Below are 121896 nucleotides of genomic sequence, written 5' to 3' on the forward strand. Positions count from 1 at the left end.
TGTTGGCCGTTTTGGAATTAATAACTAAAAGATTACAAAAGAAATTGAGATGGCTACACATACCTGCAAGTATGAAAAATAGTATCATTGTCGATGTCCCCTTTTCAATCACCCAAAGGAATAGAGTTGCAGTCCTCTCAGGTGTCAAATGTCCAATATTGGTGCTCCAAGCGCACCTCACTCAGGTAAACCAAACTGCAGGCACCTGGCGTGTATTTATTACGTCTCGCAGCGGAAACCATTTACCTTCTAAGAACTAAACGGAAGCAAAAGGGAAAAAAAGCGGGAGGGATCTTTAAAAAAATAAAATAAACCTTTATATTATCAGGGAGTTATACTGAGACCAAGATCTATTTTACAGATGAGCCCTGAATTACTTAAATTACAAAAAATACAAACATCTCAATCTAAATACAAAATGCAAGCAGAAAGAAAGAAAAACACGCTCATAAAAAACAAACACATTCATCAGTAATAAGGTCCTCAATCATCTTTCTGAGTTACCCTAGAGGCACCAGAACATCACATTCATCAGTGATAAGGTCCTCAATCATCTTTCTGAGTTACCCTAGAGGCACCAGAACATCACATTCATCAGTAATAAGGTCCTCAATCATCTTTCTGAGTTACCCTAGAGGCACCAGAACATCACATTCATCAGAAATAAGGTCCTCAATCATCTTTCTGAGTTACACTAGAGGCACCAGAACATCACATTCATCAGAAATAAGGTCCTCAATCATCTTTCTGAGTTACCCTAGAGGCACCGGAACATCACATTCATCAGTAATAAGGTCCTCAATCATCTTTCAGAGTTACCCTAGAGGCACCGGAACATCACATTCATCAGTGATAAGGTCCTCAATCATCTTTCTGAGTTACCCTAGAGGCACCGGAACATCACATTCATCAGTAATAAGGTCCTCAATCATCTTTCTGAGTTACCCTAGAGGCACCGGAACATCACATTCATCAGTAATGAGGTCCTCAATCATCTTTCTGAGTTACCCTAGAGGCACCGGAACATCACATTCATCAGTGATAAGGTCCTCAATCATCTTTCTGAGTTACCCTAGAGGCACCCAAACATCACATTCATCAGAAATAAGGTCCTCAATCATCTTTCTGAGTTACCCTAGAGGCACCCAAACATCACATTCATCAGAAATAAGGTCCTCAATCATCTTTCTGACTTACCCTGGAGGCACCAGAACATCACATTCATCAGAATTAAGGTCATCAATCATCTTTCTGAGTTACCCTAGAGGCACCAGAACATCACATTCCTCAGAAATGAGGTCCTCAATCATCTTTCTGAGTTACCCTTGAGGCACTAGAACATCACATTCATCAGAAATAAGGTCCTCAATCATCTTTCTGAGTTACCCTAGAGGCACCGGAACATCACATTCATCAGAAATAAGGTCCTCAATCATCTTTCTGAGTTACCCTAGAGGCACCGGAACATCACATTCATCAGAATTAAGGTCCTCAATCATCTTTCTGAGTTACCCTAGAGGCACCAGAACATCACATTAATCAGAAATAAGGTCCTCAATCATCTTTATGAGTTACCCTAGAGGCACCAGAACATCACATTCATCAGTAATAAGGTCCTCAATCATCTTTCTGAGTTACCCTAGAGGCCCGTAATTGTTGCCCGTAGTAAAGCGCAGTGCGCTATGATTAACTGCATCTAATGGCTTTAGGGAAGCGGCAGCTGCGTTCATACAGGTGATGTCGCCATCGTCTAGGACCGATAGGAACGTCGACTGAATAATCTGCTTTCTACTCAGTAGCATGAGACAGGATGTATTTCTAGAAAAACAAGCCCATTTTTATTCTCAGCTTCTTAACATAAATCTTCTTCGGGATCGCTGTCCCTAACGAGCTAATGTAGGCTAATGCGATTAGCATGAGGTTGTAAGTAACAAGAACATTTCCCAGGACATTGACATATCTGATATTCACAAAGCTTAAATTATTATTAATCTAACTGCACTGTCCAATATACAGTAGCTATTACAGTGAAAGAATACCATGCTATAGTTTGAGGAGAGTAAACAATTTTGAACATAATTAATTAACAAATTAGGCACATTTGGGCAGTCTTGATACAAAATGTTGAACAGAAATGCAATGGTTCATTGGATCAGTCGAAAACTTTGCACATAGACGGATGCTATCTAGTGGCCAAAATCTAAATTACACCTGGACTGGAATAATACATTATGGCTTTTATTTTGCATTCCAAAGATGATGGTACAAAAAAATACAAATGAACGGTTGTTTTTTTCTTTGTATTATCTTTTACCAGATCTATTGTGTTATATTCTACTACATTCAGTTCACATTTACATAAACTTCTAAGTATTTCCTTTCAAATGGTACCAATAATATGCATATCCTTACTTCAGGGCCTGAGCTACAGGCAGATTGATTTGGGTATGTAATTTTATGCGAAAATTGAAAAAAAGGGGCTAATCCTAAACTAGTTTTTAAGAAATGTGTCCTGTAGGCGTCGATTCTGGGTCCTGTACTTTTTACTGTTTACATAAACAATATCGACTTGTCTGTAAAAAAAAAAACTGCAACCTGCACTTGTATGCTGATGATCAAATCAAATCAAATCAAATGGATTTATATAGCCCTTCGTACATCAGCTGATATCTCAAAGTGCTGTACAGAAACCCAGCCTAAAACCCCAAACAGCAAGCAATGCAGGTGTAGAAGCACGGTGGCTAAGAAAAACTCCCTAGAAAGGCCAAAACCTAGGAAGAAACCTAAAGAGGAACCAGGCTATGTGGGGTGGCCAGTCCTCTTCTGGCTGTGCCGGGTGGAGATTATAACAGAACATGGCCAAGATGTTCAAATTTCATAAATGACCAGCATGGTCGAATAATAATAAGGCAGAACAGTTGAAACTGGAGCAGCAGCACAGTCAGGTGGACTGGGGACAGCAAGGAGTCATCATGTCAGGTAGTCCTGGGGCACGGTCCTAGGGCTCAGGTCCTCCGAGAGAGAGAAAGAAAGAGAGAATTAGAGAGAGCATATGTGGGGTGGCCAGTCCTCTTCTGGCTGTGCCGGGTGGAGATTATAACAGAACATGGCCAAGATGTTCAAATGTTCATAAATGACCAGCATGGTCGAATAATAGTAAGGAAGAACAGTTGAAACTGGAGCAGCAGCATGGCCAGGTGGACTGGGGACAGCAAGGAGTCATCATGTCAGGTAGTCCTGGGGCATGGTCCTAGGGCTCAGGTCCTCCGAGAGAGAGAAAGAAAGAGATAAGGAGAGAATTAGAGAACGCACACTTAGATTCCCACAGGACACCGAATAGGACAGGAGAAGTACTCCAGACATAACAAACTGACCCTAGGCCCCCGACACATAAACTACTGCAGCATAAATACTGGAGGCTGAGACAGGAGGGGTCAGGACACACCGTGGCCCCATCCGAGGACACCCCCGGACAGGGCCAAACAGGAAGGATATAACCCCACCCACTTTGCCAAAGCACAGCCCCCACACCACTGGAGGGATATCTTCAACCACCAACTTACCATCCTGAGACAAGGCTGAGTATAGCCCACAAAGATCTCCGCCACGGCACAACCCAAGGGGGGGGGGCGCCAACCCAGACAGGATGACCACAACAGTGAATCAACCCACTCAGGTGACGCACCCCCTCCAGGGACGGCATGAGAGAGCCCCAGTAAGCCAGTGACTCAGCCCCTGTAATCGGGTTAGAGGCAGAGAATCCCAGTGGAAAGAGGAGAACCGGCCAGGCAGAGACAGCAAGGGCGGTTCGTTGCTCCAGAGCCTTTCCATTCACCTTCCCACTCCTGGGCCAGACTACACTCAATCATATGACCCACTGAAGAGATGAGTCTTCAGTAAAGACTTAAAGGTTGAGACCGAGTTTGCGTCTCTGACATGGGTAGGCAGACGGTTCCATAAAAATGGAGCTCTATAGGAGAAAGCCCTGCCTCCAGCTGTTTGCTTTGAAATTCTAGGGACAATTAGGAGGCCTGCGTCTTGTGACCGTAGCGTACGTGTAGGTATGTACGGCAGGACCAAATCAAAGAGATAGGTAGGAGCAAGCCCATGTAATGCTTTGTAGGTTAGCAGTAAAACCTTGAAATCAGCCCTTGCTTGGACAGGAAGCCAGTGTAGAGAGGCTAGCACTGGAGTAATATGATCAATTTTTTTGGTTCTAGTCAGTATTCTAGCAGCCGTATTTAGCACTAACTGAAGTTTATTCAGTGCTTTATCCGGGTAGCCGGAAAGTAGAGCATTGCAGTAGTCTAACCTAGAAGTGACAAAAGCATGGATTAATTTTTCTGCATAATTTTTGGACAGAAAGTTTCTGATTTTTGCAATGTTACGTAGATGGGAAAAAAGCTGTCCTTGAAATGGTCTTGATATGTTCCTCAAAAGAGAGATCGGGGTCCAGAGTAACGCTGAGGTCCTTCACAGTTTTATTTGAGACGACTGTACAACCATTAAGATTAATTGTCAGATTCAACAGAAGATCTCTTTGTTTCTTGGGACCTAGAACAAGCATCTCTGTTTTGTCCGAGTTTAATAGTAGAAAGTTTGCAGGCATCCACTTCCTTATGTCTGAAACACATGCTTCTAGCGAGGGCAATTTTGGGGCTTCACCATGTTTCATTGAAATGTACAGCTGTGTGTCATCCGCATAGCAGTGAAAGTTAACATTATGTTTTCGAATAACATCCCCAAGAGGTAAAATATATGGTGAAAACAATAGTGGTCCTAAAACGGAACCTTGAGGAACACCGAAATTTACAGTTGATTTCTCAGAGGACAAACCATTCACAGAGACAAACTGATATCTTTCCGACAGATAAGATCTAAACCAGGCCAGAACATGTCCGTGTAGACCAATTTGGGTTTCCAATCTCTCCAAAAGAATGTGGTGATCGATGATATTGTTGTGTATGCTATTGTCCCACGGTTGACCAGGCTCTATCTGAACTACAGCCTGCCTTCATTGTACAACAGAAAAACTTTCTTGACCTGGAATTAGTATTGAATAAAGGTAAAACTAAGTATAAGTTGTTCTCTAGAGAGCATAAAAATAACTCTGATGATTTAAGCATATGTACTTTGGATGGTGTCAATATTGATCATGTCCCTCCTTACAAATATCTGGGCATCTGGATAGATGAAAAGCTGTCTTTTACAAATCATATTGATGAGCTAGTTAATGATGAGCTACCTCATCTGAATGAGCTCAGATAGATCAAACCCTTGGTTTTCTTCTGAACTATCTTTGACTCTGAATTGTTTAAAATGGGTGTGTTTATCTGCCAGAGGAATAATATTGAGGATACATTTTCTAGAGCCAACTCGGGGTCAGAATACAGGAGACCTACCTGAATTTGTCCAAAAGAAACTCTCGTTTTTTGTTGCAAAACGTTTTCCGTTTGGAATAAACGATTTATATTGCAAACATTTTTGCAACAGAATAGGCGTAAGGAATACACCCCCTGCCACACCTTCCCCTGTAGGATCACAGGTGCGTTGCTCACGTGATAAACGAATGGGACAATCAAATGCCTGTTCCAGCGTTAGAGATTTTCTGACGAACGTGGTCCACAGGTCTGGTTCTCCTAACCTTGTATTAAATGGAGGCATAAACCAAGAGGTTGTCAGTAATCGTATTGTTCTCTTTGTTTTCGCAAGGCATGCATTTTGTAGACATTTAATTTGTACACATTTTCATACGGATTTTTAACCATTCACACGCACTGAAGGATTTCAACACCGCTATTGTGGAAAGTGGATTTCAGTTAAAATTAGCTGCTGTACGGACGATTTGATTTAGAACACAAGACTTCTCAAGAATACTACCGTTTTTTGGGGGAAGTTTGGGGCTACCTGAAATTCGCGTGTCCCTCGAAAATGATACCGAATTCAGACTTTTATGTTAGAATTCTTTGGTGTTTCACAGGTGAGTTTTCACGTCTTTATGCTATAACCTAGTCATGTCAATGAAGTAGGTCAGTTGTGTGTAATTTCAATCGACTAATTTGCGGGTTGTAAAGGAAATATAGACCTGTATTTGGGTACCTTTGTTTTGGCTACTCCGGCAACATTTGCCTACGGCATTTCCACGGCAGGAGTGACGCTGATACTTAGATGTTTTACTTTAAATGTGTCTAACACTTCGATTGCAAAGTTAAGCGAACCATGCAACTATGCACAATGATTATGTTTTAACAATTTCCACTAAGAATTTCACGAAAACATCTACTTGAAGAACAGTGCCGATACTAAATTTCGTAACATAACGACGGTTCTGTTTGTGGTTATTTGATCAAATTTAGCATATGCACTTTGGGCCTAGGCCAGCCCTAATCGACAGCGTACTCACGTAGGCATATGTATCAATGTAAAGGCAGTGGTGGAAAAAGTACCCAACTGTCATACTTGAGTCAAAGTAAAAAACACCTTAACAGAATATGACAAAAGTGAAAGTCACCCAGTAAAATACTACTTGAGTAAGAGTATTTGGTTTTACATTTACCTAAGTATCAAAAGTACATGTAATTGCTGATTTTTATTTATTATTTATTTAACCTTTATTTAACCAGGTAGGCTAGTTGAGAACAAATTCTCATTTACAACTGCGACCTGGCCAAGATAAAGCATAGCAGTGTGAACAGACAACAACACAGAGTTACACATGGAGTAAACAATAAACAAGTCAATAACACTATTTTTTTTTAAACAAGTAAAGTCTATACATTGTGTGCAAAAGGCATGAGGAGGTAGGCGAATAATTACAATTTTGCAGATTAACACTGGAGTGATAAATGATCAGATGGTCATGTGCAGGTAGAGATACTGGTGTGCAAAAGAGCAGATTAAATATACTTAAGTATCAAAAGTGTACATTTCCAATTCCTTATATTTAACAAACCAAAAGGCAATTTAAAAAAACTTTTTTTTTGTCATTTGCAGATAGCCAGAGGCACACTCATACATAATTTACAAATGAAGAATTTGTCTTTTGTGATTCTGCCATATCAGAGGCAGTAGGGATGACCAGGGATGTTCTCTTGATAAGTGTGTGATTTAGACAATTTCCTTGTCCTGCTAAGTGGTGTAAAGTACTTAAGTAAAAACTCTGACAAAAAAATATGGCAGTCAGAGTGCAGTATAACTGCAATATGCTGCAAATACTGGGTCCAAAATACCAGTCGACTGCAGTTTCAAAGCTATAATGTTTGGTAATGGTATACTTTAAAGTACTACATAAGTAATTGTTTTGAGTATCTGAATTTGACTTGACTAATTATATGTTGGACAACTTTTACTAAACTACATTCCTAAAGAAAATAAGGTACTTTTTACGTCATACACTTTCCCTAACACCTAAAATTGTTAGTCATTGTTAGTCACACAGTTATCAAGCGAACATCTGGTCATCCCTACTGCCTCTGATCTAGCAGAATCACTAAAGACAAATTCTTCATTTGTAAATTATGTATGAGTGTGCCTCTGGCTATCTGTATAACAAAAATGGTGCCATCTGGTTTGCTTAACATAAGGATTTTGAAATGATTTATACTTATACTTTTGATATTTTAAAACATACTTTGTGATGTTTACTCAAGTAGTATTTTACTAGGTGACTTTTACTCAAGTCATTTTCTATTAAGGTGTCTTTACTTTCTCAAGTATGACAATTGCGTTCTTTCTACACTGGTCTAATTCCCATTTCGCCTACTGTTCTCAGGTGTCATGGTTTGTCATGCTCAGGAAGAGTGTGGTCAACCACCCATGGGAAACAGGATTGTGGGAGGAGTAGATGCATCAATGGGGGCATGGCCATGGCAAGTGGATATTCAGGTAAGGTAGCACAGAGTCAAGATATGGAATCAACAAAATGCATGAAGACTTGTTTGTCTGGTTTTAGTGTGTGTTGGTCATCATGCTGACCTGCTGAGAGAGAGGGGAATAAAGACCTGTTTTGATGATTCACCTCAACCTCTCTACCTCTTTCCCCCTCTTGGTCTTTAGACAGCGAAGGATGGCCATATCTGTGGAGGCACCATCATCACTAAGGACTGGGTACTGTCTGCTGCCCACTGCTTCCCAAAGTAAGTGTCTACCAGTGGAGGCTCCTCAGAGGAGGAAGGGGAGGACCACCCTACTCAGTGAATTTACATGAAAACAAAAGTATAACATTAAAGCTATCCTTTTTTTAGATATAACTATATTAAATATATTCACATGTAACCAAATAACGGATTAAAACACTGTTTTGCAATGGTCTACAGTAGCCTCAAACAGTAATGTGCAATTGACCAAAAATATACCAACTTTCGGGAAGAGGTGACGATGGCACGGGAAATACCCCTGTCTGTTTGTGTTAAGGCTTGACATACCGGGGAGTTTTTGAAAACGCTCTGGGACAGTTTATCATCCCCCTAAGATGGCTGCTAGGGTAAGTGATCAAAAATATTATAATGCTATTTTTAATCTCGGCTACATAATTGATTAAAAAAATAAAATAAACAACTTTGGGTATCCATCTTTTATGTCGATTTAATTGTCGCACACGTATAACCTCGATTATCTTTCGGGCATCGAGTGCGCAGCTTTAAATTGCTGGTTGTTGCATGGAGACCGATAGTGGTAGGAAAGATGTTTCAAATAATATCTACCTGTAAATGCTATGGCAAGAATAGGTATGCAAACCAGGTATTTAAAAAGTTAATAAGACTTAACTGTATGGCTCATTGCAAATTCAACTGTCATGGAATAGCCTACTTTAAACATTGAAAGGTGTTGGGCTAGTCTGATGCTCTTGTTTCGGTGAAATCATGTGCGGTTGTGAGCAACACAAAATCAAATGTTGGTTTCAAATTGGTTTTCAATACAAAGTGTTCCATTAGAAGGGGAACCTGGCTTTTGGTTGCTTTCTCATTTTAAAACATGATACAATAACTCTCAAATCTCAAATGGCAAGACTGTCTAGCTTGCTGTCTATTTAGTCAGGCAATGCCCACATTATTCTTGTCTGTGTTTCATCATAAATATTTAAATGTATTTATTTATAATAAGCAGTCATTGTAAATAAGAATTAGTTCTTAACCGATTTGCCTCGTTAAATAAAAAAAATACATGTTTCAGACATACACTACATGACAAAGTATGTGGACACCTGCTCGTATATATAATATAATAATAATATATGCCATTTAGCAGACGCTTTTATCCAAAGCGACTTACAGTCATGTGTGCATACATTCTACGTATGGGTGGTCCCGGGGATCGAACCCACTACCCTGGCGTTACAAGCGCCATGCTCTACCAACTGAGCTACAGAAGGACCGCTCGTCTAACTTCACATTCCAAAATCATGGGAATTAATAGGGAGTTGGTCCCCCATTGTTGCTTTAACAGCCTCCCCTCTTCTGGGAAGGCTTTCCACTAGATGTTGGAATATTGCTGCGGGGACTTGCTTTCATTCAGCCACAAGAGGTTGGGCGATTATGCCTGGCTCGCAGTCGGCGTTCCAATTCATCCCAAAGGTGTTCGATGGAGTTGAGGTCAGGGCTCTGCAGGCCAGTCAAGTTCTTCCACAAAGATCTCGACAAACCATTTCTGTATGGACCTCATTTTGTGCACGGGGGCACTGTCATGCTGAAACAGGAAAGGGCCTTCAGCAAACTGTTCCCACAATGTTGGAAGCACAGAATTGTCTAGGATTCATTGCATGCTGTTGCGTTAAGATTTCCCTTCACTGGAACTAAGGGGCCTAGCCCAGACCATTATTTCCTCCTTCACCAAACTATGCATTCGGGAAGGTAGCGTTTTCCTGGCATTCGCCAAACCCAGATTTGTCGGTCGGACTGCCAGATAGTGAAGCATGATTCATCATGCCAAATGTGTTTTCACTGCTTCAATGGCAGTGAGTTTAACACTGCTCCAGCTGACGCTTGGCATTGCGCGTTGGTGATCTTAGGCTTGTGTGCCAGATATCATTGTCAGGAAACCCATTTCATGAAGCACCCGACGAACTGTGCTTGTGCTGACGTTACTTCCAGAGGCAGTTTGGAATTCTAGTGACTGTTGCAACCAATGACAGGCGATTTGAAAGCGTTACGAGCTTCAACACTTGGCGGTCCCATTCTGTGAGCTTGTGTGGCCTACCACTTCGCGGCTGAGCTATGGTTGCTCCTAGACGTTTCCACTTCACAATAACAGCACTTAAAGTTGACCGTGCAGCTCTAGCAGGGCAGAAATTTGATTCACTGACTTGTTGGAAAGGTGGCATCCTATGACAGTGCTACATTGAAAGTCACTTAGCTCTTCTGTAAGGCCATTCTGCTACCAATGTTTGTCTATGGAGATTACATGGCTGTGTGCCTGATTTATATTGTATTTTAATACACCTGTCAGCAAGGGGTGTGGCTGAAATTGCCAAATCCACTAATTTAAAGGGGTGTCCACATACTTTCCGAATGCACTGTATAAAGTGTATTCAGACCCCCTTGACTTTATCCACATTTTATGTTAAGGCCTTATTCTGAAATTGATTAAATTGTTTTATTACTTCAATCGACACCAGAAACAGGTTTAGTAATGTTTGCAAATTAATAAAAAATTAGGTGATCACATTTACATAAGTATTCAGACCCTTTACTCTGGACTTTCTTGAAGCACCTTTGGCAGCAATTACGGCAGCAATTACAGCCTTGAGTCTTCTTGGGTATGACACCACAAGCTTGGCACACCTGTATTTGGGTTGTTTCTCCCATTCTTCTCTGCAGGTCCTTTCAAGCTCTGTCCGGTTGGATGGGGAGAGTTGCTGCACAGCTATTTTCAGGTCTCCAGAGATGTTAGTTAGGGTTCAAGTCCGGGCTCTGGCTGGGCCACTAAAGGACATTCATAGACTTGTCCTGAAGCCAATCCTGCGTTGTCTTGGCTGTGTGCTTATGAACCTTCGTCCCAGTCTGAGGTCCTGAGCACTCCGGAGCAGGTTTTCATCAAGGATCTCTGTACTTTGCTCCATTCGTCTTTCCCTCGATCCTGACTCCCAGTCCCTGCTGCTGAAAAATATCCCCACAGAATGATGATGATGATGCTGCCACCACCATGCTTCCCTGTACATATGGTGCAAGGTTTCCTCCAGACGTACTGAGGAGTGGCTTCAGTCTGGCCACTCCACCATAAATGCCTGATTGGTGGAGCGCTACAGAGATGGTTGTCCTTCTGGAAGATTCTCCCATCTCCACAGAGGAACTCTGGAGCTCTGTCAGTGACCATTGGGTTCTTGGTCACCTCGCTGACCAAGGCCCTTCTCCCCCGATTGCTCAGTTTGGCTGGGCAGCCAGCTCGAAGAAGCGTCTTGGTTGGTTCCAAACTTCTTCCATTTAAGAATGATGAAGGTCATTGTGTTCTTGGACCTTCAATGCTGCATAAATATTTTGGTACCCTTCCAAGATCTGTGCTTCGACACAATCCTTTCTCGGAAGTCTACGGACAATTCCGTTGACCTCATGGCTTGGTTTTTGCTCTAACATTAACTGTCAACTTTGGGGCCTAAAATAGCCTTCCCAAATCATGTTCATTCAATTGAATTTACCACAGGTGGACTCTAAGTTGTAGAAACATCTCAAGGATAATCAATGGAAACAGGATGCACCCCTGCCCTGTTTGTCCCCAGAACAGCCTCAATTTGTGTGTATTAACACACAGGAAACTGAGGGTTAAAAACCAGCAGCATTGCGGTTCTTGACACAAACCGGTGCACCTGGCATCTACTACCACACCCCGTTCAAAGGCACTTAAATCTTTTGTCTTGCTCATTCATACACTGAATGGCACACATACACAATCCATGTCTGTTGTCACGAGGATTAAAAATCCTTCTTTAACCTGTCTCCTCCCCTTCATCTACACTGATTTGAAGTGGATTTAACAAGTGACATCAATAAGGGATCATAGCTTTCACCTGGTCAGTCTGTCATGGAAACAGTGGGTGTTAATGTTTTGTCAGTGTGTCGATCTCATTGTGTAACTGTTAGCGACGCTAATGATACCTTTATCTCCCTGATAACAATTAGGCTAACTACAAAGTTGCTTATGCCTCCCTGGCAGGATGATTATGCATCAATCCAGTGGACATTTTTAGTTTTGACAACTCCATCACTAGTTTGCTAGTGACAGCCACACCTGTATAGCTGGTGCACATTTGAATTAAGAGGTGATTATACGAAAGTTTACATTTCTATTTTTTTTTTCTTCCCCAGACCTCAAATGGTCCCTCAATGTGGTTTAAGCATCGTTGTGGACTTAAAAACATTGTTCTATTACATTATTTAAAAAAAAAAATTTGAGTGAAGCTCCACACGTAAAAAAGAAATTTAGAGTGAAAAACTCAATAGTGGTATAATTTTGGAATCAAGTATAATTTTTTTCCTTTCAAATTCTACCCTCTAGAAGATTGCACAGAAAATAACACGGGGCACTTTGAAATCTTGAACACAAGGGTGTGCTAATTCAAAAGTTGGCTAGTTATTATTTACCTGGTTCTGTATGGCATGCAGGCACATTATGGGACTGGGGCCAGGTCATTATCAATGATTGGTGTGACCAAATCATCTGTTGGTTCCACCTGTGGAAAAAGTTAGTGTAGAACCCTGATAGTTGAACAAAGGAATTTCTTAGTTTAAGGAGAAGCAGCAGAGCAAAATTTCATTGTGTATATATTTTTCTTAGTTTACTTTCCACTTAGCTAATGCAACTACTTTGGCTTCTTCAGCAACCTGACTCGGAGAGGAATGCTATTTGTTAGCTAGCATGCTAAGGCTAGCCAACACTGCAACTTTTTCAAGTCAAGGTAAGCTTACGGTTTAATAAATGTATTGCCACCGGGGCCTGTCGGTGTAACTGCTTGTTTTAGGCCACACTGTACTGTGTGATTTTTACACCTGGATTGGATTGTGGATTTAAAAACGCAGAGTTTGACTATAATGTTAATATGGTGACAACTATGTAAGCTGTTTAGCGGTTATGGTATGAAGGTTTGGCTTCGAAGTTTTTGCGCCTGGTCACACAGCTGTTGTGCACTGAAGTCCAAAAGCGAAGGGAAAGGTCAAATCAAATTGTATTTGTCACAAGCTTCATAAACCAACACGTGTAGACTAACAGTGAAATGCTTACTTAAGGGTCATTTTCAAACAATGCAGAATTCAATATTTTTTAGACTAGTGACACAAGGAATAAATACAGTGAATAACGAGTGACAATACCATGGCCATATACAGGAAGTACCGAGTCGATGTGCAGGGGTACGAGCCGAGGTAGAGGCAACTATGCACATAAAGGCAGGGGTGAAGTGACAAGACCATAGGATATATAATAGGCAGCAGTGTGTGGTGGGTGGGTGGGTGCAGGCAGGCACTGAGCAAATTGCAGGTCTGCTGAGTGTGAACTTGAAAGTTGTGAAAATTCCAGTGTGTTTACTGTGAACACTTGAGGCTGTACCTACTTTAAGTTAGTTTGACTGTGGTCAAGTAGGCTGTGGCTTCGTGATCATAATGTAGGCATAACAGTGGCCTACCGTCATAAACAATGGAGAAAATGCATCCCATAACATTTTTACACAGAAATAGCAGTTCTATCAGTCAGCCTACAGTAGCAGCCACCGTGTGGTGTTCAATGTACATTTCATGAGACTTATGAAAAAAACATGCAGGGCTTGATATTAACCTGTTTATCCACTTGTCCTTTAGACAGGGAAAAACTGAATGTTTGATGCAAGAACCCACTTCACAAAATAAAATATATTTTTCTCATACCATTATTACAGAGAATCAGACAAATTATGCCTATTGGCTATTTAGCTTTTTCAAGCCTGTTTTAAAATACAACACTGCCTCTTTACCTGACTCACTTTTCAAAGATGTCTAGAAATGTACATGTTTTCTGCTCTTGTAGGAAGTAACCACTCCCCCATTGATCTATAACTGGGGTAACAACTAACTAGCAAATTATATGAAGAAATGTGCACAAGTGGCTACATGCAGCTCTCGCTTTGATCTCAAAACAAGCGCATCTACTCACAACCGCTCATGCTGTAAACACAGTCCAGATCAGTGAACGGCACAGATCCATATGGCGATGGTCAATTTGCATACAGGTCTACTGCAGCTCTGATTGGTTACAGCGTACCGGTCTGTGTAGAGTACGGGTCTGAGTCGTGCCTATCAATGCAATAGAATCCTACTCTAATGTGTCCTGCCTACAACAAAATCTCTTGCATGTTTTTCGGTATGTTGCTTTGAAAGTGGCTAATTGTGTTGATTCGATCACAAAGTCCCACAGTAAAGGGGAATATTGACGGTGTTAACTAAGGTGGGAAAACTCTAGGAAGTTCAAGTTTAAGCTGTAGCTTAAAGGGAACATTACTCACTGCTAGTGATGGGGGAAGAAACATCTATACAGTTAAGCCTACATATTGGAGTATTCTTTTTGACGAGTTGGCTGTACCCAGTGCTGGAGACGTGGGTAGACTCAAATTTTGTTAACATTTTTCCAAACTGCCCGCCTGGTGAATGAAAGGCGCCCTGTGTGAATTCCTATGAGAAACAGTGACACACAGTGCTTTCAGATAGTATTCAGTCCCCTTCTCTTTTGCCACATTTAGTTAGATTACAGCCTTATTCTAAAATGGATTAAATGCTTCACCCCCCCCCATCTACACACAATGCCCCATAATGTAGGCCCTCATTTTTATTAAGATTTTGTTCTTAACTGACTTGACTAGTTAAAGGTTACAGTTTTAGTCGGAAGTTTACATACACTTAGGGTGGAGTCATTAACTTGTTTTTCAACCACTCTACAAATTTCTTGTTAACAAACCAATAGTTTTGGCAAGTCGGTTAGGACATCTACTTTGTGCATGACGCAAGTAAGTTTACATACACTAAGTTGACTGTGCCTTTTAAACAGCTTAGAAAATGTCATGGCTTCTGACTGAAATTGTGAATTAGCCTATTGGAGGTGTTGCTGTATTTCAAGGCCTACCTTCAAACTCAGTACCTCTTTGCTTGACATCATGGGAAAATCAAAAGAAATCTGCCAAGACATCAGAAAAAAAATTGTAGACCTCCATGTCTCGTTCATCCTTGGGAGCAATTTCCAAACGCCTGAAGGTACCACGTTCATCTGTACAAACAATGGTACGCAAGTATAAACACCATGGGACCACGCAGCCGTCACACCGCTCAGGAAGGAGACGCGTTCTGTCTCCTAGAGATGAACGTACTTTGGTGCGAAAAGTGCAAATCAATCCTGGAAGAGCAAAGGACCTTGTGAAGCTGCTGGAGGAAACGGGTACAAAGTATTTATGTCCACAGTAAAACAAGTCCTTCTGTAGCTCAGTTGGTAGAGCATGGCGCTTGTAACGCCAGGGTAGTGGGTTCGATTCCCGGGACCACCCATACGTAGAATGTATGCACACATGATTGTAAGTCGCTTTGGATAAAAGCGTCCGCTAAATGGCTATTATTATTATTATTATTATTATTATTATTATTATATTAAGTCCGTCATCGACATAACCTGAAAGGCCGCTCACCAAGGAAGAAGCCATTGCTCCAACACCGCCATATAAAAGCCAGACTAAGGTTTGCAACTGCGCATGGGGACATAGATCATACTTTTTCGAGTAATGTCCTCTGGTCTGATGAAACAAAATTAGAACTGTTTGGCAATAATGACTATTTTTGGAGGAAAAATGGGGAGGCTTGCAAGCTGAAGAACACCATCCCAATCAAGAAGTGCGGGGGTGGTAGCATGTTGTGGGGGTGCTTTTTGCTGCAGGAGGGACTGGTGCACTTCACAAAATAGATGGCATCATGAAGGAGGAAAATTGTGGATATATTGAAGCAACATCTCAAGACATCAGTCAGGAAGTTCAAGCTTGGTCACAAATGGGTCTTCCAAATGGACAATGACCCCAAGCATACTTCCAAAGTTGTGGCAAAATGGCTTAAGGACAACAAAGTCAAGGTACTGGAGTGGCCATCACAAAGCCCTGACCTCAATCTCATACATTTGTGGGCAGAACTGAAAAAGCATGTGTGAGCAAGGAGACCTACAAACCTGAATGTTACACCAACTCTGTCAGGAGGAATGGGCCAAAATTCACCCAACATATTGTGGGAAGCTTGTTTGACCCAAGTTGAACAATTTAAAGGCAATGCTACCAAATACTATTTGAGTGTGTCAACTTCTGACCAACTGGGAATGTGATGAAATAAATAAAAGCTGAAATAAATCATTCTCTACTATTATTCTAACATTTCACATTCTTAAAATAGTGGTAATCCAAATTGACCTAAGACAGGGAATTTTTACTAGGATTGCATGTCAGGAATTGTGAAACATAGTTTAAATGTATTTGTCTAAGCTGTTTGTAAACTTCTGACTTCAACTGTGATTATTTAAAAATTCAAGTTTTTTTTATTTTTTAAATGTACAAAGCAAAAACTGCTTTTTAGAAATGTTTGTAAATGAACTGATATCACATTTACATGAATATTCAGGCCATTTACTCAGTACTTTGAAGCATCTTTTGGCAGTGATTACAGCCTCGAGTCTTAGGTATTACGCTAAAAGCTTGGCACACCTATATTTGGGTTGTTTCTCCTGTTCTTTTCTGCAGATTCTCAAAAGATCTGTCAGGTTGGATGGGAAGTGTTGCTGCACAGCTATTTTCATGTCTCTCCAGAGGTGTTCGATTGGTTTCAAGTCCCGGCTCCGGCTGGGCCACTAAAGGGCATTCAGAGACTTGTCACGAAGCCACTCCTGCATTGTCTTGGCTGTGTGCTTAGGGTCGTTGTCCTGTTGGAAGGTGAACCTTCGCCCCAGTCTGAGGTCCCGAGTGTCTGGAGCAGGTTCTCTCTGATCTCGCTGTACTTTGCGCCGTTCATTTTTCCCTCGATCCGGACTAGTCTCTCCTGCTGAAAAACATCCCCACAGCATGATTCATGCTTCGTAGGGATGGAGGCAGGTTTATTCCAGATGTGACACTTGGCATTCAGGCCAAAGAGTTCAATCTTGGTTTCATCTGACCAGAGAACCTGGCTTCTCATGGTCAGAGACATTTTGGTGCCTTTGGAACACTCCCAAGCATGCTGTCGGGTGCCTTTTAGCGAGTGGCTTCTGTCTGGCCACTCTAAGAGGTTCTCCCATCTCCACAGAGGAGCTCTGGAGCTCTGTCAGTGACCATGGCATTTTGAGAATCATAGCAAAGGGTCTGAATAGTTTTGTAAGTAAGTTAAAAAAAATAAATAAAACAATTCTACATTTGCTAACATTTCTAAATACCTGCATTCACTTTGTCATTGTTATTGTGAGTAAAAAAAATAAACATTTTAATCCATTTTAGAATAAGGCTGTAACGTAACAAAATGTGGAAAAGGGGAAGCCGTCTGAATCCTTTCCGAATGCGCTGTTAATGACCTACAATCATAAATCCCATATTGGTCTTTCAGTCAGGCCAACCAAAGCTGTACTGTGCAGTAGGCTTACTATTGAAACTGAGTCAGAAATTCAAGTTTCATATTTTTTTTACACATTGTTTTCTATGTCCATTGCAATGCTTAAACCACATCAGGAGACTACTTTTGAGGTTGGGAAAAATCTAGGTGTAAGTTACCCTTTTTTTTCAAATTCAAGTGTTGATTTAGTGGCGTTAATGTCGCACATGAGCAAAATAAATGGCCTCTGGATTGATGCAAATAATAATGATATCATTCTGATAGGTAGGCATAGACTACTTTTGTATCTAGTTACCACTTTTAATGTAAAGGTTCTCCCGAAGACGGACCGATTTTTATTAGCATCACTATTTTTCCTGTAACTTAATTGTTTGTAACCTGGACGTTTCCCTTCATATTATGAGGCAAGTCTTACCTAGCTTCAAAGCAGCCTATAGACAAAATCCCACCATAGAAACGTGGAGGTAAGTGTTTTTTTTTTAAAGACTTAACCAAAGAACAGGAGAATGCATATGCTTTTTCTTTCTTTGTCTAGCTGCCAAAGGCATTATTCTAATATTAGCTCCCATGATAGTTGATGCATCTTTAAATCCCCCCTCTTTCAAACTGTTATTTCCATCTCTGTCCTGCTTGCATGTGCAGTTAGCTATTTACAACTGTTCCTGCAAATTGCATTTAGGAAGTACTGCTGTGTACATTGCCACGCTTAAAATGTGAAGAAATAGTTGATAAAAAATGTACGCTAAACATTCCAATCTGTTCCAAAAGCCCTAATTAGTTATTTTGTAAACCTCCACGACACTGATACGTATCATTGGGGATTATGAAGTGATTATATGCAATGCCCAATGAAAAATAAGTGGGTACATACTCTCCACTAGAGGTCGACAGATTATGATTTTTTAAACGCCGATACCGATTTATTGGAGGACCGGAAAAGCTGATACCGATCGGCCAATTTAAATTTCTTTATTTTTTATTTTAAACTTTTAAAAAACGTTTAAAAAAAAAAAAAAAAAAAAAAAAAAAAAAAATATATATATATATATATATATATATATACTGAGAACAAGTTCTCAAAATAATAAAGGGAACACTAAAATAACACATTCTAGGGAACACTAAAATAACACATTCTAGATCTGAATGAATGAAATATTCTTATTAAATACTTTTCTTTACATAGTTGAATGTGCTGACAACAAACACACAAATTATCAATGGAAATCAAATGTATCAACCCATGGAGGTCTGGATTTGGAGTGACACTCAAAATTAAAGTGGAATACCACACTACAGGCTGATCCAACTTTGATGTTATGTCCTCAAAATTAGGCTCAGTAGTGTGTGTGTGTGGCCTCCACGTGCCTGTATGACCTCCCTACAACGCCTGGGCATGCTCCTGATGAGGTGGCGGATGATCTCCTGAGGGATCTCCTCCCAGACCTGGACTAAAGCATCCACCAACTCCTGGACAGTCTGTGGTGCAAAGTGGCGTTGGTGGATGGAGCGAGACATGATGTGCTCAATTGGATTCAGGTCTGGGGAACGGGCGGGCCAGTCCATAGCATCAATGCCTTCCTCTTGCAGGAACTGCTGACACACTCCAGCCACATGATGTCTAGCATGGTCTTGCTTTAGGATGAACCCAGGGCCAACCGCACTAGCATATGGTCTCACACGGGGTCCGAGGATCTCATCTCGGTACCTAATGGCAGTCAGGCTAACTCTGGCGAGCACATGGAGGGCTGTGCGGCCCCCCAAAGAAATTCCACCCCACACCCTGACTGACCCACCGCCAAACCGGTCATGCTGGAGGATGTTGCAGGCAGCAGAACGTTCTCCACGGTGTCTCCAGACTCTCACATGTGCTCAGTGTGAACCTGTTTTCATCTGTGAAGAGCACAGGGCGCCAGTGGCGAATTTGCCAAACTTGGTGTTCTCTGGCAAATGCCAAATGTCCTACACGGTGTTGGGCTGTAAGCACAACCCCCACCTATGGACGTCGGGCCCTCATACCACCCTCATGGAGTCTGTTTCTGACCGTTTGAGCAGACACATGCACATTTGTGGCCTGCTGGAGGTCATTTTGCAGGGCTCTGGCAGTGCTCCTCCTGCTCCTCCTTGCACAATGGCGGCGGTAGCGGTCCTGCTGCTGGGTTGTTGCCCTCCTACTGCCTCTTCCACGTCTCCTGATGTACTGGCCTGTCTCCTGGTAGCGCCTCCATGCTCTGGACATTACGCTGACAGACACAACAAACCTTCTTGCCACAGCTCGCATTGATGTGCCATCCTGAATGAGCTGCACTACCCGAGCCACTTGTGTGGGTTGTAGACTCCGTCTCATGCTACCACTAGAGTGAAAGCACTGCCAGCATTCAAAAGTGACAAACATCAGCTAGGAAGCATAGGAACTGAGAAGTGGTCTGTGGTCACCCCCTATAGAACCACCCCTTTATTGGGGGTGTCTTGCTAATTGCCTATTTCCAACCGTTGTCTATTCCATTTGCACAACAGCATGTGAAATTTATTGTCAGTGTTTTTTCCTAAGTGGACAGTTTGATTTCACAGAAGTGTGATTGACTTGGAATTACATTGTGGTGTTTAAGTGTTCCCTTTTATTTTTGAGAGGTCTATATATAGATAGATTTTTATATGAAAAAAAATGTAATAATGACAATTACAACAATACTGAATGAAAACTTAATATATTACATCAATAAAATCAATTTAGCCTCATAAATAATGAAACATGTTCAATTTGGTTTAAATAATGCAAAAACAAAGTGTTGGAGAAGAAAGTAAAAGTGCATTATGTAAGAAAGCTAACGTTTCAGTTCCTTGCTCAGAACGTGAGAACATATGAAAGCTGGGGGTTCCTTTTAACATGAGTCTTCAATATTCCCAGGTAATACCCTCTTGGTGTTAGGGGGTGCTATTTTAATTTTTGGATGAAAAACGTTCCCATTTTAAACAAGATATTTTGTCACAAAAGTGCTTGACTATGCATATAATTGACAGCTTTGGATAGAAAACACTGACGTTTCCAACACTGCAAAGATATTGTCTGTGAGTGTAACAGAACTGATGTTACAGGCGAAACCCAGATAAATCCAACCAGGAAGTGCCGCATTTTTTGAAACCGCCTCATGCCAATGACTCCTTATATGGCTGTGAATGAGCTACGAATGAGCTTACGTTTTCTACGTATTCCCCAAGGTGTCTACAGCATTGTGATGTCTTTTAGCGCATTTCCGTTGAAGAATAGCCGTAAAGGGACCATATTTAGCAAGTGGTCACATGGTGTCTCCCGCAGAAAATCTTGCGTAAAATACTGAGGTAGCCATTTTTCCAATCGCTTCTTATGAGAAACCAATTGCCTCGACGGATATATTACTGAATATATATGTTAAAAACACATTGAGGATTGATCCTAAACAACGTATGCTGTGTTTCTGTCGATTTTTATTATGGAGCTTATTTGGAAAAAAGTTTGGCGTTGTAGTGGTAGCATTTTCCGGTCGATTTCTCAGCCAAGCATGATGAACAAACGGGAGCTATTTCACCTAGAAAAATAATATTTTTGGAAAAATGGAACATTTGCTATCTAACTGGGAGTCTCCTGAGTGAAAACATCTGAAGTTCTTCAAAGGTAAATTTTTTTTAACTTGGTTGCTTTTCTTATTTTTGTGAAAATGTTGCCTGCTGCCAGTAGAGCCTTGCATCGCATTATGCCATGATAAACTTACACAAATGCTTGTCTAGCGTTGGCTGTAACGCATATTTTGAAAATCTGAGATGAGTGTGATTAACAAAAGGCTAAGCTTGTTTGAATATATTTAATTTGCGATTTTCATGAATAGGAAAAGTTTCTAGGGGTATTTATGTCCGCTGCGTTATGCTAATTCGTTTGAGGCTATGATTACGCTCCCGGATCCGGGATTGCTAGTCGCAAGAAGGTAAGACATTTTTAGGTTGTAGTTATTATAGGACTATTTCCCTCTATACCATTTGTATCTCATTAACCTTTGACTATTGGATGTTCTTATAGGCACTTTAGTATTGCCAGTGTAACAGTATAGCTTCCGTCCCTCTCCTCGCTCCTCCCTGGGCTCGAACCAGCAACACAACGACAACGGCCACCATCGAAGCAGCGTTACCCATGCAGAACAAGGGGAACAACTACTAGAAGGCTCAGAGCGAGTGACGTTTTAAACGCTATTAGCGTGCGCCAACTAGCTAGCCACTTCACTTCGGTTACACAAGCCTCATCTCGGGAGTTGATAGGCTTGAAGTCATAAACAGCGCAAAGCTTGACCCACAACGAAGAGCTGCTGTCAAAGCGCACAAGTGCTGTTTGAATTAATGTTTACGCGCCTGCTTCTGCCTACCACCGCTCAATCAGATACTTAGATACTTGTTTGCTCAGTCAGATTATGTCACGCAGGACACGCTAGATAATATCTAGTGATATCAAATAACCATGTGTAGTTAACTAGTGATTATGATTGTTTTTATAAGATAAGTTTAATGCTAGCTAGCAACTTACCTTGGCTTACTGCATTCGCGTAACGGGCAGTCTCCTTGTGGAGTGCAATGAGAGAGAGGCAGGTTATTGCGTTGGACTAGTTAACTGTAAGGTTGCAAGATTGAATCCCCTGAGCCGACAAGTTGAAAAGCTGTCGTTCTGCCCCTGAACAAGGCAGTTAACTCACCTTTCCTAAGCCGTCATTGAAAATAAGAATGTGTTCTTAACTGACTTGCCTAGTTAACCTTTTGCGTTTAGGGGGCAGTATTTTCATTTTTGGCTAAAAAATGTACCCATTTGAAACTGCCTATTTCTCAGCCCCAGATACTAGAATATGAATATAATTGTCATATTAGGATAGAAAACACACGTTTCCAAAACTGTAAAAATATTGTCTGTGTATAACAGAACTGATATTGCCTGAGGAAAATCCAATCAGGAAGTGCCTCTTTATTTTGAAACCTCTCTGTTCCTATGCATGCCTATCCTCCATTTAAAGGGATATCAACCAGATTCCTTTTTCTATGGCTTTCCTAAGGTGTCAAGTCTTTAGACATAGTTTCAGGCTTTTATTTTGAAAAATGAGCGTGAAGGATCACATTGCGTGAGTAGATAGGTGGGGGCTCTGAGTTTTGCGCAACTGAGTAAAGCGGCCATTGTTTCTCCCGCTGTTATTGAAAAAGCTACACACTCTGTTGATATATTATCGAATATATATTTTAAAAACAACTTGAGGATTGATTATAAAAAACGTTTGACATGTTTCTGTGGACATTATGGATATTATTTGGAATATACATCTGCGTTGTCGTGACCGCTCTTTCCTGTGGATTTCTGAACACTACAAACAAACGTCGTTATTTTGGGTATAAATATTATCTTTACGGAACAAAAGGAACATTTGTTGTGTAACTGAGTCTCGTGAGTGAACATCTGACGATCATCAAAGGTAAACGGTTAATTTAATTTATTTTCTGATTTTCGTGACCTCGCTACTTAATGCATAGTATAACATTATGTACACTATCGATAAACTTACACAAACACTTGGATTGCTTTCGCTGTCAAGCATAATTTCAAAATCTGAGTCGACAGGTGGATTAACAAAAGGCTAAGCTGTGTTTTGCAATATGGGGGGGGATGAAGATGCATTTCAGTTGTTAGCTGTAAGGTGTTGCAACTCTCTCCTCTCCCAGTCTGTTCGATGTGTCGGGCTACACCCTCTATGTTGGCCGTCACCGGCTCAACAGCTGGAACCCTAACGAGATATCGTACCTCGTGGAGCGCGTCGTGATCCCGTCCGGCTACTCTGACCCAAGTTTGGGACAGGACATGGCCTTGGTGAAGCTGCAGAGATCCATCGTCTGGTCGGCGTATGTCCATCCTGTTTGTCTTCCTGACGCCGGGACACTGTTCCCCGGGGACCTTCCCTGCTACATCACAGGCTGGGGAAACATCCGCGACGGTGGTAAGAGAATAAGGCATTACGTATATAGAGACAATCTAACTTCCACTAAAAGGAGCCTCAACCTCTTTGACTCAGTGGACTGTCACAGTGGTCAACTCTCACTCATGGGAGGACTATCTGTCAGTATCTTCCATATGCGGTAGTCTAAGCCTGTCACGGTGACTGACTCACAGCTTCTCATAAGGGTTTTTAGTTTTACACTTTTCTACATTGTAGAATAATAGTGAAGGCCTCAACACTAGGAAGTAACAACCATGGAATCATGTAGTAACCAAAAGTTAAACAAATCAATATATTATTCAAAGCAGCCACCCTTTGCCTTAACAGCTTTGCACACTCTTGGCATTCTCTCAACCAGCTTCACCTGGAATGCTTTTCCAACAGTCTTGAAGGAATTAACACAAATGCTGAGCACTTGTTGGCTGCTTTTCCTTAACCCAGCGTTCTATCTCCAAACCATCTCAATTGGGTTGAGGTTGGGTGACTGGAGGCGAGGTCATCTGATGCAGCACTCATCACTCCTTCTTGGTCAAATAGCCCTTACACAGCCTGGAGATGTGTTTGGTCATTATCCTGTTAAAAAACAAATGATAGTCCCACTAAGTGCAAACCAGATGGGATGGCGTATCGCTGCAGAATGCTGTGGTAGCCATGCTGGTTAAGTGTGCCTTGAATTCTAAATAAATCGGTGACCGTGTCAACAGCAAAATACCATCACACCACCACCATTCTTCGGTGGGAACCCCACACATGCAGATATCATCCGTTCACCTACTCCTTGTCTCACAAAGACATGGTGGTTGGAACCAAAAATCTCTTAATTTGGACAGATTTCCACCGGTCTAATGTCCATTGCTTGTGTGTTTTGGCCCAAGCAAGTCTTCTTAGTGGTGTCCTTTAGTGGTTTTGTTGCAGCAATTCGAAGATGAAGGCCAGCTTCACAGTCACCTCTGAACAGTTGATGTTGAGGTGTCTGTTACTTGAACTCTGAATCATTTATTTGGGCTGCAATTTGAGGTTAGTAAGTCTAATGAACTTATTCTCTGCAGCAGAGGTAACTCGGAGTCTTCCTTTCCTGTGGCGGTCCTCATTAGAGCCAGTTTTCACATTGACTGACCATGTCTTAAAGTATTGGACTGTTTCTCTTTGCTTATGAGTTGTTCTTGCCATAACACAACTGATTGTCTCAAACACATTAATTTCTGGAATTTCTTAACTTAACAAGGCACACCTGTTAATTGAAATGCATTCCAGGTGACTACCTCATGAAGCTGTTTGAGTGCAAAGCTGTCGTGAAGGCAAAGGGTGGCTACTTTGAAGAATCTCAAATATAAAATATGATTTATTATTATTTTGTTGGTTACTACATGATTCCATATGTTATTTCATAGTTTTGATGTTTTCACTATTCTACAATGTAGGAAATGGTACAAATAAAGAAAACCCCTTTGAATGAGTAGGTGTCCTAAGTTTTGATTGTGTGTAAATAAATTCCCCTCCTTGCTCGGCAGAAATCTCAGGAAATGTACAATTGTGAACCCGCAACCCAAATGAATGGCTGGTGTAGGCATTCTCGCTCCTTTTATTTGACCTACCTACTCACTCTGCCTCAACTTCTCTGGCCGTCTTTCAGTCCCTCTGAGTGGAGTGGGAACACTGCAGCAAGTGCAGGTGCCAATCATCTCGTCGTCTTCCTGTCAGATGATGTACGACCTTAACCCATCGGAGAAAGTGGACATCCGTTCTGACATGATGTGTGCCGGTTATCAGGAGGGGGGCAAGGACTCCTGTCAGGTATGCTCGCCTCACCTGTGTGTGTAATAGTAGACTAACGTGGGCTTTTTCTTACTTCTCACCCATCTCCCTCTTTCTCCACAGGGGGACTCTGGAGGACCCCTGGTCTGCCAGATGGTGAACGGAACCTGGGTGCAGGCTGGGGTGGTGAGTTTTGGCCTGGGATGTGCCCATGCCAACAACCCCGGCGTCTACGCCAAGGTGTCCACCTTCTCCAGCTTCATCCAAAGCAACATACCAGAGATCAGTCTGTACGGCCGGGCCGGTCCCAACTGGGCCAGCACCCTGACAGTGCTGGCTAGCTCCCTGGCCACTTTACTGATGGGCCAGCTGCTAAGATAGGGCTTCCTAAAAGAGCCAGATCTTAAAGGGACATTCTATGTAATTTGACATGAACCTGCTTTTAAACTTAACTTGGCTGTAGTAGATGACTGTTTTAGGTCATATTCTGCTTAATTTTTTGATGTACCATATTAATAACATGCCAAAACTTTTTGACCAAACTGACTCAAAATATGACCACTTATTTCCCACGTAAGCAGAAATTCCGCCTTTTCTGGTTCAAGATGCGTGTAAAACCAGGTAAATGTGTCAAATTTCAAAGGAATTTCGCTTTAAAGGAAAGGGCTGAACCTGTGGTGGCAAACTATACTGCGTTTTAATGATATGTATATGCAACTCCTAACAAATTCAAGTGATTCTGAATATACAAGATATCGCTAATCAGCAGATAAAAGTGATATTATGGGTATTTAGAACTAATGAAATGCAAAGCCATGTTTGTCGATCTATTTTAGCACATTTTAACATGTCATGTAGCTTCAAGTTTCTTATAATTTTGAATGAATGTAAATAAAATGATTACAAATGTCAGTAATTTATAAGAACTGTCACTTACATGTGTTCTAGAATCTCCATTGTCTTTGTTCTCCTCCTGTCACCTGGGCCCTGTTTGAATGCTTAAGCAACCCATTTATGATTTGCTCAATATTCACACATGCACAATCACGCAGACCTCAGCATAAGACAATGATACCTCAAGTGGGTACAAGGAACATTACTTATGGCTCAGTATTGGACTTGATTATATTGCTTATGGAACAGGAGGACATTAATACGGTGACTCTGCCAATTAATGAACCATTTACAATATTATTGAGGTGTCCTACAGATTGGGGCTGCTTCCTGGAGCTACAGAGCTTTAAATCCCGACATGGGCAAAATATAAGTTGGAAGCTATTCCTCTTCTTGTTTATTGCAACTGCTAATGAAAGATGGGCTACTATACAATTTATCCCCCCCATTTTCTTCATTACCCACCCTAACTCATCCAAGTCTGCTACTTTTGGACATGTAGTGTGTGGACACCTGCTCGTCGACCATCTCATTCCAAATTCATGGGCATTAATATGGAGTTGGTCCCCCCTTTTGTTGCTACAACAGCCTCCATTCTTCTGGGAAGGCTTTCTACTAGATGTTGGAACGTTGATGCGGGGACTTAGTTCCATTTAGCCACAAGGGCATTTGTGAGGTCTGCATTGATGTTGGGCGATTAGGCCTGGCTCGCAGCCGGCGTTCCAATTTATTCCAAAGGTGTTCGATGGGGTTGAGGTCCGGCTCTGTGCAGGCCAGTCAAGTTCTTCCACACCGATCTCAACAAACCATTTCTGTATGGACCTTGCTTTGTGCACGGGGGTACTGTCATGCTGAAACAGGAAAGGGCCTTCTGCAATCTGTTGCCACAAAGTTGAAAGCACAGAATTGTCTTGGATGTCATTGTATACTGTAGCGTTAAGATTTCCCTTCACTGGAACTAAGTGGCCAAGCCCGAATCATGAAAAACAGCCCCAGACCATTATTCCTCCTCTACCAAACTTTACAGTTGGCACCTATGCATTGGGGCAGGTAGCGTTATCCTGGCACCCGCCAAACCCAGATTAGTCTTTACACCACTCCAGCCAATGCTTGGCAATGCGCATGGTGATCTTAGGGTTGTGTGTGGCTGCTTGGCCATGGAAACCCATTTCATGAAGCTCCCGACAAACAGTTCTTGTGCTGACGTTGCTTCCAGAGGCAGTTTAGAACTCGGTAGTGAGTGTTGCAACCGAGTACATAATTTTTGGACGCACTCAGCGGTCCAATTCTGTGAGCTTGTGTGGCCTACCACTTCCGGGCTGAAGTGGAAACGTCTCCTAGATGTTTCCACTTCACAATAACAGCGCTTACAGTTGACCGGGCCAGCTCCAGCAGGGCAGACATTTGACGAACTGACTTGTTGGAAAGGTGGCATCCTATGACGGTGCGATGTTGAAAGTCACTGAGCTCTTCAGTAAGGCCATTCTACTGTCAATGTTTGTCTATGGAGATCGCATGGCTGTGTGTCGAGTTTATAAACCTCTCAGCAACGGGTGTGGCTGAAATAGCCAAATCCACTAATTTGAACGGGCGTCCACATGCTTTTGTTTGTATATAAAGTGTAAACTATTGGAACCAAGAAAAATAACTGATATTGGCAGGAGGGAACATAACTAACTAAATTACAGAAAACTAAAATATATGCTTAATCCAGTATAAACTAATGTATAGAATTTATTATAGAAGAGACAAAGTTCACAAATTCTACAGCACAACGGTAGAGTCATGTCTTAAGTGTAAAACTAACAATGACTCAATAACCCATGTCTTCTGGGAATGTTATGGAGTCAAAGTTATGGGTGGAGTCAAAGTTATGGGTGGAGTCAAAGTTATGGGTGGAGTCAAAGTTATGGGTGGAGTCAAAGTTATGGGTGGAGTCAAAGTTATGGGTGGAGTCAAAGTTGGCTGTCAGAGGTATTACAATATAAAATGTACTTTTAATCTCTGCCTGCGTATTTCAAGACATGGAATATGAGGGTGCTGTGAGATACCCGATGGGTTGAATGATACTTTTCTCGTCAATCTTGAAAAAAAATCATACTGGAAATCAACCAATCCTCCATCGTTAACACACTGGAAAGGTAAAATGCTTTATCTCAACGTTGAACGTCTGGGCGACGGAGAGCAACAAAATGGTGGTGTTTGAGGCCATGTGGCGGAGAGTGATGCAGGTGCTGGAGATGGGGGGTGTGAGCATGTGGGTCTAGTCAGGGGTTGATGCTTGTGTGATGTTTGTGTGTATTGTTTAGAAAAATAAAATACACTGAACAAAAATATAAACCCAACAATTTCAAAGATTTTACTGACTTAGTTCATATAAGGAAATCAGTCAATTAAATAAAATGTATTAGGCCCTAGTCTATAGATGACATGACTGGAAATACAGATAAAAAGGGTAGGGGCGTGGATCAGAAAACCACTCAGTGTCTGGTGTGATCACCATTTGCCTCATGCAACGCGACATCTCCTTCACATAGAGTTGTTGATTGTGGCCTGTGGAATGTTGTCCCACTCCTCTTCAATGGCTGTGCGAAGTTCCTGGATATTGGTTGGAACTGGAACACATTGATCCAGAGCATCCCAAACATTCTCAATGGATGACATGTCTGGTGAATATGCAGGCCATGGACGAACTGGGACATTTTCAGCTTTCTGTTAGTGAGCATTTCCCCTTGCTACATGGGGCTGTGCATTATAATGAGGTGATGGCAGTGGATGAATGGCACGACAATGGGCCTCAGGATCTCTGTGCGTTCTAACTGCCATCGATAAAATGCAATTGTGTTTGTTGTCCGTAGCGTATGCCTGCCCATACCATAACCCCACCACCACCATGGGGCACTCTGTTCACAATGTTGACATCAGCAAACCGCTCGCCCACACATCTGCCATCTTCCCGGTACAGTTGAAACCAGGATTCATCCACGAAGAGCACACTTTTCCAGCATGCCAGTGAAGGTGAGTATTTGCAAACTGTAGTTGCCAACTGTGTTACGACGCAGAACTGCAATCAGCTCAAGACCCTGGTCAGCACGACGAGCAGATTAACTTCCCCCGAGATGGTTTCTTAAAGTTTGTGTGAAAATTCTTTGGTTATGCAAAACCACAGTTTCATCAGCTGTCCGGCTGGCTAGTCTCAGACGATACTCCAGTTGAAAGGCTGGATGTGGAGGCCCTGGGCTGGTGTGGTTACACATGCTCTGCAGTTGTGAGGCTTGCTGGACGTACTGCCAAATTATATAAAATTACATTGGAGGCGGCGTATGGAAGAGAAATGAACATGCAACAGCTCTGGTGGACATTCCTGCAGTCAGCATGCCAATTACTCGCTCCCTCAACTTCTGACATCTGTGGCATTGTGTGACAACTGCACATTTATAGTGGCCTGTTGTCCCCAGCACAAGGTGCACCTGCTGTTTAATCAGCTTCTTGATATCCACACCTGTCAGGTGAATGGATTATCTTGGTAATGGGGAAATGCTCACGAACAGTGATGTCAACAAATTTGTGCACCACATTTGAGAGAAATAAGCTTTTTGTGCATATGCAAAGTTTCTGGGATCTTTCATTTCAGCACATGAAATATAGGACCAACACTTTACATGTTGTGTTCATATTTTTGTTGAGGATAAAATCTTATACACTAGGAACACCTTTTTGTAACACCAAGGAAACGCTTTACAATGAAATTGTCCCTTGGTTCACTGTGTGAAATCAGGTAGGCACATTTTTCATATTTTAGACTTTTAATGTCACACGCACAAGTACAGTGAAATGCCTTTCTTGCAACAATGCAGTCATCAATAACTATGTAATACTAAAAATACAGTACAACAAAAACACAAGATATAAAAATAGCACGATAAAGTAAGTAAGCATACTAAACTCCCTTTCAAAGATAATTAGTAAAAATCCAAATAACTTCACAGATCTTCATTTGTAAAGGGTTTAAACACTGTTTCCCATGCTTAATTAATTAACATGCACCTGTGGAACGGTCATTAAGACACTAACAGCTTACAGATGGTAGGCAATTAAGGTCACAGTTATGAAAACTTAGGACACTGAAGAGGCCTTTCAACGGACTCTGAAAAACACCCAAATAAAGATGCCCAGGGTCCCTGCTCGTCTGCGTGAATGTGCCTTAGGCATGCTGCAAGGGGGCATGAGGACTGCAGATGTGGCCAGGGCAATAAATTGCAATGTCCATACTGTGAGACGCCGTAGACAGGACGGACAGCTGATCGTCCTCGCAGTGGCAGACCACGTGTAACACCTGCACAGGATCGGTACATCCAAACATCACACCTGCGGGTCAGGGACAGGATGGCAACAACAACTGCCCGAGTTACACCAGGAATGCACAATCCCTCCATCAGTGCTCAGACTGTCCGCAATAGGCTGAGAGAAGCTGGACTGAGGGCTTGTAGGCCTACTCTATATTCTAACTATTCATCCCCCCCAAAGTCAATAGTTTGTAGAGCCACCTTTTGCAGCAATTACAGCTGCAAGTCTCTTGGGGTATGTCTCTGTAAGTTTGGCACATCATGGCAGAACTGCTCCAGCTCCTTCAAGTTGGATGGGTTCCACTGGTGTACAGCAATATTTAAGTCATACCACAGATTCTCAATTGGATTGAGGTCTGGGCTTTGACTAGGCCATTCCAAGACATTTAAATGTTTCCCCTAACCACTCAAGTGTTGAAGTCAGAAGTTTACATACACCTTAGCCAAATACATTTAAACTCAGGTTTTCACAATTCCTGACATTTAATCCTAGTAAAAATTCCCCGTCTTAGGTCAGTTAGGATCACCACTTTATTTTGGCTTCTTCCTTGCTGAGTGGCCTTTCAAGTTATGTCGATATAGGACTAGTTCTACTGTGGATATAGATACTTTTGTACCGGTTTCCTCCAGCATCTTCACAAGGTCCTTTGCTGTTGTTCTGGGATTGATTTGCACTTTTCGCACAAAAGTACATTAATCTCTAGGAGACAGAACGCGTCTTCTTCCTGAGCGGTATGACGACTGCGTGGTCCCATGGTGTTTATACATGCGTACTATTGTTTGTACAGATGAACGTTGTACCTTCAGGCATTTGGAAATTGCTCCCAAGGATTAGCCAGACTTGTGGAGGTCTACAATTGTTTTTCTGAGGTCTTGGCTGATTTCTTTGGATTTTCCCATGATGTCAAGCAAAGATGCACTGAGTTTGAAGGTAGGCCTTGAAATACATCCACAGGTACACCTCCAATTGACTCAAATTATGTCAATTAGCCTATCAGAAGCTTCTAAAGCCATGACATAATTTTCTGGAATTTTTCAAGCCGTTTAAAGGCAGTCAACTTAGTGTATGTAAACTTCTGACCCACTGGAATTGTGATACAATTGTGTGTGGGACACTTCAAGCTCTCGACCCGCTCCACTGCAGCACCGTCGATGTGGATGGGGGCGTGCTAGCCGCTCCGTTTCCTGTAGTCCACGATCAGCTCCTTGGTCTTACTGACGTTGAGAGCTTGTTGTTCCGAACCCACATTGTCCAGTCACGGACCACCTCCCTGTAGGCTGTCTCATCGTCGCCGGTAATCAGGCCTACCACCGTCGTGTCACCACCAAACTTGGTGTTGTGTGCGGATGAACAGGGAGTACAGGTAGGGGACAAAGCGCTCACACCCCTGTGGGGCCCCAGCTTTGAGGGTCATCATGGCGGAGGGGATGTTGCCTACCTACACCACCTGAGGTCAGCCTGTCAGGAAGTCCAGGATCCAGTTTTAGAGGGAGGTGTTCAGTCCCAGGGTTCTAAGCTTGGTGACAAGCTTGGAGGGCACAATGGTGTTGAACGCTGAGCTGTCAATGAACAGTATTATCACATAGATATTCCTCTTATCTTGGTGGGTGAGGGCAGTGTGGAGTGACATAGGTATTGCGTTGTCTTTGGGGGTGGAGGCCCACTTTTTCTTATCCTGCTTATACAGAATGTATTTCTTTGTTTTTAATTTTCTTATTTTGAGTGGCAGCCTGTGTTTTATAAATGTGTAAATGTATAATGATCAACAGATTAATATTGCACTGAACATGTTGAAACATGATTACCTGCCAAAGCTAATCTCCATTTTCTGTTCATGCGTTCACACCCATTCACTGTGGTGAAGCACCTCAACTCTCCAATAACACAAAACGACAACTTTTTGACAGCCAATGGTAGCGAAGAGGATTCAACAGGGTTGCTTTTAATAGTGACAACGTTGAGTTTTGGATTGTTCCTAATAAATCATTCCTGATCAGGGTTGTTTTCATTACAGACCAAACGGAAGAAACCGGACTGAAACGGTAGGACTACCTGGACTCATAAAACATTAAAATAATTGCAAAGTCTTTTCTGTTGCGTGCCCTAATGAACATGACCCAGTCATTGCGATTGTACTGATTGCGATTTCATCAATGTATTTTCCCCTCTGTTGGTGTAATAACCGGCATAGGCTTCAATTATGTTAACAAACCACCTTCTCTCCTCTCCTTCAGGGCCCATTGTAAAACAGCAGCAATCATACAAGTTATGACCCAATGATCTTTATTAAAAGAACCATGAACACTGCATGAAGAAATGCTAGAAAAACAAAAACAATTAAATAGATGATCCTTAAGAGTGTCTATTACAAAGCGTATAACCCAGGGCTCAGACTCCTCCTTTCTAGAAAACTTCTAAATGTAGGGACACAAGGGTCTAGTGTTGACCAGAGCCCTATGGGCCCGGTCAAATGTAGTGCACTACATAGGGACTAAAGGTACCATTAGGGGATGAAATACCCTGTATAGCAGTTCCAGATCTGGGACTAGACTATTTGTATAGTATTTAGGGGCAATTGACCTACTCCCAAGTAGTGCACTGTGTGGGGAATGCACTTGGGATGCAGACAATGCGACCTGATGTCTGGTAAGGGGCTATTTCTACCTCCAGTGTCTTGGTTGTTATTCCAGAAGGAGGTAGTCAGGTGTCAGAGGGGATGGAGTCAGAGAGGATCATGGGAGATCCTAGCTGTAGTTCCTGCTGTAGCGATTCCAGGTCAGCCGGAGTCATGCGGTGCACCTCCAGCCAATCAGAGAGCAGGGAGGCAGAGAGGGGGCCTGAGTCATTGTAACTGATGGAGGAGAAAAGAGAGGGAGGGTTTGATAAACGTTCCCCTGCTGGTGCTAATTATCTTTTTCACTGACAGCACACCAACTCCAAATGTATGTATGGTATAACATTTGCATCTACAGTGGTGTCTGGGGTATACTTGTTTAAACTGTGTTTAACATAAGCAAATTAATTATGTTTTCATAGCGTACTGATACACAAATGTGTTAGACTTTTTAGGTTACCTGTAAATACACAGTAAAATCTATACCATTTTACACTATAGTGCCGACCCGACTGTACTATGCTGGCTGATCATTTATTTTCAGTCTTTCGCAGCACTGTTCCAGGAATGATGGTGTAAAGCTTGACTCACCTGTCTCTGAGGTCTGCGTGCTGGAGGTCAGTGAGGGACTGGTTGAAGAGGTCATCCAGGTCAAAGCCAACTCCGTATCCTGCCCCACTGCCCTTAGGGGTGACAGAGAACACCGGAGGCAGCACATCTTCCACCTGAGAGTGGCAACGAGACGTTAAAACCTGAAATCACCAACATCTGTGTTGTTGATGTAAAGAATATTTGTTGGTCTGTGGTGTGTACTGAGGAGCAACCAGATGCTACACTTGACACTTGTGAAATTGCTTATTCCAGTTACTGATAAGCATGCACTGTAAAAACTTAAATCCTGTGTATTGATGAGGAATTGAACACTTCTATGGTTGAAAGGGATGAGGCAGAAGGAATGGAAAATCAGTCTGGCTGCACAACAGATTGGCAAACGTACTGTAAATTGAGAAATCATGAACTGAATAAAAAGAAGAAACTACACTATAAAACAAAGAAATTACAAAGAATGATAGTAAAAATCTTTGGAGCACCTTAAATGAAATTTGAAAGAAAAAAGAGGCAAAGGCTCCATCATTCAGTGAATCAGATGGCTCACTGATATTGCCAATTATTATTATTCTTTTTTAAATTCCATTGGCAAGATTAGCAAACAAATATGACATGCCAGCAACAAACGCTGACACTAAACATCCAAGTATAACTGATCAAATTATGAAAGACAAGCCTCGTAATTTTGAATTCCGTAAAGTGAGTGTGGAAAAAGTAAAACAATTGTCTATCAACAATGACAAGCCACCGGAGTCTGATAACTTGAATAGAACATTACTAAGGATAATAGCTGGCAATATTGCCACATCTTCAATCTAAGCCTACTTGAAAGTGTGTTCCCTCAGGCCTGGTGAGAAGCAAAAGTAATTATGCTACCCAAGAATAGTAAAACCCCCTTTTACTGGCAAAAAATAGCCAACCAATCAGCCTGTTACCAAACCTTAGTAAACCTTTGCAAAAATGTGTGTTTGACCAGATACAATGCTATTTTACTGTAAACAAATTGACAAGACTTTCAGCATGCTTATAGGGAAGGACATTCAACAAGCACGGCACTTACACAAATGACTGAAAATTGGCTCAGAGTAATGTATGATAAAAAGATTGTGGGAGCTGTTTTGTTAGACTTCAGTGCAGCTTTTGACATTAACCATCATAGTCTGCTGATGGAAAAACTTGTTTTATGGTTTTACACCCCCTGCTATATTGTGGATAAAGAGTTACTTATCTAACAGAACACAGAGGGTGTTCTTTAATAGAAGCCTCTCCAACATAATCCAGGTAGATTCAGGAATTCACCAGGGCAGCTGTCTAGGCCCCTTACTTTTTTCAATCTTTACTAATGACATGCCATTGGCCTTGAGTAAAGCCAGTGTGTCTATGTATGCGGATGACAACACTATACACACCAGCTACGACAGCGAGTGAAATCACTGCAACACAAGAGCTGCATTTAGTTTCAGAATGGGTGGCAAGGAATAAGTTAGTCCTAAATATTCCTAAAAAAAAACTAAAAGCATTGTATTTGGGACAAATCATTCACTAAACCCTAAACCTCAACTAAATCTTGTAATAAATAATGTGGGAATTGAACAAGTTGAGGTCACTAAACTGCTTGGAGTAACCCTGGATTGTAAACTGTCATGGTCAAAACATGTTGATACAACAGTAGCTAAGAAGTCTCCACAATAAAGCTCTGCCTTTTTAACACTATCAACAAGGCAGGTCCTACAGGCTAGTTTTGTCACACCTGGACTACTGTTCAGTTGTGTGGAAAGGTGCCACAAAGATGTACCTCGGAAAATTATAATTGGCTCAGAACAGGGCAGCACGGCTGGCCCCTTAAATGTACATAGAGCTAACATAATGGAAATCTTTTGCGGCTCAAAGTGGAGGAGAGATTCATTTCATCACTTTTTGTAAGAAGAAATGTTGACATGCTGAATGCACCGAGTTGTCTGTTTAAACTACAAGCACACAGCTCAGACACCCATGTCCACCCCACAAGACATGCCACCAAAGTTCTCTTCACAATCCCCATGTCAAGAACTGACTATAGGAGGCGCGCAGTACTACATAGAGCCATGGCTACATGGAACTCTATTCCACATCAGGTAACTGATGCAGCAGTAGAATCAGATTTAAAAAACACAATACCTTATGGAACAGTAGGAACTGTGACGAGACACAGGCACACATAAGACACACTCATACACATGGATGTTGTATTTTAAATGTGATAGAGGAGTACTGGCTTGAGGGAAAACAATTCAAAAACAATGTATTGGGTAAAGTGTTATGAAATGTAATGTCATGTAATATTTTCAACTGTATATAACTGTCTTAATGTTGTTGGACCCCAGGAAGAATAGCTGATAATGGGGATCCTTAATAAATACAGATAAAATACAAATACACCATAGAGTTAGAAAAGCTAGAGGTTAGTACCTCCTATCTTTGCCATTGATCACTTCTGTGGCAGCGCCATGGAGAGCTATTGGGATTATGAAGTAGTCAATGTTGTTCTCCTCATGGATGGACTCACCATCCATGAGATCAAAATTATACTTTTTTCCCCCCCCTATGTTTTCTAGCTATACAGCGTTTACAATTCCATTGTTTACAAAGTGAGGTAAAAACAGTTTATAATTTGGGGTTTTGATAGGGTTTGACAATTTAACTCATAAAGCATTAAAAAGGTATTTACTTTGTATTGTTAATACCTTTAACCCATGCCAACTCCCACCCAGTGGACTGTCACTGTTTTGTCCCAAATCTACCCTCTAGCATTTCTAAATTAGTGGTTTACTTTTATAAACCCCCAAACAAATGTTGGATTACCAGACAAAATATGGCCAATATTCTGACGAGAATAAAAAAATATAAAAAATACATAACTACAATACTGCTAAGAAAATATATAACAGGGGGAGGGTGGTCTAGGAGAGGGTGAGATTAGGAGGAAAGGAAGGTCAGAGACCACTCAGACCCACCTGTGACTTTGAGAGCTGCAGTGTGACCGTGTGGATGTCAGGGGCCACAGCGTGCCCCGGCTGTCCGGTGTCTGTGAACCCTAAGCTGGGCTGAGGAAGGGACGGGGCCCCTAAGGCCCCGCAGAGAGGGCTCTGCGTGTGGGACCCGGGCTTCTCTCTCAGTGCCGAGCACAGCTTCTCCATGGGTCCGGCCCCACTAGTGACTGAGTTAGGGTGAGAGTTGATGTTGTTCTGACCACTCCCTGTTCTTATGTTGCCATTGGTTTCGCTCGATGGTAGTGCTGGGGCTTTCGTCAAGAAAGTCCCCACGGGGTGCGGCTGAGGCTGAGGGAAGCTTGTCTGGCAGGCTTGGGGTGATCTGTTAAGGGGTAGCTGCTGTTGCTGGGAAGTCCCGGCCCCTACCTGCTGCACAGCCCAATTCCCCAGACAGTTGAAGATCCTTGGCCCTTCATACTCACCCTGCGTCGGTTTTAGCGTGTCGTTTTTAGCTAAGCCACAGGAGGCTCCATCCACCATGTCCATCCCTCTACTCACAGCCACACGCCCCATCTCCTCTCCCTTTGTCTGGCCCAGAGAGAAAGGCAGTGAGCCCTGGGTATTTAGTGGCTGGAACATCCCTGACAGATTGGGCTCTATTTGGGGTACCGTCTGTTTGTGAGTCTGAATCTCCCCTGCTTCCTTATCCGATTTCGTGTGGTTTACAGCCATTGCCGCCTGGGTGTTTTTGCTCGAATTCCCGCTGAGGTGGGAACTCACTTTGCAGCCCTTAGTTTTGGCTGTGTCAACATCGGGGTTCTGTGATTTGTCTGCACGGCTGTCCATCATCCTCTTCCAGCGTTCCAATAGGCTTTTGTCATTGTCGCTCAGGAGAACCCCACCCAATGAGTCCCCTTCTCTTCTCTCCTTCTCTTTCATCTTCCTCTCCCGCTCCTTAGCTCGCTCCTGCCTCCTCCGCCTCTTCTCCTCCCTTTCTCTTTGGCGCTCCTGGGCTGTGACGGGCCTCCGTAGCTCCGGAAGAGAGAGGGAGGAGGTTAGGGAGCATGTCAGACCTGTTCCACCTGTATCCATACTCAGTAATGTTGGACCTCCATCTGAAGAGAGAACACAATAAATATTCTCGTTAAAGGGTAGTGCAGACAATATATATATTTCTTCCTTACATTGAAAGTAGTCAATGGATAAGGAGAGACTGGTTTGGTTTCTAACCAAAACCCAATATAAAAGTCAATGTTCACCAGTTTCCATTTTTAAAATACCCATACTGAACTACTCCTTTAAAAAGTAACACAGTAAGACGCAAGCACGTCAGCCCTTTTTAAAAAGAGGACTTGAAAGTGTAGACTTGTACAATTTACCTCTGGCTTTGTGTCTGAGAGCCGACTTCCGCAAGGCCTCCTTGAGCGCTGCTTTGGTGTCCTCCGAAATGGCCCCATCTTTCCTGGTCCCTTCCCCTGCCCCCGCTGTTCCCCTCGCCCCCTTGGACAATGACTGAGTGAGGGACTGCGAAAGCGACTGAGCTTGGGCCTGGGAGAGCATGAGAGAAGGCACAGAGTTGGGCAGAGGGGCCATGGTGTTGTGTGCTAAAGTGGAGGACACGGAAGACGCAGCCTGGCCCTGAGACATTGGCTGACTCTGGGTGACTTGGGTCAGAGGTCCCCCCTGGCTGGTGGGTACTAGCTCCTCCACCTTCGAGCTTTCTCTCAGAGCTTCAGATGGTGAGGTGCCCTGGGAAGAGACTGGCGTGATCAGGTCTATGATCTCAGGCTGCCCACTGTCCGAGTTGGCGCTGGGCATGTCCACGTCCTGGCAACTCTCTGCCTGGGTCAGGGGAGGCAACGTGTGGGTCAGACATTGGGATGGGGTCACCTCTAAAAGGGGCGGGGCATGTTTACTAAAGGACGGCAGCTGATTGGCGAAAGTTTGGCTCCCTCCTGTCGTTATATGATGCTGATTGGCTTGACTCTTTGACACTGGTTGCGGCTGCATCGGCGATACCTGTGTCGGTCGTGACATGGAAGACAATGAGTTATTGGTCAGGTTGACGGTGGAGGTTTGACCAGACCGTTGGTCACCACCACCCTGCCTCTGTAAGGGCCTGAACTGGATCCTCTGCCGGTTGTTCTGCTTCCGCCGGTGGAAGTCCTGGATCTCCACCAGGATGGCCTCTTTGATCTGCTCCCGGCTCATGGGCGTCTTGTCGAACTCAAAGTCGAAGGCGGGCACGCAGATGGGCTCATCGTCCTGGTCATGGTACTTGGACAGGTAGGGGTGCTCCAGTGCCTGGCTCACATCAATCCGCTCGCGAGGATCGAAGCGCAGCATGGTGGCCAGCAGGTCCAGGGCAGCAGGCTCGGCCTGCGGGTACAACTTGGCCAAGGGCACGGGTGCGTGCGACGGCAGGCTCCGCACATACGAGCGCACCCGATCAGCCCCGATGGCCCCGATCACGCCCTCTGGTGGTGTGCCCAACACGGACAGAATAAGCTGTAGCTGGTGGACATAGTGCTTCCCGGGAAACAGCTGCTTGCGGCCCAGCATCTCGGCAAAGATGCAGCCCACGGACCACAGGTCGATGGCCAGGCTGTAGTGGTGCAGCGAGAGCATTAGTTCAGGGGCGCGGTACCAGCGCGTGGCCACATACTCAGTCATGAAGGAGTGTGACTCCTCGGGGTGTGAGCTAAGGCCCCGGGCCATGCCAAAGTCCCCGATCTTCAGCTCGCAGTTCTCGTTGACCAGCAGGTTGGAGGGCTTTAGGTCACGGTGGATGACATTGGCCGAGTGCACGTACTTGAGACCGCGGAGGAGCTGGTACAGGAAGTAGCGTGTGTGCTCTGGAGTCAGCGGCTGCCGGGAGTGGATGATCTGGTGGAGATCACTCTCCATCAAATCCAGAACCACATACCTGGAAGAGGAGAGACGAGGACAAAACAGAAAAGATGGAGAAATTACGCTTTGTTGTATCTAGTCATGTTTTTTTTCTTGATTTTACAACAACAACAAAAAAGTACTTTCTAATAAGGGGCATCCAGAAATATAATGAAGAATAACAGTTACTTACACAGACTTGAAGTGAGGGAGGCTAGGCTGGAGGATGTCTTTGATGGCGATAATGTTGTCATGTTTGAAATGCTTGAGAATCTTCAGCTCTCGTAATGTACGCTTAGCGTTTTGCACCACCTCGAAGGCATTGGGAATCTTCTTAATTGCCACTTGTTGACCTGTAGATAAATTACCCAGATGAAAAAAAATACTGAACAAAAATAAAACGCAACATGCAACAATTTCAAAGATTTTGTTACTGAGAAGGAAATTGGTAAATTTAAATACATTAATTAGGCCCTAATCTATGGATTTAACATGACTGGGCAGGGGCATAGCCATGGGGGGAGGGCATAGACACATAGCCCTGGGAGGGCATAGACACACCCACTTGGGAGCCAGGTCCACCCACTGCAAAGCCACGCCCAGCCAATCAGAATGAGTTTTTCCACACAAAATGACTTACATCACAGACAAAATACCCCCCCCCCCCAAACGAGAGCCATGACTCTAGTTAGATCCCTGTATGGATATCTTCCTTAAAAGGGTTCTAGGGTAAATAAGGGATAATCAATGAGGGGCTAATGAACAACGTGGGAAATGTGTTCCATGACGTGCTAGCGGAGTGGAACTAACCTTCCACGGAGTTGCATTATTTTCCAGAGAGCGCAGAGCCCCGAGTTGATTATCCCTATTATATTGGCCATGTACCACAACCCTGATGTGCCTTATTGCAATTATAAAATGGTTACCAATCAGTGTCTTATAAACACCTGTTTCCAGTTGCAGGTGGAACTCTGGGTTCCACCTGCAACTTGAAACAGGCGTTTATAAGACACAGGTGCCTTCCAAATCAAGGAACCAATCGCCAAGTTAAGGTTGGTTGAATATTGTTTTACCGTATTGTCAATTAACCATCAACTAGCTATGCAGCTGGAAGTTTGAGTCTGATTGGCTATAGAAGCCCATATGGCATCTGTTAATGCTGATACATCCTGACAAAATATACCCTATGACTGGCCTGAATGGGCCTTTATGGACTTTGTAAACTGTCGAGAGTAGACCATTTAACTGACCCAAATGGTTGCCAAATCAGGCAAAGGCTAGATGCAGTTATTTTAGAATGAAACTTGCATTCGAAAACACTGCACTTTGAGTGGATATTCAAATGCAGTTTAGGCTCAAGACTCGACCAAAGTTCTGTACTCCCTTGTAAATAATAACACAATTATTAATTGCATTGCGATGTAGGAATGGTCATTTTCTTGTCCCTAAAAACAATCAATAGGGGAGTTTTTCAAGCTGGGCCCTGGGAGCCTGGGGAAAGGACAGCAGGCTACACCTGTCATCTGATTACTGCTTTTCATGACAGGACAATTCACTGCAGTAGTAGGCCTACATACTATCTTATAAAGATTTAGCAAAATATCTTAAATAAATACATCCTCTGTAGGACAATGCAAAGACAATGTATGAAATAAATTGCTGGGAAAAGTTTGGGAGGAGAGAGAGAGAGCGAGCGAGCGATGGTGTGATCACATTGGCTGGTGATGTTGAATTGATACATTGTTTACACTAACGCATTGCAAACGCACAGGACAGGCAGAGATAAGCACAGTGAACAAACAATAAGATCCAAATGAGTTCACAACCATTCGAAAAATGAAAAATCACTTAGCATGCAATGATTAACTTTGACATGCTGATGTGCCCGGCTCAGTGTTGTTGTTACATTCAAATACACGTTTCTATAGTATGCTTCATTACATGTTCATTTGAGTATTATTTACATTTGCCACTATGACAATAAACTCACCATGAAGGCACTGAATGGTCTGTAAACACATTATACAGCGAGCAGTAGAATGTGTTAAATGCTGTGATCAGTTAGTTGATTGACAGGTGAATAACAATAAAACACTCAACTTATGTTTGCCATCGATTTATAGTTAATTGTTAGAATTATCGTACACAGGCCCTTAAAGGGACATTTACATTTTTAAACTTCATCTCCAGCACCACTTCAACACATGTGAAAATGGCACGTTTCTATGTTTTGTAGTAAAAATTATAGTGGAAGATAAGTGTTTCAGATGACATCATCCAGAAACACTTGACATATACATTTTTACACACACACACATATACAGTGGGGCAAAAAAAGCATTTAGTCAGCCACCAATTGTGCAAGTTCTCCCACTTAAAAATATGAGGCCTGTAATTTTCATCATAGGTACGCTGTAATTTTCATCATAGGTACACTTCAACTATGACAGACAAAATGAGAAAAAAAAATCCAGAAAAATCACATTATTATTTTGGATGGTTAATTTCAATCAAGAAACATTTTTTAAAAAATTAAAATTGGGCTGGCAATATTTTAAGGTAGGCCTATAAGAAAAGTGGATGGGCCCAAGCAACCAGAAGCCAATGGGAGGAGAGGATCCAAGGTCCATAACAGGGATGGAGCAAGCAAGGATATGACAACTAGTATTGTTTTCAGTCACAACCAAAAACTTCAATGCAAGCCTCTCACCATTGTCCCGCCTCCTGGCGGAGGACACGACGCCATAGGCCCCTGTGCCGATGGTCTCTATGACGTCATACTCCTCACCAACCTCAAAATTCACATCCAGGGAGTGGGCTTTGAGCAAAGCCAAGTTCTTGGCTGCTGTGCTGGTGTCTGCCGTACTGCCTGTTTCGTTGCTTGGTTCCAAGTGCAACCTCCCTACTTCATCATGATGGTTCTTGTGGTTGTTGTCCCTGCCATTGTTGACAGCCATTGAACTCTGTGTTGCCATAGCCCCAGATTCAGCAGTATCACCTTTTCTCCCCTCCTTGGATGACATGATCCTTGAGGGAAGAGGAAACGGAAGGGACATGATTAACCAGTCAAAAGCTTACATCTATTTTTGAATTAGGCTATGCAGCTGAGCTCCAACTAATTTCTTTACATTGAAAGCAGTTGAGTCAAAGCTCATTTGATTAAAATCTCATTCCTCCGGCAGGTAGGCTATCAGTGTCCAGATATAGTGCCTTTGGAAAGTATTCAGACCCCTTTACTTTTTCCACTTTGTTACATTACAGCCTTATTCTAAAATGGATTAAATCACCTTCAATTTACACACAATACCCCATAATGACATCACAATACCCCATAATGACAAAGCAAAAACTTTTTTTTAGAAATGTTTGTTAATTTTTAAATATGTTTTATTAAAATGCAATGTAAATAGCACATTTACATAAGTATTCAGATCCTGTACTCAGTACTTTGTTGAAGCACCTCTGACAGCGATTACAGCCTTGAGTATTCTTGGGTATGACATTAAAATCTTGGCACACCTATATTTGGGGAGTTTCTCTTATTCTTCTCTGCAGATCCTCTCAAGCTCTGTCAGGTTGGATGGGGAGCGTTGCAGCACGGCTATTTTCAGGTCTCTCCAGAGATGTTCGATTGGGTACAAGTCCGGGCCACTCAAGGACATTCAGAGACTTGTCCTGAAGCCACACCTGCGTTGTCTTGGCTGTGTGCTTAGGGTCATTGTCCTGTTGGAAGGTGAACCTTCACCCCAGTCTGAGTTCCTGAGCCCTCTGGAGCAGGTTTTCATCAAAGATATCTCTGTACTTTGCTCAGTTCATCTTTGCCTCGATCCTGACTGGTCTCCCAGTCCCTGCCGCTGAAAAACATCCCCACAGCACGATGCTGCCATCACCATGCTTTACCGTAGGGATGGTGCCAGGTTTCCTCCATAAGTCTTGGTTTCATCAGACCAGAGACCATGTTTCTTATGGTCTGAGAGTCTTCAAGTGCCTTGCCAAATCATGTACAATCAATTAAATTTACCACAGGTGGACTCCAATCAAGTTGTAGAAACATCTCAAGGATCATCAATTGAAACAGGATGCAGCTGAGCTCAATTTCAACTTGCATAGCAAAGGGTCTGAATACTTATTTAAATAAGGTATTTCTGTTTTTAATTTGTAATAAATTTGCAAAAAATGTATAGAAGTCTGTTTTTGCTTTGTCATTATGGGGTATTGTGTGTATATTGCTGAGAAAATATAAATATTTAATCCATTTTAGAGTAAGGCTTTAACTTAACAAAATGTGGAAAAAGTCAAGGGGTCTGAATACTTTCCAAAAGCCCGTAAGCTTAAAGAAACAATATACTTTATTTAACCTCCAACCCATGTTGCAGTCATTGCAGTTGTATGGCATTGAGATGTAAATGTTCTATGTCTATATAATACCTGTGCTAGGAAAAGGCCTAGAGCTATCCTACTCAATAGCCCTATTCATAGGAGGTTGGTGGCACCTTAATTGGGGTGGACGGGCTCGTGGTAATGGCTGGAGTGGAATAGTATCAAACACAAACACATGGTTTTAATGTGTTTGATGCCATTCCATTCGTTCTGTTCCCGGCCATTATTATGAGCCGTTCTCCTCTCAGCAGCCTCCTGTGGTGTGCTATAGCCTAAAGCACATATTGAGAACTGCCTCATGAAAAAGAATGAGGCCTATGTTATATGAAATATTCACAATATCTCTAACATTTGAATTTGCATTATCATATCAAAATTAGCAGATCTTTATTATGTTATAAATAAATCATTGGCTGATTAGTCAAATATCACACAATCAGCTCTGAGATAGTATAGTCTAGTGGATTGCATTTTGGGGTAATCCAATAAATCATCTCATCACGAGATCAACTGCTACAATAGGACTCTGATACCCACGTAATCCCTTTTATGCACGGACAATGAGGAACAGTGTACCCTCTTCCATGGGCGTATCGGTATTAGCCTACCTGCGTCTTCAGAAAAGATAGCTAGCCCCACAACAATGGCCAACCAAACGGCTGCTTCCATGAGTTGAGCTGAAGCCTTTATCAAATATGCCTGCCAAATGCCAATCCTGTTTTTAATGTTCAACTGAAAATAAACTACAATAGCAGTACGCTACATTGCATGGCAATTTGTTGTTATCGCGACTGTAAATATACTTCCTTGTAGTCTTCCGTTTTCTTCTTCTTCTTTGGGATTTGGTTAGCGGATCTCATCCAAGTTTTAGGTGCATACACCGCCACCTACTGTACTGGAGTGTCAGGCCAGTCATGGTGTGAGGCCAGTCATGAAATGCGGTCCAAACACTTAAAAGACACACCTTTACCCCCTCAGCCCTCAAATTAAGTGGACACTTCTGATGACGTGTCATGACGCCTGACAAGTATACACTTGCAGGGCAAGGGGTGAGGGAGGAAGGAATGATTGTTATTGGACCACCGTGTTCATCCCGCGCAATTATGAGTGCATGTCTACTTATATTAAATATATCATTATTAATATACGCCTACTATATGATAGCTAGCAAATTAATTTGCTAACTAATGTTAGCCTGCCTTGCTGGAGCCTCTGAAGGAAAATGTTTTATTTCTACAATTTCCAAAAGATAGCCAAACAAAAACATATTTACTTTTTACGAGATGCGTTTGTGCAGTCATGTGCGTTTGTAGCACAATTTCTAACTTATTTGCATTCGTTTTTACTTCCACTTGTTTGCTGACTTCTCCATTGATGTTGTTTTTAAGTTTTCCCTGACTTTTCTTAGCGGATGTACACCCTGGGGCGGCAGGGTAGCCTAGTGGTTAGAGCGTTGGACTAGTAACTGGAAGGTTGCAAGTTCAAACCCCCGAGCTGACAAGGTACAAATCTTTCGTTCTGCCCCTGAACAGGCAGTTAACCCACTGTTCCTAGGCCGTCATTGAAAATAAGAATTTGTTCTTAACTGACTTGCCTGGTTAAATAAAGGTTAAATAAAGATTTAAATAATAATGGGGAGTTTCAGGTCTTGGAGTGAACATAATTGTACACTCGCAAAGCTGACAAAAAACGTGGGCTGAGGGGCTTATGTTGTAAACTTCCCTTGCTTGGCTAATCATTTGAACCACCCTCCAAGATGGCGACAAGGATTCCCCCAAGGGCATAAGGCGAGGGTGTGTCTTTTAAGGGTTTGGACCGCAGCCATGGCCTACATACATAAAAGTATCTTCATTAGTCCTGTTCCTCTAAGAAAGTGAAATGTAGCCCTTGACACAACCACCTAAACTCATTAAAAACTCACTACCCCATTCCACTACTTTGACCCTATCTGCTCCTGCACCATGCCAATGGCCCGGAAGGACAGGACACCATTACTCAACACCTCCTGTAACTCTTCTGAAAACAAATCTTGTATATCCAAATACATCTCTGCAGCTGCCATCACAACATCTATTTTCTGTGATTTTACATTCCATTTCTGCGGTGCAGTTGATAAGCATTGTTATGAATGCTAAGAAGATAGACTTATTGAAGCATAAATCACTCGTTGGCCTATCCCTCTGTGCAAGCACAAATCTACTACTCACTGGAATCCTCTCAGGATCGCTCACCCTTGACCCATCCTACTCTACTCTCTTCACTGCCTCAGCATACGACACCCTCTGCACTACTCTGATTCTTGCCATTCAACCTGCCTCTCTCGCACCAAACACTTCCGATCCCCAGGAACATGGGCACCCCTACAGTTAACACACACAACTTTATCCACTGAAAACACAATACTTTGTCTCATGCCCTCCTGCACACTTCCCACATCTTGGAATCTCCTTCCTACACACTGCTGCAACATGACCATAAACGTGGCACCTGAAACACTGCAGTGGAGTCGGCACAAAAGCTCTCTAACAGGATAACTGATACATCCTAACATGTCTGGAGAGTGAATTCATTACACTTAGTAATCCCTCTTCCATACAACCTTTTCATGCGGATGAATTACCTGACGCATGAAAAAAGTAGACTGATCTAATGGAAACATGAAATGCTGGTACATTTTTTATAAATGCCGACGGACAATTTGTTCAGTTCGACATGGTGGGATGTTTTTGTGTTGGTAAAATTAATTATGCAAGAAATGGCAGTGGAAACGCATTTATGCTTAAATATTTCTATATGATAACCATCGTATTGAAGTAAACTTGGAGTTACACGATGAGATGTTGTATGGTCCTCCCACTACGACTCGGGAAAGCATGAACTTTATTAGGATACAGACTAAATAAATGATGATGAACTTCACAGGCTGGTGAATGTGCAAGGTGATGAGCACGATGCTCCATTCCAATAAATATTGAGGGTCTTATTCTGGTGACGTGATGATCGATGCCTGGCTGCCGTTTGACAAATACAAATAATCTCATAATAGGTAACCTACCCGCACTGTATTTGAGAGCTATTGGCTAGAGCACATGTACCAAAACCAGAGCACATTTGCTATAAAACACAACAGTGTTTGTGACAGTAGAGCTGAAAATGCGATGGAAATTTTACTTGTATTTTTAATTCGGTACATGGGAATTGAACCAGCAAAAGTTATTTTTATGTGCACTGCGTCATAACGCACAGCTGTCACGTTCGTCGTATGAATCGGACCAAGGCGCAGCATGCGTACATTCTTTATTATATTAAACACTGAACAAACTGAACAAAATAACACAACGCCACATGCCGCTATACAAATGAGTGCTGACAGGCAACTACACATAGACAAGAACCCACAAACACCAAAGGGAAATGGCTACCTAAATATGATCCCCAATCAGAGACAACAATAAACAGCTGCCTCTGATTGGGAACCATATCAGGCCACCATAAACAAACAAATACCTAGACCTACAAAACCCTACACATACAAAACCCATAGACAATACAAAAACTAGCATATCCACCCTAGTCACACCCTGACCTAACCAAAATATAAAGAAAACAGATATATCTCAGGTCAGGGCGTGACAACAGCCTTTTATCTTTGGACACGGGCATCCAGGTCCTGCTGGAAGGAGATGCTGCCCTCCTAAAGCACGGGGCTGATGACAACAATCAGGCCTCATCTCCCTGCACAACACAGCCTCGTACAGAGTGAGTCACTACAACAATCAGGCCTCATCTCCCTGCACAACACAGCCTCATACAGAGTGAGTCACTACAACAATCAGGCCTCATCTCCCTGCACAACACAGCCTCGTACAGAGTGAGTCACTACAACAATCAGGCCTCATCTCCTGCACAACACAGCCTCATACAGAGTGAGTCACTACAACAATCAGGCCTCATCTCCCTGCACAACACAGCCTCGTACAGAGTGAGTCACTACAACAATCAGGCCTCATCTCCCTGCACAACACAGCCTCGTACAGAGTGAGTCACTACAACAATCAGGCCTCATCTCCCTGCACAACACAGCCTCATACAGTGAGTCACTACAACAATCAGGCCTCATCTCCCTGCACAACACAGCCTCATACAGAGTGAGTCACTACAACAATCAGGCCTCATCTCCCTGCACAACACAGCCTCATACAGAGTCACTACAACGACAACAGTCAGGCCTCATCTCCCTGCACAACACAGCCTCGTACAGAGTGAGTCACTACAACGACAACAATCAGGCCTCATCTCCCTACACAACACAGCCTCATACAGAGTGAGTCACTACAACAATCAGGCCTCATCTCCCTGCACAACACAGCCTCATACAGAGTCACTACAACGACAACAATCAGGCCTCATCTCCCTGCACAACACAGCCTCATAGAGTGATTCACAACAACGATTACATCAGGACTCATCTCCCTACACAACACAGCCTCATACAGATTGATTCACAACAACGATTACATCAGGACTCATCTCCCTGCACAACACAGCCTCATACAGAGTGATTCACAACAACGATTACATCAGGACTCATCTCCCTGCACAACACAGCCTCATACAGAGTGATTCACAACAACGATTACATCAGGACTCATCTCCCTGCACAACACAGCCTCATACAGAGTGATTCACAACAACGATTACATCAGGACTCATCTCCCTGCGCAACACAGCCTCATACAGAGTGATTCACAACAACGATTACATCAGGCCTCAGAAGACGTTTTACATGCTGTATGGTTTGCCATAAAGTTTTTTCATAGACCAAATGCATACAAAACATATATGCTGTGACATTGTGGCCTATGTAACAGCTTGGATGTCAGCAGGCTTTAGAAGACATTGTATGCATTGTTTTTAGTTTACAAAACCTTCCAGAAAACCATCCATCACAAAAAATGGCATCACCCATACTGTGATGAAAGAGAGCTAGTGGAAAGTCTTCATATGTATTAGCGTGGATGTCATCACTTATGTCCTCGGGTCTCTCTCGCTCCTCTGTCACTCCTCTCCTGTCTCTTCTTTCCTCTGTCACGTCTGTCCTATACAGCACACGCATATTGTGGACCTCCTGATCAAGTTCAATTCCCGTCTGAATGCCACTGACAAGTAAAGCCTTCAACCCTCTACACAAAGCAGTTCATTAGGTAAACATAGTGAATGTGTTATCTCTCTAGTTGCAAAAGTGTTTGACTTACAATGACGTAGTTTCGTCACAATAATTCCCATCTAATATATTTTGACACACATGGCTAGGGAAACCCCTTATCACCCAGTACCTCTCCCACTGACCATATCCTCCTCCTTACTCAGGCTGATGGGATCTCTGCCCTGTTGATGCAAACGATGCCCCCAGGTGCAGAGAGGAGGGATCACCAGCTCAGCTCATCAGTGTCCAATCTCTGGAGGGGACAACAGACATTGCTTAATCTGCGCTTGATTCGGCCCATGGGCCACACAGCAAAACGGACTAATTCATAAATACTTTAGCTATTGTATTTGAACCTTTTGTGTGTATTTCATAAAGCTTGCAGGTTTTTACAATATTATTTATTTGTAACTATCAGACAAATCTGTAATCGTTTCCTGTAATTATGTCCCTCATGGCTACAATCTTAAAGGACAGTGGACCAGCAGCCATCAGTATGTAGCCTGACACCACTGGAGGTGTTGATGGTATTTGTGTAGAACAAGAAAGAAAACAAGTAGTTAGTTAACAGGAACAAGTAGCTCCGACAGCTCCATCCCAACATACTCTGTGGACTCCCATCCCACTCCTGCTGTATGTCCTGCTCGCCCTTCAAGAGGTCCCGCTGAAGCTCACTAGTCTTGTCCTGCGTCAACCCAGGGTGCTGGCGGAGGGAAAATAGACAAAGCAATGTGCTTATCATATTTTTTTCAGGGTTTGGGGGAGCACTGGGTAAGCCATCCTCACATAAAACATAATAGCCCTGGCCTATTTCTGTGTTTTTCACAATGTACATAATGTTGTGAGTGTCTTATAGAATCCTGGTGAAGATGAGAAACCAATAGTACAAAAATATTTTATCAAATACTGTGTATATCTATATATTTTTTGCTAATTATGTGATACAAGGTGACAGTATTGATTGCTAGACTGATTAATTGGGACACAACTCAAATTATGAGCTTGGTTTGTAAAATGGGCATATCACAACTGCATACGTTTTTAACAACGTTTTCAGAAACATAATTGCGTCGTGTCAAACAGAATATCATACAATGATCTCCTGACGTGCACATATAGAGCAAGCTACAGCACTGTCCTGTTAGTCGCAAATAATTTGCTTGCATAGACAAAATGTTGTTCACGTTTCCAGTGGTTGTGCGCACGGTGCTTTGTGCCTCCATATTTCCCCTCCCCCAGCAATCCAGATCCACGACCCTGCTCTTATCTCGTGCTGGAATGCACGTTCACGCTTGTTGTGCTGCAGTGTTAGTGCCCATGTACTAATTGGTTCCTCAAACCTGAACTAGCAAGATGTCAGCACCCACGAATCCGGTATATGCGACCGTCAGTAGATTACATTGGGGGAAAAAACCGTCTGACCATCTTGGAGGCTGTCTTGTTCTTATTATAGCTCAATGGTTTTGAATCTGAATTTAGAGAACTGAACTTAAACTGAATCTCAATGCATCTGAGAAGTTGAATATATGACACTTTGATCAACTTAAAATTATAGTTTGTAAACTTGATACACAGACAATGAATGCAATTATCTACCAGATTGAAAATGAATACATAAATATTGAATTTGAAGATTCAAAAAAACTGAATACAATATTCACTCAATTGAGTTTCAAATCATGAAATTCAAGTTCAATTTGTGCATTACAAATTCAAAAATATTACATTCAAATTCAATATCCTAATAAAAATGATGAAATTCAAATACATGTTGGCACTGAAATTCCCACAGAAAAATGTTGTTTAATGTTTTCTGGACTATTTGAATACAATCCCAATGTCAAACCAGTTAGAGAACATTCCAAGAACATGAACTTAAATGTAAGCATGTCGAAGACGCTTGGACCTTCTTTTTTAAATATTTTCTGTGGAATTGTTAACAAACAATCCCCCATAAAGAAAATAAGAATTAAAAAGGTTCAGCCCTCCACCTCAAGAATTGCATTTGGCGAAAGGCTCGGCACAAGCATACTCAGGCTGACTGGCTATCATTCAGGCAAATGAGAAATAAACGCACTCAGGCTATCCAGAAGGCCAAAGACAGTTACTTTAAGGAGCACTTCTCTCTGTGGGTCTAACCCCAAGAAGTTTTGGAAAATGGATAAAGATCTGGAGAATAAACCCTCCTCCTCACAGCTGCCTATGTCCCTCAATGTTGATGATGTGGTTGTAACTGACGAGAAGCACATGGCTGAGCTCTTTAATCACCACTTCATTAAGTCAGGATTCATATTTGACGCTGCCATGCCTCCTTGCCCATCCAACATTTCCTCATCTCTCACCTCTTCTAATGCTACTATCCCCGATGCTTCTCCCTCTTTTTCCCCTGCCCCGCTAAATGTTTCTCCCTGCAGGCAGTCACTGAGTCCGAGGTGCTAAAGGAGCTCCTTAAACTTGACCCCAAAAAAACATCTGGGTCAGATGGTTTAGACCCTTTCTTCTTTTAAGGTTGCTGCCCCTATAACCGGAAAGCCTGTCTCTCCTTTCTGGGGAGGTTTCCATTGCTTGGAAGGCAGCCAAGGATCCTAACTGTTTTAGGCCTATTTCTATTTTTCCCTGTTTCTCAAAAGTGTTGGGGGAAAAATGTTATCTCTCGGGTATGGAATCTGGTTTCCGCTCAGGTTATGGATGTGTCAAAGCAACCTTATAGGTCCTCAATGATGTCACCATTGCCCTTGATTTGAAGCAATATTATTGACTTGGCCAAAGCTTTTGATACGGTGGACCATTCAAATTATTGTGGGCTGGCTAAGAAGTATTGGTGTTTCTGAGGGGTCTTTGGCCTGGTTTGCTATCTATCTCTCTCAGAAAATCTGCTGTCTCAGCTACTGCCTGTCACTAAGGAAGTACCCCAAGGCTCAATCCTAGGCCCCACTCAATTTACATCAACAACATAGCTCAGGCATTAGGGAGCTCTCTCATCCATATATATGCAGATGATAGTCTTATACTCAGCTGGCCCCTCCCAGGATGTTGTGTTAAATGCTCTACAACAAAGCTTTCTTAATGTCCAACAAGCTTTCTCGACCCGTAACCTTGTTCTGAACACCTCCAAAACAAAGGTCATGTGGTTTAGTAAGAAGAATGCCCCTCTTCCCACAGGTGTCATTACTACCTCTGAGGGTTTGGAGCTTGTGGTAGTCACCTCATACAAGTACTTGGGAGTATGGCTAGACTGCACTGTCCTTCTCTCAGCACATGCTAAAGTTAAATCTAGACTTGGTTTCCTCTATCATAATCGCTCCTCTTTCACCCCAGCTGCCAAACTAACCCTGATTTCAGATGACCATCCTACCCATGCTAGATTACGGAATCTATATAATTTATAGATTGGCAGGTAAGGGCAGGTAAGCGGCTAGATGTTCTTTACCATTCGGCCATCAGATTTAAGATCAATGCTCCCTATAGGACACATCAGTGCACTCTATACTCCTCTGTAAACTGGTCATTTGTGTATACCCGTCGCAAGACCCACTGGTTGATGCTTATTTATAAAAAAAAACATTTTAGGCCTCACTCCCTCCTATCTGAGATATCTACTGCAGCCCTCATCCTTCACCTTCAACACCCGTTGTGCCAGTCACATTCTGTTAAAGGTCCCCAAAGCACACACATCCCTGGGTCGCTCCTCTTTTCAGTTCGCTGCAGCTAACGACTGGAACGAGCTGCAACAAACACTCAAACTGGACAGTTTTATCTCAATCTCTTAATGCAAAGACTCAATCATGGACACACTTACTGACAGTTGTGGCTGCTTGTGGGATGTATTGTTGTCTCTACCTTCGTGCCCTTTGTGCTGTTGTCTGTGCCCAATAATGTTTGTACCATGTTTTTGTGCTGCTACCATGCTGTGTTGTCATGTTGTTTTGCTACCATGCTGTGTTGTCATGTGTTGCTGCCTTGTTATGTTGTTGTCTTAGGTCTCTCTTTATGTAGTGTTGTCTCTCTTGTTGTGATGTGTGTTTTGTCCTAGATTTATATTGTTTTATTTTTTAAATCCCAGCCCCCGTCCCTGCAGGAGGCCTTTTGCATTTTGGTAGGCCGTCATTGTAAATAAGAATGTGTTCTTAACTGGCTTGCCTTGTTAAATATAAAAATAAATAAAATGTTTGAACTTTTAGGAAACGTTCTGTTAAAGTATTGAAATACCAAGATTTTTTGGTTTGTTTTGTCAAGTTCTTTAAATGTGCTGAGAATTTTTCAAAGCCAAACAACCATCCTGCACCAGTCCGAGAAAGTTGTGGGAATGTTGTATGCAAAATAACCATAGGACAACCTCTCACCAAGCTCTAAGAAATATGTGGTTTTCAGAACGTTATGTGCTAGCTCCGCAGATAGCCTACATCGAATTCCCTGTACCAGTTTTGTTGTTGCATAAACTAGATATATGCACCTTTTTATTTATCATAACTGTTCATTTGGAAGTATGCAGAAGCCCATATTCTACGCTTGTGAAATACGTTTTTGTGTGTAAAAATAGAGGTAGATGAGGCCAACTGTTTACAGCAGTCGTCATATTCATCCACAGTCTGCAGATGGCAGTGTTGGACTGAAAACACAAGGCTGAATCACCTGGAAGTATCTGGGCTTCTATATGTAGCCCTGGATGTAGTTGGCCTTACTGCTTACCTCAGTTTATTTATGACATGTTACCTGCTAGTTTATTTACACATTCTTAAAGTTGTGCAAATGTTATGAAGTCCCCTTGATTGCTTAGCAAGTACCACTTCCCCCTCGATTCGGCTCATACTTGGCTCGAAATAGGTTCTACAGCCACAAAGTTATAATTACGGCTAAACCAACCTATTTCTACAATTTCTCTTCATAAAATGTGATTTTAAACCTGACCCTAACCTTAATCATAACCATAACCACACTGCTAACTTTGTCTAACCCTAACCTTAAATTAAGACCAAAAAACATATTTGGGGTTTTCATTCATTTTTACATTATTGACAATTTTGACTTTGTGGGTCAAGAATTTAGTAGAAAATAACTCTTAACTCGGGACCTCTGTTTTGCTAACACACGTGACCGCCCTCCTTGACAACATTCCAACGGTTTGAGCCACCTAAAAGGTACTAATTGGATGGCTACATCCGTGCATGGCCGGCCCGCTCATGAGGCAGGATTAGGCGGCCGCCTATATTGGCAGATTGATGAGGGCAGCATTTTCTGAGCTAAACTGATTAAGACACACACCTCCAACAACAACACGAACAACCTCACATAATTCTGCCCCCCAAAAATGACAATTTCTCTCGCAACCAGTGTATATGCATATGGGTGTTTTAGGTGAGAGCTGATGCTGCCCTGTGATAAACAGTGCCCACCTTGTCAAAGGCATGGGGCACAAAATATTATGCTTGTCGATTCCCAGCTCGCCTCTCCAGGGTGCTGTTGGAGAGATGCATCGCTGCAGCGCTCCACCAATGTTCAGTCCCAAAACATAGTCTAACATAAATCATGTAGCAGATATAGGATATGGTAGAAAGAGTATGTGGCCTTTTCTGTAGCCTACAGGCTGGAGATAAAATGTATGACAATGTAATGAGACTGACATGTTTTACATCATGCAGGTTTCTATGATCAAATGGCCTAACCTAAATGGTGTTCAATCTATTAAAAATGTGCTGTCATGTCAACAAACAACAAATCCTAAAAAGCGGACAAGTCAAAGTAAAATGGACGACATGGAACCGATAATCACAACTGTTGTCCAAGAGTTTTACTCCCATATTGTCATGATCAGTTGTTTCAAGTTTTTATCCATACATTTTTGCACATTGTAAATAGGCTCACGATAAGTCCTGATAAAGTTGGGTAGCTGATAATCAGAACTTAAATAGCCAAATTGATTAGTCACAGGAATCAGGACTAATAAAGCCAATGCAACGGCCTGTTTTACAAATGGTGGGCCTACAACATGGATGAGCATTCATAAAATTCCATTGAGGCTGACATGGTTTTCTACACCTCAGTAATACAAGCTGTTTTTTGTGCGTTTTACAAATGGTAGGTTTAACATATAGATTCATACAATTCTGACGTCAAGTTGCTTGCTTAGCAAGTACCACTTAACCCACAATTCGGCTCATACCTGGCTCGAACTCGGGACCTCTACTTTGCTAACACTCCTTGACAATGTTCCAATGGCACAATTGGATGGCTCCATCCGCAACATGTCAAGCTATCTGTGGAGTGAGCTTGCAGTACGTCCTTAACGCCGTTACACAAACTGCAACCAGGTAGTCTACAACAGTACATACATAGTACAGTACTATCTATGTAACAATATATAGGCTACCCACTGTGACTACACTGTACCAACTTCCGTAACCATATAACTACATAGGTTTTAGGCCACAGTGTATAGTGGGACCACACCTCTCATTGTCTCAACCACCTTAATAAACTCTGGTTTGAGAAGACTACAGGTGAGACTACAGGTGAGTGCAGAAAGTAATACAATGGAAACCCATCCTATCCTTTCAGTGGTCATGAGTGGAAGAAGACAATGAGACCGTGGGACAAAGAATTCTATAGATTATATTATGGACTCAGGGATGCCTCTGATAACTCTGAGGCAGTGTTATCATGCATTTCACACAAACACAGACACAAGGTGTCTGCTCTGTACTCATATCACTTTGAAAAACTACAACTGAATGGATTGCACTGTTCTGGTCAGGATGTGTATACCCTGGACAAGTACACTGAAGCTTTCAATTAAAACCTGTAATGATACAGGGAGAAAAACAATAATTTCCATTAAGAGAACTCAGGGATCAGGCAGTTGTACTCAGCATTGATAGACGCTTGTCACACAGCTCTATATAAAATACACCACCGAAAGCGTAGAGGTTCTTTGTGGTTGAGGTTTGTTGATTTCTATCAGTTTCCCTGAAAATCTATGATAGTAAAGTCAAATTTAAATGCCTATTTGCTAATTACATCATAAGTCATAAGGGCAGTCAGTGCATGTTGTGGATGGATAAACAACAGGTTTCCCCCTCCATCCGCTCTCTACTCTTTGGGGGCCTTCTTCTGGCACACGTGGAGTCTGCTGCGCATAACATGAAACCAACTGTGAGAAATGACCAATGTCACTGAACTTCAATGCATCATCACAGAGATTTGTCAATAGGATCCATAGATGTTTCAACTTGATTGCCTGAAGGGCAGTGGAGCTGTACATACACCGAGTTTAGGGGACAACCTCAGGAGACAACCCTTGCTTTTATTCTATTGGTTTAAAAAAATGATGCTGAACATTATAGTCTAGACTATATGGGCTACTGTATACATATACACACACACACACACACACACACACACACACACACACACACACACACACACACATTGTTTACCACACATGTTACACATGTATGCCATTTCACATACACTAACAAACACTAACAAACACTAACAAACACTAACAAACACACACAGGGGGCATGCTGTCCGGTCCTCTGGCAGTCTCTATGGGGGTGCCACAGGGTTCAATTCTCGGGCCGACTCTTTTCTCTGTATATATCAATGATGTTGCTCTTGCTGCGGGCGATTCCCTGATCCACCTCTACGCAGACGACACCATTCTATATACTTTCGGCCCGTCATTGGACACTGTGCTATCAAACCTCCAAACGAGCTTCAATGCCATACAGCACTCCTTCCGTGGCCTCCAACTGCTCTTAAACGCGAGTAAAACCAAATGCATGCTTTTCAACCGATCGCTACCTGCACCCGCATGCCCGACTAGCATCACCACCCTGGATGGTTCCAACCTTGAATATGTGGACATCTATAAGTACCTAGGTGTCTGGCTAGACTGCAAACTCTCCTTCCAGACTCACATCAAACATCTCCAATCAAAAATCAAATCCAGAGTCGGCTTTCTATTCCGCAACAAAGCCTCCTTCACTCACGCTGCCAAGCTTACCCTAGTAAAACTGACTATCCTACCGATCCTCGACTTCGGCGATGTCATCTACAAAATGGCTTCCAACACTCTACTCAGCAAACTGGATGCAGTCTATCACAGTGCCATCCGTTTTGTCACTAAAGCACCTTATACCACCCACCACTGCGACTTGTATGCTCTAGTCGGCTGGCCCTCACTACATATTCGTCGCCAGACCCACTGGCTCCAGGTCATTTACAAGTCCATGCTAGGTAAAGCTCCGCCTTATCTCAGTTCACTGGTCACGATGGCAACACCCATCCGTAGCACGCGCTCCAGCAGGTGTATCTCACTGATCATCCCTAAAGCCAACACCTCATTTGGCCGCCTTTCGTTCCAGTACTCTGCTGCCTGTGACTGGAACGAATTGCAAAAATCGCTGAAGTTGGAGACTTTTATCTCCCTCACCAACTTCAAACATCAGCTATCCGAGCAGCTAACCGATCGCTGCAGCTGTACATAGTCTATAGGTAAATAGCTCACCCTTTTTCACCTACCTCATTCCCATACTGTTTTTATACTGTTTTTATTTATTTACTTTTCTGCTCTTTTGCACACCAATATCTCTACCTGTACATGCCCATCTGATCATTTATCACTCCAGTGTTAATCTGCAAAATTGTATTATTCACCTACCTCCTCATGCCTTTTGCACACATTGTATATAGACTGCCCATTTTTTTCTACTGTGTTATTGACTTGCTAATTGTTTACTCCATGTGTAACTCTGTGTTGTCTGTTCACACTGCTATGCTTTATCTTGGCCAGGTCGCAGTTGCAAATGAGAACTTGTTCTCAACTAGCCTACCTGGTTAAATAAAGGTGAAATAAAAATAAATAAAATAAAAACACACACACACACATGTTACACATGTATGCCATTTCACATACACTAACAAACACTAACAAACACAAACAATGCATTATGATACTATTCAATATTCTGCCATATTTGCAGCCTACAACATTGAAGATGTATTTAGTTCAATTTACTTTAGACTACTTAAGGTTATTAGAATTATTACTAAAATGAGTTAACACATGCAAATATAACACGGTACGAAAAAAACATATTCATACTTTTTCAAATGTATTTTTAAAGTAGGTCAAAATACAGTACACTTGCACTGAGTTGTGTGTGTAGATTATAAATCCCTTTCCTACCAGGGCTGGGATTTCGGGTTAAATATTCAAAATGGCGGACGGAGGAGCAGCGAGTCAAGATGAGAGTTCAGGACCAGGTAATCATTACAGCATTTTACATATTCATACTTATATTCAAAAACTATTTATCTGAAACCGTTTAGCACAGGAGAAAGGCGACCACAAAATAATGTTGCTGTTGTCCGCATCATCATATCAATTAATTCCCCGCTAGCGGATATTTGACAGGGGGAAACAGGCTATATAGTATTGCAGTGCGACGGCGAAAAATAAATACATATAAAAAGACATGCCTACCTTTGTGATTAGACCGCTGAACGCCGCTACATATTCATACCACTGTCTAAAAATACGATTTAGCATATTTTATTAGTAATCGGCGACGTGACTGTTGTTTTTATACATGCCATATTCAGATATTGCTCAAATACTGTAGCTGTGCTAGCTTGATACGGTGGTTAGCTTGGCTGCTATAGCTAGGCGATCGGCTTTGTGTTGATGCTTATTATTGTGGCGTGAACCTTCTTGGAGGATGTTTGCATATTCATTTTTTTTTTTCACCAACAGTCAGCGGCTGCGCGTACCACACGTTACAGTAACATAATAGAAAGCCGAGAAGCTAACTTGCTTGATGTCGCTTTTATATGTATGTCTATTCTCCCCAGCCTTTGTGTCCGGTACAGTCGTTGTAGCTGTTGTGTTATTCATGTGGGCCTGTCCGACGGCAGAGAGAATGCGGAGTTAAGCATTTTACATTAACTATTCGACGCAAAATGTCAAACCAACCTTTTTAGCTTGCCAGTTATAGACTGTCAATTTCTCATGTTTTTAGATTAAAAAGTAGGCTAAACCATATTTGTTTCATTAATTGTAGGCAGATACAATCTGCCCATTTTCAGCACCTAGTGCGTGAGCTAGTTTCACGGACATCAACAACACTACTTTTCTTTAGCATAAAAGACCAAACCCTTTATGAACTGTTTAGCATATATTGTCGTTTTTAGGACGTATTGGTCAAACCCTTTATGAAATGTTTAGCATATATTGTCGTTTTTAGGACGTATTGGTCAAACCCTTTATGAAATGTTTAGCATATATTGTCGTTTTTAGGACGTATTGGTTGTGATGAATAAACGAGTTAAACTATTTATTTTTAGCCAAAATATAGCTATCTAAAATAGTTACATAAAGGCTGTTCCTGCTACCTTAAATACAACTAATAACATTCACGGTCGACACGAGAGAATTTGACCAGGAGACATGCCCTGCCCCAAATAACCTAGAACAACTGATACAATTGTATCTTTTGTTGCCGCCATTGTCTTGACTTTCGCGATGTGGTTTTCAGAGTTCGGATGAAAGATTTGAAGTTTCGCCCCAAACGCCCGACTCACTCTTGTCTTGATTTATTTTGTGTGTGCGTCTGTATGGGTGGCGTTTGTTTACGCAGTCTGAATATATTAAAAACTTGATTAGAATGCCTAATTCGGGGAGGTTTCCTATATTTAAAAACAGTGCAGTCGATCTCTCCGCCTCTCTCGTTTAGAATGATTCCCGTCTTCAGTGTAGGTTTTGAATGCCGTTTTTTTTTAGCAATCCATGTCGGAGAGGCTTAGGTTACCTGTGCCAATGTTTTTCCTGGGGAGAGGTAGCGAGGCCCACTTCCGTGACAGTGAGGGGCAGAAGAGAGGCACAACCCATTCATGTTCTCGGTCTCATTTTGTTTAAAGGGCAGCAAACGGCTCCCACCCATTTTCTTTTCACATTCCGCTGTTTCACCGTGATAATAAACACTCCAGATTAAGACAGAGTTGCCGAAGTAACCTACAAATTGTTTGCTCTCGATGTGATGTATTTTATGATGAACTTTTATGAACATTCTATCTGGCCAGCAAACACATTTTCCAAAAGATTCGTGAACAAGGCCATTTTCTGCTTAGGCTAATGTTTGTGTGTGTCAACATTGTAGTTGTTGGTTAGTTTTAAATGATTAAACATATGTTTATTTATATCGCTGTGTTGTGAAACCAGGCTGTCCTTGTCACTGTAAAATGTCACTTGGGGTGGTCAATAATTTTTTGTTGTTGCTTTGGGAAGGATAGTGTGGGTTTTCCCCCTGGTTTACATTCACTTTAGCAGGTTTGACTATATAATTTCTTCCATCCTAGCCAAAGTTCCTCATCTACTTGTATGCGCCTCCCTATATCAAGGTATTTTGGTACTCTGTCTATCCTACACTCTATCACCATTCATAGTGACAATAGTGGTAGGTGGATTGTTTGTCCAGATCTGCAATAGGCTAACTAGCAATCATACCACACATAAAAACATTCAAAGCTGCATCAATTTTCAATATGACTCCACAAGAACAAATAGGAGTAGCTGATAGGCAGCGGAGAGGCCAGGTGCATCATTGTGCATGAAATCATTACCAAAGCTCTCCTATTGATCTTGTTTAGGGACAATACAATCATCCTTCCTAGGCTGGCCTACAACACAACAATGCAATGAATAATTGCATTATTGTTTTCAGGTGAGTACAAAATTCTACTCTAGGCTGCATTGAAAATGTCATTTGAATAACGGCACAAAGTCCCGTGATTTGAATGTTTAATTCCATTTGGATCAGTTACTCTCGACAGTTTATGAGGTCGAGAAAGGCACAGTAGCAGGCCAGTCTGGTTGTATTTTCACTTCTGATACTTTCGATGCGCTGTCTGTTGTGGATCATCGTTCTCCCAAATCGTCCTATAATAATGTGGCCACATGCTCCCAGCAGACCCAGTTATTCCGGAAAGCTTAATGCTCTTTCTGCCTCCTCTCTAATTCGAGTGGCTATTCCTCGCGCACCTAGAACCATTCAATATAGCCAAAATATTTGTAATTTAACTTTTTGACAAGTACAAATATTCTCACACTTTTGTCCATAATAGTCTCATCATGTAGACTATACCTGCACTGTATCTGCGAGCGGTTGACTAGAGCGCGTGTGGGCACATTCGCTATACCTACGTGACATTTTTAGTGACAAAATCATCAGTAGTTCTAGAGTTGAAAATGCAATGGAAACCCTTTTCAAATGTATTTTTTATTTTGAACATGATCATTTAATTGAAAAAGTATTTTTTTGTCGTATACTATGTATTTACACACTGACTTTTATCCGCAACAAGTTAATTTGATGGAAACCAAGTTTACATTTTTTTTATACTTTTTTGTTGTGCGGGTTACAGGTACATTATCCATTTAAATGTTTACGTTTATAACATGTACTCATAGGCTCCCACTCAAAAGAAGAAGGGAAACAATTCCAGAATACATAGAGAGTTTAAGTAAGAATACATTTCAATATAAACTGGAAAAGAAAATAAAAACATGTGGGCCTCCACTCTCAACCTTCCATTCCCCCAACCTTCCATTCCCCCAACCTTCCATTCCCCCAACCTTCCATTCCCCCAACCTTCCATTCCCCCAACCCCACCCAGCCAACATGTCACCATCCAAAGATTAAAATAGTAATATATAGTGCTGCCTGTCAGCAATAATTGTCTCTGATTGATTGAGAGATTCACAGATCTATCAGCATCATTAAGTAAATAATAGATACAAAGCATTGAATATTTACATTCATGCACTTCAAAATTAATTTTGTAACCTTTCCCCAGAAGTCTTTATCTGCAGGGCACATCACATGTGCCTACCTCATTTAGGGGACACAGTGAAGAGTTGGGGGAAATTTCATTGTGAAACGTTTCCTTGGTGTTGAATACAGTCTATGAACAAACTTAAATTGTATAAATTGACGGTTCAGATTACGGAATACCAAGGCCATATTTTTCCATATTCTGTTCCAGTTAAAGGGTTGTTCAGATTCAATTAGATCTGTGGACCATACTTTTTTAATGGCTAGCTTAGAATATGAGCTTTCCAAAAGTTGTTTATACATTATAGAGATCAGTCCTTTCAGGAGCCCAGATATATTTTTTAAATAAGTCCAATCATTGGATGTTTCGGTATTTGGGTTTCCCAAGGGACTCCACAGGCCAACATAAATGACCTAAATTGTAAATCTAGAAAAAAGCAGTTCCCTGGTAATGTGTATGTATCTTTAAAATCTTGGAATGTTCTCAAACCATTACTGTCCATGATATCTGCAAGCGCACGGATTCCACATTTGGACCATTGGGGGAAATGCTAAATTAAATTGTGTTAGCAATAATAGGACCAAAGCAAAGTTTACATTGTTTAAGGGATATATATATATATATATATATATAAACGATGTAAACGTTTTAAACAATGTAAACTTGATATATATATATTTATCCCTTAAACAATGTAAACTTTTATATATATATATAAGTATATCAGTGACGGAAGACCACCTCTTCCAGGGCACTAGGAGACACCATATTTCTCTCTACTCAGCCAGGGGGCTGAAAAATAATGTCTGAAATACAACTCTGATGGGAAAATGTACATATCGTTTGTTGTAAATATATTTTAGAATATTTGCATGAAATTTGGTCGCCAATTGGATGCAAACCTAGTTATAGACACCCTAAAGACTCTGGCAATTACGCTAGTCCAGTGTCACTTTGATTATGCCTGGTCATGAATGGTTCACCAGCAACCCCAAACATCTAGAGAATAAGCTACAGATCAGCCAAAACAAGCTTGTAAGAATTGTACTTAAACTCATCTGGATGTTGAGCATTTTAAGCAGCTAGGCTGGCTATCTGTGGAAAAAAGACTAGTATTAATTTACCTTGGTCTAGTCCACAGAATTATCACGGACTCAGCCCCCAGGTAACTATCCAAACTATTTTTCCTTTGTTACAGATGTCTACCAGCATAATACTGGAGCCAGAGACTTTAATATTCCCTGTTTTAAATATAAGAGTTTATCTGGTAAGAACACATTTTTATATTCCGGTGCTGTTGAGTGACACAAACTACCACAGCAACCCAAAGCCATACCGACCATAACCACTTTTTAAAAAATAATGTCAAAATCTGGCTAATGGCTGATGGATACGTTTTCAATGTATCCCTGTAATGTAATGTGTCTGTATCTATGATTTTTTTCCCCCCTGGCTGAGTAGAGAGAGAAATATGTTGTCTCCTACTGCCCTGGAAGAGGTCTTCACTGATATATCCCTTAAACAATGTAAACTTTGCTTTGGTCCTATTATTGCTAACACAATTTCATTTTCACATTCACCCTCCTTACTTCCTCCCTGTTTTACATCTCCACCACCCCCATTCCACCCTGAGAGTTCCGAACATGAATATTCATGAATGTAAACATAGTAATCGTGAATAATGCATTCTGTTCAGTAATAGATGCAGGGAATCAGAAAGGTGTGCATGAAGTACATACAGACAAGCTGTTCTAGAGTGGGAGTTAGAGAGGAGCATGTCATGCAGATCGAGATGTTCTGTAAATTGACTCGAATCAGACGGATAGTGAAGGGCATTTCCATGGAAAAGGACCCATGAGCACCAACATGTGAAGTTCATAGGTGCATATTAAATTGGGTGTCAAATGAAAGCTAAGAGTCTATATTTTGGGGAAATGAAGGCATGTATACATTTTTCAACCATTTTCCAGCATTGGGCTGTGTCGGTCATGGCATTGGGCTGTGTCGGTCATGGCATTGGGCTGTGTCGGTCATGGCATTGGGCTGTGTCGGTCATGGCATTGGGCTGTGTCGGTCATGGCATTGGGCTGTGTCGGTCATGGCATTGGGCTGTGTCGGTCATGGCATTGGGCTGTGTCGGTCATGGCATTGGGCTGTGTCGGTCATGGCATTGGGCTGTGTCGGTCATGGCATTGGGCTGTGTCGGTCATTGCATTGGGCTGTGTCGGTCATGGCATTTCTTTTCTGCCGGTAATAGTCATGCAAATAACTGCTGGTCTCAAGGTAATTGACAGTTAATTAACATAAACCCATTTTATAATCTCCAGGCCTCCACACATACAAGCCACTTACAAGCCACTTACAAGCCACTTACAAGCCGCTTACAAGCCACTTACAAGCCACTTACAAGCCACTTACAAGCCACTTACAAGCCACTTACAAGCCACTTACAAGCCACTTACAAGCCGCTTACAAGCCACTTACAAGCCACTTACAAGCCACTTACAAGCCACTTACAAGCCACATACAAGCCACTTACAAGCCACTTACAAGCCACATACAAGCCACTTATGCAGACCTTTGGAACATCTACATTAGAAAAAGTCTAGTAAAACCATCACAATAAATTCACGGTTTATTTTAGTCAGGTCTAAAGAAACATGATATGAAGAAAATGTATTTCACTTGAATAGAATGTGAGTTGGCCTACTGTATGTTATCTGGCTATGCGCCATGACATAGGCTTAATCTAATTTATTTATCATGCTTATAAATGCAGTGCCATTATTTTCTATACAATTATTTATTTTAGTAAGAAGAATAAAATGGAAAGGATATTTTTCCCATTCCACAGTGAGTGTTATTATAAAGTTGCCATGTTGAGCGTAAAAGTCCTAATTTGAAACAGGTCCTATATGCTAGATTTAGAAACTCTAGTTGTGAATGATACAAACCTTAGAATGTCTTAGAAATCAAAACATAAATGGGCGGCATGATGTGACTAAAGGGTATTGATGATCTGACGCTTTTCTCTCATCAAGTGATTATATTTTCACCCATCAGACTATTCTCAATGTAATCTGGTCTTTACTAATATGTAAAATTAGTTTAGATTTAGAATAGTCCATTATCAAATGGGCAGGGGGGAAAAGACATCCGTATGCACTCTAATAACGAATGGAGGCCGCTATCCCGCAGTTAGTTTTTCAATCATGCTGGGTAGGCTACTCAAGTTTTATAGCGGAGCATGTGCTTGATATGAACAGCTGAGAAATAAATATAGCAGCAGGTGGGATCCTCTTCTTTTTAGTGGCAACCATCAAACTCTGCTTTCATTTCTATTGCATATAGAAATGTCTGGGCTTATAGGAAGCATAGTACTGAGTTCACACTCAAAGGTGATTACTAGAATGTGTTTAATTTAGCAGTATAGGCTAGCTAGACCAATTATGTACCAAAGACGTCTTAAATCTTTTATCATAATTTGTAGTTTTTTTCCCCCTGTGTGCGTAATATGCGGTAGGCTATAAGGCTTTGTATTGTATAACGGCACAGTCATTATTTTAAATCAGTTTTTTTTCCTGGGCTCGGGCTCATATACATATGTATAAGCTCAAATATGCATATGGGTGTTTTGAACGAATCATCACCTTAGAAAGAGCTGTCCATTTCGTTGTTAGGCTTTGAAACAACATCCACAACGGCCATGTTTTCCACTCAGTTTCAGCCTGTTGTTAAACTTTTTTCTTCAACTTGATCGATCACAGTGTGGTGAGTTTTAAAAGCATGATACTGTTTTGATGATAAGTGTTTTGATGTGATTTCTGATTGCATTTGATGTCCACTGGGCATACTGTTATGTTCAGCTCATAACTGTTTTCTTTGTGTTTCTGTCATCTGGTGGTCAAACCAAGTGTTAAAACAGTTTGTCTGCCCTCTGTCTCTCTCTGTCTCTCTCTGTCCCTCTCTGTCCCTCTCCGTCCCTCTTCGTCCCTCTCTGTCCCTCTCTGTCTCTGTGTCTCTGTGTCTGTGTCTCTGTGTCTGTGTCTCTGTGTCTCTCTCTCTGTCTCTCTCTCTCTGTCTCTCTCTCTGTCTCTCTCTCTGTGTCTCTCTCTCTGTGTCTCTCTCTCTGTGTCTCTCTCTCTGTGTCTCTCTCTCTCTCTCTGTGTCTCTCTCTCTGTGTCTCTCTCTCTGTGTGTCTCTCTCTCTGTGTCTCTCTCTCTGTGTCTCTCTCTCTGTGTCTCTCTCTCTGTGTCTCTCTCTCTGTGTCTCTCTCTCTGTGTCTCTCTCTCTGTGTGTCTCTCTCTGTGTGTCTCTCTCTGTCTCTCTGTCTCTCTGTGTCTCTGTCTCTCTGTCTCTCTGTCTCTCTCTCTCTCTGTCTCTCTCTCTCTCTCTCTGCACTGTACTCTAGTGTGCTCTGCTGTACTGCACTGTACTCTAGTGTGCTCTGCTGTACTGCACTGTACTCTAGTGTGCTCTGCTGTACTGCACTGAACTCTAGTGTGCTCTGCTGTACTGCACTGAACTCTAGTGTGCTCTGCTGTACTGCACTGTACTCTAGTGTGCTCTGCTGTACTGCACTGAACTCTAGTGTGCTCTGCTGTACTGCACTGCACTCTAGTGTGCTCTGCTGTACTGCACTGAACTCTACTATTCTCTGCACTGAATTCTACTCTGCTGTACTGCACTGTACTCTAGGGTGCTCTGCTGTACTGCACTGAACGACTGTGCTCTGCTGTACTGCACTGAACTCTACTATGCTCTGCTGTACTGCACTGAACTCTACTGTTCTGTATTGTATTGTACTCTACTGAACTCTACTCTGCTGTACTGCACTGAACTCTACTGTTCTGTATTGTATTGTACTCTACTGAACTCTACTCTGCTGTACTGCACTGAACTCTACTGTTCTGTATTGTACTCTACTGAACTCTACTCTGCTGTACTGCACTGAACTCTACTGTTCTGTATTGTATTGTACTCTACTGAACTCTACTCTGCTGTACTGCACTGAACTCTACTGTTCTGTATTGTACTGCACTGAACTCTAGTGTGCTCTGCTGTACTGCACTGAACTCTACTCTGCTGTCTGCACTGAACTCTACTGTTCTGTATTGTATTGTACTCTACTGAACTCTACTCTGCTGTACTGCACTGAACTCTACTGTTCTGTATTGTATTGTACTCTACTGAACTCTACTCTGCTGTACTGCACTGAACTCTACTGTTCTGTATTGTACTCTACTGAACTCTACTCTGCTGTATTGTATTGTACTCTACTGAACTCTACTCTGCTGTACTGCACTGAACTCTACTGTTGTGTATTGTACTGTACTCTACTGAACTCTACTGTTGCTCTGCTGTACTGCACTGAACTCTACTGCTCTGCTGTGAAATTGGATTGTACTCTACTGAACTCTGCATCTTCTGTTCTACAAATTAGGGACTCATCTGTTCTGTTACCGGTTGTAAATTGTACTCATTTACTGAACTCTACCAAAATAGATTCTGCTGTACTGCACTGAACTCTACTGTTCTTTATTGTACTCTACTGAACTCTACTCTGCTGTATTGCACTGAACTAACTACTGTTCTGTATTGTATTGTACTCTACTGAACTCTACTCTAACCACTGTACTGCCTGACACTCTAACCACTGCTTCTGTATTGTATTAGGCTACCCTCTACTGAACTCTAACCACTGTACTCTAACCACTGAACTCTACTGTTCTGTACATTGTATTGTACTCTACTGAACTCTACTCTGCTGTACTGCACTAACCACTAGCCTGTTCTGTATTGTACTCTACTGAACCACTAGGCTACCCTGCCACCTCTACACTCTAACCACTAGGCTACTGACCTCTACACTCTGCTGTACTGCCACCTCTAACTCTAACCACTTGTGTATTGCCACCTGTACTCTAACCACTCTACCCTGCCACCTCTACTGTAACCACTAGGTATTGCCACCTCTACACTCTAACCACTAGGAACCCTACTCTAACCACTAGGCCACCCTGCCACCTCTACACTCTAACCACTAGGCTACCCTGCCACCTCTACACTCTAACCACTAGGCTACCCTGCCACCTCTACACTCTAACCACTAGGCTACCCTGCCACCTCTACACTCTAACCACTAGGCTACCCTGCCTCCTCTACACTCTAACCACTAGGCTACCCTGCCATCCTCTACACTCTAACCACTAGGCTACCCTGCCACCTCTACACTCTAACCACTAGGCTACCCTGCCACCTCTACACTCTAACCACTAGGCTACCCTGCCACCTCTACACTCTAACCACTAGGCTACCCTGCCACCTCTACACTCTAACCACTAGGCTACCCTGCCACATCTACACTCTAACCACTAGGCTACCCTGCCACCTCTACACTCTAACCACTAGGCTACCCTGCCACATCTACACTCTAACCACTAGGCTACCCTGCCACCTCTACACTCTAACCACTAGGCTACCCTGCCACCTCTACACTCTAACCACTAGGCTACCCTGCCACCTCTACACTCTAACCACTAGGCTACCCTGCCACCTCTACACTCTAACCACTAGGCTACCCTGCCACATCTACACTCTAACCACTAGGCTACCCTGCCACATCTACACTCTAACCACTAGGCTACCCTGCCACATCTACACTCTAACCACTAGGCTACCCTGCCACCTCTACACTCTAACCACTAGGCTACCCTGCCACCTCTACACTCTAACCACTAGGCTACCCTGCCACCTCTACACTCTAACCACTAGGCTACCCTGCCACATCTACACTCTAACCACTAGGCTACCCTGCCACCTCTACACTCTAACCACTAGGCTACCCTGCCGCCCCTTTATGCAGAAATCTTTGAATTTTAATTCAGAGCAAATTTTTGACAACGTGGTCGTATTACAACCCGAGGGGGATTTTACCGTAATTCTGTTATCAAAGTTGGCATCGGCACAGTTCTTCCAATAAATTTGTTTTTTGTACAAATATCAAATATAGCAAAGCCAGAGAAAATATATAGCGTAGTTCAGGTATATTTTAGAATGTACTATAATCAGGGTTGCCAGTGGCCCTGCTTGAAATGGGCTAGCCTACTCAAAAGTGAGGACAGAAATACATGATAGATAGGATCAGACACATCCTTACTCAGGCCTCTGCTTTTTCCACACATTCTATAGCTCCTCATTTCCTCTGTTTACATTTTTTTTTGGGGGGGGTAACAACTTACTTTTGAGTTGCACCAGCCTACCAACAGCTAGCCTACCTGTGACAAATGGAGAAACATTTGGTCACCGTAGTTGTAGAACAGAGAAATGCCTTAATGCAGACACTGTAACATGCTAAGTACTGTTCCAACAAAGAAGTTTAGGCCCATAGGCTCGACTCGACTATGATATTAATGGGAACTTAGCTTGTAGTGTTGCCGTGACTTCCATACCATGGGTGAAGTTAAATGTCAGTGGAATTTGAATATATACTTATTATTCTGCGCTCGCTATGCCTCATGTCACGTTGAATGTCTCCGTTCACATGAACTGTTCCGTTATATTCACTCTCAATAAAACCGCGCTAATGAGTTACCTATTTAAAATTCTCTCTGCTCAAATATTTGCATAATGCATTGGTCACGCTCCACATTTGGCTTTTGCAAGACACTAGCAACTGTGTTTTAAATAAAGTGCCTTTCTCCTTACTTCTAATGTGTGTTTTGATATTTTCCTCTTTTTGTTTCTGAACCCTTCTGTTTTCTCTCTTTGTTCGGGTTTTAAGAGAGGTAGAGTAGTGTACCGGTTTGGAAGGAGGAAGACTGTAGCTTGGTTATCTCTATGACGTTTTTTTCCATCAACAAATGTAAGCCCACATGTTGTATTGATTGGTACCATTATATTATATTCTGCCAGGCTTATTCAGAGGCACCAATATTCCACCCTAATTGAACCATTATTTTAATTGTTTTAATTGAACCAGTTTCTGAGAACTGGTTCACGCAGGACATTTGAGTCATTAGCAAAAATGACTTGATATGGCCTTTTTGGTTGAGAAAAACATTGGAGTGGTTGAGACATACTTTCTATGGCTTTGAGAAAGAGGGTTTAAATGTTGTAACCTGGCGTAAATCGGCCTTCTGAAGAAAATGTTTAGTCATAAGGTTCCTTGGCTCACTGCCCTCACTGGCTGCTGTTTGGTTAGTCCTGACCAGGCCCCAGCATCACTACTGTTTGGTTAGTCCTGACCAGGCCCCAGCATGGCTACTGTTTGGTTAGTCCTGACCAGGCCCCAGCATCACTACTGTTTGGTTAGTCCTGACCAGGCCCCAGTTTGGTTAGTCCTGACCAGGCCCCAGCATCACTACTGTTTGGTTAGTCCTGACCAGGCCCCAGCTGTTTGTCCTGACCAGGCCCCAGCATCACTACTGTTTGGTTAGTCCTGACCAGGCCCCAGCATCACTACTGTTTGGTTAGTCCTGACCAGGCCCCAGCATCACTACTGTTTGGTTAGTCCTGACCAGGCCCCAGCATCACTACTGTTTGGTTAGTCCTGACCAGGCCCCAGCATCACTACTGTTTGGTTAGTCCTGACCAGGCCCCAGCATCACTACTGTTTGGTTAGTCCTGACCAGGCCACAGCATCCTGACCAGGCCCCAGCATCACTACTGTTTGGTTAGTCCTGACCAGGCCCCAGCATCACTACTGTTTGGTTAGTCCTGACCAGGCCCCAGCATGGCTACTGTTTGGTTAGTCCTGACCAGGCCCCAGCATCACTACTGTTTGGTTAGTCCTGACCAGGCCCCAGCATGGCTACTGTTTGGTTAGTCCTGACCAGGCCCTAGCATCGCTACTGTTTGGTTAGTCCTGACCAGGCCCCAGCATGGCTACTGTTTGGTTAGTCCTGACCAGGCCCCAGCATGGCTACTGTTTGGTTAGTCCTGACCAGGCCCCAGCATGGCTACTGTTTGGTTAGTCCTGACCAGGCCCCAGCATCGCTACTGTTTGGTTAGTCCTGACCAGGCCCCAGCATGGCTACTGTTTGGTTAGTCCTGACCAGGCCCCAGCATGGCTACTGTTTGGTTAGTCCTGACCAGGCCCCAGCATGGCTACTGTTTGGTTAGTCCTGACCAGGCCCCAGCATCACTACTGTTTGGTTAGTCCTGACCAGGCCCCAGCATCGCTACTGTTTGGTTAGTCCTGACCAGGCCCCAGCATCACTACTGTTTGGTTAGTCCTGACCAGGCCCCAGCATGGCTACTGTTTGGTTAGTCCTGACCAGGCCCCAGCATCGCTACTGTTTGGTTAGTCCTGACCAGGCCCCAGCATCACTACTGTTTGGTTAGTCCTGACCAGGCCCCATCATCACTACTGTTTGGTTAGTCCTGACCAGGCCCCAGCATCACTACTGTTTGGTTAGTCCTGACCAGGCCCCAGCATCACTACTGTTTGGTTAGTCCTGACCAGGCCCCAGCATCACTACTGTTTGGTTAGTCCTGACCAGGCCCCAGCATCGCTACTGTTTGGTTAGTCCTGACCAGGCCCCAGCATCACTACTGTTTGGTTAGTCCTGACCAGGCCCCAGCATCACTACTGTTTGGTTAGTCCTGACCAGGCCCCATCATCACTACTGTTTGGTTAGTCCTGACCAGGCCCCAGCATCACTACTGTTTGGTTAGTCCTGACCAGGCCCCAGCATCACTACTGTTTGGTTAGTCCTGACCAGGCCCCAGCATCACTACTGTTTGGTTAGTCTACTGTCCTCAGGTCTGATTTGTCATGTCCTTTGTTCAGTCTCTGTTCGTCCTGGTCAATGGTGTGAAGTATTTTGTGAAGGAGTGGTTGGAATAGTTGTAGTTGGGGAGCAGAGGAAAGGGAAGAAGGTTTAGTTTTCTGTTGAGGATTCTCTGAGCAAGGCTATGCCACACGTTCGTGCCCTCTTTTTCAGAGATCTATCCACACGTTCGTGCCCTCTTTTTCAGAGATCTATCCACCCCAGCAGTAGGAGATTTGGTGGTGAGAAATACTTGTTGTGGCTTTGAAAAAGAGGGTTTAAGTGTTGTAACCTGGCCTAAATCGGCCTTCTGAAGAAAATTGAGATTTAATTCTAACATTGCTTTGATGCCCCACTCTGCCTGCCTGTCCGCCACATTATGTTCCAAGGCATGTTCTTCTACACTGAATTGAAAAAGAGAGAGGGGGGAAAAAGCCAGCTGAACACGAAAAACGTATCTAATGGAATTTAAAGCTAATCTAAATATGCTAATCTTCACACGCTTCATAAACAGCCGATAGTACCCGTTGCCCCCCTTCTCTCTATTTCTCTCAGTAGTTGTGCAGAGTGGAATGCCATAGCCACGAGGGGTCCGTCAGTAATGACAGACCCCTCATTAATAGCTCGGCCTGGTCTCTGTGTCTCCTGGGGGAGTTTGGGACCAGCAGTCCGAAACATTCTATTAGTTCTATTAGCGCCCTCCACCTGTCCATACCAACGTTCCCAGACCACCGCTCGAAAATCCTCACACTGAATTCTGGGAAGTTGTTTCGCATCCTTTTTTACCAGGCCCTCTTAGCTAATTAATCTGTGGCTTGCATTCTGCCGGTAATTGGGTTTGTTCTGTTCCCCTCCCCCTCCAGCCTACGCTGTATGCCTGTTTTGAGCCCATCTCTTTTTTTCCCTCTCCTATTCCCCTGTTTTTTTTATCATCCTCCAAAAGCCATCCAATTAATATGCTAATGAGATAATACATATTTATGGTGGTTTTAAATTATGCAGACAGCTTTCAGAGCCCGGTGTGAAACGAGTCACTCGCAGAACTTCAAAGCCTTGCATCGCTAACGAGGCAGGGCTTGATTTGCATACTGCTTTAATCAGCTGAATACTGATTATACTTCATTATAGAGTGTGGGGGAGAGAGGAGAGGGGGAGAGAGGAGAGCAGAGGGGGAGAGAGCAGAGGGGGAGAGAGCTGCCAGCTGCAATCGTTTATTTTTCCTTCCAGAGAGAGAGAACTTTTCCAGTAGTCGTGACAATCCTCGTGCGTACAGGAGACAGAGAGAGAGTTGGAGAAGAAGAGGGAGACCATTGCAAAGGAAAGAGAAAGGTAGAGAAAGAGAGGAGAAAGGTAGAGAAAGAGCGAGAAAAAGAGCTGTTAGTCTAAACCCTGTTGGGTTTCGTGGAGTACTGAGGCTGTATCTCAGTTGTGTGTGTGTGTGTGGGTGGTTGTACTGGACTCAGCTCGTTGACCAGTGGAAAGTAGAGAGGGAGGAGTGGGAGGGGCAGTGTGCCGACTGGACAGCCTGACGGAGGAACCAAGCCTATCTGCTGTCTCTAGCTTTTGCAACCATGCTTGAAAATAAAGGGGCACCAGAAGTGGGTGAGTCGTGGGGTCAGATGTAGTGTGTTTGTATGCGTGCATGCGGATGTGTGTATATGAGAGAGAGAGATCATCAAGGACCAAGTCAAAAGGGGGAAAAATGTACTCTTGCTGGGCTTTTATGGATGTAAACGCATGCTCCAGGGTCTCTGTTATTTGCCATTTGCTTGGTTGAGGATGTTGATTATCTCTGTATTTAATGGGGCTTTCTAATAAGTTGGAAAATGTAGGCACCCACAAAGAAATTTAGGCGCACAAATGGAAAATATTTGAGGTATTTTCAAGGCGCACTGGTGCTCCTACATTAAAATTCCAGGTCACACAGCTAAATATTTAGGAGCACATGCAAGTCAAATGGTTGAATTGTAGAGCTCTATTACTGTGTGTGTGTGTGTGTTTATTAGAAAACATTATCATGCTCTGTTGAAGGAGTGGGATGTGTCTAGTGTCATTATAGTAGGGTAGAAGACATCCGATCTTTATAAGATGTGGGCTTTAGGGGCTGTTTTGGGATGGGATGGTGGGGGCGTCGATTTTAGAGGGTCAATGACCATCGAGTAAAATTCTCTCTGTCTGCCTCTTCCAGATTCTAGAATGAGTAATGCGTCAGAAAGGAGTAAATGTGGAATGGAGAGTCAGAGTGGGGACGGCAACACAGGTGAGTTACCTGTTGTGACCTGCCGTTGCTTTGCTCTGCCTGTCTAACTCCTTCAACTGGTCACAAACGGATAACGAAAAGGACCTTGGTTCATTAGGCTATAAGTTCAGTGAATGGTCTTCTGTTTGAAAACCCTTGGTCCTTTTTGTTGCCCTCTGAACACATGCCGGGGGCTGCACTTTGCACACAGCCGTGTTTGTGTGTGTTTGTGTGTGTTTGTGTGTGTTTGTGTGTGTGTGTGTGTGTGTTTGTGTGTGTTTGTGTGTGTTTGTGTGTGTTTGTTTGTTTGTGTGTGTTTGTTTGTGTGTGTGTGTGTGTGTGTGTTTGTGTGTGTTTGTGTGTGTGTGGAGCAACCTAACGGCATGAGAGGTTCAGCGAGTTGTTGTTGTGCTGTAATTAGAGGCTACTTTGTTTTATTTCACTTTTATTTAACCAGGTAGGCTAGTTGAGAACACCTTTATTTAACCAGGTAGGCTAGTTGAGAACACCTTTATTTAACCAGGTAGGCTAGTTGAGAACACCTTTATTTAACCAGGTAGACTAGTTGAGAACACCTTTATTTAACCAGGTAGGCTAGTTGAGAACACCTTTATTTAACCAGGTAGACTAGTTGAGAACACCTTTATTTAACCAGGTAGGCTAGTTGAGAACACCTTTATTTAACCAGGTAGGCTAGTTGAGAACACCTTTATTTAACCAGGTAGGCTAGTTGAGAACACCTTTATTTAACGAGGTAGCCTAGTTGAGAACACCTTTATTTAACCAGGTAGGCTAGTTGAGAACACCTTTATTTAACCAGGTAGGCTAGTTGAGAACACCTTTATTTAACCAGGTAGGCTAGTTGAGAACACCGTTATTTAACCAGGTAGGCTAGTTGAGAACACCTTTATTTAACCAGGTAGGCTAGTTGAGAACACCTTTATTTAACCAGGTAGACTAGTGAGAACACCTTTATTTAACCAGGTAGGCTAGTTGAGAACACCTTTATTTAACGAGGTAGCCTAGTTGAGAACACCTTTATTTAACCAGGTAGGCTAGTTGAGAACACCTTTATTTAACCGGGTAGGCTAGTTGAGAACACCTTTATTTAACCGGGTAGGCTAGTTGAGAACACCTTTATTTAACCAGGTAGGCTAGTTGAGAACACCTTTATTTAACCAGGTAGACTAGTGAGAACACCTTTATTTAACCAGGTAGGCTAGTTGAGAACACCTTTATTTAACCAGGTAGGCTAGTTGAGAACACCTTTATTTAACCAGGTAGGCTAGTTGAGAACACATTTATTTAACCAGGTAGGCTAGTTGAGAACACATTTATTTAACCAGGTAGGCTAGTTGAGAACACATTTATTTAACCAGGTAGGCTAGTTGAGAACACCTTTATTTAACGAGGTAGCCTAGTTGAGAACACCTTTATTTAACGAGGTAGGCTAGTTGAGAACACCTTTATTTAACCAGGTAGGCTAGTTGAGAACACCTTTATTTAACCAGGTAGGCTAGTTGAGAACACTTTTATTTAACCAGGTAGGCTAGTTGAGAACACCTTTATTTAACCAGGTAGGCTAGTTGAGAACACCTTTATTTAACCAGGTAGGCTAGTTGAGAACACCTTTATTTAACCAGGTAGGCTAGTTGAGAACACCTTTATTTAACCAGGTAGGCTAGTTGAGAACACCTTTATTTAACGAGGTAGCCTAGTTGAGAACACCTTTATTTAACCAGGTAGGCTAGTTGAGAACACCTTTATTTAACCAGGTAGGCTAGTTGAGAACACCTTTATTTAACCAGGTAGGCTAGTTGAGAACACCTTTATTTAACCAGGTAGGCTAGTTGAGAACACCTTTATTTAACCAGGTAGGCTAGTTGAGAACACCTTTATTTAACCAGGTAGGCTAGTTGAGAACACCTTTATTTAACCAGGTAGGCTAGTGAGAACACCTTTATTTAACCAGGTAGGCTAGTTGAGAACACCTTTATTTAACCAGGTAGGCTAGTTGAGAACACCTTTATTTAACCGGGTAGGCTAGTTGAGAACACCTTTATTTAACCGGGTAGGCTAGTTGAGAACACCTTTATTTAACCGGGTAGGCTAGTTGAGAACACCTTTATTTAACCAGGTAGACTAGTGAGAACACCTTTATTTAACCAGGTAGGCTAGTTGAGAACACCTTTATTTAACCAGGTAGGCTAGTTGAGAACACCTTTATTTAACCAGGTAGGCTAGTTGAGAACACATTTATTTAACCAGGTAGGCTAGTTGAGAACACATTTATTTAACCAGGTAGGCTAGTTGAGAACACATTTATTTAACCAGGTAGGCTAGTTGAGAACACCTTTATTTAACGAGGTAGCCTAGTTGAGAACACCTTTATTTAACGAGGTAGGCTAGTTGAGAACACCTTTATTTAACCAGGTAGGCTAGTTGAGAACACCTTTATTTAACCAGGTAGGCTAGTTGAGAACACTTTTATTTAACCAGGTAGGCTAGTTGAGAACACCTTTATTTAACCAGGTAGGCTAGTTGAGAACACCTTTATTTAACCAGGTAGGCTAGTTGAGAACACCTTTATTTAACCAGGTAGGCTAGTTGAGAACACCTTTATTTAACCTGGTAGGCTAGTTGAGAACACCTTTATTTAACCAGGTAGGCTAGTTGAGAACACCTTTATTTAACGAGGTAGCCTAGTTGAGAACACCTTTATTTAACCAGGTAGGCTAGTTGAGAACACCTTTATTTAACCAGGTAGGCTAGTTGAGAACACCTTTATTTAACCAGGTAGGCTAGTTGAGAACACCTTTATTTAACCAGGTAGGCTAGTTGAGAACACCTTTATTTAACCAGGTAGGCTAGTTGAGAACACCTTTATTTAACCAGGTAGGCTAGTTGAGAACACCTTTATTTAACCAGGTAGGCTAGTGAGAACACCTTTATTTAACCAGGTAGGCTAGTTGAGAACACCTTTATTTAACCAGGTAGGCTAGTTGAGAACACCTTTATTTAACCAGGTAGGCTAGTTGAGAACACCTTTATTTAACCAGGTAGGCTAGTTGAGAACACCTTTATTTAACCAGGTCGGCTAGTTGAGAACACCTTTATTTAACCAGGTCGGCTAGTGAGAACACCTTTATTTAACCAGGTAGGCTAGTTGAGAACACCTTTATTTAACTAGGTAGGCTAGTTGAGAACACCTTTATTTAACCAGGTAGGCTAGTTGAGAACACCTTTATTTAACCAGGTAGGCTAGTTGAGAACACCTTTATTTAACCAGGTAGGCTAGTTGAGAACACCTTTATTTAACCAGGTAGGCTAGTTGAGAACACCTTTATTTAACCAGGTAGGCTAGTTGAGAACACCTTTATTTAACCAGGTAGGCTAGTTGAGAACACCTTTATTTAACCAGGTAGGCTAGTTGAGAACAACTTTATTTAACCAGGTAGGCTAGTTGAGAACACCTTTATTTAACCAGGTAGGCTAGTTGAGAACAACTTTATTTAACCAGGTAGGCTAGTTGAGAACAACTTTATTTAACCAGGTAGGCTAGTTGAGAACACCTTCATTTAACCAGGTAGGCTAGTTGAGAACACCTTTATTTAACCAGGTAGGCTAGTTGAGAGCAAGTTCTCATTTACAACTGCGACCTGGCCAAGATAAAGCAAAGCAGTGCGACACAAACAACAACAAAGAGTTACACATGGAATAAACAAACATACACTCAATAATACAATAGAAAAAGTCTATATACAGTGAGTGCAAATGAGGTAAGATAAGTGAGGTAAGGCAATAAATAGGCCATAGTGGCGAAATAATTAAAATATAGCATTTAAACACTGGAATGGTAGATGTGCAGAAGATGAGTGTGCAAGTAGAGATACTGGGGTGCAAAGGAGCTAAATAAATAAATAACAGTATGGGGATGAGGTAGTTGGATGGGCTATTTACAGATGGGCTATGTACAGGTGCAGTGATCTGTGAGCTGGTGCTTAAAGTTAGTGAGGGAGATATGAGTCTCCATCTTCAGTGATTTTTGTAGTTCGCTCCAGTCATTGGGAGCAGCGAACTGGAAGGAAAGGCGGTGTTTGTGTTACTTCAGTGCTTGTGTTATGTCAGTGTGTGCATTATTTTCACACGTGTTGATCTGTGTGTGCTATGTGAAACTGGGGGGAGTGAGAGAGTGCTATGTGAAACTGGGGGGGTGAGAGAGTGCTATGTGAAACTGGGGGGGTGAGAGAGTGCTATGTGAAACTGGGGGTGAGAGAGTGCTATGTGAAACTGGGGGTGGTGAGAGAGTGCTATGTGAAACTGGGGGGGGAGTGAGAGAGTGCTATGTGAAACTGGGGGGGGAGTGAGGGAATGCTATGTGAAACTGGGGGTGAGAGAGTGCTATGTGAAACTGGGGGGGTGAGAGAGTGCTAGGTGAAACTGGGGGGGTGGTGAGAGAGTGCTATGTGAAACTGGGGGGTGCTGAGGGAGTGCTATGTGAAACTGGGGGGTGAGAGAGTGCTATGTGAAACTGGGGGGTGAGAGAGTGCTATGTGAAACTGGGGGAGTGAGGGAGTGCTATGTGAAACTGGGGGGAGTGAGGGAGTGCTATGTGAAACTGGGGGGGTGGTGAGAGAGTGCTGGGTGAAACTGGGGGAGTGAGGGAGTGCTATGTGAAACTGGGGGTGAGAGAGTGCTGGGTGAAACTGGGGGGTTGAGAGAGTGCTATGTGAAACTGGGGGGTGAGGGAGTGCTATGTGAAACTGGGGGTGAGAGAGTGCTATGTGAAACTGGGGGGTGAGAGAGTGCTAGGTGAAACTGGGGGGGGTGAGAGAGTGCTAGGTGAGACTGGGGAGGTGAAAGAGTGCTATGTGAAACTGGGGGGGGTGAGAGTGCTATGTGAATCTGGGAGGAGGGGGTGAGAGTGCTATGTGAATCTGGGAAGAGGGGGTGAGAGTGCTATGTGAATCTGGGGGTGAGAGAGTGCTATGTGAATATGGGGGGTGAGAGAGTGCTATGTGAATCTGGGGGTGAGAGAGTGCTATGTGAATCTGGGGGTGAGAGAGTGCTATGTGAATCTGGGGGTGAGAGGTGTGAATCTGGGGGGGTGAGAGTGCTATGAGGGGGTGGGTGAGAGTGCTATGTGAAACGGGGGGTGTGAGAGTGCTATGTGAATCTGGGGGGGGTGAGAGAGTGCTATGTGAATCTGGGGGGTGAGAGAGTGCTATGTGAGGGGGTGGGTGTGAGAGTGCTATGTGAAACTGGGGGTGAGAATGCTATGTGAATCTGGGGGGTGAGTGAGTGCTATGTGAATCTGGGGGGGGTGAGAGAGTGCTATGTGAATCTGGGGGTGAGAGAGTGCTATGTGAATCTATCTGGGGGGTGAGAGAGTGCTATGTGAATCTGGGGGTGAGAGAGTGCTATGTGAATCTGGGGGTGAGAGAGTGCTATGTGAATCTGGGGGTGAGAGAGTGCTATGTGAATCTGGGGGTGAGAGAGTGCTATGTGAATCTGGGGGGTGAGAGAGTGCTATGTGAATCTGGGGGTGAGAGAGTGCTATGTGAATCTGGGGGGGGTGAGAGAGTGCTATGTGAATCTGGGGAGGGGGGTGAGAGAGTACTATGTGAATCTGGGGGGTGAGAGAGTGCTTTGTGAATTGTGAATCTGGGGGCGGGGGGGTGAGAGAGTGCTTTGTGAATCTGGGGGCGGGGGTGAGAGAGTGCTTTGTGAATCTGGGGGCGGGGGAGGTGAGAGAGTGCTTTGTGAATCTGGGGGCAGGGGGTGAGAGAGTGCTTGTGAATCTGGGGGGGAGAGTGCTTCGTGAATCTGGGGGTGAGAGAGTGCTTTGTGAATCTGGGGGGGAGAGAGTGCTTTGTGAATCTGGGGGGTGAGAGAGTGCTTTGTGAATCTGGGGGTGAGAGAGTGCTATGTGAATCTGGGGGAGGGGGGGTGAGAGTTGTGAATCTGGGGGAGGGGGAGGTGAGAGAGTGCTATGTGAATCTGGGGGGGGGGGTGAGAGAGTGCTTTGTGAATCTGGGGGCGGGGGGTGAGAGAGTGCTTTGTGAATCTGGGGGGGGTGAGAGTGCTATGTGAATCTGGGGGTGAGAGAGCTATGTGAATCTGGGGGGGGGGGTGAGAGTGCCATGTGAATCTGGGGGAGGGGGAGGTGAGAGAGTGCTATGTGAATCTGGGGGGTGAGAGAGTGCTTGTGAATCTGGGGGGGGGGTGAGAGTGCTTTGTGAATCTGGGGGTGAGAGAGTGCTATGTGAATCTGGGGGTGAGAGAGTGCTATGTGAATCTGGGGGAGGGGGGGGTGAGAGAGTGCTATGTGAATCTGGGGGAGGGGGTGAGAGAGTGCTATGGGAATCTGGGGTAGGGGGGTGAGAGAGTGCTATGGGAATCTGGGGGGTGAGAGAGTGCTATGTGAATCTGGGGGAGGGGGGGGTGAGAGAGTGCTATGTGAATCTGGGGGAGGGGTGAGAGAGTGCTATGTGAATCTGGGGGAGGGGGGTGAGAGAGTGCTTCGTGAATCTGGGGGTGAGAGAGTGCTATGTGAATCTGGGGGGAGAGTGCTATGTGAATCTGGGGGTGAGAGAGTGCTATGTGAATCTGGGGGAGGGGGGTGAGAGATTGCTATGGGAATCTGGGGTAGGGGGGTGAGAGAGTGCTATGGGAATCTGGGGGGTGAGAGAGTGCTATGTGAATCTGGGGGAGGGGGTGAGAGAGTGCTATGTGAATCTGGGGGAGGGGGTGAGAGAGTTCTATGTGAATCTGGGGGTGAGTGCTATGGGAATCTGGGGGTGAGAGAGTGCTATGGGAATCTGGGGGTGGGGGAGAGAGAGGCAATGTAAATCTGGGGGTGAGAGAGTGCTATGTGAATCTGGGGGTGAGAGAGTGCTATGTGAATCTGGGGGAGGGGGTGAGAGAGTGCTATGTGAATCTGGGGGTGAGAGAGTGCTATGTGAATCTGGGGGTGGTGAGAGAGTGCTATGTGAATCTGGGGGTGAGAGAGTGCTATGTGAATCTGGGGGAGGGGGTGAGAGATTGCTATGGGAATCTGGGGTAGGGGGGTGAGAGAGTGCTATGGGAATCTGGGGGGTGAGAGAGTGCTATGTGAATCTGGGGGAGGGGGTGAGAGAGTGCTATGTGAATCTGGGGGAGGGGGGTGAGAGAGTTCTATGTGAATCTGGGGGGGTGAGTGCTATGGGAATCTGGGGGGTGAGAGAGTGCTATGGGAATCTGGGGGTGGGGGAGAGAGAGTGCAATGTAAATCTGGGGGGTGAGAGAGTGCTATGTGAATCTGGGGGGTGAGAGAGTGCTATGTGAATCTGGGGGAGGGGGTGAGAGAGTGCTATGTGAATCTGGGGGGTGAGAGAGTGCTATGTGAATCTGGGGGTGGTGTGAGAGTGCTATGTGAATCTGGGGGGTGAGAGAGTGCTATGTGAATCTGGGGGGTGAGAATGCTATGTGAAGGGGGGTGAGAGTGCTATGTGAAACTGGGGCGTAAGAGAGTGCCATGTGAATCTGGGGGTGTGAGTGCTATTATTTTCCTCGTCTGATGACTTGATTGCTTTTCTGTTCTCAGAAATCCAAACGAATGGACTGGACTTTCAGAGGCAGACGCTTCAGACCACAAGCGCAATCACCAATGCTCACACACAGGCTCTCCTCCAACAGGTAACAGCGACACACAGGAACAGCGCATTTAAATGAGTTAGGCTCTCTCGGTATCAGCTAGGAACAAGGCAGATTAATCAACCCTGTATGCTAATTAGCTGCTCTGCGGTTGCTTGGAAACAGATGGCGGAGAATATGCAAATCTATGCAGAATTCACATGCACTGCATAACATTTTTTTTTTTTTTTTTTAAAAAAAAATGGATTAACTTCTTTACTCACCCCCTCCCTTCCTCTCACTGTTCTCTGTGGGCTGCAGTACATTTCAAACACCCACCTCCCTTCCTTCAATTTTTTATTTTACTAGGCAAGTCAGTTAAGAACAAATTCTTATTTTCAATGACGTCCTAGGAACGGTGGGTTAACTGCCTGTTTAGGGGCAGAACGACAGATTTGTACCATGTCATCTCGGGGGTTTGAACTTGCAACCTTCTGGTTACTAGTCCAACGCTCTGAACCACTAGGCTACCCTGGCGCCCCAATAAGTTACCTAGTATTGAAACCCTGTGTTTGTGGATATCTGTCTGTGGGAGTGTGTTTTGTCTTGGTGTGTAGATGGTTTTCCACTTCTTCACTCCAAGGTTGAAAAGTAAAGAATGGGTCTTTCTCTTATCAAGAATCTAACAACTAGGTTTTTGGCTTCTGTATACAATAAGTAGCAGTCAACATCATTATTTATTTAAAAACATACCGATATGGTGTACAGAGAACTGACGACTTGTGATAAATGCAACGTCTCGAGACTGGACTAAACCTAAAAGAATGCAGATATATTCGGACTGGAAAAGAGTATTGCACTCAGTTTACAGTCAGAGTTTACACTTAATCAGGAGGTGACTGTACCACGAGTCTGTTTCTATATGACATGTCTTCTGGGAAGGTTATCCTATCTATATGAGGTTATCCTATATAATAAAGGTTAATTAAATAAAACATGAGGTTATACTGTATAAGGTTATCCTGTATAAGGTTATCCTATATAAGTTTATCCTATATAAGGTTATGCTATATGAGTTTATCCTATATAAGGTTATGCTATATGAGTTTATCCTATATAAGGTTATGCTATATGAGTTTATCCTATATAAGGTTATGCTATGTGAGTTTATCCTATGAGGTTATCCTATATAAGTTTATCCTATGAGGTTATCCTATATAAGGTTATCCTATATAAGGTTATCCTATGTGAGGTTATCCTATATAAGGTTATGCTATATGAGTTTATCCTATATAAGGTTATGCTATGTACTCTGCTTCTAGTCCAAGTCAGAAGACTCGGGTGCAATTCCGACCTCCGTCCAGCAGGGGGTGCTGCCTCAGGCCCAGCTCATGCTGGCTGGGGGACAGATAGCTGGAGTAAGTGGCATGCTGTCTGCCTGCCTGCTTGCCTGTCAGTTCATCTGTCTGTCTGTAATGTGATGGATCTCTATGGCCTTCTTGTCTCATCTCCCTCATCTGCCCTGATCTGAAAGAACAACAAATGGCCATTAGGCATCGTCCACCATGATGCTTTCACTGTTCTTAGATCATGGCTGATAAAGAGAAGAACACACACACACACACACACACACACACACACACACACACACACACACACACACACACACACACACACACACACACAACACACAACACACAACACACACACACAGAGAGAGAGAAGAGAGGGTGTTGTTATGTCCAAATACTATTTTCCTTGTTTCCTCTCCTTAGTGACCAGTGATTCATATAAAGATTGGATGAGAATTGATCTACCTATCATATGCATTCCATTAATTCCTGCTATGATCAGTGTGGAGTATAACCTGCTTGTGCATGCAGATCATGTCAACTCCCCTGACACGCATTACCCTGGTACCATCTGTGCGTGCGTGTGTGTGCGTGAGCCCAGGTGTCATGCTCATCCGTGATCATTCTGTTGCTGTCACATTGCCAGCATGTCCTCACATGTGACCTGAGGGTCAGACAGCCAGTGGCTGTGACGTCTTCATCCAGTAAGGCTTCACAGCAAAGTCATCTTCTGTCCAAAAGCACGAGTCCTTTCCTCTCTCCATCTCTTGGCCCCTGGACACGCCGTCACTGCATCACATGTACTGCTTGATGTTGTATTCATTTGAAACGTGAAAATCCTTTGACTTTTGAAATAAATAGTTAGGACAACCTACTGTTTCTCTTCTTCCCTGCTGTCTCTTTATTTCTCACACCACTTTACCCTCTCTCCACAATACGTCATCTCTCGCTTTCTATCTCCCTCTTTCTCTCTGTCCCCCTCCTCCTCTCCTCTCCCACTTTACCATGTCCTCCTCTCGCTTTCTATCTCCATCTTTCTCTCTGCCCTCCTCTCCCCACAATACGTCATCTCTCGCTTTCTATCTCCCTCTTTCTCTCTGCCCTCCTCCTCCTCTCGTCTCCCACTCTACCATGTCCTCCTCGCTTTCTATCTCCCTCTTTCTCTCTGCCCTCCTCTCCTCTCCCACTCTACCATGTCCTCCTCTCCTCTCCCCCGCTCCTCTCTCTTACCTCTCCCTCTCCCCCGCTCCTCTCTCTTACCTCTTCCTCTCCTCTCCCCTGCTCCCCTGCTCCTCTCTCTTACCTCTTCTTCTCCTCTCCCCTGCTCCTCTCTCTTACCTCTTCCTCTCCTCTCCCCTGCTCTTCTCTCTTACCTCTTCTTCTCCTCTCCCCTGCTCCTCTCTCTAGTTGACCCTGTCTCCAGCGCAGCAGCAGTTGTTGTTGCAACAGGCCCAGGCCCAGCTCCTAGCAGCAGCCATGCAGCAGCAGTCAGCCAGCCAGCAGAGCAGCACTACGGGGGCCAGCATCTCTGCCTCTGCAGCCACCCCTATCACACAACTGCCCCTGTCCCAGCCCATCCAGATCACCTCTGTAAGAGATTCGCACACACACACACACACACACGAGAACCCGCATGTGCGCAAACACACATACAGGCACACACACACAGAGACAGGTAGACACACACAAACACACCACATCATCACTAGGGCTAGATGGAATCTGCAGGGGGCAGAGTATCCTGCTACCTCTAGAATGGGGTGTGAAATAAATAAAAAACTATGTAATGATGTCAAACCCAATACTGTTCCACTATATATCATATACCAACCACAGTGTCATCATTAATTGAATATGCAGGAACCATGGAGCTCTGGAGGTAATGTTCACATCGTTCCCCCTCAGATTCCCTCTGGTTCTACCCATCTTCCAGGCCAGCTAAGCCAGCTGGGATACCCCTATGAGATGGCGACCTTCAGCAGTTACCTACCTGTAGTACTCCTTTTTAAATCACTGTTACATGAATGACTGGACCTGTATAATGTAACTGTAGTGGTACATCTGTAAAACAGTGTAGTAGGAATGAGTGTGTTTTTTTTCCTGTAGCACATTAGAACTTGATCTCCATGTGGAAGCTTGATGAGAACCTTCCTCTGTTGATCTCTGCAGTATGAAGCTAGAAGGGAGACCTTTGAAGCCCTGTACCACTCTTACCTTTAGGACTATAGCCTGCTTGTTAATGCTGTTTTACCTCTAGATACGAAGGCTCCATGTTTGTGTGAGATGAACAACAACAGCATGAAGTGATTTGTGTACCTGTAGTAATGTGCTCCTCTCCTGGTGTGTGTGAGGACGTTCAGCAGTTACAACAGCTGCAGCAGCAGAACCTGACCATGCCCCAGTTTGTCCTGGTTCAGCCTGGCCACCACATCGCTACCCAGCTGCAGCCTGGCCAGTTCATCATCTCACAGTCACCACAGGGCCAGCAGAGTATGTACCACACACACCACACAGACACACACTCTGCACGCACGCACGCACGCACGCAGATACACCCACACGAACACGAACACAGGCACGCGCACATATACTCTCACCCTCCCTTTATGCCTCTTAAAAGTTCTCCATTATTCCCTCAACAGGTCTCCTGCAAGGCCAGAGTCTTCTAACTCAACTACCTCAAAGCCAAGCCAACCTCCTGCAGACTCATCCCAGCATCACGCTCTCCACACAGGTCAGACACTACAGATACAGCTGCCATGTTTCAAACCTTTCCAGTTTAAACCATGTTTAGTTTGTCTAACCCCATACGCACCCCATCTCCCGTCATGTAGCCAGCGACTCCAACCCGCACGATAGCAGCCACGCCCATCCAGCCTCTGGCCCACAGCCAGACCTCGCCCCCTAAACGCCTGGCCACGCCCAGTCTGGAGGAGCCCAGTGACCTGGAGGAGCTGGAACAGTTTGCCAAGACCTTCAAACAGAGACGCATCAAACTGGGCTTCACACAGGTGTGTGTGTGGTTGGGGTTGTCAGGGAGCAGTAGGAAGGTGGGTGTGTGTAGTTGGGGTTGTCTGGGAGCTGTAGGAAGGTGGGTGTGTGTGGTTGGGGTTGTCAGGGAGCTGTAGAAAGGTGTGTGTGTGGTTGGGGTTGTCAGGGAGCTGTAGGAAGGTGTGTGTGTGGTTGGGGTTGTCAGGGAGCTGTAGGAATGTGTGGTTGGGGTTGTCAGGGAGCTGTAGGAAGGTGTGTGTGTGTGTGTGTGTGTGTGTGTGTGTGTGTGTGTGTGTGTGTGTGTGTGTGTGTGTGTGTGTGTGTGTGTGTGTGTGTGTGGGGTTGTCAGGGCGCTGTGGGAAGAGGTGTGTGTGTTTGGGGTTGTCAGGGCGCTGTGGGAAGAGGTGTGTGTGTGGTTGGGGTTGGGGTTGTCAGGGCGCTGTGGGAAGAGGTGTGTGTGTTTGGGGTTGTCAGGGCGCTGTGGGAAGAGGTGTGTGGTTGGGGTTGGGGTTGTCAGGGCGCTGTGGGAAGAGGTGTGTGTGGTTGGGGTTGTCAGGGCGCTGTGGGAAGAGGTGTGTGTGTGGGGTTGGGGTTGTCAGGGCGCTGTGGGAAGAGGTGTGTGTGTGTGTGTGTGGTTGGGGTTGGGGTTGTCAGGGAGCTGTGGGAAGGTGTGTGGTTGGGGTTGTCAGGGAGCTGTAGGAGGGTGTGTGGTTGGGATTGTCAGGGAGCTGTAGGAAGAGGTGTGTGTGTTGTTGGGGTTGTCAGGGCGCTGTGGGAAGAGGTGTGTGTGTGTGTGTTTGTGTGTGGTTGGGGTTGTCAGGGAGCTGTAGGAAGGTGGGTGTGTGTGGTTGGGGTTGTCAGGTAGCTGTAGGAAGGTGTGTGTGTGTGGTTGGGGTTGTCAGGGAGCTGTAGGAAGGTGTGTGTGTGGTGTGTGGTTGGGGTTGTCAGGGAGCTGTAGGAATGTGTGGTTGGGGTTGTCAGGGAGCTGTAGGAAGGTGGGTGTGTGTGTGTGGTTGGGGTTGTCAGGGAGCTGTAGGAGTGTGTGGTTGGGGTTGTCAGGGAGCTGTAGGAATGTGTGGTTGGGGTTGTCAGGGAGCTGTAGGAAGGTGTGGTTGGGGTTGTCAGGGAGCTGTAGGAAGGTGTGGTTGGGGTTGTCAGGGAGCTGTAGGAAGGTGTGTGTGTGTGGTTGGGGTTGTCAGGGAGCTGTAGGAAGGTGTGTGTGTGTGGTTGGGGTTGTCAGGGAGCTGTAGGAAGGTGTGTGTGTGTGTGTGTCTGTGTGTGTGTGTGTGTGTGTGTGTGTGTGTCTGTGTGTCTGTGTGTGTGTGTGTGTGTGTGGGGTTGGGGTTGGGGTTGTGAGGGCGCTGTAGGAAGAGGTGTGTGTGTGGTTGGGGTTGTCAGGGAGCTGTAGGAAGGTGTGTGGTTGGGGTTGTCAGGGAGCTGTAGGAAGGTGCGTGGTTGGGGTTGTCAGGGAGCTGTAGGAAGGTGTGTGTGTGGTTGGGATTGTCAGGGAGCTGTAGGAAGAGGTGTGTGTGTTGTTGGGGTTGTCAGGTAGCTGTAGGAAGGTGTGTGTGTGTTGTTGGGGTTGTCAGGTAGCTGTAGGAAGCTGTGTGTGTGTGTGGTTGGGGTTGTCAGGGAGCTGTAGGAAGGTGTGTGTGTGTGTGGTTGGGGTTGTCAGGGAGCTGTAGGAAGGTGTGTGTGATTGGGGTTGTCAGGGAGCTGTAGGAAGGTGTGTGTGACTGGGGTTGTCAGGGAGCTGTAGGAAGGTGTGTGTGGTTGGGGTTGTCAGGGAGCTGTACGAAGGTGTGTGTGTGTGTGGTTGGGGTTGTCAGGGAGCTGTAGGAAGGAGTGTGTCTGGTTGGGGTGGTCAGGGAGCTGTAGGAAGGTGTGTGTGTGTGTGTGTGTGTGTGTGTGTGTGTGTGTGTGTGTGTGTGTGTGTGTGTGTGTGTGTGTGTGTGTGTGTGTGTGTGTGTGTGTGTGTGTGTGTGTGTGTGTGTGTGTGTGTGTGTGTGTGCGTGTGGTTGGGGTTGTCAGGGAGCTGTAGGAAGGTGTGTGCGTGTGGTTGGGGTTGTCAGGGAGCTGTAGGAAGGTGTGTGTGTGTGGTTGGGGTTGTCAGGGAGCTGTAGGAAGGTGTGTGTGTGGTTGGGGTTGTCAGGGAGCTGTAGGAAGGTGTGTGTGTGTGGTTGGGGTTGTCAGGGAGCTGTAGAAAGGTATGTGTAGTTGGGGTTGTCAGGGAGCTGTAGGAAGGTGTGTGTGGTTGGGGTTGTCAGGGAGCTGTAGGAAGGTGTGTGTGTGGTTGGGATTGTCAGGGAGCTGTTGGAAGTGTGTGTGTGTGTGTGGTTGGGATTGTCAGGGAGCTGTAGGAAGGAGTGTGTGTGGTTGGGATTGTCAGTGAGCTGTAGGAAGGAGTGTGTGTGGTTGGGATTGTCAGGGAGCTGTAGGAAGGTGTGGTTGGGGTTGTCAGGGAGCTGTAGGAAGGTTTGTATGATAACAGCAGAGCTGTCCCTTACCCTCTCTCTGTCTCCCCCAGGGAGATGTTGGCCTGGCTATGGGCAAGCTGTACGGTAACGACTTCAGCCAGACCACCATCTCCCGCTTCGAGGCCTTGAACCTGAGCTTTAAGAACATGTGCAAGCTGAAGCCACTGCTGGAGAAGTGGCTCAACGATGCAGGTTTGTCCCTGAGCTGACCGCCAGCCCTGTGTGTGTGTTGTATTGTGTACTGTATTGTGTACGTACATATACCTGGTCTTTACCTTTGTCCCTGTCCTTTGTCGCGGTGCTGTTTATGCAGACAATCTGTCGTCTGACCAGGCCCTGTCCAGCCCCAGCGCCCTGGGCTCCCCTGGCCTGGGTATGGAGGGGCTGAACCGCCGACGCAAGAAGAGGACCAGCATCGAGACCAATATCCGTTTGGCATTAGAAAAGAGATTTCTGGAAGTGAGTGACATTTCATATTCTAGATTATCTCTCAGGAACTGCCCCAATACTGAAAGGGAATCCCTGGGGTTTTGCCCTCTTCAAGCAGAACCAAAAACCTACCTCTGAGGAGATCACCATGATCGCCGACCAGCTCAACATGGAGAAGGAGGTGATCCGGGTGTGGTTCTGTAACCGCCGGCAGAAAGAGAAGAGGATCAACCCCCCTAGCGGTGGATATAGCAACACCGGGACAGGAAGCAGCCCCATCAAAACCATCTTCACCCCTACGATCCCCCTGGTATGGACAACACACACTGGCATGTACCACACATACACACGCAAAGTGTTTTTTCCTATTCCATGTTCAACCCCTCTCCTTCTCCTTTCCTGTTGCAGGTGGCCAGTACGGCCAGCCTTGTGACCAGTAACACACCGACCACACTGACTGTAAACCCAGTGATGCCTCTCAACAGCACCAGCGTGTCTGGCCTGACCTTCACAGGTGCACAGGGAAAGGGACAGGATGATATTTAGCAAGGAATCAAGCAATATTCTCTTCCCATTTCCCACCTTCTGGACCTCAAATACTAAACACCAGTCTCCCGTTCTGTCCCAGGCACGACCATAGGAGCGACCACAAACACGGCATCTGTCATCTCCACGGCACCCATGGTTACTGCGGTGACCAGCTCCCCATCGCTAAGCCCCTCCCCCACGGCCCCCCAGGCTACGGCGGCGGAGACCGGCGGAACCCAGGAGCACACGGTGGTCACGCAGGCACCGTCGTCCCTAGCGACCACTCTGGGGACGGGTCAGGTGATGGTGGCTGGACTAGGCCTGTCGGCCGCCCTGCAAGGCGCCGCCCAGTTACCCACCAGCGCTAGTTTCGCCGCCATGGCCGGGCTTAACCAAGGACTTATGGCGTCGTCGCAGTTCACTCCTGGGTGAGTAGGTTGGGGAGGGGATATCTGAGCACGGTCTGATCACAGAACATATCAAACTACAGGAAGGGCTGTCCTCATGCTCTATCTGGAATTCAGAATTATATCATGAAATATAATCTTTCAATAGGATTTGTGAATAGTCTAAATGTTTTGAATAATCATAGTATTAATAGTAGCATATGATCATCACAATCTCAGGGATTGAAGGAGGAATCAGAATGCTTTTTAATCTCTCCTGCTTTCTTACTCTGTGTGTCTCTGTGTAGGGGGGCCTTGCTGAGCTTGGCTCCAGGGGGGCTGGGAGGGGCTCTGAACCCCGCCATGTTGAGCAACAGCACCCTGGCCACCATCCAAGGTCTGTGGAGCGGCAAGTACACCTGTTTAATTACCTCATTTACATAGGCTGTTCTCATATTATACTGGATAAAAATATAAACGCAACATGTTGACTGCAATCAGTCAATTGAAATGAATGAATTAGGCCCTAGTATATGAATTTCATGCGACTGGGCAGGGGCACAGCCTGGGTGGGCCTGGGAGGGCATAGGCCTACTCACTTTCCACACAAAAGGGCTTTATTACAGACAGAAATAGTCCCCCGCCTCAGATGATCCCACAGGTGAAGAAGCTGTATGGAGGTCATGGGCTGGCGTGGTTACACGTGGTCTGCGGCTGTGAGGCCGGTTGGACGTACTGCCAAATTCTCTAAAACAACTTGGAGCCAACTTATGGTAGAGAAATTAACATTCAATTCTCTGGCAGAAACTCTGGGGACATTCCTGCAGTCAGCATGTCAATTGCACCCTCAACTTGAGACATCTGTGGCATCGTGTTGTGTGACAAAACTGCACATTTTAAAGTGGCCTTTTATTGTCCTCAACTGTGTAATGATCATGCTGTTTAATCAGTTTCTTGATATGCCACACCAGTCAGGTGGATGGATTATCTTGGCAAAGGAGACATGATAATGAATAGGGAGGTAAGAAAGAATGGAAAACATCTGGGATCTATTACAAGCTCATGAAACAGGGGCACAACACTTTATATGCTGTGTTTATACACATGTTCAGTGTAGTTTTATACTGTTTGTCCAACCTCAATTTCTCATTGCTCTGAACCTTCCACTTATACACCTGTAGAACAACGGAGGCTGCTGAGGGGAGAAGGGCTCATAATAATGGCCGGAACGGAGCAAGTGAAATGGCATCAAACACATGGAAACCGGGCCTCCCGGGTGGCACAGTGGTTAAGGGCGCTGTACTGCAGCGGCAGCTGTGCCTTCAGAGTCCCTGGGTTCGCGCCCAGGCTCTGTCGTAACCGGCCGCGACCGAGAGGTCCGTGATGCGACGCAGAATTGGCCTAGCGTCGTCCGGGTTAGGGAGGGCTCGGTAGGGATGTCCTTGTCTCATCGCGCACCAGCGACTCCTGTGGCGGGCCGGGCGCAGTGCGCGCTAACCAGCCGCACCTCCGACACATTGGTGCGGCTGGCTTCCGGGTTGGATGCGCGCTGTGTTAAGAAGCAGTACGGCTGGTTGGGTTGTGTATCGGAGGACGCATGACTTTCAACCTTCGTCTCTCCCGAGCCCGTACGGGAGTTGTAGCGATGAGACAAGATAGTAGCTACTACAACAATTGGACACCACGAAATTGGGGAGAAAAGGGGTCAAATAAAATAAAAACACAAAAAAAACACCTGGAAACCTGGAAACCATGTGTTTGATGTATTTGATACCATTCCACTGATTCCACTCCAGTCATTACCACCAGCTCGTTCTCCCCACCTGTATAACTAGTCTGTACCAGACACTGTCCTCCTGGTCTTCACCACACGTCACACCATTCTGTACAAGACGTAATGAGAACTCCCGCTAGCTACATTACCCTTCATATCCATCCACAGTTAGCTGTAACTCCTCCAACTGAGGATGTCTAGATATCTAGGTAAACCCCCTCTGTCCCTCCTCTCCTCCCCCTGCAGCTCTGGCATCAGGCGGTGCTCTCCCCATCACCTCGCTGGATGGGAGCGGTAACCTGCTGTTCGCCAACACCTCCGCCGGCAGCACCCCCAACCTGATGCAACCCCTCTTCCTGAACCCCCAGAACCTGTCCCTGCTCACCACCAACCCTGTCAACCTGGTGTCAGCCGGAGCTGCTGGGGGAGGGGCCCTGCAGGTCTCAGCTGACCACCAGGTCACCACGGCGACTGTACCAGTTCCCGCCTCCACCATCACCACTGCCTCCAGGGCCCAGTGAAGCTGGAGGCCTCAAACGGAACCCTATGCCCTATTTAGTGCACTACTCTTGGTTATATGTAGCGTACGATATGTCTGGCTCTGGCCATATTAGGGCACTATATGGGGGAATAGGGCTGTTGTTTGGGATTTGGCCTTAGACTAATGGCTCTACCCACCTGTTCCTCCTCTTCTCTCTGTCATTATTTAAATATTTTGCTGCCACCAAAAAGAAACCCTCTGTGAAGCGGGTTGGATTTATTTTATTTTAAATGTTGGTCTTCTTTCCATTCTCTCTTCCCTAGTACTCCAAAAATGATGTTTTTGGTCGTTGGATGCGTCAGGTCACACAGGAGGACTGGGGCGGCCATTTTCTGAGGCATGATCGTCTTGAACTCTATGGTTTGTGCTCCTTGTGTGACGCCTGACCAACGTCTTGGGAGAGTAAATAACAGAGAAGACCCACATTTTCTACTCTGTCACATTTTTCACAAGTAGAGATCTTTCTCTTCCCTGTTCAGAACTTATTCTGAAGTACTTCTAACCAAAAATGTGTGATTTTACTTTTACAATTTTTACTCTAACAAAAATGATTTTACTACTAAGTTCACAATCTACATCATCACTAAAAGGGGGTTTGTGCGTCTCCCCTGTCTAGGTTGAGTTTATAGTGTCGGAGGCGCTGTTGGAAAGGCCTCAACACGAATATCAAAGTTTTATTTTAGAAGCGTTCTCGTTTTAGTTTGTTTTCTCTTGTTTTTATGTGAGTGGACATTTTCAGAACTTTACATCTAACATTAAGTTTTAACTGCTATATATATATATAATTAGTTTTATCGTGGTTATAAGGCTTTAAAAATCTAGTAATAATAAGTGGCTGATATATAACGGTTATCGTTGCTTTAAGGAACAGGGTTAGCTGCGTGGGCTCTCTCTGGTCCTCTCGGTCTGGTAACACTGAGTTTGACATTTTGCAGTAGCCCAGTGGCCATGGAGCATTTGTAAATGGTAGTCTAGGTGCGGACCATAGACACTGACATAAGAAATGATCACGCTTAGAGCTTTAACCCGGGTTACATATGGACCCATGTCTGTGGGGTGGTGGTTGTGTGTTGTGGGGGGGTCAGGGTTCACAGTTCAGGGGTCAGGCAGTATAGGGGCTAAGTGGTTTTCTTGTGACCTTTACAGCTCAGGCAAATACAGACGCCTCAGTTAGCTGTATGATACATGGAGCTCTGTGACTGAGTGTTCTCTGACGGTCTCTGTATGGTTGCCATGCCAACTGGATGACGTTGGTGTGCGGTAGATGGGGACGTTGTGTATTTTTGCTGAGATATTTTTCATTTTTTTAATGCCACCAATGAACTGCAGTCTGCCTGTTTTGAAAGACTTAAACATTCTGTCATGTTTTTTAACATGTTTTATGGTCCTTTATTTCTGCAGTCTTTCGACTGGCTTACTTCAAATATACCAAAAATATTTGTTAAAACTAGTGCTGTTTATTGTCAGTGTAGCTTAGCCTAGTCCTAATATTTATGAGTACAAAATCTCTCTCTCTCTCTACACACAACAGGAGATGAAAATGCAATATGTTGATGATCACTTTCCAAAGACAAACGTATTTTTAAATTTGACTATGGCTGTCCCTGCTCAGCTTTAAAGTAGCAGGGCAAATAACCAAAAAGAAAGGAATGGGAAGACGGGAGGTCAGGTGTCTCCCTGAATAATGTTCATATATTTGAGGGGTGTTTAGGTTTGAATGGTAGCGGTTATATGATATCAATGGGTGCTTATCCTCTAGGCTCGGTCTCGTTTCTCTACATGTTTCCCCCATGATGATATGGCAGACTGTCCTGACCCTTTCTAGACTGGCATATCCGATGGGCAACAGTTTGGACTGTAGTCAGGCTTTCAATAGTCTGGTAAGGGCTGTCCATTTTGAGTTTTTCTACTAATCCTCAGCCATGAAATAAAAAGCTTGAACCAAAGTCGTTTTCTCACTAGCTGCTGTGCCTGTGTGAGCCAGCAAGTGCTGTTCACACGATCACTATAATACATAATACTACTACTGACAAGTTTTCTCCTCTTAAACCCACCTGTGTGCATCCCCCACCTCTAACCCGCTTCTAAGGAACAAGGATACTTTAGCTTTAATGACCAGCTGCTTTAACTTAGAATGGAGGCAAACGTTCTGCGTGTATTTTTTCTTCTAGCTTTGTGACCATATCCTGTTAGCAGGTCTCGATTTCCTGTGGTTGAAGCCTTCTCTTCTTCCCCTCAATGCCCAGGTAGCTTTACTATGGGGAGCTCATCCACTGGCAGCACCAGTAAAGACGTTTCGGACCAAGATCCTGACCTGTAACCAAGCAGCGTAGCCTCTGTGCTGCCCTTATCGAACTGCCCCTTTTCATAACAACAACAACAGCACACAGCAATAGTGTTGTTCTGTCGGCCCTAACATAACCGGATTAATGACTGCCTAGTTTGAAAGCAGAGAATTGGCTCCACGCTGTTCAGTTTTTGTGCTCCTTTTTCACCCGTGAATTACTTTGACTAAATACCTCAGCAGCACTTAGACATTAGGTTCTCTAAGAAATCTGACACCCGCTGAATATTATAGAATGTACAAGAACTGTATGGCTGAATTGTACAAGATGGCAAAAAAAGAGTCATCGTTATCTCAAACTAGGACAAACTACTACTGCTATTTTCTAGTACTACTACTTATGGGTATTTCCAGGTTTTAACAGTTTAACATTATTTTGTGATCCTTCTTGCCAAAGCAAAGCGAAAGCCTTTCTCTCTGCGGCTGGGTTGATGTCTCCATGCTGCTCACTTGGCTGGTGTTCTGTCTGAATGGCACTTGTCGTTCTATTTGTAGTCCTGTTTGTAGTCATTCACCAGTCGTGAAGTGCGGTAGCTAGGTGAACCAGTGTCCATTGGCACCATTGGAAGTTAATGAAATATTTATCTGCGGAACGACTAAAGGATAAGAGAAAAAAAGCTTTTTTTTTATCTCTTCTTAATTCTATACATATAAATATATATATACACAACATATGTAAGATATTCATATTTTATATTTGAACTAGTATGTTATCAAGACTGAATGTGGTGTTTTGTCATCCTTATATTCAAAAGACAAAAAAATGTTTTTTTATTAATCATAGCAATTTTGAAAAACTTTCAAGACCAAAAACTTAGACTGCGCCCCCTTGGTGCATGAATCACAGACACCTGTAGCCATCATGTGTGGGTGTGGTCTGTTGAGTGGGAGGGGCTTGCTCTGGTGCTCCTATTGGACAGTCTCCGTTTGTGCTGTTGCTAGGGAAACAGACTGAAGCGCCTAATCTTTCATTGTCTTTTTTGTCTGTGTGTTTGGTTTACTATGGACTTGATTTGCTGTGCTGTTTTTAACAATCGTTAGATTTTTTTTTTAAATTACGTATGCCTTTAATTGTTTTGTATAGCACGAGAGGGCAAGATCACTGGCTTCCTTAGTTTGACAAAATATGAAAATGATAATTTACGCCTTACCGTTATTTAGAAGACAAAAGCATTGTAGCATATGTTTGTGTGAGAGTAATCTAGTGAGAGAGGCTGCCTCCTCGCTATCTTTTGTGTTTAGCTAGCCTACTCAGTGCATAGTTCTTGGGCTTGTGCTGTTCTGGCACAGTTATGTTGCTACCTATGACTTTAGGGGTGACTCAGACAGGTGGCAATACCTGTAGGAAAAGCTTTACTATTAACTGAGCTCCAGCAGAGGGCGGGCGGGCGTGCGTGCGCGCGCGCGCGCGTGTGTGTGTGTGTGTGTGTGTGTGTGTGTGTGTGTGTGTGTGTGTGTGTGTGTGAAAGGAAGAGCTGACTGCAGACCACAACGGTGCATTTGTTCTCAGCTTACAGATAAAGTATATTGATAAGAGCATTCAAGGAAGATGGGAATGAGAATATGGAACAGTCAGTGTCAGTGATCCATTGCCTCTTTGTTGGTATGCGATGGTGCACCAGTGAATCCTCTGGTTTGCTATATTTAATTATAACCTGTTGTGATGGCTCAGTCAGTGGATCCTTCAAACATACAGGATCTTTGTGCGTTAGAGTGGATCCTCTTTGATAAAGTTTTGTGTTTGGTGCCGTTGTGGATCTGGGTGTCTCTCAGGTTTGTCTGATGCTCTAGAAGTGGTTCTGTGTTGATGCATGTGGCGCAGTGGTTCTGTGTGGTGGGTGTAAAGGTTTAGTAAAGGGAGAGGGCAGCGAGACACCAGGAAGTCTGGGGTAACTAGCTTGGTTAAGGGAGCTGCTGTATACCTCATTTTTAGCTCGAGACTGAGTGAAACTTACTTTAAATCTACTTTAGTAAAGAAAAATATTAAACTTAAGAAGAAAAAAAAACATAACACCAAAAACACATGGTCCTATCAGAGAAGCTCACAAATGTCTGTTTTAAGAGTACAGAGTGTCATGACAGCTGCTGCCACCGGGGGGAGACAGGACATACTCCAGCACTTAAGAATGTCTGCTTCTCTTTATTTTTTACAATAACAACATCATCATCGCTCACGCTAAACACACAGTGACCTCTCACACCTCCACCTCCTATTATAATGCTGAAAGTATACTCACATTTCACTTTTTAGTAGTATGTACTTGATTTATCCCAATCTTATTCTGTTTTCTATGATTTGACAATCCTGTCCTTTTTTATATTCTTATTTAGATTGTAAATGTAGATGTTGGTGTTTCTACTCACCTGGTGGTGCGCTGCCTCGCTGCACTCTCTTTCCTGTGGTAATGTTAACCAAAGACTTCCAAAGTGATTGTATATGGACTAGACCATCTCTCACCCCTCCGCCTCATCATCCCACGAGAAAAGACATGCAGCTGTGATCACACACGCTCTTCCCTGAGCACCTGTAATGTCGATACGCCTGTATGGCAGAGCTGTGTGTGCGTGCGCGCCACGGACACAACAGGCAGGGCCTGTGGGGGAGGATAGGTAGAGTTTCAAGGGGCAAAGTGAGGTTCTCTGATAGACAGAACAATTATCCAATCCCGTGATGGCTGGGTGATGTTTGTTAATACACATTGAGGGTGCATCCTGTGCATGCTGTAAAGGCTCAGGAGTCACTTTTTCTGTCCCTCTGTCTGTCCGTCTCTGAGACTGTTGCTAGGACACACCTTTTCCGTCTCAAAGACGGTCACAAAAAAATAGTTTCTGCTTCTTGGATACAGTGCGTCTGTCTGGCTCCCTATCTGTGTATTGTAGTTGCCAGGATACATTGTCTCTAGGATACAAATTCTCTGGTTCTTTCTCTCTGTCTCACCACTGTTTTCTTTCTTTCTCTGTGTCTCTCTCTTGCTTCTCTCTCCCGCTGTGACACTATGCATCATGGTCCTTCACTACACATGGCCTGTGTCTGATTGGCTAAGCTCTTTGGTCAATGGAGTCCCAGGGAAACGTTATATGATGCTTTATTCCAAGTGGGGGAGTTGTAGGATCTCACAAGCGCTATCCCAAAGCAAAAAATATCCAAATAATGTTTGACAAACGCAGATACCAAAGATAACTCTCTCTGTCCTGTCACACTCTCTCTCTCTCTCTCTCTCTCTCTCTCTTTCTCTTTCTCTTTCTCTTTCTCTTTCTCTTTCTCTCTCTCTCTCTCTCTCTTTCTCTCTCTCTCTTTCTCTCTCTCTCACCCTGCCTGCAGCTTGTGTATTAAGAGATAAACCCAGCACTGGCTTTAGCCCTAGCCCCAGTAATTCCAAAGCTTAGATGTATATTTTGGTATATTTCTGAGAAATCTAAATGGGAAAAAAAGTCTGTTTTAAAACAACAATCTTGTCTGTTTGGTGTATCGATCTTTTTCTGTCACAGCATGGAACTAATTGCAGAATTGTCTTACTCTTGGTAGATTAAAGATATAGTATTTTTGTATGTTTTGGGGTGTGTAAAAAAATTCTGTGTGTGTGAATATATCAGTTAACATGGCCCAAGTGTCAATGGTTTCAAAAAGAAAACTAGCAGAGAAATACAATAAAAACAAAAGGTCAACTTGTAAATATCACTTCTGTTTGTGGATTTTTGAGAAATGCATTCTGTAAAATCATTGATAATTCTCCCTCTGTAAACCAAGCTTGGACTAAACTAAAGGAATGTGCCCCTTTATCTTCTGACTAGTTTTTCCTCAGAATACACCGTCTGCCACTCTAGAACTCTGGGAGCCATGCTGTCGTTGTGACGCGCGGTTCCACTGTTACACCATGGACTAGAACACTGCTCACTGTTGCCACGGGGACACATGCCTCATATCCAACTGAGAACCCCCCAGACATGGCGGTTGGCAGCATATAGAACTGAAAGATTGTGTAGAACATTAAGTATGTGAATCAGGATACATGGTAGATTTGATGCATTTGTCTGCTGTATTTTTGTTTTTTTATATGTATATAAAGATGAATCTTTTACTGTAACTGTACAGTTCTCTTTTGTTGTAAACGTCATTAAACCATTTTCCAGGTGTTTTAACATTGGAACGTTCCAGTCTTTTATTACGGTCATAATGTTGACATTACCACATACAGCCATAGATGGACTTAACAAATGACATGATAATACACATTGACAAGACATGTACACTTTTCTGCTGAGTTGTAATATGCAATAACAGGCCAGGGAGTTGAGCTCAGGGGTAGAAGACTGTTATGCACATAGAACTCGGGAAATAATCTAGAAGGTATTCTTCAGAGATTGGATCGGTGCAGGGCAGAGCTGCAAGTGGAGTCGACTGCTGCCTCCGTGCCCAGGGCTGACTGGGTCAGTGTGGAGGTAGTGGTGGGGCAGTGGTCTGGGTCTTTGCACTGAGACGCTGGGGGACTTGGGCCTTCTTGTTCTTTTTGAGAGCATGTGAGGAGAGAACCCACAGGAAGAAAGTGTAGGTAGGTTAATATTCTTCAGAGTTAATCTACAGACGGGTCACATTTCACATTTGAGTTGCCCTAGTTTTGTCTTCCTTTACTCATGTAAGTTTGATAGCAGCTTTATGACACCCTGATGACTATCCATACTCCAAGGAGTGGATATTTCATCTTTCCATCTCGCAAATGTATATAACCTATGCATACACTACCCTGATTATTTCAAACTTCTATGTCACACGTTGATACATAGTGGAGATGGACAGTTATTTCCTAAATGTCATGTTCCATGTGAGTGACCTGATGGACTCTTACCCTCCCCTTGGATATGATCACCTGGTAGTCATCATTACCATCATCTTTTATCTGGAGGGCCTAGGGGACAAAATACAAGTTCAATATTAAGAGCTTGTGGAAGTGGATGAATCTTTCCAAAACACTGGCTGCGTTCAGGGTCTCAGTGTTCTGCAACGTCTCAGCACGCTAATAAACTTGTGGTATAAAGAGAAGTCTTTACCTGGTATGTGTCGCTACTAGCTTCCTGTTTGCGCTTCTGAGACGGACAACCACAAACAAACACATTAGCAAGACTGCGGATCACAAATATCTGTACACGGAATTAGAACAAGGCCTCTCTCACACACCAGCCATAATAGTCCACTCACTCACACGTCTAGTAGCTGCAGACTGTTGGTCATCAGCATTAGCACCTGGCTGGAGTTCCTTAAAAAAAAAACATATATTCAGAATGTCAGTACCACATCGTGTCCATGATCACACACACACACACACACACACACTTGAAAGGTACTCACTTCATGGGTGGGGTCCTCTTTGGGTTCAGGTGAAGACTTACACCACTACAGACAAAGACAGATAGAGATGAGGGAGAGCGATAATGAGAGAGATAATGAGAGAGGGAAAAACAGACAGAGAGATTATGAGAGAGGGGAAACTAGAGACAGAAGAAATCACGACACTCTTCTATGTCCATGTACAGTATCTATAACATATCCTCTTACAGTATTTAATTGTAGGGGAACATGCCTCTGTAATTACCTGTGTACAAACTCACCTCCACTGTATACACTTGAATAACTAGTACCTGACCAGTGGTAGACAGTCTGTATTGTGACCCACCTTGGCTCTGACGAAGAGCAAGGTGGTGATGATGCAGTAGAAGAGCAAGATTCCATCCAGTATGTAGCAGATGGCTGGTTCAGTCATTGAAGCCTCTGCAGGCCACACAGAAAACCAAGAACCATTAAAACACAGACGAGCACAGAGTCAGTCATTCAAACACAAGACGAGTGCAGAGGAAGAAGGGAGTAAAATATATAATTCTAAACTAGGTGTTTCGAGCACTGAATGCTGATTGGCTAACAACTGTGGTATATCCGACTATATACTACGGGTATGACAAAACATTTATTTTTACTGCTATAATTACATTGGTAACCAGTTTATAACAGCAATAAGGCACCTCAGTGGATTGTGGTATATGGCCAATATACCACGGCTAAGGGCTGTATCCAAGCACTCTGTGTTGCATCGTGTGTAAGAACAGCCCTTAGCCTGTTGTAAATTGGCCATATATCACACCCCATCGTGCCTTATTGCTGAAATAAACACAGTCAGTAGAACAGGTGCATGGATAATGAACTCGTAGAACAGGTGCATGGATACTGAACTAGTAGAACAGGTGCATGGATACTGAACTAGTAGAACAGGTGCATGGATACTGAACTAGTAGAACAGGTGCATGGATAATGAACTAGTAGAACAGGTGCATGGATACTGAACTAGTAGAACAGGTGCATAGATACTGAACTAGTAGAACAGGTGCATGGATACTGAACTAGTAGAACAGGTGCATGGATACTGAACTAGTAGAACAGGTGCATGGATAATGAACTAGTAGAACAGGTGCATGGATACTGAACTAGTAGAACAGGTGCATAGATACTGAACTAGTAGAACAGGTGCATGGATACTGAACTAGTAGAACAGGTGCATGGATACTGAACTAGTAGAACAGGTGCATGGATAATGAACTAGTAGAACAGGTGCATGGATACTGAACTAGAAGAACAGGTGCATGGATACTGAACTAGTAGAACAGGTGCATGGATACTGAACTAGTAGAACAGATGCATGGATACTGAACTAGAAGAACAGGTGCATGGATACTGAACTAGTAGAACAGGTGCATGGATACTGAACTAGTAGAACAGGTGCATGGATACTGAACTAGAAGAACAGGTGCATGGATACTGAACTAGTAGAACAGGTGCATGGATACTGAACTAGTAGAACAGGTGCATGGATACTGAACTAGTAGAACAGGTGCATGGATACTGAACTAGTAGAACAGGTGCATGGATACTGAACTAGTAGAACAGGTGCATGGATACTGAACTAGTAGAACAGGTGCATGGATACTGAACTAGTAGAACAGGTGCATGGATACTGAACTAGTAGAACAGGTGCATGGATACTGAACTAGTAGAACAGGTGCATGGATACTGAACTAGTAGAACAGGTGCATGGATACTGAACTAGTAGAACAGGTGCATGGATAATGAACTAGTAGAACAGGTGCATGGATAATGAACTAGTAGAACAGGTGCATGGATACTGAACTAGTAGAACAGGTGCATGGATACTGAACTAGTATAACAGGTGCATGGATAATGAACTAGTAGAACAGGTGCATGGATACTGAACTAGTAGAACAGGTGCATGGATAATGAACTAGTAGAACAGGTGCATGGATAATGAACTAGTAGAACAGGTGCATGGATACTGAACTAGTAGAAAAGGTGCATGGTTAATGACCTAGAAGGGAGAATGGGGTAGTACTGAACGCAGGGCTATACCCTTACGCATGTGGGAATTTTAGTAGAGTACTCTAAAGTAAGAAACAGACACCCTGTCATCGCAAAGACAAAACGACCCTGTCGACAACTGTCTTCCTGTCAGCTCTCTCTCTCTATCTCTCTCCCCCTCTCTCCCTCTTTGTGGTTTGTGTCTGTGGAACTCAGTATGTAGTTCAGTGGTTTCTACAGAAGCTGTGTCGTGACAAATTGAGCCTTTGGTGGTGTAACTGCTTTTGGGGGGGGACATTTAGTTGTGCCCATCTGGTGATCATCTGCATCAAGGACAAATTCAGTATTGAGTCCACACACTGCTCAGGAGCAACGTTGTCTCAGAATAATCACTCACCACTTCCACTTCAGTTCTCATTCACCAACAGGTGTTACTGTCTCTCATCTGTCTCTCTGTCTTTCTGGTAACTTTGAAATTAACAAAGATTTCATGTTCTACACAGAGCAAAAATAGATGTGTAGAAACGTAGCCACTCAATAACCCACACGAACAGATAGCACAGAGCAATAGAGCTCCTGGAACCTTCTCTCTCTGCTGACCAGGGGAAGGACACTTTTCATACCAGGGCAGAGCGCCTCTGTATCACAGGAGGTTGGTGATGGGAGGACGGCTCATAATAATGGATGGAATGGAATGAATGGAATGGTATAAAACACTTGGAAACCATGGAAACTGTGGATTTGATGTGTTTGATACCATTCCATTCAGTAGTGGTGTGGGGTAAAATCACTGGGGAAGCTAAGCCAGAAAAAAGGTGTGAGGGAAAATTGTATTGTCTGAAGAGATAGCCTTGAATTGTACACAGCATCTCCTCTCACTTTATCTTGGTTCATGCCATTATAATCATTGGCCAGTAAGGAGAATTAAGTAAAACCACAAGTCCATAATTGATAATTTAGGAAAGGGACAATTTTAGGTAGCTGGCTAGCTACTGGAGGACAACAACACAACACGAGTTTCTGTTAGTGACGTATGCTCTTGATGCGATGTGATTGGAGTGAAGACAAACTGGATTCTCTTGCCCTCAATGATACGGGCGGCAACGATGTCATACTATTTTAGACCAGACAGCATCAGATAGATGGGCTACACATACAGAGACAGAGGGGCGCTGTTTTGCTCGCTCGGATGCTTTCTCTGGTGAGATACATTCAGCCTCTTGTGAATTGAAATACTTTTTTGGAGTAGCCTGGCTTCCCTTGGCATCCATGAACACACACCACTGATTCTATCTATTCCGTACCAGTCATTACTATGAGCCCGTCCTCCCAAATTAAGGTGCCTCCAGCCACCCGTGCTCTGGGTAGGAAACTAGGTGAAGGAGGTGACGGTGGGAGAGTAAATATCTAGCGCGTTGGACAGAAAATAATCCACTGTAGTACAGGAATCTTACTATCTGGCCACACTAAAAAGTACAGAAGTCAAAACTTCCTAACCAAACAGACACTTTAACAAACTTGCCCTAACCTTTCCCTAACCTTAACCTTGACACCAAATTCAGGTCAAACACCTCCGTTTTGATGGTATTGCCATTTCTGTCCATTCCACCATGGCTAGTACGTGACTCCCATGGTACAGCTGGATTGGTACTTACCTGCAGAAGACACAAGCTTCAGCATCACCACAACACCTATCTTCCATGGAGCAGTCATTCTCCCTTTTTTCCTCTCTTTCCCTCTGAGAAAACAAGTGATGATCTCTCTCTTTCTGTCCTGGGGTGAACGATGGCAGTGACTCTAGAGGGCTCTCTTGGTTAATCTCTTTCTAGCCCTCCCTCCCTCTCTCTTTCGCTCTCTCGCACACTCTCTATAGCTGATGACAGGAAGTGGCTGCACTGACACCAATATCTCTGTCCCTCTCTCTCTCTCTTTCCATCATTCTCTCCATCTCTCTAAGCATCTTCTTCCTTCCTAAACATATCTACTTGTCTTTGTCTTTCTCGGTTTTCCCTTCTCTTTATGTCAGTGTGTCAGTGGACTCGTCAATAGGCTTAATTAAGGTGAAGAAGGGGGTAAATAGCATGGGGACGAGAAAGCCTTTTAACATCCCTGTGTGAAATGCCCCCTGGCATCATCTGATGATGGAAGGTGGATTGCTACTGGTCTGAATGATGAGGGAAAATGCTCTTCAAATGTGACATGATGATAGTGAAGAGAGAGGGAGAGAGAGAGATGAAGTAGACCTGGGCATACACCTGCTTTCAAAACGAATAAGATGTTATTTGTTCTTTACTTTTTGTATATCGAGAAAACTGTATCATTGTTATTACAACGAGGCTACTTCCTCGACCAAAAATACCTAATACAGAATGTGCCACTGGTAATCTTCAGTGCAACATTGTATTCAACTGTACTGTAACTCCACAGCTGTTATCTTAATAATATACAGATATGTATATATACAGTTGAAGTCGGAAGTTTACATACACCTTAGCCAAATACAATTAAACTCAGTTTTTCACAATTCCTGACATTTAATCCTCGTAAAAATTCCCTGTCTTAGGTCAGTTAGGATCACCACTTAATTTTAAGTGAAATGTCACAATAATAGTAGAGAGAATGATTTATTTCAGCTTTGATTTCTTTCATCACATTCCCAGTGGGTCAGAAGTTTACATACACTCAATTAGTATTTGGTAGCATTGCCTTTAAATTGTTTAACTTGGGTCAAACGTTTTGGGTAGCCTTCCACAAGCATCCCACAATAAGTTGGGTGAATTTTGGCCCATTCCTCCTGACAGAGCTGGTGTAACTGAATCAGGTTTGTAGGCCTCCTTGCTCGCACACGCTTTTTCAGTTCTGCCCATTCATTTTCTTTGGAAGTATGCTTGGGGTCATTGTCCATTTGGAAGACAAATTTGCGACCAAGCTTTAATTTCCTGACTGATGTCTTGAGACGTTGCATCAATATATCCTGATAATTTTCCTCCCTCATGATGCAATCTATTTTGTGAAGTGCACCAGTCCCTCCTGCAGCAAAGCACCCCCACAACATGATGCTACCACCCCTTGTTTCAGGGTTGGGATGGTATTCTTCGGGTTGCAAGCCTCCCCCTTTTTCCTCCAAACATAACGATGGTCATTATGGCCAAACAGTTCTATTTTTGTTTCATCAGACCAGAGGACATTTCTCCAAAAAGTATGATCTTTGTCCCCGTGTGCAGTTGCAAACCATAGTCTGGCTTTTTTATGATGGTTTTGGAGCAGTGGCTTCTTCCTTGCTGAGTGGATATACAGTGGGGCAAAAAAGGTATTTAGTCAGCCACCAATTGTACAAGTTCTCCCACTTAAAAAGATGAGAGAGGCCTGTAATTTTCATCATAGGTACACTTCAACTATGACAGACAAAATGAGGGAAAAAAATCCAGAAAATCACATTGTAGGATTTTTAATGAATTTATTTGCAAATTATGGTGGAAAATAATTATTTGGTCACCTACAAGCAAGCATGATTTCTGGCTCTCACAGACCTGTAACTTCTTCTTTAAGAGGCTCATCTGTCCTCCACTCGTTACCTGTATTAATGGCACCTGTTTGAACTTGTTATCAGTATAAAAGACACCTGTCCACAACCTCAAACAGTCACACTCCAAACTCCACTATGGCCAAGACCAAAGAGCTGTCAAAGGACACCAGAAACAAAATTGTAGACCTGCACCAGGCTGGGATTCTGCAATAGGTAAGCAGCTTGGTTTGAAGAAATCAACTGTGGGAGCAATTATTAGGAAATGGAAGACATACAAGACCATTGATAATCTCCCTCGATCTGGGGCTCCACGCAAGATCTCACCCAGTGGGGTCACAATGATCACAAGAACGGTGAGCAAAAATCCCAGAACCACACGGGGGGACCTAGTGAATGATCTGCAGAGAGCTGGGACCAAAGTAACAAAGCCTACCATCAGTAACACACTACACCGCCAGGGACTCAAATCCTGCAGTGCCAGATGTGTCCCCCTGCTTAAGCCAGTACATGTCCAGGCCCGTCTGAAGTTTGCTAGAGAGCATTTGGATGATCCAGAAGAAGATTGGGAGAATGTCATATGATCAGATGAAACCAAAATATAACTTTTTGGTAAAAAATCAACTCGTCGTGTCTGGAGGACAAAGAATACTGAGTTGCATCCAAAGAACACCATACCTACTGTGAAGCATGGGGGTGGCATCATCATGCTTTGGGGCTGTTTTTCTGCAAAGGGACCAGGACAAATGATCCGTGTAAAGGAAAGAATGAATGGGGCCATGTATCGTGAGATTTTGAGTGAAAACCTCCTTCCATCAGCAAGGGCATTGAAGATGAAACGTGGCTGGGTCTTTCAGCATGACAATGATCCCAAACACACCGCCCGGGCAACGAAGGAGTGGTTTCGTAAGAAGCAGTTCAAGGTCCTGGAGTGGCCTAGCTAGTCTCCAGATCTCAACCCCATAGAAAATCTTTGGAGGGAGTTGAAAGTCCGTGTTGCCCAGCAACAGCCCCAAATCATCACTGCTCTAGAGGAGATCTGCATGGAGGAATGGGCCAAAATACCAGCAACAGTGTGTGAAAACCTTGTGAAGAATTACAGAAAACGTTTGACCTCTGTCATTGCCAACAAAGGGTATATAATAAAGTATTGAGATAAACTTTTGTTATTGACCAAATACTTATTTTCCACCATAATTTGCAAAAAAATCATTAAAAATCCTACAATGTGATTTTCTGGATGTTTTTTTCTAATTTTGTCTGGAATAGTTGAAGTGTACCTATGGTGAAAATTACAGGCCTCTCTCATCTTTTTAAGTGAGAGAACATGAACAATTAGTGGCTGACTAAATACTTATTTACCCCACTGTAGATACTTTTGTACCTGTTTCCTCCAGCATCTTCACAAGGTCCTTTGCTGTTGTTCTGGGATTGATTAGCACTTTTCTTATCAAAGTACGTTCATCTCTAGGAGACAGAGCGCGTCTCCTTCCTCAGCGGTATAACGGCTGCGTGGTCCCATGGTGTTTATACTTGCGTACTATTGTTTGTACAGATGAACATGGTACCTTCAGGCATTTGGAAATGTCTCCCAAGGATGAACCAGACTTGTGGAGGTCTCCAAATTTTTTCTACGGTCTTGGCTGATTTCTTTTGATTTTCCCATGAGGTCAAGAAAAAAGGCACTGAGTTTGAAGGTAGGCCTTGAAATACATCCACAGGTACACCTCCAATTGACTCAAATTATGTAAATTAGCCTATCAGAAGCTTCTAAATTCATGACAAAATTTTCTGGAATTTTCCAAGCTGTTTAAATGCACAGTCAACATCAACTTTTGACCCACTGGAATTGTGATGCAGTGAATTATAAGTGAAATAATCTGTCTGTAAAAAATTGTTGGAAGAATTACTTGTGTCATGCACAAAATCCTAACCGACTTGCCAAAACTATAGTTTGTTAGCAAGAAATGTGTGGAGTGGTTGAAGAACAAGTTTTCATTACTCCAACCTAAGTACGTAAACTTCCGACATAAACTGTAAATAAATATAGCACAATGACTCAAAGTCTATATAAATATATATAGTAGATACCATAGACTTAAATAGATATAGTAGATACCATAGACTTCGAGTCATTGTGCTGACGCTAGTAAGCATTGGTTCACATTGTTTACCTCTGACTTCCTTCATACTGGATGCAGAGAATCAGTAGATAAAGGGCTTCATCTGACTCTGGGTCAGTAGATAAAGGGCTGATCCTGAAGTGTCCCTTTAAGACACATGTATTGACTGTTTTTACAGACTTCTTATTTGAAGAATGTAGAATGATCATAATGTACTGCTCGAACTCCCAATAAAAAAAACGGTAAATTATTAGTGAATTTACATGTATGAATATGAAATTATCCCATTAGCACAATTACATGTTGGACGTAAAATTGTTTTTCTTTATCCTTTAACCCAGCAGCACATTCTCCCATAATAAACAAAAGTCACCAATAATATTTATCAAAAATAAACGTACAAATATCTTTCCATAATCTCTTTACATGTAGGAAATGTTAAAATCAATGCAAAACTGTTTCTGGATGCTCATCACAAAAAGTACAGTTAAGCAATAAGTCACAAGGGGGTGTGGTATATACCACGGCTAAGGGATGTTCTTATCCAGTGCCTGGATACATACAGCCCTTAGCCGTGGTATATTGGCCATATAACACAAACCCCCGAGGTGCCCTATTTCTATTATAAATTGGTTACCAACGTAATTAAAGCAGTAAAAATAAATATTTTGCCATACCCGTGGTATACGGTATGGCTGTCAGCCAATCGGTATTCAGTGCTCGAACCACCCAGTTCATAATGAATGTTAATATGCTGTTATCTGGAGCCCCACAGCTGTTCAACGTCAATGAATCCCCACTCATGTGATCATTCTGGGCGGTACTTAAACTCTTGATCACATGACCGTTGTCGCTTCTTCCTGGTGCAGGAATCATCGGTGGTATGTGACGATCCAGACACTCAACGAAGACCAATTTAATCAGCGCCAACTAAACCAAAAAAAAGAGAACAACACTGAAGGAAAAGGGCACATTTCTGAAGATTTGTTTCGCGAGGATTCTAGTTTGCGGCAGCAGAGAGCGCACAAGTCGTGAGTTTGCGTTGTTGCAAGTAAAGCTCGCTTACTGTCCTTCGTTCCTGTCGCTGGACCGTGTGCATGTTGTGATTCGCCCCTTGCCTTGACAAACAACTTAACAAAAATATGACACAACAACATAGCCGCAAGCAACCTTTGTCCATTGCATTCATCGCGCTTTTAGGTGAGTATGTTGATGCTGGATGGACGCAGTAAATACAACACCATACATATAGAAATGGTAGCTCATACACCATAATTCGGTATTCAACCTATTTTTACCTTGCATGATGGTTAAACACGGTTTTAGGTTTTCCAGTTGACTTGCATTTCTGCCTTAGATTATGTATTACAGGTCGATGCGAGACCAGACTGAGTTGTTTTTCTTGCTTAGTGGCTGGTTGACAGCTCGATCGGTAGGTCAAGAGGTGCAGGTGGGCTGTTGTGCAATGGGACCCTCACGTGATCTCAAAAGCGCTGTGCCTAGTGTTAAAAACAACAGGCTGTTTTTTTTCATTTATTGATGACATTGCACTAATTTGTTTTGTTTACTCGCTGCTTGTTTCTTGGCAAGTAACCTTTTTAGCTTTGGGATAAAAGCTGGTGGTCACGTACTGAGTAGCCCAAGGCTTAACCAAAGGCCAGCAGATGGTGCTATTGGGTCGTTTCATTTTACCGTTCGAAGGGAATCCATGCAGCTGGCTTATCCCTCATTGATGGGTTCATACATAAAACATTTTCCATCCAGGCTGCAAATGTGTTGATTTCCTCAACTTGATTTAATGTCAAAGGTGGGGGAAAAAAATGGAAGTATGCCTGCTTTCTTTATGGAACACCCTTTTCCACCACCATGTTAGATTAGCCGAAAGGATTTTCAAAGAGTGGGAAAAACCAGTCAATCCCCACCTGATTGGAAGCGAGTGCATCCAGCACACAGCATGAAACCAGAACATAAATGGTGACACACAATGATCCCACCCTCACCTCTGATTGGAGGACTTCAAACATTTTACACTGTACATTTTGTGTGTATAATTATTCCAACACATCAATTCCACTCTTCAGACTTCCACAGATCAACTAATCTTTCCCTTTTAAACATAATTATACCATGTCCTCACCCAATACAGCCCTCCATTCTCCTATGGTGTCTCACGAGGGACTTTGAACCTCCCCATCTGCAACACTTCTGCTGAAATTGCCTCCGAAGATAAACATTTTACCCGAGAGCACAATGATATTTCCTATTGACTGCCTGTGGTCCTTCAACTCCCCCAGTAATACAACTTGCAGGTGTAACTGACTCTGATAATATGGCATAATAACCATTCTTGGACCTGACTCCAAAAACAAGCCACCGATGGACAGTACTAGAAGGGATCCTCTATTGATTGTTGCCTTAGGGTGAAGTCTGCACCAGTCTGACCTGAATACCCCGTAAACTGAGCCTTCTTTTTGTAATGAGAATTTTAAATAAAAGCTTAAATTGAAAAGAATGAATTGATACGTCAATTGTTTAGTATATCAATCTGCTGTTAGCAGAGTTGCCAACAACCGGATGCATCCGGTTTTCAGGAATACAGCTAATTCAACTTGGCTACCTTTTCTGATGATAAACCATCTGTGGGAACTCGCTCAGGTGTTTAGTTTACACTTTCTACGTTCGGTTACCCTTGGTCTGAACACTGTATGCAATGTCAGGAAGTAGTATTAGCCACCATAGCATAGTGGTGGAAAATGGTGTTTCATAAGAAAGTATGCATATCCCCCACCCCACCTTCTTGCCATTAAGTCAAGTTAAGGAGGAAATAGATGCCTTTGCAGCCTGAATGGAGAAAGTTTTATGCACAAACCGGTCCACAGCATTTTGCTACACCCGCAATAACATCTGCTATGTATGTGACCAAAAACATTTGATTTGAAGGGATACGAGTGTATAGCCAGTTGCATGGATTCCCTTTGGATGTTCAGATGAAATGAGTCCATAGCACCATCTGCTGGCCTTTGGGCTAGGCCAAGGCAAGCTATTAGATATCGATCACATTTGCACAGCATGTCTTTGTGATATTCTCCTTGTAGGACAAACTGGGCCTAAATGTCAAGATATCAGGGAGTTGAACAGATGAGCGAGCAGAAGGCGTAAACATATGGATGATGCAGGGGAACTGAGTGTGACAAACCCTGAATATTTGACATTTCAGGTTTCCTCATATTCATACCATTTGATTTGGAACCAAGGTGTATATGTCACACGCGCCAAATACTACGAGTGTGGACTTTATCGTGAAATGCTTGCTTACGAGCCCTTCCCAACAATGTAAAGTTAATATATTTGTTTAACACAAGAAATAAAATACACAAGAATGGCGCTATATACAGGGAGTACTAGATTTCTGTGCAGTGGTATGAGGTAGATATGTATATGAAGGCATGGTAAGGTAAAATAAAGAGTATAATAGTGTTTGTCGGTATGGATCTTTTGACGCGTGTGTGGTCCTCTGTAGCTCATTTTGTAGAGAATGGCGTTTTGCGACGCCAAGGTAGTGGGTTCGATTCCCGGAAGTACCCATCCATAAAATGTATGCACGCATGCCTGCAAGTAGTCCGTCATTGTAAATAAGAATTTGTTCTTAACTGACTTGCCTAGTTAAATATAGATGTGTGTATTTTATTTTTTTGTAGTGTTGCTTTGGATAAAAGCGTCTGCTAAATGGCATTTATTATAATATTGTGTGAGCTTGCATAGAGCCAGTGCAAAAAAGGGTCAGTCTAGGTTGCCATTTTTAATGAACTATTTAGCAGTCTTATGGCTTGGGGATGGAAGCTGTCTCTGAGCCTGTTGGTCTGAGAGCTGATGCTCCGGTACCGTTTGCCAGACAGTAGCAAAGTGAAGTCTTTGGCTTAGGTGGCTGGAGTCTGGTCAATTTTTCGGGCCTTCCTCTGACACCCCCTGATATAGAGGTCCTGGATGGCAGGGAGCTCGACCTCTAGTGATGTACTTGGCTGTCCGCACCACCCTCTGCAGCATTATGCAGTTGAGGGCGGTGCATTCACCATACCAAGCGGTGATGAAGCCAGTCAAGATGCTCTCGATGGTGCAACTGTAACTTTTTGAGGATCCGAGGGCTCATAACAAATCTTGTCAGCCTCCTTAGAGGGAAAAGAAGCCGTCATGCTCTCTTTACGACTGTCCGGGTGTGTAATATATAATATAATAATATATGCCATTTAGCTGACGCTTTTATCCAAAGCGACTTACAGTCATGTGTGCATACATTCTATGTATGGGTGGTCCCGGGAATCGAACCCACTACCCTGGCGTTACAAGCGCCATGCTCTACCAACTGAGCCACAGAAGGACCACCATGGGGCTGTGTGGAGCATGCTAAGTCCTTAGTGATGTGGATGCCAAGGAAGCTCTCGCCCCGCTCCACTACAGCTCAGCTCCACTACAGCCCCATGGATGGGCGTGCTGTCCCCTCTTTCACCTGTAGTCCACGATCGGGGAGAGGGTTGTTGTCCTGGCACCAAACTGCCAAGTGTCTGACCTCCTTGTAGGCTCTCTCATTGCTGTCGTTGATCAGGCCTACCACCGTTGTTTCGTCAAAGCAAGGCAGTCACTAGTATTTTTAATCTGCACAGGCCGGTAAGACAGACATCAGCTGAAGACTATGTAATTGACACGTGAGACTAGTATTGTAGAAATGAGCAGACCTGCTTCTTCATTCTAATGGTTCTTTTGTGGTGTGACCCACTAAAGCTTTTGGAATGTGTGGACAGCCACATCAATGGAATCAGCAGGTTTTGTTGTTGGCACAACCCAGTCTGCCACCACATAAAAGGATTTGGCCATAACATTACTCCAAAGTTACTGACCTACAGTGGTTGCATCGCTATAGTCTCAAATGGCTCCTCAGCTCTTCTCCTTCATCTGCACTTATCTAATCTCTTATCTACCCCACATGATGGGTGAAGGCAACAGTATGGTGGTGAATGCGTACAGAGGTTGCTTGTCAACTTCTTTCACGTCTGTGCAGATCCAGGAAAGGAGGAGAGGAGACCTCTTAAACTATTGAGAAGACTTTTACCAGCCTCCAGCTAAGGATCGAACAGTGCTGTGTCTGTGTCTATCCATCTGTGGTTGTCTTGTTACGTCACTACAGCGGTCACGTTGCATCAGAGCTTTGCTGCCACTGACGCCCCGCCCACGGCTGCCCCTCAAACCACGGCTCCGCCTCCTGCACCCCCGGCCCGGCCCGAGAGAGGCAACTACATTGTAACCAACGGCAATGGGACTGCCTGTCTGATGGCCCGCATGGGACTGCAGCTCAATGTCAGCTTCAGCTCTGCCTCTCTCAATAAGGTACAGACTTGCACATACTTTGAAGCCCAGCACCTCTCAGACACAGTCTTGTTTTACTAAACTTGTGGGGGACACGCAATTAATTCCCATTCAAAATCCTATTATTCTTAACCTCTAAACTGAACCTTTTAACCCTAAACCCCCTAGGAATAGCATTTTTTTCCTTTGTGGACCAGGAAAATGTCCCCAGTTGGTCAAATGTTTGTTAACTATTTTTGTGGAGACTTCTGGTCCCTACAATTATAGTTAAACATGTCCACACACTGCCCTGTGTCTTGTTGTCCTGTGTGTGCGCAGACTGTGCTAGAGGTGGTGAACCTGCAGCCCAACCTGACTAAGAGCTCAGGGTCATGTGACTTGGACAGCGCCACCCTACTGCTGAATGCTGATGAGAATGCAACCAGCCTCACCCTCGTCTTCTCCCTGGTCAGAACTCTTGTTTGACATTTTTTGTTTCTCTTTACTGTTCTGTGTCTGCCACTTACTGCTCTCTCTTGCTCTGTATCTTCATTTCTTCTTGCATCCATTAATACATGCAGTAAGGTTTTCTGTATCAGTAGTAGAAGGCTTTTGGCACTAACACCTGACTGCCACAAGATGGAGCCTCATGAACAAGCTGAGGACAGGCACTCGTGAACTATTGTTTCAGTCCTGTGTGTGGCGTAGATACTGTGTGGCGTCACTGGTTCTCTTGTGTCTGCAGAATGCCACGTCCAGTAAGTATCACCTCAGTGGAGTGACCCTGTTGGCAGCCTGGCCGGACATGCGTGGTGAGTCTGGATCCAACAATCACCTGATCTAGTGAATAGTACATGCATATAATGAATCTGTCTATCCTCATACAACTCCAATCTGCAGTGTTGAAACCCCTCTATAATCCTCCTTTGCCACACTCTTCCATGTCTCTTTCCATCCTTTCTATTTCCTGTTTCACATCCCAACCATTACCCCCCGAGCTGACAAGGTAAAAAAAAAAACTGGATGTCAATTTAAGGCAGCCCCCCGCACCTCTGATTCATAGGGGCTGGGTTAAATGTGGAATACATTTCAGTTGAATGCATTCAGTTGTACAACTGACTAGTTATCCCCCTTCCCTTTCCCTCGATCTTCCCTTTCTTACCCCACCCATAACCTCTCTCCCTCCTTCCCACCATTATCTCTCTCTCCCTGTTGTCCCTCCAGTGCCCTTCTCAGCCAGTAACCGTAGTCTGGACTACCTGCGTGGTACCCTGGGGCGTAGTTACATGTGTCGTGAGGAGCAGACTCTGGCTGTGACTCTCAACTTCTCTCTCAACACCTTCCAGCTGCAGGTGCAGCCCTTCGGCCTCAAAGGGGACCAGTTTGGAGCAGGTACTGTGGGTTACCACTTCATGTGGTACTATTTCAGTATGGGACTGTGGGTTACTATTTCAGTATGGGACTGTGGGTTACCATTCAATGTTTCAGGAGGGGATTGTTATCAACATTTCTGAGATTGGAATAATACATTCTGGTTTATCATTCCATCACTTTTTATTTAATGATTTCTTGTTTTTCTCCACTTTCCCTCGCCTGCTCTTCGTTGTCTATAATTCCCGCTCTCTCACGGTCTCTCTCTCTTCCTCTCCAGCGGAGGAGTGTCAGCTGGATGAGGATGACATGTGGATCCCCATCATCGTGGGCGCTGCACTGGCTGGCCTGGTCCTCGTCGTTCTCGTGGCCTACCTCATCGGCAGGAAGAGGAGCCACGCTGGCTATCAGACCATCTAAAATCACTTCCTATCAACTGACCCCCCAAGAGCCAGAGAGTGCAAGCCCGCCCCATCTCACCCTCCAGCTACTAACCACCTGGATTGACTGAACCTCACTGCGACCCTTAAACTGAACTTTCCCCAATTCAGTTGGACTCATCTTAGAATCTTGCTGCCCCATCCTCCCCTCTGAACTCTCACTAGCCCCACGTTGGGTATCCATGGGGTTGATATGCGCTTTCAGGACTGAACTGCTCCTTTGTATGAAAACAACAAAAAAAGTAGGAATCTGCTGAGATTTGTATTTACATAACGAAACACTCTTGACAGAGCTTTTCATGGATCCACCTATACTCGAGACCTGATCCAGAATTCGAAATAATGTCACGGGTTGAATCTGAACTGATTATCACGGGTAGGCCTACATGTAACTTTAATTTACTTGTCCGGAAGAGCCCGTACAGATCCAAACGCGACTGCTACAGTAGAGAGAAATGTAGTAATTTATGCTGCTGCTCTTTATGCTGCTGCCACGAGAGTGGCGTTTGTTGTTGGCCAGTCATAAGTTAACAAAGCTACAATAGGCTAGTCATAGACCCTTCCTGTGTGGCAAAAGTTAGGGTATATATAATTACAAGTTAAAGGAGAGGGATGGGCTACAACGACAATAGTCTGGAGTTGTAAGTGTAGGATGAAAAAGCGTAAGCACTGCAGCCTCAGTTAGCCTAGCTCGCTAATATCAGCTAGCTTAATTAGCTTCTCCCGGTTTGATACAGTCAAGCCCGGTACTACGTAATCATATTTAATAAATAATTTAGCCTATGGCAGCTATTGGTTGGTTGCTGTCATCTCTCCCTCATTCGCTCACAGTACTGCCCCTCCCCCACCTACTGGAGCGGCACCTCCCTCACATGTTTTATCGGCTTTAAAAAAAGTGTTTTCTGTTGCTTCCCTCACTCGGATCGGACCGGGGCTGGATCTGACCAGGTCTATACGGAACGGGTCTAGCTGTCTCTGGGTTCGTTCGGGAATGCGTCTCTGACTAAATTCAAAAATTGTATTTATACATATCGGGTTCGAGTAGGGAAAGCCCAGGTCCATTTTGGAACAGGTCCAGCTTTTTGGACCCACGAAGACCTCTACTTGAGAGACACCATCACTCAACATGGTGGGGGGTGGGGTGGAGTTCTCATATAACCATATGCTGAATAATAATCCACACTCTGCTATTTGTAGCCTAGGGTTTCATATCATGCTTACATTTACTGGTGTTTAATAACAGGATTTCTGAGGGATTGTTTGTGTACAACCATTGCTGCTGCCGTTTAATGGCTACTTCTCTGTTTTGGTTGGTGGCCATTTTGTCAGTCACAACATAATAGGAGGCCGTTGTTACTCCTGTGTAAAGGGAATATTATGACTGTTGCTGGTTGGTGGCCATTTTGTCAGTCACAACATAATAGGAGGCCGTTGTTACTCCTGTGTAAAGGGAATATTATGACTGTTGCTGGTTGGTGGCCATTTTGTCAGTCACAACATAATAGGAGGCCGTTGTTACTCCTGTGTAAAGGGAATATTATGACTGTTGCTGGTTGGTGGCCATTTTGTCAGTCACAACATAATAGGAGGCCGTTGTTACTCCTGTGTAAAGGGAATATTATGACTGTTGCTGGTTGGTGGCCATTTTGTCAGTCACAACATAATAGGAGGCCGTTGTTACTCCTGTGTAAAGGGAATATTATGACTGTCGCTGGTTGTTCCAACCAAACTTGTTGCTTAAGGTTTTCAACATCATTAAACAATGAATTTTAATTCTGAATATAATATGGAGTTGATTCAAGTCTCCCCTAACCCGGGTTTGAGGGTCAGATATTTTTGCATCCACCTAATGGGTAAGGCTATGATTTGGGGCTGGGAAATCTGATCCTAGATCTGTGGTTAGGGGCTAAGCTAGGTACCAGCGGCAGTTTTCAAAATGGTGGTGTTTCTTAATCCATTTCTTAGGGGTCCCCTAGTTGGACATTTTTTTTTTGTGCACCTTCTTGGGTTCCTCTTGGACTGGGTTGAGGAACAAGGGTAAAGGTCATTTGATGGTGAAGCAGTTGAGGTCTGCATACCACTGTTTATAGGTAAATGTATTAAACGGTGCTTCATGGTCAATCCGACATCTGCATTGGCTGTGCAGCATTTACGCTGATACGGCCTCTGCAGAAGTCAGGACATTCATATTGGTTGTGCTTCCTGAAGCAAAGCAGAGCTGTTAAGGAAGTGACTCTATACGGAGTCCTCCCCATTATAACAACATTTTGAGAGGCATGTGCTTGATTTGGCCTCTGCATGCCTCGAGGCTCCGCAATTGGTTCACACCCTCCATACGAAGCCTCTGATCACATTTGCTGACGAAGCATAAATTGGCTTTAAGACGGGGTGATTATTATTATTTTTCTGGGGGGGGGATGTACTGATGGTACATCCAGTGATACACTAAGGGGAGGGTTGTTACAGTTGAATTTTATGGTGCTTACAAATGGCTGAACACTAACTGAAATGCACCTGTGTAACTTGGGACACTTTTTAGTGAATAGTCACATTTATTAGGTGGTTTTCTCAAATTATAATTCCAGATATTATAGTTTAAATTGTTCTATTGGAGTTACTGCCAAAATAACAGCAACATTTTAGGGAGGACGTTTCTCCACCCCAAAATAATGTTAAGCCAAATGGAATATGTGCCTCCCCACTTACAAGAAGGATGGGATCTATGCTAAGGTTCTAGAGTTACACACACTCTTAATCTGTCTCAAATGACACCCTATTCCCCATGTAGTGCATATCTTAGTTGGGTGTCATTAGAGTCATAGCCTTTTGTCTCTTCACAGCATTACCATAGAACAATGAGCAATATTTCATCAGATGTATACATGGCTGTGGTCTATCCTGGTTTAGTTATAAAGATCTTTGGTGTCGTTCTGAGATCTTGCCTGTTGAAAGATCAGAGGATGCATTATTTGGAGTAATGAAACTGCATTTTTGTTCCACCCCTCTTCTAGAAGTGTTAACATCCATAGGTAGTGATTGAATATGGCTTTAAGAATGTTTTTAATTGTTTTCTTAAGTGTAGTGGTCAATAAAATAAAATAAGCTGAAGAAATGAGGTGTGTTGTCTTAATTTGTCGGTCTGGCGTTTGCCAACACCTTTCGCTCTATTCTAGAGTACTTGTATTTGGGAACCGATCGCAATGCTTGGAGAACAAAGCAGGGCTGTAATTATAATGTAGATTGGGGGGGGTCACATTTCTAAGGTCTTTGAAATCCAAGTTAACAAACATCACCGACCATTTCGAATCCCACTGTACCTTCTCCGCTGTGCAATCTGGTTTCCGAGCTGGTCATGGGTGCACCTCAGCCACGCTCAAGGTCCTAAATGAAAAAAAAAACTAATCGATAAGCGACAATACTGTGCATCCGTATTCATCGACCTGGCCAAGGCTTTCGACTCTGTCAGTCACCACATTCTTATCGGCAGACTCGACAGCCTTGGTTTCTCAAATGACTGCCTCGCGTGGTTCACCAACTACTTATCTGACAGTTGTGTGTCAAATCGGAGGCCTGTTGTCCGGACCTCTGTCAGTCTCTATGGGGGTGCCACAGGATTCAATTCTCGGGCTGACTCTCTTCCCTGTATACATCAATGTTGTCGTTCTTACTGCTGGTGATTCTCTGATCCACCTCTATGCAGACGACACCATTCTGTATACTTCTGGTCCTTCTTTGGACACTGCTAACTAACCTCCAGATGAACATCAATGCCATAACTCTCCTTCTGTAGCCTCCAACTGCTCTTAAATGCAAGTATAACTAAATGCATGCTCTTCAACCTATCGCTGCCCGCACGTCCAGCATCAATACTCTGGACGGTTCTGACCTAGAATATGTGGACAACTACAAATACCTAGGTGTCTGGTTGGACTGTGAACTCCCCTTCCAGGCCCACATTAAGCATCTCCAATCCAAAATTAAATCTAGAATCGGCTTCCTATATCGCAAAAGTAGCATCCTTCACTCATGCTGCCGATCATACCCTCGTAAAACTGACTATCCTACTGATCTTCGATGCCATTTACGAAATAGCCTCCAACACTCTACTCAGCAAATTGGATGCAGTCTATCACAGTGTCATCCTTTTTGTCACCAAAGCCCCATATACTACCAACCACTGTGACCTGTACACTCTCGTTGGCTGGCCCTCATTTCATACTTGTCGCCAAAACCACTGGCAGGTCACCCACCCACTCCAGGTCATCTACAAGTCTTTGCTAGGTAAAGCCCCGCCTTATCTCAGTTCACTGGTCAACATAGCAGGACCCACCCGCAGCACGCGCTCCAGCAGGTATATTTCACTGGTCACCCCCAAAGCCAATTTTAAGCACCAGCTGGGCAATGCAGAGCTGACCACCTGGCTGAAAGGTCACTTTGATTTCACCAGTCCCCAAAGGCAAAACAACATTTAGAAGCTGGTGGGGAATATAATCGTCAAAGAAATTTTGTGGGAAATGCCAGTGGTCCAGTTCGCACTTATCATTGATGGGACACAGGATATATCAGGAGTCCATATGTTTGATGGTACCCAGGATATATCAGGAGTTGATCAGGAGTCAATATGTTTGATGGTACCAAGGATATATCAGGAATCAATATGTTTGATGGTACCCAGGATATATCAGGAGTTGATCAGGAGTCAATATGTTTGATGGTACCAAGGATATATCAGGAATCAATATGTTTGATGGTACCCAGGATATATCAGGAGTTGATCAGGAGTCAATATGTTTGATGGTACCAAGGATATATCAGGAATCAATATGTTTGATGGTACACAGGATATATCAGGAGTTGATCAGGAATCAATATGTTTGATGGTACACAGGATATATCAGGAATCAATATGTTTGATGGTACACAGGATATATCAGGAGTTGATCAGGAGTCAATATGTTTGATGGTACACAGGATATATCAGGAGTCAATATGTTTGTTGGTACCCAGGATATATCAGGAGTCAATATGTTTGATGGTACACAGGATATATCAGGAATCAATATGTTTGATGGTACACAGGATATATCAGGAGTCAATATGTTTGATGGTACCAAGGATATATCAGGAATCAATATGTTTGATGGTACACAGGATATATCAGGAATCAATATGTTTGATGGTACCAAGGATATATCAGGAATCAATATGTTTGATGGTACACAGGATATATCAGGAGTTGATCAGGACTCAATATGTTTGATGGTACCAAGGATATATCGGGAATCAATATGTTTGATGGTACCAAGGATATATCAGGAATCAATATGTTTGATGGTACCAAGGATATATCGGGAATCAATATGTTTGATGGTACACAGGATATATCAGGAGTTGATCAGGAGTCAATATGTTTGATGGTACACAGGATATATCAGGAGTTGATCAGGAATCAATATGTTTGATGGTACACAGGATATATCAGGAATCAATATGTTTGATGGTACAAAGGAGTTGATCAGGAGTCAATATGTTTGATGGTACACAGGAGTTGATCAGGAGTCAATATGTTTGATGGTACACAGGATATATCAGGAGTTGATCAGGAGTCAATATGTTTGATGGTACACAGGATATATCAGGAGTTGATCAGGACTCAATATGTTTTGGTACCCAGGATATATCAGGAGTTGATCAGGAGTCAATATGTTTGACTCTAGATGCAGATCTACAACCAATGGAACAATTCCTGGGACTCTACGACCTACGACGTGTCATCAACGGCAGGGCAAAATGTAGCCAAGATGGCATGTGATGTGATGATTCGTCTAGGCCTTCCTCTGTCCCAACTACGAGGACAAACCTATGACGGTGCCAAAAACATGGCTGGACGATTGCAGGGGGTGCAAGACATTTTAAGGAAAGAACAACTGCTGGCTATGTATTGTCACTGTGGTCCACACTTCATGAACTTAGTTACGCAGGCTGCCTGTGTAGCCTCTCCACTAGGAAGAGATTCAATGGGTCTGGTGCATGAATTGGGGGCTTCTTTAATCAATCTGGCAAGTTCAAGGTGATTTTCCAGGAAATCGCAAAATCAAAGCATTGTTTGACCTTGTTGAAACCTCTGTCCCACCAGGTGGACTGTTCGCACCCCTGCCATCCGCTCAGTTCTCAGCCAATAGGAGTCAGTGCTAACAGCCCTTGAAGAAATGGCATCATACAGCTCATCTGACACTTCAACTAAAGCTAATGGTCTTCATGGAACATTTCTTAAAGGGAACACTGTGCTCGGCCTTGTAATGGCTGAAGACCTGATGGGGGATTTGGAGTGTCTGAACACCTCCCTGCAGCTTAGGAAACAGACCGTTTCAGGCATGTTGGAGGCTGTGGACCACATCAAAACAATAATACATGACAAGCGAAAGGGGGAGCACTTTGATGTCTTGTTCACAAAAGCAACTGCTGTGGCAACAAAGTTGGACCTACAACCTATTCAGATGCTTCATATCCGCAAACCTACAAAGCGTTACACCGGTCAGGCTGCAGCCGATATCCATCCAGATGCCCAGTCTTTGTACAGAGCCCAATTCTACAACGCCTTGGACACAGTGAATACTCAATTCATAGAGAGGTTTGATCAGGCTGGATTTTACAAGCTGCAGCAGCTTGAACGTGGGCTGCTACGCTGAGACATGGACAAGGTGGTAGACCAGTATCCTGAATTGAATTCAAGACTACCGCAGGTGCAGCTGGCCATGTTTGGGGCTAATTACACATATCAAACGAGCTCAGATGTTGCTAGCATTATTGGGGAAATGGTGCCAGAGGGAAGTGGTCTCTTCAGTCAGTTGGAAGCTTTAGTAAGGCTTCTTTTGGTCATCCCTGCCTTCTCTGTAGAGGCTGAGAGGAGTTTTAGTGCCCTGAGGAGGCTGAAGACATGGCTTAGATCATCCATGAGTCAAACGAGGCTGAATAATGTGGCCATGTGTCACATGCACCAGGGGAAACTGGACAGACTGGACTTTGAAGAAATAGGCCAGTCTTTTATTGGTGTCAACGATAAGCACAAAAAGGCCTTTGGATCCATTGCTTGTTGAATGGCAAGTCAAAACACATGTCATTATCTGGAGAGGATAGGAGAGCAGAGGAAAGGAGAAGAGATGACTGGAGAGAGGAGAGAAGAAGAAATTACTGGAGAGGAGAATATAGGACCAGAGGAGAGGAGGAAAGAGGGCTGGAGAGGAGAAGA

At 43.7% G+C, this 121896-nt stretch overlaps 6 protein-coding genes and 1 long non-coding RNA gene across 20 annotated transcripts in view; 4 read left to right on the forward strand and 3 right to left on the reverse strand.

The window, feature by feature from the left end:
- The window catches only part of LOC127914997 (V-set and immunoglobulin domain-containing protein 1-like), a 10686-nt gene extending 10452 nt beyond the window's left edge, over window positions 1-234 (reverse strand). Inside the window, exon 1 of the mRNA XM_052493104.1 lies at window positions 64-234. Within this exon, the coding sequence (XP_052349064.1) occupies window positions 64-88 (25 nt within the window). The 5' untranslated portion in view covers window positions 89-234. The remainder of the gene's footprint in view (window positions 1-63) is intronic.
- A 5339-nt stretch (window positions 235-5573) lies between these two features.
- On the forward strand, window positions 5574-26218 carry zgc:92313 (uncharacterized protein LOC436869 homolog). The gene is made up of 6 exons (XM_035749356.2): window positions 5574-5980; window positions 7772-7884; window positions 8056-8135; window positions 23280-23551; window positions 25185-25345; window positions 25430-26218. The coding sequence occupies exons 1-6, from the start codon at window positions 5932-5934 to the stop codon at window positions 25685-25687; spliced, it is 933 nt and encodes a 310-aa protein (XP_035605249.1). The 5' UTR covers window positions 5574-5931; the 3' UTR covers window positions 25688-26218.
- A 6243-nt stretch (window positions 26219-32461) lies between these two features.
- Window positions 32462-49852, reverse strand: mapk7 (mitogen-activated protein kinase 7). Of its 4 annotated transcripts, XM_035749360.1 has the most exons (8): window positions 49821-49852; window positions 49375-49467; window positions 42339-42655; window positions 39822-39981; window positions 38119-39665; window positions 36764-37854; window positions 33753-33886; window positions 32462-33398 (listed from the first exon to the last, which is right to left on the reverse strand). In XM_035749360.1, the coding sequence occupies exons 3-8, from the start codon at window positions 42649-42651 to the stop codon at window positions 33248-33250; spliced, it is 3396 nt and encodes a 1131-aa protein (XP_035605253.1). In that variant the 5' UTR covers window positions 42652-42655; window positions 49375-49467; window positions 49821-49852; the 3' UTR covers window positions 32462-33247. The 4 variants fall into 4 exon arrangements, with proteins under 4 accessions (XP_035605253.1, XP_035605251.1, XP_035605250.1 ...); XM_035749358.1 differs by lacking the exon at window positions 49821-49852 and having other exon boundaries at window positions 49358-49469; XM_035749357.2 differs by lacking the exons at window positions 49375-49467; window positions 49821-49852 and adding an exon at window positions 44617-44849.
- Window positions 49853-58415: 8563 nt separating this feature from the next.
- LOC118366740 (POU domain, class 2, transcription factor 1) lies at window positions 58416-98644 on the forward strand. Of its 7 annotated transcripts, XM_052493106.1 has the most exons (16): window positions 73054-73423; window positions 74010-74081; window positions 81646-81737; window positions 82997-83092; window positions 84434-84616; window positions 84932-85018; window positions 85387-85516; window positions 85669-85760; window positions 85861-86037; window positions 88545-88685; window positions 88798-88953; window positions 89039-89233; window positions 89332-89437; window positions 89552-89879; window positions 90146-90246; window positions 91858-98644. In XM_052493106.1, exons 1-16 carry the CDS (start codon window positions 73393-73395, stop codon window positions 92130-92132), a joined length of 2262 nt encoding a protein of 753 aa, XP_052349066.1. In that variant the 5' UTR covers window positions 73054-73392; the 3' UTR covers window positions 92133-98644. The 7 variants fall into 7 exon arrangements, with proteins under 7 accessions (XP_052349067.1, XP_052349068.1, XP_052349069.1 ...); XM_052493107.1 differs by lacking the exons at window positions 73054-73423; window positions 74010-74081 and adding an exon at window positions 58416-58481; XM_052493108.1 differs by lacking the exons at window positions 73054-73423; window positions 74010-74081; window positions 82997-83092 and adding an exon at window positions 58416-58481.
- Window positions 98631-108375, reverse strand: LOC118366742 (high affinity immunoglobulin epsilon receptor subunit gamma-like). 3 transcript variants are annotated; one of them, XM_035749377.2, is made up of 7 exons: window positions 108177-108375; window positions 100166-100260; window positions 99841-99885; window positions 99695-99748; window positions 99543-99578; window positions 99341-99400; window positions 98631-99000 (listed from the first exon to the last, which is right to left on the reverse strand). In XM_035749377.2, exons 1-7 carry the CDS (start codon window positions 108373-108375, stop codon window positions 98926-98928), a joined length of 564 nt encoding a protein of 187 aa, XP_035605270.1. In that variant the 3' UTR covers window positions 98631-98925. The 3 variants fall into 3 exon arrangements, 2 of the variants coding, with proteins under 2 accessions (XP_035605270.1, XP_035605271.1); XM_035749378.2 differs by lacking the exon at window positions 108177-108375 and adding an exon at window positions 103509-103845; XR_004822027.2 differs by having other exon boundaries at window positions 98915-99000; window positions 99691-99748.
- LOC127914999 (uncharacterized) lies at window positions 100271-103491 on the forward strand. 3 transcript variants are annotated; one of them, XR_008089778.1, is made up of 3 exons: window positions 100271-101063; window positions 101288-101595; window positions 101652-103491. It is a non-coding gene; the product is annotated as an uncharacterized LOC127914999 (long non-coding RNA). The 3 variants fall into 3 exon arrangements; XR_008089779.1 differs by having other exon boundaries at window positions 101736-103491; XR_008089777.1 differs by having other exon boundaries at window positions 100271-100783; window positions 100868-101063; window positions 101288-103491.
- LOC118366592 (lysosome-associated membrane glycoprotein 1-like) lies at window positions 108359-117759 on the forward strand. Its single transcript, XM_052493111.1, has 6 exons — window positions 108359-108699; window positions 112679-112878; window positions 113176-113304; window positions 113582-113648; window positions 114061-114228; window positions 114488-117759. Exons 1-6 carry the CDS (start codon window positions 108642-108644, stop codon window positions 114625-114627), a joined length of 762 nt encoding a protein of 253 aa, XP_052349071.1. The 5' UTR covers window positions 108359-108641; the 3' UTR covers window positions 114628-117759.
- The last annotated feature ends 4137 nt before the right edge of the window (window positions 117760-121896 follow it).

The sequence above is a fragment of the Oncorhynchus keta genome, chromosome 34 (assembly GCF_023373465.1).
Source record: "Oncorhynchus keta strain PuntledgeMale-10-30-2019 chromosome 34, Oket_V2, whole genome shotgun sequence".
Taxonomy (NCBI): domain Eukaryota; kingdom Metazoa; phylum Chordata; class Actinopteri; order Salmoniformes; family Salmonidae; genus Oncorhynchus; species Oncorhynchus keta.

Coding starts and splice junctions, on each gene's coding strand:
- LOC118366742 (XM_035749377.2), bottom strand. CDS start 108,375: ATGATTCCTGCACCAGGAAGAAGCGACAACGGTCATGTGATCAAGAGT. Junction 99,886..100,165: donor TGCTCTTCGTCAGAGCCAAG/GTGGGTCACAAT, acceptor CTTTGTCTGTAG/TGGTGTAAGTCTTCACCTGA. Junction 99,749..99,840: donor AAGAGGACCCCACCCATGAA/GTGAGTACCTTT, acceptor TTTTTTTTTAAG/GAACTCCAGCCAGGTGCTAA.
- zgc:92313 (XM_035749356.2), top strand. CDS start 5,932: ATGATACCGAATTCAGACTTTTATGTTAGAATTCTTTGGTGTTTCACA. Junction 8,136..23,279: donor GCTGCCCACTGCTTCCCAAA/GTAAGTGTCTAC, acceptor CTCCTCTCCCAG/TCTGTTCGATGTGTCGGGCT. Junction 23,552..25,184: donor GGGAAACATCCGCGACGGTG/GTAAGAGAATAA, acceptor GCCGTCTTTCAG/TCCCTCTGAGTGGAGTGGGA.
- LOC118366592 (XM_052493111.1), top strand. CDS start 108,642: ATGACACAACAACATAGCCGCAAGCAACCTTTGTCCATTGCATTCATC. Junction 113,305..113,581: donor TCACCCTCGTCTTCTCCCTG/GTCAGAACTCTT, acceptor TTGTGTCTGCAG/AATGCCACGTCCAGTAAGTA. Junction 113,649..114,060: donor AGCCTGGCCGGACATGCGTG/GTGAGTCTGGAT, acceptor TTGTCCCTCCAG/TGCCCTTCTCAGCCAGTAAC.
- mapk7 (XM_035749360.1), bottom strand. CDS start 42,651: ATGTCATCCAAGGAGGGGAGAAAAGGTGATACTGCTGAATCTGGGGCT. Junction 39,982..42,338: donor CGCCAGGAGGCGGGACAATG/GTGAGAGGCTTG, acceptor ATTTATCTACAG/GTCAACAAGTGGCAATTAAG. Junction 37,855..38,118: donor TCTCAGACACAAAGCCAGAG/GTAAATTGTACA, acceptor TTCTCTCTTCAG/ATGGAGGTCCAACATTACTG.
- LOC118366740 (XM_052493106.1), top strand. CDS start 73,393: ATGCTTGAAAATAAAGGGGCACCAGAAGTGG. Junction 85,761..85,860: donor GCATCACGCTCTCCACACAG/GTCAGACACTAC, acceptor CCCGTCATGTAG/CCAGCGACTCCAACCCGCAC. Junction 86,038..88,544: donor TCAAACTGGGCTTCACACAG/GTGTGTGTGTGG, acceptor TGTCTCCCCCAG/GGAGATGTTGGCCTGGCTAT.